General features: G+C 43.4%; 1 protein-coding gene across 5 annotated transcripts; it reads left to right on the forward strand.

Annotated features, from left to right (window-relative positions):
- Positions 1-54,520: 54,520 nt before the first annotated feature.
- On the forward strand, positions 54,521-88,723 carry LOC133271162 (core histone macro-H2A.1). Of its 5 annotated transcripts, none has more exons than XM_061457044.1 (8): positions 54,521-54,741; positions 65,910-66,016; positions 67,500-67,697; positions 70,217-70,327; positions 75,451-75,550; positions 80,965-81,054; positions 83,486-83,660; positions 87,975-88,723. In XM_061457044.1, the coding sequence occupies exons 1-8, from the start codon at positions 54,570-54,572 to the stop codon at positions 88,138-88,140; spliced, it is 1,119 nt and encodes a 372-aa protein (XP_061313028.1). In that variant the 5' UTR covers positions 54,521-54,569; the 3' UTR covers positions 88,141-88,723. The 5 variants fall into 5 exon arrangements, with proteins under 5 accessions (XP_061313028.1, XP_061313029.1, XP_061313031.1 ...); XM_061457045.1 differs by having other exon boundaries at positions 70,220-70,327; XM_061457047.1 differs by lacking the exon at positions 75,451-75,550 and adding an exon at positions 77,019-77,109 and having other exon boundaries at positions 70,220-70,327.
- The last annotated feature ends 55,456 nt before the right edge of the window (positions 88,724-144,179 follow it).

Consider the following 144,179-nt stretch of genomic DNA (forward strand, 5'->3'; position numbering starts at 1 on the left):
ATAAGGGTTTACAAACTTGAAATAATAATCCTAAAGATATTTAATATCTAAAATATCCTTAAATAAAGATTTGATCAATGTGAGCCAGAAGATCATGACAAGTAAACTGAAGAAAGTTAAGCAAAACCTTTAGCAACACTTTAGAGGCCTAGCTTGTCAATCTCTGCTCAAGGTAAGTAGCCTGTTACACGTGGCATAACGGGAATTAATAGATCCCTATATTTGAGGTTATTTATGCCTTAATTTTCAGTGGGGCTGCACCTCAAGGGCTGGCTCTGCAGAAGCTCTTTCAAAATCAGTTTGTTCAGAGGTAGTTTAGCTTGGATATTCCCAAAATGGTTCATCCCAAGCTGGGATGCACCCCCTTCCCCTCCGCCTCTGCACCCCGCAGCCAGCCCAAAGCATCGGTAGCAGCATCAGCAGGAGGAAGGTCGGCAAAGCGGGTATTGAGCACCACCGTCTGGTACAAAGCTAAACTGGAAGGGAAAAAGGCTTTTCCTCTATGAAGAGGAACAAAGGTCTTTGCTGAGTGTCCCGAGTAGGGCTGCAGCCCTGAGAGGGGGAAAGATGCTCTTGTGCAATCGGAGTGACTACATGATATTAAGTGGTACCTTCAAGAGCATCTGCAAGGCTCAGATTTTGCAGGCAAGATGCATGCCCAGAGCAAAGGAGAGACCTGAACCTTCTAAATCTGTGCTCCTGGGGCTTGGCTGCCCTTTGTGTCATGACAGAGCTGGAGCATCCCAGGCAAACATCGGCCTGGCATGGCCAAATGGAGCTTAGTGCATGGGAATCTTAAATTTAGCAGCATAAACCCAAAGGCAAGTAGTGGACAGGGAGGCTGCTTTATAGACAGTGAGCGTAAGGCAAGGGAAAATCTCCTGTGTCCTCAATGGCTTTCTGTCCAGGCTCAGGACATCTTCTCCATGTCCCTCTGCTCTCCCCATGTCCCAGCTCTGCCACCCTAAAAGGGGCAGTTCCCTGGAGAAAAGGGAGAAAAAGCTTCGTTGCTGCTCTCCAAGCCCTTCAGTAACCCTGACAGCAACATCTCAGGGCCAGACTCTCCATCCCCTGTGCTCTGCACACTCAGGACAGCCTGTCCTCGGTGAGAGCATCTTGTCACTGGGTAAGGAAATGCCACCAGAAAGCTGGGCTGGTGATTTGTGCACTTGGATTGCTCCATCCTTCACATCCTGAGGCTGAGCGTCCTGATAGCATTAGGAAAGCTGAGATTTCTGAATTGAGAAGATGGGTTAGAGCCCTGTCACAGTGTCACTGGAACTGGGTCCCAGCAGTAAACCAATCTCTGAAATAATTTCTCAGCTATTTCTCTTCTTTTTCTAACCAAAAGGCCACTGAGTGACCCAAACACTTTTATGTGTTGGATCAACCTGTTCTCCTGTACCGAATAGGGGATGACTTAAACTTGAGACAGAAAATGCTGTTTCCCTATTGGCCATGTTGCCTGACCCATCCCCAGAACACATGGCCACCCTGAAACGCTTATCCTCCTGCTCCTTGCCTGCAACTTGGCTTTCATTTAACCACTGCACTTAATTTAGCATCTTTTTATATTTTTTTCCCTTGCAGAGGTGCTTTACAGAGTTTCATACATCACAGAAGGGATGGATTTATTTGTGCCAGGCATATCACAGGTCCCACAACACGGGGGGTTGTTATAAACCCATTATAAAAGCTCCGACTTTGATAAATCTGTGTTTTGTCTCACTTCCAGAAGATGGAGCCAGAAAGCCGACAGTAGATGCAACGTGGGAAAGCCACTCTTCCTCATGAACAAATCCTGTTCCTTCCCAAGAGCCATCCTATGCTGAGGAAGGCGGCACATCATGGGGAGAAGGGATGCTACAGGGTACCAGTGGGTCGCTGGAAGGAGACTGTTTTTCCTCTTATCTCTTGCACCATGCCAGAGGATAGCAGGATGAGATGGGATGTATTCCCAGTCCTGCTGATGACATTCTCCAGGTGTCCCTGGTGTCCCTGTGATTGCTGGAGGGGACAGATACAGGAGCGTGGGATGCTACAACCTGCCTGCGGTGGGAAGCAGAGGTGCTGTCGCTCACAAGCTCTAATCCAGTGCCAGGTTTTATCCTCTTTCCACAGCTTGGAGCACAGTGTGGTTTCTGGGAATGCATTCATCACACACAGAAACCCGATGGATATTTTCAAAGCACTTTGGTTTTTTGATTAATAGCAGGACTTCAAATTTTGGGGTGGGAAGTGAATGATTTGGGCCATATTTTCATAACAATTATCACCTATTTTTCACTGTCTGCAAGAACTATCCAGGGGGGTTTGGGTTTGTCATTTTTAGATGTTTCACTTACAAAAACAACATTAACAAAAGGTGACTTTTTAATCAAAGACTTTACTCATTTAACTTGTTTTGGGTTAATCGGTTGTATTCTGTCAAGAGGACAGGTTAGACCGGGCCCTGTGCTAGGAGGATGCTTGCAGGAGAGCTTCAGTTCTGTGACCTTAGAGGGTCTATTGGTCTGAAGAAGGCTTTTGCAGGCTGCTCTGTCGCCTTCCCTTGGTGCCAGGGTTCAGAGAGTGATGGCTGCAGGCAGACACACTGTGGTGAGTGTCGTTCATATCAGCTTTATCCCATGGGATGCTGCCAGTACACTGGCACGTCTGGAAGCCCATTCAAGGCTGGGCAATGCCAGTTTGGACACCACCCAGGGTAGAAAAGCACTAAAATGCACCAGCTTTCCTTCCTCATGCCAAAAGATGCCTGCAATGAGCTGCACCCCCCTTTTTAGCTACTGTCTCCTCAAGCATGCCTTCTACAGCAAAATATAACCTGAATGACAATTCCAAGATGTTTATGTGGCTGCAACACTTTCCTTTTCCAAGTAGCAAGAAACTCAATGCATTTTGTGTTGTGTATTCACGTAACAGCGTTGCTTGAGTGCTGCTAATGATTTATGCTCCTTTCAGCAGCAGGACTCTGGAAAACTACTTGGAAGATATGAACACCAAGCTTTTTCTTCATTTTCTCATCAGATTTCAATTGTTATGATATATGCCCTCAAGAGACTACAGGAGAGGGGGGCAGGGGAAAGCCTTTTATGGTATATTGGGATCCATATGGAAAAAATATCTATTTCCCACACATCTGATTCAATACAGCGTGCACATTTGTAAGGCACATGTGAATGAATGCCAAGAGAGGGGAATTTTTATGAAAGCAGACTGATTACATGGCAAAAATACAGCAGTTGAAGCTAGATTTATTTACAGCATAGTAAATAGGCTGCTCAGAAGGGCTGGCACTGTGCTGGGGATCAAGATGTCTGGGGAGATGGTGAGTTATGGTTGACAAAAGCCTTCCAGGACCACATTCCCTGAGCCAAGGTATCCGTGTGTCATGTCTTCTTGTGTCATAACAAACCCAAATGCTGGATAACATTTTTATCAGCCTCCTGGAGAAGGGAAGGAAGAATGTTGTGAGCTAAAAATGTCCAGTAATGCATTAGATGGGGCTCCAGAGAGCTGGGTTTCATTCCCATTTCTGCTCCTGCTCATCAGGGTGACCTGGCCAAGCTATTTCACTGTTTTCACACCAGCTGGAAGCAAAGTGCCTCCTCCATTGGGATTGTGAGACCTGGGAAGGAAGGGAAGGAAGAGGACGGTGGGATCCTCCATCCTGGGTTTGTGTGTGACCACCTCAGCACTGCCCTCCTGGTCCAGAGATCCTGTCCACTGCATAGCAGGACCCTGGAGGATCCAGATGTAGGGTGACGGAGGATATCCCCAGGGAAATGGGCTTCCAGAAAAATGATGGAGACAGTCTGTCACCCCTCAGTGGGCACACAACATTCCCAGCCAGTCTTCCTCTATTATGGAGAGAATTTAGGAATACAACTAAGAAGTAATAGGACTAAGAAGGAACTTAGAACTGAAGGAATAAGACTTTTCCCCTTTCCCTCCATCAACTCTAGACTAAGGGGTTTCAGCTTCAGAATGAGCTTTCTGTAATTCAGAGTTGCTCTTTGGTTAGTTTTGTCCCATATTTCTCATCCTTGTTGTTACCTTCATCTCTGCCCCAGTTCCATGGCACAAAAAGGGACTCATCTTTATTTCCCCAAGATTAGGAATGATTTTAATACCTGCCCCCATAGTTAGGGGTTCATTTTCTAACTGAAGATGAACTGGAGCCAAAATGATCATGTAAAACATGAGGAAATTGTGCTGTGCTGGAGATGATCAGTAAATGGTAAATCTCTTCCTCTCTCACAACAGTAGATTGCCCCATTAGCTTTTCCTGTGTTTAAATGATGGGGCAGGTGGTATCTGTCATCCTCCCTGGAATTAGGCTAATTTGGGACAAAACTAATGAGCTTTGAAACATTTATTTGCATAGCAAAACAGGGAAGAAAGTCTGAAAGAAGACACCAGAATCCTGTTTAAAAAGCACACCAACATGTATGAACACACACACGCACACACAGGCTTTTTCTTAAGCAAAAGCAAACCAGATTGCATTACCCCATAAGATTAGTACTTTATTGAACCTCATTATGGGTTCACGTCCTCCCATAGTCATATCCCACTGTGTTATTTTTGGCACATGGAGCCATCATGATTTAGTATCCTGTGTGAGAAAAATGAAGTCTCTTTCTGAAATATGTTGACTATTATTCCAGATGTGGTAGTTGCCTGAGATTCTTTTCAAGCAGGTTTTTATGGCTGAGGTTGTTTGACTCAGGCGTTATTTATTTATATGCTCGAGTTAAAGAAGGGGTGGGAGCAGTTTTTAATGAAAGCTCAAGGAAAAGGGATAATAAAGTGTGCTCACTGGAGAAAGCAATATTTACACATCACTTTTGTATGTTCCCCAAGAAAAATAAAGCGAGGGCATATTGAAAAGCACAGTTATTATTTGGCGTTCTCCTGCAACAGCAAAATCCCTGGAAAGGGCTGAATTTTAAGTAATTAGACTTTCCAGTTAATTAACTGGTTATAACTCTGTTATTGGCAGTAGGTCCAGGAGAGGCAATGAGTCATTGCAGATTCTTTCAAGGCAACATCACAGATTTGCAGATATAAATGAGGCAGAGGCTGAGGGAGGGAGGAAGGACCCGCATCTCCTGCTGCCACACAAAGCTGCCCATGTTCCCAGCTGGAGCTTGGATTTACTGCGTACCCTATACTGTGGATGCTATAAACTGAAAAGGCTTTTGCACAATCAGATTGGGGGCATAAAAGGAACATACTGGTGGGCAGAAGAGAAGGCAGTTGGGAGGAATGAACAGGACTAATAAATGGATAGATTGGATAAGGAATAATAAGAAAAGAAAGTGGGATGAGACAGGGTATGAGCATTTTTCCACTGATGTCAGCAGGGCCAGGATGTGACTCTGGTGTGCAAGAAAGGATGGTGCCCATCATTGTGCTTCTGGGCATTAATTGACCTCTCATTTTTACAGATAGGGGAGAACTTTCTCCATGAGCAAACTCTCTCTAAATGCTCATTGAGGAGCATTCTGTGGGTGGCCCCAAGCATAAGACGTGATGCAGAGCAGCAGCGCCCCTGGACCGTGAAGTGTGAGCATCTCCATTGAGCAGCAGACTGGGATTTGGATTTCAGGTTACAAAGAATCCTCCTCAGAAAGGCCAAAAAGAGGGAAAAATGTTTTAAAAAGGCTGCAAGAAACCTGAACCAGAAGACAAGCTCACTTGGGAGTAGGAAATAAGGATTTAGGTCCAAGTTTCCACTGAAACATCCAACTTACCCAGCCCTGTGTCTGCTCCCATAGTGATTTTGTCATGTACCTTCCCTCCCACGTGTCTTGAACAGAACTGGGAATGGAAGCACAAAAACACCAGGTGAAAAGCTTTTCCATGGAGTTTCCTCAACTGCTGGGAAGAACAAAGCCCCAGGAACCATGGTGTTCCCAGCCTGTATTGGCAGACTGAGCAGGGTGAGATGGCATGATCAGAGCTGAGCACAAAGGTGGGTTTGAATCATCCTCCAAAAGTGTTTCCTAAACGTTTTGGATTCAACATCAGGAATAGTTTGTGTATTTGGTGAGTTTAATGTGAGCACCAAATGACTACAGACAAATTCTGCCTGCAGGGACCTGGCACATGAGATTGACACCGCCTCCAGTTAAAGAGCATAAGCAAATGAACAAATCCATCACCTCTTGGGCAGCAGCAGCACCGAGGGGAGCCTTGTGCAGCTGTACGAGGCCCCTTCCACCAGCTGGGTGGGATGAGGGCTGCTGCAGCCCCTCGCTGAACCGCAGCAGTGCAGGATAGGTCCCCAGTGGGAGCCGCTCATCACCACAAGGACGATGCTGGGGATGCAGCCCAGCAACCAGCTCTGCCTCATTCTCCTCCATGTTACCATGACAGTCTGTGAGCTGGGACAGCTCCAAAACACAAATGAAACACAAAGGAGTGAGGCTGTCGTGGGTTCTCCCCCTTCCTTGAAATAACAAGAGCTTCAAACCACATTTGAAAAAGAAAATAAGGGTGAAACGCTTCCACATCTGTGCTCACATCCAGGCTCCCTTCCCAGTTATTCTGGATCTATGTTTTAGGGTGCTGTCTGCTTCACAGCTCTCCAGACAAGGTATGTAAATCCATGTGCCAGACTTTGCATGCATACAAGCAAACTGGCCTCATTGGCATCCCTCATCCCCTTCCCAGGCAATGCTGAGCAGAGAGAGCAGCACAGGAGATGGGAGGACATACTGGGAACAAAGGACAGTTAAACTCCATGTCTGAAGCTCCATCTTCATCTTCCCACCTTCACCTATCCCACCCTCAAACAGACCCATGCTCAGCAATGGGGTCACTGTCTCACCCCATCTCAGCATCTCACTGAAGGAGTGAGCACAGGGCATATATGGCTTGACAAGGTCAAAAGCCAATGGTAACTGCTGGGTGTGAAGATCTCTGTCCTTTCTTTTTCTACTTCAGCTAAACACCTTAGGCTGGTGATGCAACTGCACTGGGAAATTGTACAGACACTGGACCCTGAACATCCACATTTCACCCAGCTCCTGACACTTCAGGTTGCTGCTCCATCACAAAGCGTTCAGGCTGGGAGTTTTAAACTGAGCTGGGAAGTAGACAGCAAAACCATACAAAATCAATACAAATCCATTCATCTGCTGTGTAGGGATGTAATAAAATCCTCCTGTACTTTTAACTAACAGCACCATGTCCTAAATTACACATGAATTCAGTGGCAAGACCTGGTTTATTATTAAATCTCCATGGGGCTGATAACATACCTGGATGCAGAATCTGCTTCTGCAAGTTAATTCCCCACCAAGTCCTTAGCTTGCTTTAGTAACAGTTCATGTGAGTTTAGCTCTCTCCACACTGAAACAGATGAAGAGCACTCCTACAGTCATCACAACACCTCAGGAGAGTGGGAGCAGGGGCTTTTCAAGCTTTTGTTGCTGCTTCATGAGCCGTACTCACCTCTTGCATCCCAGGAGCAGGTCCTGTTGATTCTGCATTTAGCCCATAGCAATAAAGAGAAGTGCTCAAAGTCAGCAAAGGAGACAGAAGCCAGAGCAAAATAACCTTTAGCAAAACGAAGCACCAGCTTTCTGGGTCTGCCTTCAAACAAAACAAAATCCATCCCAGCACAATGAAATTCTTATTTATCAGTGGCTCTGCATGATTGCAGCCAGGAAAAATGGGATAGAAGATGTGCAGGGATCAGCTGGCTCTTAGTCCCACAGTGGGTACCATAGGCAGCAAGAGACCTGCAGGAGCTTTGTGGGGCTGCATCTGCTGCACCCCATCCTAACACTTGTGCTCCTGCCTTGGAGCTTCACACACGGGTAATCAGCCCATCTCCCTGAGATATAAGCACATAAAAGGGATGGAAACATCTTTAGAACCATAGTACCGAGAAGAAAAATGAGGAGATGTGGCCATAAGAGAGCTGGGTTGGATGAGGGTATATTTTTATCCTCCTTAAGCAGCATCTGATGGCATAAGCAGCATCCCCAGGCTGAATGTAAAACCACCCTGATGCTGTGGAGCCTCCCAAGCGGCTTTTGGTGACCTGGGAAGCCTGTGCTTGATTTTCCCTTTACTCACACCAGACTGACACCAGCAGCAATCTCCAAGTGGCCTGCACAAGGGAAAGAGGAATCAGGCAGGGTTTTGGCAAGCTTTTCAAACGAGTGCTCGGAGGGTTCTCACTATTGGCCCAAAAATAAAAGGGGATAAATCTAGAGAATTAAATCTATAGCTGCTGCTCTGAGTCTATGTGCTGATAGCCAGATGTTAGCTTTAATCTGGGTATTCCAGTGAGGAGGCACAGAAGGGGCAGCTGCAGATTAGCTGCAGGAAGGTTAGCTTTTATCCTATGGCCTTCATCAAGTGTTCAGGAAACTGAGGGGAAAATAGATACTATCCATTTGATGCTGTGATAAGGCAGAGGAGATTGAGCTGAGGTAAGGGCGTGAGATGAAGGACAGTGTATACACATACCCATGTGCATATGGAAAGGACCCTGACGCTGATGCACCCTTCATTTCTGGCAGTTTTTCAATGCCTTTTCACAGCACCCAATGTGCGTTTTTTCATGCTTAAGACTATTCTGGGGGTAAAGAAGGGAGAATTTCACACTTTCCAGAGGCACACTGAGGCACTACTATGAGGTTTAGCATTTTTCCAACATTACTCAGCACTCAGGGTAGGGAAAAAGAGTCAGATGACAGATTTACATCCCTGAATTTCAGTGGATGTGAAGGGTCTAAAATCTCCCTCATGTTCCTTTTTATTGATTGCTCCCAAGATGAAACAATTGGGAGTCTGAGCGAATTTATAACTAGCTTGTGAAATAAACCTCACATCTAGCAAAGATATTGCGCTGAACAGGAAACAAGCCCACAGAAATTCATTATGTTCCCAGAATTAAATGAAAACAATATAGTTTATGGACCATGGAAGGTAGTTACAGTAAAAATGAAATGAAAAGCCCTGGGCTGTGCAGAAAACCCATGCAGAGGTCCTGGATCTTCTGGAGTGAGGTTGTTTTGGCTGCCAGTTTTGTGTCATCACTTCAGCACTCCTATCTAGGAGCTGTGCAGTGCAGCCAGGATACACACATATATCCTTGTGTCTCCATTTGCCCAGGTAATCCAGGAGCAACACTGGGAGTGAGTCATCCCACTATGTCTGAGAGAGGGATGGATGGCACCACGCCGGCACTGGAAGCAGCAACCTGACCACTGTGGTGTGAGCAGCATCCCTCAGCTGCCAGAGGCTAAAGGGGAAGGGATGATGTGAGGTGGAGCCTCTGAAGCTGGCAGTGAAAGGCAGGAAAGGTCTGGCTAGCTGGGCTTCCCACATGTATTTATAGCAAAAAGCATTCCTCTCCCACCTCCTCTGTGACCGGCGCTGGATTGGTGCAGTGGGAATTCATGGGATGAGTTTCCAGCAATGGAAATCTGCTGGCTCCTGGGTAAACACAAAGGAAAAAATATATATATAGTGTGTGTATCTATAAACACACATATATATTCATATATATATAGTGCATATATATACATATATATACCTGTATATGTATACATGTGTATATATGTATATATACATATATATGTATGTATGTATGTGTATATATATTGCTTTTAGGAGAAACAAATAGTGCCAGCAGCACCTATTCAGACCTGTCTGCCCCATGGGTACCATGAAGCAACAGTCACAGCCATGTCATGGCTTGGGGAATTGTACTTTGTGACCCTACATTTTGTCACTGGGAATAATGAACTTGTCATTACTGGGGTCAGCCTGAGGAGGTGAGACAGAACCTACGACAGCAAAGCTGTATGTCCACAGCTAGGGAAATGAGTGTGGGTATCACTGAGCGGATGCTGCATGGTGTCCCCAAGGAAGATGCTCATGTCAGCAGATATCTGGTTATGAAAACACCCTGGAACATGGAACAAGAACTAGAGCAAAATGCAATCATCTCACCCATTCATAGTGCAGTAGAAGGAACATTTTTGAAGGCTGAGTCACAGGAGGAATGCAAATTAAATAAACCCCCAGCGCTGGAATGCTCCAGACCCACAGGGCAGGGGCTGCCCTATGGAGCCTGTCACTGCCTTGGGGGTAGCCAGAGCTGGGCAACCTGTTCTGAAGTGCTGGGGATTTATGGCAGCACCAGAGCATTGTGGAAGTGATAAATGATGTTTCCTTATCGCAGACAGATGCTGGGACATAAAAGAGTAACTGTAGGTTTGACTGCGCCTTGAAATGAAGGCTTTAAGACCCTGCCCAGTGACTGCTTAAACTCATGTTAGGAATGTGCAGCTGTTTGGCTGTATCAGTCCTTCCCTGGGTCCATGAGCCAGCACAGCCCTGGCTCAGGCTGTACATCTATAGGCCCGCAGGTGAAAAGAGAAAGAATTTTGAGTGTGTTTAATGCTGTTGTGTTTGCCCAATCTCCCACCCTTGTCCCTGTACACCCATCCCTGCACTAGCCCTGTGTACCGTTGCTGCAGTCATGGATGGGGTGTCTGCTGCTGCTGCAAGCAGAGCCCTATTTCTGGCTGATAAACCCAGGTCCTGTTAAACCTTGCTAATGAAGAGTTGACTCAACATAGGAAAGCCCTGCTCGGTGGCCCATAAAGAGTAACTGACAGACAGCATTTAAAAATGGCCAAGGATTTCAGTGTGCAGCAAGCTTCATAGTCCCTGCAGTGAAGGAAGGAGGAGAGGAACTCCAAAAGCAAGCAAGGGAGCTTAAAAAGGAGTTACTTCTTCAGGAATTACTGCATGGAAGAAATAGAGTCAGAAGTGACTTGTGATCCCTCTGCTCCGGAGGCTAAGGAGCAGAGCTGGGTGGGGAAGGGCTTCCCTCCAACATCTCATTTCCAATAGTATCCTTTTACCTCCAGAAAGAGGTTTCACATCAACTGAAATAAGAGAAGATGTAAGAAATAGTGTAATGGAAACCTGGCGAGGCTGGTTCCCCCTGCGGAGCCCCAGAATTCCAGACCCTGGTTTTCCTGGTCTGCAGAGTAAGGTTCCAAAAGGAGACATGGTGTGGGGAGAGCTCTGGGGCAGGCAGGCACTCACTGAGTACAGCAACCCTTGCCTAAGGGTTGCATCTAAAGGTGCATCTGAAAGCAACATCTTCCCAGCTTGGCAATAGGAAAGGTTCTGGCATTGCAGCCTTAGTGATCTGGTTTCTTCTTATCCAGATTCCCACTGCTATAAACCTTGCCAGCTCCCCAGATAAGCTAGAAATGAGAATATTAACTTACTTCATGAGTTTTAATAACAGTGATTTAGGCTGTGAACAGCAAAATTCATAAAGAATGGACCTCTCCACGTCTTTTTCTTGTGATTGACTTTAAAGATGAAGCAGGAGTAGTCTTTTCTGGGGTTGATCACACATAAGGATTCCAGAGCATCTTCTGCATTAGCTGGTGCTGTAACATTCTTCACTCATTATAAACATACACCACTTCCTGCTCTTCTAATTTCCTAAGAATTTAATTATCTCAGAGCTTTCCTATTGCTTTTCCAATTGGATAAAACTGATCAATAGATTCAAACATTACAGGAGGGCAGAGGAGATGGGAGAGGGCAGGTATGGCGAGGGGTACAAGCACTAGGAAGTTCACTTCCATGAGAAATCAGGGTTGGGGCTGCTCTGCCTTCATTTGCAAATGGCAGAAAAGTTTCCACATCATTATCCTTTATAAGGAATATGATCTCATCTGTGAGCACTGCTCCTGGCCACATTCATCTCTGAAGTCATCAGGACTTCCAATGAGTTTGAACCAGGCACATCCTTAAATACAACCCACCCTCAGCAGGCAGAAAACAGCCTCCTCCACACACTGTGTTCTGATTGTCCCAGGGGACTGCTGGGTATTCAAACCCAAACTCTGGTCACACTGAAGGCACCAACAAAGCTCCATCTTCACTAATCTATACCAAGCCTGCCTTCCTTCTCACTCGCACCCTGATGATGTTCACCAGGACACTCGCTCCATGGCAGAGCTTTCCCTCATTCAAATGCAAAGACTGTACTCAGACTGCAGTCATTCTCTGGTGACTTGTGTGGTTGAGCTGCTGAGGCCAGTGCTGGCAGGAAACACATGTTAGAAATTAGTGTGTGTCTGGTACTGTCTCCTTTCTCTGTTTCTCCAGGTGGCTGCGCAAAAGCAAGAGCAAGAGCATTTTCCGATGCTGACCCTGGTTAATGTGAGCATAAATACAAGGTTAATACCCAAAGGATGGTTGATGAAGGAAAAAGTGAAGGAAAGTAATCAGGATGGGGAAAGTAATTCAAACAATTCCTTGAAAAATGTGCACCTTTGGCTTGTATTCTGACAACAAAGGGTGAGGATTAAGGTGAAATAGGAGAGTAGCATGTGTTATGTTACTTACTCCTCAGGAAGTAAACCAGCAATGTAAAGAAGATGTTAAATCTCTTTGCAAATGAACTCAGTCACTATTTTTAATCAGACAGCATGCCTCAGCACCAAGTAGAGTGTGCAGATCCCTCTGTGTGACTTCAGGTGGCTTTCATAGAATCATAGAACCATAGAATAATTAGGGTTGGAAAGGACCTTAAGATCATCCAGTTCCACCCTCCCTGCCATGGGCAGGGACACCTTACGCTAAATCATATCACCCAAGGCCTCGTCCAACCTGGTCTTGAGCACTGCCAGGGATAGAGCATTCACAACCTCCCTGGGCAACCCATTCCAGTGCCTCACCACCCTCACAGGAAAGAATTTCCTCCTTAGATCCAATCTAAACTTCCCCTGTTTAAGTTTTAACCCGTTACCCCTTGTCCTGTCACTGCAGTCCCTAATGAAGAGTCCCTCCCCAGCATCCCTATAGGCCCCCTTCAGATACTGGAAGGCTGCTCTGAGGTCTCCACACAGCCTTCTCTTCTCCAGGCTGAACAGCCCCAACTTTCTCAGCCTATCTTCATACAGGAGGTGCTCCAGTCCCTGATCCTCCTCGTGGCCTCCTCTGGACTTGTTCCAACAGTTCCATGTCCTTTTTATGTTGAGGACACCAGAACTGCACACAATGCTCCAGGTGAGGTCTCACAAGAGCAGAGTAGATGGGCAGGATGACCTCCTTCGACACGCTGGTCATGCTGCTTTGGATGCAGCCCAGGATACGGTTGCTTTTTGGGCTGCAAGCGCACACTGAAGCCGGCTCATGTCCATTTTCTCATCAACCAACACCCCCAAGTCCTTCTCTGCAGGGCTGCTCTGAATCCCTTCTCTGCCCAACCTGTAGCTGTGCCTGGGATTGCTCCAACCCAGGTGTAGGACCTTGCACTTGGCATGGTTAAACTTCATGAGGTTGGCATCAGCCCACCTTGCAAGTGTGTCAAGGTCCCTCTGGATGGCATTCCTTCCCTCCAGTGGATCAACCGAACCACACAGCTTGGTGTCATCGACAAACTTGCTGAGGGCGCACTCAATCCCAGTGTCCATGGCAGCGACGAAGATGTTGAACAAGACCGGTCCCAACACCGATCCCTGAGGGACCCCACTCGTTACTGGTCTCCAGCCGGACATTGAGCCATTGACCACAACTCTTTGTGTGTGACCATCCAGCCAGTTCTTTATCCACTGAGTGGTCCATCCATCAAATTGATGTCACTCCAATTTAGAGACAAGGTTGTCATGTGGGACAGTGTCGAACGCTTTACACAAGTCCAGGTAGATGACATCAACTGCTCTACCCCTGTCCATCAGTTCTGTAGCCCCATCATAGAAGGCCACCAAATTGGTCAGGCAGGATTTCCCCTTAGTGAAGCCATGCTGGCTGTCACCAAGCACCTTGTTGTTTTTCATGTCCCTTAGCATGCCTTCCAGGAGAATCTGCTCCAAGATTTTGCCAGGCACAGAGGTGAGACTGACTGCTCTGTAATTCCCCTGGTCATCCCTTTTCCCCTTCTTGAAAATGGTGGTTATATTTCCCTTTTTTCCAGTCGTCAGGAACTTCACATAAGGTGCACAGGTAATGTTTTCTTGCAGTTTTATAGCTCAACTTATCCTCAGGGCTGTCATAACCCAGTGTGCAAAGCCCACAGCATTCTGCTTCCTGAAGGACCTGCGGAGCCAAGTGCATCCTGTTGCAGCACCTATGGGTGCTGCAGGCTGACACCCACCAATCCCCCCATACAAGATCCTCCAGAAATTACACAGGGAACACACTTTAACAGACTAGATACGGCTTTACACCTCCAAAGGGTGACAGACTGGATGACTGTGTTCCTATTTCCATGTTGGATAATGTAGACCCTCGGCGATCCCCATGGAGCCACACCACTATTGCATCCCTCATTGCACACGTGGAGAGGACAGGCACGATGCCCACAGGGCTGCCCTGCTCAGCCTCCTCCTTATGATTCAGCTTCTCAGGACAGGTTTGGAGGAAGCCAGCATCATCCCCAGGGTACTCCCACTGGGAACAGGGAATGCCAGCAGAGACACTGCAGTTTTAGTGCAAACAAGGATCAGGCAAAAGGCCAGGCGCTGCGGTGTCAGCAGAATTATTCGTCATCTCCATCATTTTCTTGTCTTTGTATATATTTTCAGTACTATGCTTAAGTTCTTTTCTATCTATTTGGAAAAGCAGCATTCTCCCACTTATCCCTTGTGAGATAACCAATATGAGCCATTAGGGCCAGAGGACCATGAGTTTTTATTATCCTCCTGGCCAGAGAAGACGGAGAATGTGCTTGAGCTCTTGTTGGATTTGGGAGAACTGTGCTTGCAGTTGAGAAAGGATCACATCCTGGATCTACCAAACTATGTCCAAATAAGCACAATGTGCATTTTTGCCATCTACCTAGTGGCTTTCCTGGGGATATGTGACACCACACGTGGGGAGGTGGAGGATCTGCACCTTTGGGTCCTGAGCGGGATGCTCCTTGGGATGCTGGGATATGTGGAAGCAGTGGCTGGGGAACAGAGGTTGAACATGGCCTTTTCCAGCCGGCTCAAATTGACCTTCCTGGAGCCATTTGATGATGTCATTTTAGGCAAATGTACTAAAAGTCCTGCTTTTTTTAATGCCAGAGACTACAGCACTTTCCTGTGGGAATGAAGAGGGAAATTCCTGCTCCCTCCCCCTCCACATACTCAAGCAAAGCACAATCTGTCTCAAAGCTTTAATAAATTTTTATACATACTTCAGGCCAGTTTCTGCTCTCAGATCCATGCAGGTAAATCTGGAAGGAGCAGACTTCAGTGGAGCTGCTCAGGTTTCCCTGAGAGCAGAACTGCCCTCTCCCTGCCCAGTGCATTCAAATGAAATTGATGGGAACCACAGCTCTGATGCTCCCCTCGCAGACTGGATCATCTACTCTTCCCATTAAACCTGAGGTCTGCTTCATTATCTGTGATCTTTGATTATCTTGGCAGATACATTTCACATCCCAGAGATGGGAGGTACTGTCGGAAAGGGAGAAAAGGCAGCACAAGCACAAGGTCAGGCTGCAGAGGAGACTGTAGGCTGTGCTGAGAGCTTCTCCTCTGCTCCTGCACCATGCCAGGAGGGCTGCAAGGTCCCCAGGTCCCCAGATGCATCCCAGTTCTCAGCTAGGTACAGGATGTCTGCATGGAGTCCCATAACGTGACTGCAGCCTGTTTCTTGTAGGGATGTATCTGCATGGTTGGGGTGTGGTTTGGGATTGCTGCTTCTGCCCACTCTGGGAACATCCCACAGCATCTGTTCAGCTCTGCGGATCTTTCCACCTAGGGACCAAACCGGGTCTCTTTCCAGATCATCAAGGCATTAAGATGAGAGAAGTAGCTCTTATTCATAGGAAGAAACATTCCCAGTGCAGGAAAGGCTTTGCTCGCGCTCACCCCAGCTCTTGATTTACAGTGTTGTGGATGAGCATTAGGAAGTGCAATTCTTTTTCCAGGACAGAGGCTTTCAGCAGGAACAATAGTCAAGGGCATGAATACTTCGAACACTGCCTATAAATTCTTGCTGAATATGTAGCAGGGAGAGTTAAGAATGAGCTTGGTTGGTTACAGAAACATATTTCAAGTCATTTCAGATAAAATGAATGAAAATTACTCTGATGTATGTTTTCAACCTTCTGTAAGGCAATAGTCTCATCAAACAGAGAGGTACAGCTCAGATCCTGCTCCTCTGTCACCACTGGAGGCAACAGACTAGGTATAGAAAAAGGGGTTTAACCTTCTGACGTCATCATTTCTTTGGGACTTAGGTTCCCTCTGTCCGTTATGGCCCTTCCAATTCACCCCCTTCTTGGTTTTAAACTGCTTTTGCTCTACTTCCTTCTAACCACATGTCAGCAGGGAAGGGATGGAATTTAAAGTCGGAAAGAATCATGCTTAAGGTAAAAGTCCAACCTAAAGCAAGTGCCCTGGTGCCCAGCCAAGCCTTGTGCTGTTGTTCTGCCTTTTCTCCTCCTTGTTCCTGTCACATCTGTGCTTCAGGAGCAGCACTAGATCCTTGCATCATCTGTGAAATAAGCCTTGTCAGGTCTTACTGTGTCATCCACCCACCCAATAATGCATTCAAATACATCACATCACTTATAATCTGTAGCTGTAGACAAAGAGCCTGCCTAAAATCACTTTTCCGTCAAAGTAAACCAGACGTGGTTGCAAGACCTTCAATTACCCTGTAAGCCACCTTCTCCTCCCTGCTCCACTCATCCCTGTAGTCCCTGGGAAACAGATGGTCCTAGCAGCTTGCTGTGAGTTTAATAAATCTGGTGGACCAAATGAAGCCACCATGGATTTCATCTGGAGCCCCTCTGACACCCGCTGCAGGTCCATGCTGGGAGCAGGAGCTCCCTCTCCCCTCCATTTACTACCCGGATCACAAAGCAGTTAAGGTTTTGCAAGCTCCACTCCAGACCTGGAATTTCACCCATCTGATCCCAGAGCTCTGCTCTAACCGGTTGCAGGCTGTGAAATTTGGCTTAAGAAGGGGGAAGCTGCACACTGTGAGGAGCCCCCTCACCCCTCTGAGCTCCTCAGCACCCAGGAACAGCAGCGTGGACCCTTTGGAGACAAAGGACCACACTGACATCTCTGGAAGCTGTGTCCAAGATGTACTTGCTGCAACCTACATAATTCACACCCCCATGAGAAGGAGCAAGGCTGAATTTATCTCCTGCAGATGCCTCAGGGAAACTCATTCACTGGCTTTCCTTTACTCATTAGACGTATACATGGTCCTGCCACATTTCTGTGTGGAATAGCTGGATTTCACTCTTAAGTTTTGGCTCCAGGAACCCATTTGACCATTAGGCAAATCTCCTCTAAAGCAACTATCTGCCTGTTATTCATAACCAGTAACAGGGATAAGCCACTGCATGCACAAGCATGGGACTACTGATGGAAGCAAGTTTCCTCCTCCCAGTGGGGCAGCTCAGGAGCAAGCACTGAAGACACTAGCATCTATCTTTCATCTACAAAGACTTGGGTCCAACCTGAATCAAACATATGCCAAAAATATGGGCATATTCAGCTTAGAGAAATGTCAAAACATGTAATCAGCTCGTAAAGAGGACTTTCATCAGCTGCTCATGTGGGTTTCCTGGATGGGGAGACTGATGTGATGTGTTCAGGAGGAGTAGCTTGGGAGCAGGATGCTGCAGCAGTGGTGAGAAAGTAAGGAATAGAAGGATGGATTTTGCTAGTTTAAATTTAAATCTCAATTTGTTAGAGAATATTAAATAGCTTTTATAGATATACCTTCCTAAGGTAGCTCCCAGAAAGAAAGCCCATTTCCAGTTAAACCCAATGTGCACTGGGGTTCCTGTGTTGGGTAATGTATTCTTGATTGCTTTGGTACAGGACAGGATGCCTTTGCAAGTGCTTCAGCTCTGAGGTCACCACATTCTGCACAAGGACATAAAACATCAGCCGAGAGCTATTTCCTTCCTGATTCTGATGAAACAGAAAGGAAAACCAGCCGTGCTCTCCAAACCCTCTCTGAACAGAGGGCTCAGATACTGTGCTCTAATGAGCTGCTATCACCCTGACTGGAGAGCTGAAGGATTTCAAGGCATTTCTCAGCAGCTGCACTGCAAAGTTAATGATCTGTTCATTGCAAGAGCACATACAGGTTCAGGCTGAAGGATATGGAGCCAGCCTACTTGCCTTGAACCTTTGGATGTTAACCTTCTCCTGGCATTTGACCTCAGAAATGTGACCAAGGAAAGGCACCAGCATAAAGAGAAGAGACTGTGATTGCAATTAGGTGGTGGACTGCACCTTTCTAGAGATTCTGGAATCCAAGTATGATGGATGTAGTTATGGATTCTTTCACAAAAGAGCCTTCTTGCTTCAAACCTGGAACTGATTTGCCTCAAACCTGGATTGATAGATAAATGGAGCTAAACCAGAGGTGACTGAATAGAAGCAAGACCTGAATTAGCTTTGTTTCAGTGAGTGGACAACTGTACAGACCAAAGCAAACATAAATAACTCTCCAGGTTAATTCTGAGATAAGAGCTTATGGGAAAAGAATTGATGTTTTAACACTTAAGTGTTAACAGAGAAAACGGGAGTGTGCTCATAGCTCCAATTTTGTCCAAAAGTAAAGCTTGAATCTGCAGTCAGGAAATGATTGAGGGCAAAAAGCTTGTTATATAAAAGAACACCATTTGAGTCAAAGGCACTTGGATGCACAGAACATAAGATCATTATCATCAAAACCCGTTTGGCTGATGCGCAAGTATTTCAGTTTCCTGAAGCAATTCTGAAGTGTTTACAGCAAAAGGAGAATTGTGGAAAACCACTTTGAAATCACCTCTAAACACTGGGGACAGAGCACTTGAGCATCTGTGTTTGCCAGCAAAGAAACTCGAGGGAACAGAACCTCAGAGTAACCAAGGACATTTCTGTATAGAGAGGAAATGAAGTAGCTGGATGAGAAACAGGGGGAAGGCTCTTAGGCTCATCTATAAAAGCAGCCTCTTCATATACCTGTGGCCTTGAGGACAAATAACTTTCGAGCGCTCTTGCAAGCATCTGAGCAGGGGAATGCAGGAAAATGAGAATTTGCTATTGAAATGTGATGACAAACTGAAGAGCTCCTTGGCACAAACTCAGCTCTGCTCAGCGAGGTCTGAAGCACTCCTTTGTTGGGTGGATGAGCTTCTGCAGAAGGTGAAGCTCCAAGCCTACACAGAAAGGCGAGTTGTTATTGGCATTGCAGTAGGTGATCTTTCAGAGCCTCATCCAAGACCTGTTAAAGCCACCAAAAAACTTCAGGAGACACCAAATCTGGTATTTGATGCTTAAGTGACTCGTATTCGCATTGAAATTCTGTGGGAAGCTTACGAACAATGAAGTTGTTTGAAGGAGACTTTCGTTCCATTGCATGAGGCAAAATGAATGCACAGTGCATTAGTTTAAAATCGAGGTTTTTAAAATGTCACATTTTAGTACTTGAGGAAGGTTTGCTTCCCCACAATCTCACACATTGAGTGTAATTCATTCTGGAACACGACTCATTTTCAGGCAGAAAACCCTTGCACAGCCAGCTTCATGTGGGAAGAGAAATTTGTTTCCCTGGATGCAGATAGAAGTAGTGACAACCAGAAATCAGAGCACCAAGAGAGCTCTCTCTCTTGAGTGGTTTGGTGAGCATTCAACTTTCCAAACGGTTCACAATGGGTGAAATCCATCATTCAAAATACATCTAAAACATTTTTCCTGGGGTTTGTACTTGCTGATCAGCCTGGCATGATGGTAAGGACACAGCTTCGTGTCTACATGCAGAATTAAATGTACATTGCCTTCCCTGCAGTAACCAGACGTCTCTGGTTCCCAGATCCTGCGCTGTGTGCATCTGATGTGGCTCCAGTGATGTGCAATCTGGGGTGAGCCACAGCCATCATCTTGACCTGCACCAAACATTGCTGTCAATACCGGGGATGCTCTGAGAGCACCTCTTAGGTGGAGAGATAAATAAAACAACAACAAACCCAAACCAAAACCAAAAGGACATTAAAAAAAGCATTTATTTCTTCAAGATGCATCCCCTCCCAGGTGCAGGCAGCACCCCACATCTGCACACTGCATTTCTGAATGAGACCTGCCAAAGGATAAGCAGGGGCTCAGTGCACCTGATACTGCAAAGTGACCAGAGCTCAGGTCCCTGTTCTGCAAGACAGTGAAATGCAGACTGAACTTTAAGCATGTGAAAGTCTCTCCCACTTAGTAGAGGATTTTTTCCAGAACACTTTTAAAACAAGATTGGTCAGGAAACCAGAAATCCAAAAGAAAAAAAAGACCAATTTCCCCAGTAAGTAGGAAATAGAGGAGGAGGAGGAGGACTAACAGGCATTTCTCATTTCTAAAAGCAGCGTTTGCAGTGGGGTCTGCCTTGGAGAAAGAGCTCGTTTGGGTCTGAGCTGAGAATCATAGAATGGTTTGGGTTGGAAAGGACATTAAGCTCATCCAGTTCCAACCCCTGCCATGGACAGAGGCGCCTCACACTAGACCATGTCACCCAAGACTCCATCCAACCTGACCTTGAACACTGGGGCAGGGAGGAGGAGAAGAGTGGAGGAAGATATGTGTGTGTGTGTGGATAGCTCAGCAAGAAGAACTATTTCCCAAGTGTCACAAGGCTTTTTTCAATGCACTCCACTTGGTTACTACAACTCCATTTGCCATTGTCCTTGTTGCGCCAGTAGAACCATTTCCCAGTTGGTCTTGCCCTCAGAAGCACATTGGAAGCCTTCATGCACCAGCAGAGCCAGGGCTTCATCCAAAAGGAGCTGCAGAATTTAATTAACTCTACCCCATGTTTCCAGCGCTGTGATTTCTCTTACCTTTAACGTGAACTCACATGTGGATTAAAGTGAAATAAAACCTACAATTTGAGTTCAATTCAAAGCTGATTGGAAACATGTATTACCTTTCCTTGACCCGGCAGTGGGAAGGGAAGTTATTACAGTTCTTTAGTGAGTTTGTAAACTCTTTACTGCTGCGGCAGTTTTAATCCTGCTGAGAGAAAATTTGATCTGGAAAATAAATTGCTCCCATTTTGTTCTTCTGTTTTACAATCACAGCTTTAGATAACAAACAAGCATCAAGCTCTTTTGGAATCAACAAGTGAGAGTATTATCAGACTCCAGATGGCATTTTTAGGTTAAATAATAAATACTCATAAACAATAATAAAGAAATGAACCAGATCTCACAGATTTTAATATGCTGACATGATACAGGAAAGATCTGGAAATGTTAATGATTTGGTAACACCAGGACCCAGAAACAAGTTGCATGTCTGAACAAAATTAACTGAGCACACATTCCCAGACACAACAGCAGATTGTCACCAATCTTGGGAAGTTTGCAAACATTTTAGGGTCACACCGAGAAAGTCACAAACTTGAGATGCTAAAATCCTGGCAACACTTCCATGAAAATGAGAGTCTATTGCGAATGTGTTCAGAGCAAAACCCTGCCAGATATAATGTGCTAACAAGCCCTCATGGCTGTTTGCATGTCAGCTAAACTGAACCAGAAACAAAGCACTGAGTGATGAAGGTGATTAACACATTTTGAAGGGCAGAATTGGATTTTCTATCTCTTGAGGTCTTCAAACAAAGGCAGGATGTCTGGAAGATGTGCTTTAGCAAAAGAGGAGTTATGATGTTCCAAACAGAAATGAGCTGGGCAACATTTATTGGCTGGTGATAGATGAGTTGTACGTAGTCTAATGCGCTTCCAGCTTCCCATGCCATGAATCTCTGAACAAAAATCCATGAGGAGTTTCACCCAGGAAGTCTAAATCAAATATCTGAGGCCTTTGCTTCAATTAAGCAAATCAAATACTTTGCAGAGGACTGATGTCTCCTGTGTGTTTGCTTTTACTCATTTCATAGAATCATAGAATCATAGAATAGTTAGGGTTGGAAAGGACCTTAAGAACATTCAGTTCCAACCCCCCTGCCATGGGCAGGGACACCTCACACTAAACCATCTCACCCAAGGCTTTGTCCAACCTGGCCTTGAACACCACCAGGGATGGAGCATTCACAGCTTCCTGGGCAACCCATTCCAGTGCCTCATCACCCTAACAGGAAAGAATTTCCTCCTTATATCCAGTCTAAACTTCCCCTGTTTCAGTTTTAACCCGTTACCCCTTGTCCTGTCACTCCAGTCCCTAATGAAGAGTCCTTCCCCAGCATCCCTATAGGCCCCCTTCAGATACTGGAAGGCTGCTATGAGGTCTCCACGCAGCCTTCTCTTCTCCAGGCTGAACAGCCCAAGCATTTGCACAGTGGTAAGGCACTATTTCCCCAGACAGTGTAAGGCTCCCAACCTTTCCTTTTAATTTCATGGGATGATCTGGTTCTGCATGTTCTCACAGGGGACAGACCTCAGCAAGCTCAATATGTCATTGTCTACAGGAAACGAGCCAACACTGTTGGGGTAGAAGAACAACTTAATATATTTCAACAATAGAGTGAAATGCCACCTCCTAAGGATCTTTCTATAATTCCTTAAAAAGGGAATAAAGAAGGCACAGGAAGGGGGAAAAGACATTTTTCCTCCTCTCAACTCTCTTGCCAAGCTGAGGGCTGGGTATGCCATCCGACCACTTGAGCACTTGGAAAGGCACATTCCACTAGTAGGATTTCCTTAGCACCTGGGCACTGAATATCCACAGTTTCTGAGATCCATTTGCCACAGTATTAAAACTGAAATGTTAAACACACCAGAATATTCAGCTGGAAAGTGGGGATCATTATTCTAAATGAGCTTCAGACTCACCAGGCAGAAACAGTCAATAATAGATCTTTTTGACCCAAATAAATGATGGGTACTACACAGCAGAGTCAACAGAACATTATTTACAGGAACATAATCACGACATCCCTTTGGCACCTCCATTTTTTGCATGGCAGAAGGGTAGAAAGGAAAAATATTGGTACAGAAATCAAATGAGACAAAAGATGATCCAGTGTAAATAGAGCATAAGGGAAGAACTTTCTGGGCTTGTTTTCACTGCTGGCTTCCTCCTGGCACATAAAGCTACAGAGAATGATAGCCTATTTTCATGGGCAAACAAAGAACTGAGTAAAATAGATGTAAAATGAGACATACATAAGGATGGGTGCAATGGGTTGCAACAAAGATGCACCAGCTGACAGTGGCTGTGCTCAGGCTTGCAAATACAATGAAGTAGAGGATGAACACAGGGTGATGCTTCCCCAAGCATCTTCTCCTGGTTCTGGCAAGCTGGCACGTACAGGCTCCCTAACCTGAAGCTCCAGCCCAGGGCAAGCTGAGCTGCAGGACTACTTCCAAGATTTATTTGCATTTTGTTTTATTCAGAAGCTATTGCCCTGTGCTTTCACTGAGTGCTCCCTCTTTTTGTCTTAGGACAATAAGGACTAATCATTCCCTACTCACTTTGTTCACACAGAGTTTACTGATCCCTGCCATTCTGTACAGCCTCTCTTTTTATGGCAGTGATTACATATTCCCAACTCCCCAGAATAGTCTTTCCTTCAAGAAGGGTTACCAATCTCCACACCTGCGTGTAGCTAAAACTGGAGGGTGCAACAGCCCTTTCTCACCCGTCCCCCCCAGGCTCCCATCGGAGAGGTGAGGATCTTTGTAACTACTTCTTTACAATCTCCAGAGGATTTTCAGACTCAAAGAGACATTATTTTCCCTATTGATAGATGCTGTGAGGGTGAAGAGGGAGAATGTCACCGCTGGGGACCCTGCCCCATTTCCAACCCTGCTCCAGCCCTGTTCCTCCACTGCAGAGAAGGGCTGAGCACAAGGTTTCAGTGCACTTTCTCCAGCATTGCTGTAAGCAGATGACTACACTCCCCCCGGCCCCAATTCAACTTTATATCATCAAACAACAAGGTCCAGAATGCCTAAAGCCTTTGCGTGGTCAGCGTAAACTACACCCGTGCAAAGCTCCTGATCCCCAGCCAAAGCTAACTCATTAGGTACCAGAGAAACAGCACTGGAAATGCTGTTTTCCTTGAAATGCTAACTGCAGTGGGGATATTATATGAGGAATGTTCAAATGGAATATAATTTTTACTTTTACTTGGTTGGTACTAACCCTATGAGGTTTATAATTGCTCAGGTCTTACAGGTCACGAGTTATTAAAATGCAGTTACTAAGTTTGCATCCTTATCAATGGAGGAAATGCTCAGCGACCTGCTACACCACTTCTACACACACAGGTCTACGGGGCTGGATGAGAGAGCAGGATGATGAAAAGCATCATGGATTATAAGCCTTTCCCTCTCCTCACCATTAATCACAGCAGGGTTAATACACTCCTGTGAGTATTCAGCAATTACAGCTTGATGCCTGGTTCCAAGGATGCTGGGCAGTGGGACAGTAGGGTGAGGTAGGGATGGAGATGGGGATGGAAGCAGATTCTTCCCTGCACTGCTCCCTCCCTGCTCCTGGCCTCCCTGCTTGTAGCTAAACATATCAGCCAGGCTTTCAGGGTTGCTTTTGTTCTCTTTTTGCCTCTAAAAACCTGCCAGGGAAATACTGTGCTCACACGTTAGCCAGCTCTGTGCTCGGCACATGAAGGGAGCAGGGGGGGGAACATACAGGCACCGAAACCCAGGGGTCACAGCTCCAATGAGAAGCACAGAACAGGCTTTGTGCAGATTTGCCCTGCCAGCTCCCTTCATTCTTGACTTGAAACACTTGCTGATAATCCACTCCTTGACCTCTCCTACACAGGATGCAGTGTCACTATATGGAAGCCATATGGAACAAAGGGATCGCTCTCAATACACGCTGAGCATAAAGCATAAAGTTTACAATGGCACCGTAACCACGGCAGCTGGGTCGGCTCTTTGCCAGCGTGCCCTCATGTTGGCAGCTGGAAGCTCATGTGCCTGGTATGATAAAGCATATCAGGCTTTAATAAGAGGCATTTCAGGCAGTGGATGTGCTTGTACCTCTCTGTAACCCAGTGAGCTCCTGAATTTATTGTCCAGCTTTTCCCCCCCACACCTTTGAATAATCATTAAAACTGTGAAATGCTTTCTAGAACATGAGAAACAGATATGATTCTTGATGTTCCCATTCCTTTGAAGGAGGATACCTGGTTCCCATTAATAACCTATGTGTTACGAGATGGAGCTATGGACAATTTGCTTTCTAGTGATTGCAGATTGGAGTACAAAGCTCAGGAAAACTCAAGAGTTTCTGCTCCAAATGTTTTGAATGTCCATGTGTATCTTGTGTCTAAAACTTAGAAATACCCCATCTGAACAGCTCCCACCAGGATAAAGTGACTCCTTGTGTTCTGGGGGGAAGAAAGAGGAAATCAACTGAAAAGCTGCATCACTTTGCAAAGAAACAGCAAGACTCACATTTTGCCCCTTCAGTACAGAAACAAGTACAAGACTTCAAATAAGCCTTGGAGGGATGGAGCTCTGTGTAAGGTTTTGACCTTTGTGTTCCATATTTCTTCACTAATCTGTCTCTAATAGCAGAAAAGATGTTCTGGCAGATGCAAAAGCCACCTGATGGCCAAATTCGAGCCCCTGTTTCCACCTCACTTTTATGGGCAAGGTGCTCAGCATCCTCCTGCCCTGCGTTTCCAGTGCTTCTGAAGCAGATGGCTGGAAGCAGATTACAACCAGCGTCTTGTCTCTCCGCTCTTTAGCCTTTCAGGAAGGTTTTATTGGAAATCTCATTGGTTTGGTCCAATGCCAGCTCTGAATGAGAAATGGCCCATTTCCCACTTCATTTCCCCTTCCAAATTCACAGGGAGGGTTTGGCAGTTTTCAAACCAAGCCCTGACCAAAAGGCCCAGCACAAGCACAAGCTGAATCTGCAACCAGAAGCAAAACCCAGTTATTCAGCCCAGTGATGCTGCACTGGCAGCACTGCAGGGAGAACAAATGCAGCTGATTTCCAGTATCTCTGGCAGAAACTCTCCAGTCCACACCATAAAGCAGCATACATATTTCCAGATCATCTAAATGTCTGATAGCGAGGAGCTCCTCACCACACGTCAGGGCACAAGCAGTGGTTTCTTCAGCAAGACAAGCCAAACCCTTCTCCAATTTTCAGTCAGGAAGAAAAGGGGGTTTAATTTGGGGTCAATTCTTTAATTATTAGGCTTAAGATTTTAGTATCTCTTAGGAAAACAAGAGAGAGAAATGCAATGGGGTTTAAAGCAGAGATTGAGTGACCTTCCTCGTAGATCCCAGGTTGCTAATCCACACTTTCAGGGGGCAAAAAAAAAAAGAAGAGGAGGGCAAAATGTGTCTTTTCTTGTAAGCTAGCAGCTGACCTCAGTGCAGCCTGAGGGCATTTTAAACCTATCTCTGCCTTTATTATGTGTGTCATATGTCCCTATTCATCCTTTGTAGTTTAAAGCAAAAATGACCTTTTATAGCTATCTTAAGCATAATTTTGTTCATGTTCTCCACTCTCACCATTTGTTTCGAGTTAAATATCAAACAGATGTGCACCCATTTTTTAAAGAAATGTTTAATATTAGAGAGCGTGGCCTCATATAAGACTGGGAAAGCCTTTCAGGGAAATAAGCCTTTCAAATAAAAAGGCATATTAGTAAATTTTAAGGTGATTTTAACTGTATATTTTCAAGCATTAAAGGAAACAGATCCAGCAAGCCATAAAATGACAAGTGGGAGGTGGGGAAAGATATACGGTACTCGTTTGAAAGAGAAATTAGACTTGGAACAGGGTGGAAAAATCCACCTACCCTGGAGCTATTTGGATTCATAGGTCTGGGGGTAGGGATGTTGGAGCAAGAAAGGGAGCGCTGATGGGCATCAGCTCCATCCTTCATCCCCTGGCAGGCACAGGTTGCTGACCATCAAAATCACACCATGGAGAAGGTGGCAATGTTCAGGCTGTTTTTCTATCTCCTAAGAGGTAAATAGCAGAGTGTAGGCTTTTCAAAGTCAGCTCTCAGTTTAAATATCATGCCATAGCTCCAATGAAGGTATCAGTCAGCTCAGTAACAGCCTTGCTCCGGTCCCCCTTCTGACTCCGCAGCACTGATCGTGCAGGGCTGCATTAAACATTCCACATCCCCTGATATTTCTTGGCATTGCATGTATTTAAAGTTCAGAACTAAATTACCTGGCTCCCATGATCTGTAACAGCCATATCCTCTGATGGTTAATGCTGAAATTAAAGTATTTCCATGTGGCTGCTTGAATTTCTTCTCCGGTAGGAAAGGACTTTCTCTGCTGACACATGCCTGCAAATTACATTTCCATTTGGCACCAAAGGCATTTTGCAAAGCATTACTAATAGCATTGCTATTTTGGTTGCAGTTTGTGGCACTGGGAAGAAGAGCTGATACTTTTGGTGCTTTATAGAACTCAGGTTGTCTTTGCTGGTACAGGCCGGGAAGATGTAACTGGTTATCACTCCATTAGGCTGCTGTAGCACTGCCCCAAACCCTGAAGGAACTGAAGCCGTTTTCCTTAATGACTGCTTAAGGAAAATGATCCTGTTTCCATCCACTTAGCTTTGACAATGCAGTCAAGCCCAGAGGTATACAGGAGTTAGAGCTGGAAAAGCTTGGGGAAATAATTCTTTTGCTTGCTTACTCCCTCTGTTCCTTTTACAAGCCAGGTTGCCAGCTTGCACATCCACAGCAGTCTCAGATTTAGCTGTTTAGCTTCACTGCAGTACATGGAATACGATTTCCTCAGCTTTGGGCAAAGGAAAGGACATTTCTGTTCCTTTTAATCCCATCATTTCTCATGGGCAGCTGAAGTAGGAATAGAGCATAACTTACACTTCAAGAAGTGTATCGAGGTTCTGGGAGGTTTATTCCTGACTCTGCTACTATTGCTGAGGGATCTCCTGACCAAGGTCTCATAGCTCAGAGAGCTCTGGAGATCAGGGCAGAAGGCAAAGGCTGTGTTTGGGTAACCTTTGTGTTCCCCAGGAATGGGCCACACACAGCACAGGCACCCAGAGGTCACAGCAGCCGCATCCATCGTCGTAACAGACCAGATCCATCACATCACCATAGTACTGGAGAAGCTGAGCCTTACAGGGAAGGCAAGTTAGTGTGTATTTTCCATGCTGATCAAGACGCCCTGCCATTGCATGTCCATTGTACCAAGAATTTTAAGGTCAGAAGGCACTACTTTCATCCAGGTGTATTTGTTTCTCTGTTCACCTACTTAGTTAAATTATGAAGTCTATCACCACCACCTTTATCCAGCACAGGGTCACCAGTCACTGAATTAACACTGATTTTGACTGTATTCATTCACAAAAGAGCAGCTCGGGTATTTGGAAGCCTTTCAGCCTGATCCATCTCCCAGCAAGTGAGTGGAACTGAGGTTGGGCCCTTTATGCTTTCATCTGGGAAGCAAAGCAGCACAAATCAGGCTGGAGAACAGGACCAGTAGAGTACACAGCTGCATTATTCAGGCAGCTCAAATCACGACCCACCAGAATTCAGTAGTGGTTTTTAAACTCGGTGCATTAAATCAGGACAACCCAATAAAAGCAGTTCCTCACCCTAACTATGGAAAAAGAACAATGAAATTACTGCTGCTTGCTGGACCTGCTGCTCAGCTCAGTAGGATTTTCCCATCCTTCACTGAGAACAAATAGAGCGGCTGCCAGAATGTCAATGTGTGGTACTCAGCAATGAGAATCATTTAGATTCCAAACCATCCCATCCTAATCCTCTCCTCCCCACCAGCCGAGTTATTCATCGGATAACCAGAAACACCTGGCTACAAGGAATTTCCTGCTGCAATTCAGCCTTAATTTCCTCAGATAGTAAAAAGCTAAGGCTTGCAAAGGTGAAAGAAACCAGCAGTCAATCAAGTAAATCACCACCACCACCACCATAGCAGTGATAGTGCATTGGAAATGAAATTTTAATTCCCACCTGATGGTTCACTGGGAGTTACTTTTATCCGGACCATTTATCTGACCCACCTTTGTATTTCAGCCCATTTGGTGGGCTCCCATTAGTTATTAACACCCATCTCAGTTCCAGAATGGCTTTTTTCTTCTTTTCTACGATTGTGATCAGAATCAAAATGAGAAGAAAGAAGGCAACATGTGTGGGTATGAGCTGGATAAATACATTGAGGGTACACAGGTAATCTCACCTTGGAAGGCAATGAACAACAAAAATGCCAAGAAACCCCCCAAGTTCAAACACAGAGTATAAACAGGGCAGGTCTGGGATCTTTTATCTATTTGGGTTATAAAGTGGTTGCAGTGCTTACTGGGATCATGCCTAGAGATGAGCTTTGTCACCTCTCCCTGTGGTCAACAGCCTCAGCAGCAAGAATACCTGAGGGTTTGGCACACCCTGTGTGACGTTACTCCTCAAAGGAGCTCAGGCATGGATTAGAAAAGGAGATCAGGGCTGAGGCACATGGGCAGAGCTGTGTGGAGGAAGGCGACAGAGGCATTTCCAACCAGCACTTTCAGCCTCTCATCACCTGGATTAATTAATGAAATAAGTAAAAGGAAACCAAGTCTTTAAAGCCAGGTTTTTAAGAGGGTTGTTCATGGAGTTTCCATTTTCATGTGCGCAGCACGGCATCTGCAGTCATTTCTGTGTGCAGTTCTGCCAGATCTGTCAAAGCAACACACACAATTAAAGGATGTTTTGGCAAAATTCACCACAAAAAGCTGAAAAGGGAGGCAATCAAGTGAATTCAATAGAAGATTCACCCCAAATTGCTGACATTCCTTTTTATTTCTCAGTAAATCTAAATATGAATATTCACAAATCCCTATGAAAACTAGGTCCTTTATCCTAAGAAGACACTTTGCTAGGCAGCTTCTTCACACACTTGAAGACTATTAAGAACAAGAACTTTCAATACCAAAGGAGTGAGACCTCCCCAGGGAAGGCAGCATTAGCTTTTACTGGCAGGACTCATGAGACAGGCACTTCAACAACATGCCTTGCAGCAACCCAACTACCGAGTCCATTTCTTTAACGGAAGGCTCTTTGCCTTCAGGGGGAGGAGAGAAATACCACTTTCTCAATCAGCTTTATAATTATTTTGGGCTGAAAAACACTCTGGTTATTAATGTAAATGCAGAAGCATCTTTTAGGAAGCAATTTGCTCCCACATGTTGCAGTGGGGGGGGCCTTTTAAAGAAAACACTATTTTAAGACAGTCATATTGTTTGTGTTTGAAGAGCTGGAACATCTATTTTGAGTGGTTCAGTGACAAACTTTAAGCCCCAGTTGCCTTTCACATCAAGATCAGTGCAAGGCAACAGAGATCTTTCCAGACCCTGAGACAAAGCAACAAAGCAGGTGTCAGTGCCTGCAGTGAGAGGCAGTGTCAGACCAAAAGGAAAAAGGGAAACAAAGGAAGCCTACAACAAAGGTATAGGAAATTCTGCCATCACAAACTAGGAGACAGCATAGGATATTACAGCACAACTGAGTGATATTCTGCATCATGAAATTCATGTTGGAATACTGGAATCCTGCACTCACAAGGAGAAAACAGAGCAGACACTATGTTTGGCTTTCTGATTTCTGTCATGCTACAGAGCTGCAGATGTCTCTGCAGGGCCCAACTCCTTGGGTCAACTAACTCCTTGGGGCTTTGCTCAAGTGAAGCCATAGAAAGACCTGTCAAACTCGAAGGGCAGCATTTCAAATCCACTTGGTCCCCATTACTCAAACCAAACCTTCACAATATGACAGGTCAAGATATGCTCTAGTGTTGAAGGGGAGAAGAGCTGCAGTAAAGAACATATTCTACAGACCACTTTCCATCCTATGACATGCCAATTTCCCAGGCAGAGCATGCTTTTCACTGATACATGTACACGTGGATGACCACATCCTGCAAACAGACTCTCTGAAATGAGTCATAGGTTGAACAAGGACTGCACCAGGAATAGCAAACACAGTCATATGAAATAATTAGCACTCTTTCTCAGGGGAGAAGATCTCTCTTCCCGTCTTCAAGCTTTTCTATATATTCCTCCCTTTTAATTAGCTTGGGCAGGTTTTTAATTCCTAAGCTAGATTCTGTAGGTGGGATTTTCCAGCCTCCTGCCTGTTTATAGCAGCGGGATTGCCTCTGTAGTGATAGCATGGCTATTTAGAAATGTTTGCCACTCACTACTTTAACCAAATTTCAAAGCAGATCTGTGTTGCCCAGCAACAGAAAAAAGCTGCTGCTGTTTCCTGGACTGAAAATTAGGAGTGTAATCACCTCATGTCATCCTGTTCACTGATAATTAAGCAAATTATGTTCAAGGAAAAGCCTTATATTAAGGTTACAGCAGTGATTTTTTGCTTCCGCCGGCAGGATCAGACCTTGGCTCCTCCTCTGTGGTTTTGCTGAGGTTTTCATGCTTGATGAAACGTGTTTCTCCTAAGCCCTAGTCACCCAGGAGAGCCTCAGAGCTGTAACTCCAACTGGATCATGAGAGAGAGGGAGGAATCACACCCAGATCTCTTGAAATTCATCACAGGGTCCTGCATACACCCACAGCTCCATGACACACCAGCAACGCCCCTTGAGGTCTGCCCTTCCCAATGGTCCTCTTGGCATTAATTCAAGTGGCTTCACTCTTACGTGGCACTGGATGCAGTGTACTCCAATGACAGTCTTGTTGATCCCAATGGAGCCTGGTCCTGTTGTGCAAAAGCTCTCCAGTGCTCTTCTCAGTGCCCAGGAGAGGAAGCCACGGGAATCCTGAACAGTTTAGAGTCTTCATAAAATGAGAGCAATTAATTTTAATCCCCACTAGATGGTGCAGGAAGTCAATAAACGTCAATCGTCCTCTGACACTGGACTTGTCTTTCAAGCCCTTCCATATTCCACTGCAAATACCTTGTCAGATGGTTTCTTTCACGAAGCCCTAAGCAGGGCTTGAATTGGAATCTGAACAGCACCTGAACTCCCTGCTGTGCACTAGAAAGAGTTTTGAAACAGCTTTCAGGCATATTGATGTGTGTTTGTACAGTACATTATTATTTTGAAGAAGAATAAAACCAATACTAACAATAATCCCCATAGAAGAATTACTTGTAAGACTTAACAGAAATCTAGTTCTGCTGACATTCAGAACTCCTCTATGAGATTTAATAAGCAGCTGCATCCTTCTTCTATAATAGGATGGTTTAATGTACCAAAAGACAAGATCTGTTGTCTTACAATTAGATTGCAAGCGATTTGAGAGTACAGACTGTACAGCTTCTAGTACAAATGGTCTAATTCATGGTTAAAGAAAGATCTCCAAGATGCTGGAACAATATATAAGGATTTACATAAAGATAATGAAATCCTCATGGATTTTATAATTATTGCTCTTGCAAGATTATAATAGCTTCATACCCCCACTCCAGTATTCTGAATCTCAGGCCATAAACCAGAGGGGTCTAGCAGGATCAATATGCAAGTTATTTAGACGAGTGTTTGATGCACATATGAGTCTCTGTAACACTGACACATGGCAGCATGTAGATCTAAAACCAACAACAAAACATGCACACGCTTGGGTAAGGATGAAAGAGAGAATGAGCATGGCAGATGTTAGCTGGATCGCATAATGCTTAGCTGGAAGGCACTCAGATACTCTCCGGTGATGAAGGTGGAATAACATCCTGTATAAATGAGTGCAATTTACCCAAGGAACTTGCAAGCAAATAATAAAAATACAGTCCCATAGCCATGAAATGAGCCCTCTGTCTTCAGTCCTAAATTTTGCCATGAGGCAGCGATCTCAGACATCCAAATCTATATGGGTCAGATGAGTTTCTGGCTCTGAACACAAATCAAATCCAAAGAGATAATGAGCCAAACAGAGACGTTAATTATTTTTTATGTTGTCATTTCTTTTGAGACATTTAATTAATGTCATAAAAGTCTATAATATACATTTTCAATAAGGAATTCCAAGTACCACAATCAAAGATCACATGACCTTCATTTCATTATGGAAAGTACCTGGATTCAATAAAAGGAGGACATGGCTTTATCCTAGACATAAATTTGGTTCAGGCAGCAATATTGAGAAAGGTTAAATGGTAAAGAAAACTAATCTCTTAAGGCAATATGAATCATAGGAAAAGAGGTTGTGGTAAAGTGATAATAAAAGTCACAGCTGTAATTTTCTTCTCACAGAACTGATGCCTACCAGGCAATGCACAGCACTGCTGGTGCCTCCATACCGTGATGGACTCATAAATGTGACCAACAGCAACCAAATCTGCAGCGTTTGTAGGTCACGCATAGGTAGGAATAGATGCAGTCTGCACCATATAAAGCATAGAATATCTCTTTAACATGGCTGGCTTACAAGCTTCAAAGTGACACCAGGTTAAAATACTATAGGCATGTTGTCTTAGAATCATAGAATGGTTTGGGTTAGAAGGGACATTCAAAGCTCACCCAGTCCAACCCCCTGCAGTGAGCAGGGTCACCTTCAAGCTAGACCAGGTTGTTCAGAATCACACCCAGCCTGGCCTTGAATGTCTCCGTGGGTGGTGCATCCACTACCTCTCTGGGCAGCCTGTGCCAGGATTTTACTATCCTCATTGTAAAAACTTTCTTCCTCACATCCACCCTGAATCTCCCCTCTTTAGTTTAAAACCATCACCCCTCGTCCTATTACAACAGGCCCTGCTAAAAAGTCTTTCCCCATCTTTCCCACAGACCCCTTTTAAGTACTGAAAGGCTACAATAAGGTCGCCCTGGAATCTTCTCTTCTCCATGCTTCTGGTGTCATCATTTTGGTGGAGCTGCGCCAGTATATGCCAAATAGACAACTCGGTGCCATAAATTCCAAGTAGTGTAATTGCTTGCTTATATTGTTGAAGCCAGTTTAGATTAATCAAAGACAGTTTAAAACTTGTCCTTTACTCTTCACTGTATATTTTCCCCACCATCAGCTTGAAAATAAGACCACACCAAAGTAAGTAGGTTTTATTGCCATTTGTACAACAGCTTTAGGCTTTGACATGTTCCAAATCTGGAATCCAACTGCAGAGATCCACCTCTTTGACAGCACGTCTGGCCAGTCGTTGGGATTCAGGACATTTACAGACATGTAGAGGAAACCTTCGCGTTGTTCTGCTTTGCATTTCAGTTGTTGCCATTGTTTATCATAAATCTTGGCATGTTTCACGTTTAACTTTTTTAATAGTCTCTGCGGGGGGTCAAATTTGATCTGAAGAAATACAACACGAAGTAATTCTTCTGCGAAAGCTCGGATGCTCTTCAGAGGCATCTAACTGCTGCGTATGAGTGCTTGGCACAGCAGCCCAGGCTTGCCACAAAAAGGTCTTTAATTGTTTGAAGTTGAAGGCACACTACTCTCTGCTGCAACTCGCTATTGCTACAGAACGTGATAAATGCCTCTAGGAAGGAATGAGCCGAAAAGGAAAAAGGAAAAACAATGTCTTTGTTCTCCAGATTTATTTTGCTTTACTTTAGTCTTCCGGAGTCCAAATTGGAAAAAGACAATAATGTGTAGCAAGGCTGTCAACCTGCAGTGAAAAAAGGGCCGTGCCTTGAAGCCATTGCTTCCTAAAGGGTGGAACTGCAATGTGTCTTCACAGATTCACAAAGGAGATGACTCTCTTATTAGGAAATGCAGCTTGGTTTCCCTTCTGGCATCAAAGAAAGACTTGCTTTAGACTATCATTCTGAATGACAGCACTGCTGAGAGGTTTACGACAAGAAGACTTGGATTAAATCTCCTTTAACAAATCAGTTTGTCCCTGTATTTTCCTGATATCTATATGAAAATCTTATTAAATCTCCTTTAAATTTGTTAAATTTGTTAAATCTCCTTTAACAGATCAGTTTGTCCCTGTATTTTCCTGATACCTATGTGAAAATCTTTGCTGCACATGCATTATCCTGCTATCAGCTGCCTAAAACCATGATGAGTGTCTCTGGGATGTCAAAGGCACTCACTTCGGCTCGTCTCTGAACCTCTTTGATGAAAACATTAGGTGCAGAGGCTGGAATTGAGTTGGCTCATAAGGAAAGGCTGGTACTTCCCAGAAACAAAAATCCCATCTCTGTTACTCACCAGCTGGATGTGGACAGCATCAGCTCATATTGCTAATAATTTTCATACATGGGCATCAACCAGACTATGAAATGGATGGAACTCAAAACCTCCACCAGTGAGGCCTCTTTGGATTTGGTGCTCATGCAGAAAAAGAGAATGAGCTGAGCAGTACTTAAACTGTTTTAAGCTCTTGAGCAAATCAGGGACCCCTGTCATGCTGGCTGCGCATGGGACATGACTTCCGTCACGCCACTCTCCCCCTCTCATACCCTTAAACTTGCAGAAAATACTGGACTTATTAGTAATTTCACCAACCCTCTTACTATATTTATTGCCAGAACTGCAGAAACTGTTCCAGCATCCCTTCATTCCCATTTTCCTGGCAGCTCTGCAGCTACATTCAGGATTTATTTCTTCTTGAAAGTACAGATCAAGTCCTAGACACACTCATAGTACATCACCTTCTTGGGCAGAGGCTGTCTTCCCATTCTGCTCCATCCCCTGTGAGTTTCTATATAATTTTTGAGACTGAATTTTTGTTTAATTGCATTAACTCTGCTTTTATCACAGTTAGCTTGTCTGACAACCAAAATACAGTCATTGGGGTTCTACATTTCACTGTTTTAATATAGTACCATGTCTCCTATATGCCTTCTGAAGGAATAGATAGAGCCTAGTTAATGCTGTGTGGATAAGGGGAGTTCAGGAGACAGGGAGAACGTGGTACTCTAGAATGTTTTACACAACCCAGAGCACTGACAAATAACAATATAAAGCAAAATAACGAGTACCTCATGCAATACACTGCAAGTGCTGCCTAACGAGATAATACACATCTTCAGGATGTATATCTGACAAGGGTCTTTATTTGATAAAATCATCAAACTCTCTTTTGATGAATCCTTTTGCAGCCTCAACAGCTTAAACCTGCTCATGCCAGCCGCGATGTTGTATCTGCTTCTCACGCTACCATCCTAAACAGTCAATGGCAATTCTTACACAGCGTGAACTGATCACAATCTCATCATTTCAACTTCAGCAGTTAGTCAGATAGAAAACCTGGGGGGTTCCCCTTACCTTTTCAACAACTGCTTTTCGTGGCTGTTGGGTGATTTCCTGGCTTTAAAGAAAGGAGCATTGCAAAGCAGAGCTGCGTTTGTATCACAGCAACCTCTAGCGCAGCCATCTGCAAAGGAGCTGCACTCACTCATGCTACGGTGACAGTGATAAACACTGCTCTCTGCAGTAGGAGGTGAACATTTCACAAACACACACTGAGCACAATAACCTAAAACAAGCAACAGCCTGTGGTACCGAGCTACCATAGCTCTCCTCCACACTTAAACCTATGTGATACATGAGCTCTTGCACAGAAAAAGGGGCCCTTTAACAAAAAAACATGACTTTCCTGGAAACCAAAGGTGATGATCTTCCATAACCCTCTCCCACAGCCAATTCCCCATCTTACATTCCTCTCCCTCCTCATTCCCTCTGACTGGCAGAAGCTGGCAAAGACGTGATAATAATAAAACACCCACTGTCTGCTTTGTCTTTGGGTTGAGGATCTCTGCAGAAAACAAAACCTGCTGCTGCTGAAGTAATTTTAAAAGCATCTGTTGTAATTCAGTGACTAATGAAGTGAAGGCCTGGTCTCTCCAGCCATTTGCCATCTTTTCAGCACACACAGAAAATGCCACTAGCCTCTTCTCTGGTGTTACCTCACCATCCCTTCTTTCATCTTCTGCAGCAAATCACCGTCCTTGACTTTGAATTCCTTCCCTCTTCTCTTTCTTTTAATGCCTGTTCATTTCTTTTGATGTCTGAAATAAAAATCAGTGTGCTGGAAATATTGCAGTTAATATGTGGGAATCCAAGCAGCACATTACGAGTGGGATCCCATCTGATTTCAGGGGCATCCCATTGACCTCATGCTCCACACTCTGGCAGCAAGATTTTGTTCAGAAGCAGAAGAAAAAGAATAGGAGAAAAGTTTATTTAATTAAAAAAAAAAAAATAAATAGCCTGATCTTGGCAGAATTTCCCACTTATAGTTTAGATGAGTTTTACAGTTTGCCAGTAGTTGCAGCCTTCATCCTTTGCACATTTTTCTTCCTTTATGTCTTCAACTCCTTTACATACTGGCAGGTTTAATAATGGTGGGACCGTAAGCACCAAAGTACGCAAGTATGCTGACATCAGGCATGAAGCATTGCACCAGGAGACTGGAAAGGCAGTTTATAGCACATCGTTTCAAGAGTGGAACACCATATATTTTCTTTGCTTTTTGTAGCTTTCCATAAGAATTCTTCGTGGAGTGAGCTGCTGATTCAGCATTGCACCACTGCGAACTATGAGAAAGTGATGATGTGAAAGTGAAACACTAGACCCAGGACTGGAACAGATCCTTAGATCTGTTGTGCTAGGGCAAAAGGCACATCATCCAGGCCTTTACATCACTGAGGTTTGCTGAGGTGGCAAGCAAAACGCTGCTAATGTTAGCAGCCAGCGAGATTGCAGGAACAATCCAGGGCTGGCTGGCTGAGACCACCCAGGCAGGGATGCCCTGCCTCCTGAAACGCTTCCCGGTGTTATTCATGCCAGCCTCCGTGGCCACAGCGGCTCTCCTTCTCCAGCATCAGCTGCCAACTTCCCTCTTTTTGGCGCTTAATACAGAGGAAATTCTCCTTTTTGCCAGATGAAATTCACAGAACCGAGGGTATTTGCTAGTAAAATCTTGCTAGAGCTTTGGTCAGTGTTACTCGGGTCTGGTGCAGTTTGTCCATCTGGTCCCTAAGCTGCTGCATCCCTTATGGGTGCTGAGATGCTCATGTTATAGCTCCTGTTATTTCATTCTCTCTTCAAAGACATTCTGCTGAGCAGGTGCCTTCTGATCTGAGTTTACAAGTGTGTTTTCATCTGCAAGGACCTGAAAAGCATTTCAATGCCTCCAGACACGGGGGCATTTTTCAGCAGTATTTCTGCAGCCTGTATCATCTGCTTCGAGCATGCTTTTTGTGGTGCTTTGCATCAATCCTTTGAGTGCTTTGTCACAGGTTTAGTATCACCAGTTCCGGAACAGACCTGGTTTTGACTAAAGCAGCAGTTTTCTATAGCCTCTACAACTGAAATTTCAGCCTGTGTATTTTTCTTCAGTGTTTTGCCTGTAATTCACATTGTCTCTGCAGCAGCTGGGTTGTGTCATCATGTGCTTTTAATGGCTGCCAATTCCCTTTCTTCTCCTGCATAGCTTAGAGGAAGGCAGGGTAACCTGGCAGGCTCTGATCTGCCCGTCTGGTTCCCTTTCCTCTTTGCACACTCCTGCCTGTTTTTGTGTGCAGTATGACTTTAGATTTTATAGACTGCATCTCTGTGAGGTTCTGCAAGCCATTCCTATCAGAAAGGTGCAAAATTTCACCCTTCAAACCACCACAGAAGAGGGTAATGTTTTCTTCCCCCCCCCCCCCCCCCCCCCCCCCAACTGTTACATACAGACTTCCCTGGATGTCAGCTGCTTACATCTCTATTAGCCAAAGCAAATCCCATCACTGTTTTATTTCACACCCTTATACACTTCTTACACTGATTTCTGGAGAACAGCAGGAACTACCTCCAGAACAGAATAACTTATCATAGCAGCATCTATAAATTAGGTCTTGCCTTTAAGCCAGAGCTCATAGTGTAAGATAAAGTGGTGCCAGACCGCACAGTTCATCTCTAAGAAGGAGGTATAAGCCTCGGAGCCTGGCTTCATTCCTGGACAGATGCCAGCCATAGCCATCTCCTGATCAGAACGGCCGGCCAGCTCTAGCTGCTCTTGTTTTGGCTGTTGTTCAGCACTAGATTCACAATAAAGCTTAGTGACAGATGCAATAAACCCTTCTCTCATCTACCTCCCACCGTTACCAATGCAGCATTATGATTTTTGTCAGATATTTCTTGACCCTCTCATCTCTTTCAGTGCTTAATGGAGCTTCTAGTGATGCACTGTCATAAAATCCTGCCCTAATCCAATCCTAATCCTATTTTTTGACATCAAGGCACAAAATACAAAAGCCTAAATTGGGAATTGAGTTCATCTGAGTGCTCTTCTCCTGTCATGTGTGTTCAGGTACATATAAAATTGAAAGCTGACTTTTTAAAGCTTAATTTACACACAGTGACAACTATTTAGCACGCCACATCACTCCAAAGGCAAAACGAGTGAGTTCATAAACTGTACATGCCACTTCGCTGTAGTGATGTGGCCTATATGTAAATGGTCTGCCAGCTGATGGAAGCTTTAATCACCCAATGCTCTTCCAGAGCTGTCAGTAAGAGGCATTTCCAGCAGCACAGTTCCAGCTAAACCTTAATCAAAAGCCCTGTTGTCTAAATGCAATTTAAACTCCACCTGCTGGCTGAGCTCCTTAATGGCATCACGGCTTCACACGCTGATGCGAAAGGTGCTTCAGATGCTCCCCTTTCAGTGGAAAGGGGCTTAAGAAAGAGCTCATTATTAGGCAAGACTTTCTAAAGCGATTAATGAACCATAGCTCTGTTTAACGGAAACACGTCTAAAATATCTGATTTGCAAAATCACCTTTAAAAATTATGGCCACAGCAGCCCAGAATATTCTGGAACACAAATGGGTCTAAGGAGAAGCAATAAATGTCCTCTCAGTTAAAAAAATAAGGGCTGTAATTCAGGAATAAGGCTTGAAATAGTGGTTTGAGTGACCAGATGTTGCTTTGTTTGCCAAATCCAGTTTCCAGAGAGATATTTCAAGTAATTGTATAATAATGGACTTCACTCATCGTACATACACATGCAGAACACGACACACGCACACAATAATGAGGGTGACGGGATTGGTGCAGAAAGTGGACATTTACTTTTGTAGGAATTCCTATTCCTATGTTTTTACAAAACCAGACATGGTAAGAGAATTAAGATTTTGCTTTCTCTTCTTTATTTTAGTACCTAAAAAGCATCGTCAGTGGGAAAACAATCTCTAGAGCAGTTTAAAAGTAGGAGGATTGCATTCAGGAGCAATGATGTGCACTAGTAAATGTTTCCATGTGTGATAAAGGTAATTTAGCATAAAACTACACATCTCTTATTTTCTCAAAGCTGGCCAGACCATAGAGAAATGGTATGATATTAATGAGAGAGAAACCTCTGAGAATTCAGTGCACAGCACAGAGGGAAATCAAAAATCAATTTAAGAGGCATATTCCCAAGCTATGGGGGTTTATTCACAATAATCAGTACATTCAGGAAGTCACCAAACAATGTTTTCCTCTCAAAATAGTACATGGGAAGATTCAGATTTTCATTTTGTTTCATATTCATATTTCCTATTCGTTTATTATGCAATAAGTAGTTTATGTGACCATATTTCTATCATATGAATTGTTTGGAAAGCGTTTACTACAACTAGCACCCAGAGAATACTATATGTTCCCTAATGCAATCTGTAGGACAGGTCAACTGATTCTTGGGACTAATTCTGCTTGCCTGGTTGATCCACAAGCTTCAGAATGACCCTCTAAGCACTTCCAAACAAATATCCTGGAATATTTCTCACTGATATTCAGCCCAGTGCTTTCCATAAGCCATTTTTAATGAGCAAAAATGTCATCAGATGAATTAGCAAGAAGCAAGTAGAAGGAAGTAAGATACCCCAAAAATAATTGTAGGGCTTTATGTAAATAAAGCAACAAGGACTATTTGCCCACAGAAAAAATATATATACATACACAGGCACCTGCCTATTGTTATCTCCAGACTTTTCCTTGGGTTCAGCACAGTGAATTTTCCTCCCTCTGTAATGGGTAAAATAATGTGGTTCCTTCTTCCAGGGGCTACGCAGAAGGGCTGGGTTGTCAAAGCACAGCAGGATGGACGTGTTTGTCCATACAGTTAGCAGCACACTCTCCAAAGCAGCACATGTAAGCACAGACATATTGCAAAACCCTTTAGGAAAGGTAAAACCCAGCAACAATCATTAGGTTTCTCCTTAACGCGTGTAAACTCTTTAAAGGCACAAGTTCTGAGTAGTCGTCAAGAAACAAAGACTTTAGTTAGAAATAGATGAGTTCACATCCTCAGCATCGGCTCACTGTCAGCTCACAGAGCCGACCTCCAGCTCTGGAATTCGCAGGAGCCGTTGCCGGGGCTTGGCGCAGCGGACAGGTAGTCAGCACGGCAGGAGAGTGCCAGGAGCCTGGGGTGCAATTCAGGTGACTCCCGTAGAGGGAGATGTTGCTTTGCTTCTGCCTCGCTTTCCAGTTTTCCTCTGTCCGTGCCATGGGAAACACTTTGTGTGCTGCCGTCATCTCGTCGCACTGACGCTGCCCAACATGCAGGGGTTTAAGATGAGTAAAGCTTGCACTAGAACTTGTGATTCGTGTCTATTTGTCCTGACACAGAGCTTATCTTTAGAGTTCTACTCCACAAAGAGCTAAAGATGCACAGTAGTGACTTGTCAAGTGTAACTTGACAGCGTTACTAAATTTGCAATTCGTGACTGTTTCCTTAACCCATCCTTATTACATTTCCCAAAGAGGGACAGAGATAGAAACTGTTCTTACGAAGCAATTCCCAGCACCCCGCTGGTCCTTCAGCAAAGCCCAGGGTGACCATGTCACCTGGCAGTCCTTTTGACACACACACACGGGTGCAATTCATACTTCTGTGTCCAACACAAACATCCATCAACATCATTTCTTCCTGCTGTACCTCTCCCTCCACACAGAGAAAGTGCCTCAAAATAAAAGAAATAATGGTCTCTCTGACGGAATTTATGAAGTTCAGTTTAAACCGAGGACATCAGCCTCAGGTAAGCTTTTGTTTGCTATGACAGTTCATGATTTTTGTATCTGCTAAAGAAGTTTTGTTTAACTTAAAGAGTTGGGCTTGTCTCATGAGATGGATATGAAAGCCCCCAATTTCATTGCTGCCTGGTATTATGGTAGACTCTAATTCTCTTGACTCCTTCAAGAACTATATTCTATATAATGTCTGTTGTCCAGCATAGGAGGTTTTTTAATTAATATTCCTCAGAGAGGTGATCTGATTTTGCTTTTGAAGGCAAAGAAATGGGCCTGCTTTAAAAATAACCTCCTATTTGAAATGATGTATCATAGCACTCTCACGCTGAACAGCAGTTAGTAAAGTATGCCATAGCAACAGCCACATCTTAATAGCAGATCATCTCCTGGACATCTCCCTCTGTATTTCTGCAATTACCAAGTATGTCTGCTACCATCTGCAATTACATAAAATCCCTCTGGCAACTATAGCTATTGCTTACATGGAAAATTAATGTTGGGGAAGCAGTGGGATTTAATAACTAAATATAAGAAATGTGAGTTATTACTACATGACTATCCACCAAGCTTTTCACCAGCTACAAGGAGCCATTGAGCAGATCATCATGGGATGTAATTTTGAATCCTCTGACTTAGTAATATAAATCATAGCTCTTAGATTTAATACTTGCTTTGCACAATAACGCAGAACTTTCCCCAGCCACTCGACATTAAAAATGCAGACATGCAAGAGGCTGCTATGAATACCAGAAGAGAATGAGCTGCTTTGCTTAATGCGCAGCCCAGCATCAGGTTGTGCTCAGGGCAGAAGGTTGACTACAGGAGAAGAAAACATGTACGCCTGTTCCCTGTGTGCTCCAGGGTACGTCAGTCTGATTTTAGAGCACACTTCTTCCCCATTGATGGAAAACAAGCATTTACGTTTCCTGTCATCCTGTCATTGTGTCGCACTGCTGTCGGGCTGCTGATTTTGTAACTCCAAACAGCATTTAGTTGTTATTTGAAAGAAGCAGGTGTTAGAGGTTAATATTATTCCTAGTCTATGATTAATTATGATTTTACAGACTTCAGTGTTATTTTCAGTCCCAGCATCCGTTAGCCGTGCTTCAAAGCTGGGTTAAAAAGTACAGTTATCACAGTGGCTCTCCTTTTCTAGATTAAAAATGGGAAAAGTTTGCCTTCTTTTTTTAAAAGTGGCATTTTGTTTATTACATTTTCAAAGCAATTGATCATGTTTTTTGATAGGGATGTCAAATAGATTAAAATGTCCATAGTTGATACTTGTCTAGAAGAAAGCAACTACTAAAATGGCATAAATGTATTTGAAAAAGTTGGTTGGCACAAATTTACTTTTTGGAAAAAAAGAGGTAGCTGCCTACAAAAATTTGGAACAAAAGAAATAAATTGCTAACTTATCTCTGCCTCCCAGAGCAGGAAATGAATCTCAGACCTCCACTCTTCTGCCCTGGAAGTATTAATCTCACCACAACACGTTAGTACCAATTGGCCTTTCTCCTACAGAACAACAAGCCTGCAATTAGTATGGAGTCAACAGTGGCTTGAGAACACTGAGGCAGGTACAAATTATTGTTTTCCATGTTCAGAAGAGGAGGAATATCCTCCTAATTGTCATGACTTGGATGTCAAAGGAGAGAGTGACTATTTGAAAATGGAACTAATTCTGTTCAACCTGCAGTAGATAAAGGGTGAGTGTGAAGCAGCTGCTCACTTTGTCAAAGTCAGCTGTCAGCTTTGGAAGCGTGCTGGAAGCCAAACTGCAGATCTCCATTTGTCTAGATGATGAAGGTAAAAAGGGATCATTAAGATCAGTGTCTCTGACCCTGAACAAAGCAGGTATCAAAACACACCATGGTTCCACCATCAGTTTATGGTCAATCTCACCTCCAGAAGCTCCTGATCTTGATGGGCTAATTTGGAATAACAGGGAACCTGCATATCTTTATGGTGGCTAGAAACCAGAGAGAAGGGAAAGAAAAGACCTGTCCCATGCACATTTAAGTACTACAGTGCACAGTGTCTCAATACAGTTAACAACCATGGTGGATTACAGCAGTCTGCTGGAAGGCCAGTGTCAGCCCTCTGGAAATCACAGTTAATACTCCTCTGGGACAGTCTGTGGGTTGCATTAAGAGCATGATGAGCACTGGCTGGATTTGGGACAAGGTCACTGTGCCCATCTGACAGAGAATGCAAGAATGTCAATAGCATTATGCGCATTACAGGTACATATGTGTGAAGAACCTAGTTAACTGAAGCATGGATTAGTCAGACAGTCTGCAAAAAGAGAGGACACTAAGCAGCTGCAGGAGGCTCAGAGAGCCCCTTCAGAGAAGTAGGTCGTGCCTGAGGAATCTGTACTTTCTTTTGATCATGCGAAAGTGGAGGGAAAACAGCAGGGACCTGCTGGCTGAGCACACTACATCCTCCAGAGATACTTCAGCAAGCTGAAGTAACCTAGGAGAGGCATTCTTAATATCCAATAAACCCACAGTGACAAATAAACACCAGTGAGAAATGAGGAGATGCATTCAGAATTAAGACAGCTATCCTGAAGTGAAAACACTTATCTAAGTTTAAGAGGATTACCATCAGCCACAACTCTTCCCACACTGCTCTGCCCCCTCCCAAGTACTAATTCCTTCTCCACCACCTATGCTGCATAAACAAGTTAGGTGTTAATATTCTCAATCACTCAGAACTATCATCTGCAAATAGTCCTTTGAGACTGCTAAAATTGATTAGAGAGCCAGGATGTCAAAGTGAAGTAAGAATACCAGGATGTAAGAATAGGAACCATTCATATTAATCATAAAGACAAAGGAGTTCTGGAAAGGTACTTTTTATCATTCTATATATAAATAAATACATCACTAAACTGGCAAAGGGAATAAAATGTAAGCCAAGGTTTGATTTAGTGAGGTAGTTTATGGACTGCAGTTTCACAGACTTTTGTAGCATTGCTCCCTTCTAGACATTCGTGACACACTGTGTGCTTTCAAACTAGGTGCTCCTTGCAGACCCAGTAGATGTTCAGTATGATAAATGTGTGCTCTGGTAGGAGGTGAGCCAGTCACTGTTGACATCAAAATGACCAACAGTGATCTGCATGCTGGCATCCTATCCCATGGACAAATTGTCCAGGCCCTCTGCAAACTGAGGCAGCTCTCACTCCAGGAAGTCTCACCAAGTGTGTTTTGAAAGCTTTCTTCTAAATCACAAAATCCAGAGACTCCCCTTAAGAAGCGGACACAATGATGATAGCAGAAGAGCACAGAAACCGACCTTATCCTGGTTTCCCAGGTGACTCCTACCTGCCCTTGAAGGTCAGCTCCCTTTACCATGTAGCCTTGTATCATTACACAACATTGGGGGTTCTTTAAATTCCACATGGCCCTGTGCAGCTCATCATGTCAGCAGGGGTACCTGGGGTTTGTTGGGGCTTTTTGTTTTAAATAAAACTTGTGTGGGTGACAGCAAAACGGAGTGGGAAGAGCCAAGCACTGACGAACCAGCTCTGTTTGGCGCTCTGCACAGCGTGTAGGAAGGGCCACTGTGTGGGCAGCAGTACCAGCAAGGAAAAAGGAGCTTTGCTTCGCTGTGCTATGAACACGGAGGAGGAGGTGGGAGGGAGATGGTGTGTGTGGATGGGAACACCGGGAAAGCAGTGTGTCCTCAGCTGTGTAAGACAAGCCATGGCAGATGGTACTGTATCCGTAACCTTGGCTTAAGGGCAATCAGGGACTATAGGGTACTTTCCTTAGCAGGGAGGCTTTGTTAGGCAAAACTGCGTGCGTGAATAGTATTCAGGTTACAATTAGCATTGGGGAGCACAGTCAGGCCAAGGCTGCGCGGCACAGAACGGTAATCAGAGATGGCTCTGGCAACGGAGTTTAACTGTGTTATAAAAACAGGCCAAGCCCGGCCATTTCTATGGACGAGAACACTGTAATTATAACGCTTGAGCTTGGCTTGTGGAGTTGCACATTGCTTTTACAGGCTCCACACACGCAGCCTTGTGTATACCGCGTCTTCTCACCCTTTACTTCACATACCCTTTCTGAAGAGATGCTTCTCGGACCAGCCCCAGGGCAGTGAGGGTCACCCGGCTGGAGGAGCAGCAGCACCCCAGCACTCCCAGCTCCAGGACATCCGCATCACCCGTCTGGAAACTCCTCAGAAAGCTTCATCTGGGGCCTTTGTGAAATGGCAGCACTTTTGTACAGGGGAGAGCAGCCCGAGCGCGTTCGCCTCGCCCCAGCAGCAAACCATACAGTCACTCTGCTCTCCCCCCCGACCAAGAAGCTCCATTTCGGAAGGGATGCAGCATTAACCCCCGCTTTGTCCTCCCCGAGGAAGGTTTAGGAGCGAACACACACAATGGCCAGGCGCCGCTGTGGAGCCCTTCACGGAGGGACGAGGCTTACTCCACAGACAAGCAAGACTCCCACACGGCAGCCAGCCGCCGCGGGGGCTGGGGAGCCTTATCCGCCGGGCTGCGGGGAGCCGAGGAGGCGTTGTGGCAAAGCGGGGGACCCCGCACCGCTGCCGGTACCGAGCCGAGGACCCCCCCTCACAAAGCGGGTCCGTGAGGGGAGGAGCCCCGCGAGGAGGAGGGCGCGCGTGGAGCGGCCGTTGGACGCGAGGGGGGGAGTGGGATGTGACGCGCGGGCGCGCAAGGCATTGTGGGAGCTTGGCCGCCAGCCCGTTGAGCCGTTCCCGTTGGCCCCGCAGGCGGAGCGGAGGTAGCGGTGGAGGCAGCGGGAGCGGGGCCGCCGCCGGCCCACGGGAGACATCTTTGCCGCCGGAGGCCGTGCTGTAAGTCACTGCCGCGGGAGGAGCGCCCGCGTTAGCCTTGGCTGTGTGGGGAAGGAGGAGGAGGTGGGGGTGCCGGGATGGGTTGTGAAGGAGGTGGGGTCCTGCTCCCCTTCCCCCCGCCTCAGTCCTTCCCTGAGGCAAACCGGGGCCCGCACCGTGCGCTCTGTCGGTTCCGCCGCTTCTCGTTGCGCCTCGGGTGAAGCCGGGAGATCCGCCCCGCTCCCCGCGAAATGGTGGCAGCGGGGTTCTGCCGGTGTGGAGTCCGCCGCGGGGCCGTGGTGGCGGGTGTGGAAGGAGCGCAGCGGGCTCCGGGCAGGGTTGGGGGTGCTGAGCCGCGGCCCCTCGCCTCTCGCCGCCTTTGCACGGGCGCGTCTTGAGTCTTTCCCACCGCGGGCCGTCGGGCAGGAGACCGTGATGGGGAGAGACCGCGAGTGAGAAGCAGCAGGACGTGTTTTCAGTGTGCTTCACTTTGGGATGAAGACGCTGTGGCGTGAAAGTTACCTGCCAGATGTGAATGACTTCGTGACAAAACAGCCAAATCCCGCTTATTAAAACCACAAGCAAAGGCTTCAGAGATTGGTGGAAGTAAATATTCAGCTAGAAACAGGGTCTCTTATTCTTTTAAGACTGTCACTTCTTGTATAGCCCGCAATATGTCTGCCTGCAGGATCTGAGCAACCTATACGGACTGTCTGGGTGTGGGTGTTCCTCATAGGGGACTGCAAGTACTGCAGGGCGCAGGTGGATGCAGGTTCCTAAGGCTCTGCACAAGGCATAATGCAGGAGCGCCTGGATTTAGACCAGACACTGGTGTGTTTCTGCGTGTAAAAGACACGGAGGGGAACAAATTGTTCCTGTAACTTGTATCTTTCTATAATCCTTTTGTTTCCTCTGTAATCTTTAAAAGTAAGTTGCAGAAGGGGCATGAAGGCTGCTGAAGCCAGCTCGTATGTGAGTAGGGGTGATGTAAAGCTGAGGTTGCTTCGTTGTTGTTGATGGAAGGAGACCGGCTGTTGAAATATAGTTGGATGATGCTGGTTATTTATCTCTTGACCATACAAACGAACAACCATTTTTTTCCCCCAGGATTGTGTGTGGCTGTCACTTAGCAACAGGTCTGTAGGGAACTTTGCAGATCCTCTGCCTCCCCCTTTCTGAAGAGCAGAAGAAATAAATAAGCTCAGGAGCAAGAGAGCAATTAGTAAAACCAGAACCTGGGTTCTTAGGTATAGCCCAGAGTTACAAGATTTAATTGGGAACAAGAAAGTTACAGTTGCTTTGAAAAGTGTTTCTTACTGCAGTTGGTATGGGATACTTTGTATCTACTGGTCCATCGAAAACTACCCGATGTGTTTGGGGTTTTGGCCAGTTTTTAAGTGTTCTGAAAGAACGGAATTACAAGTTGTTTACTTAGTAAGGGTGCATTATTTTGCTATGTATCATAACCTTTCACACTGAAATCATCTATATCTTCTGTCTTCCTAAAGAGTAACTTTGTTTTGCTGTGTGTAAAGCATACCCTTCTGATTACCAGTAAAGCCAAATGTTGACAGTGTAGATTAAGCCATAAGTGGTCTAAAAACTAGCAATAAGACTGGAATTTCGCTAATGACATTAACATAGAGTTCAAGCTTAAACACTGCTTATTTTATAGATCAACATTAGCAAAAAAAGAAGTCTACCACTGCAAACTTAGCCTTAAAAGAAATCAGCATGTTGAAATTTGTCCTTGGGAGCTGTTTTGTTCTGCAGGTAAAATCCCAGTGCACAGCAATGGTATTCCCTTGATAAGATAGGTGATTTAGTCAGAGTCCGGAAGAATGGTCCAAATCTTGTGCTTTCAAAGAAGTTCACAAGTATTTTTGTGCAAAATCCTTTTCATACATCCTTGATCCTGTCAACCAGGATCAAAGCCTGCTGTCTCTTCTGCATAAAAGGTAGTCCTGCCCCAGTGAGATTATGAAGTAGGGATAAAGGAACAGGAATGGGGAACTTATGCCCCAAGAGATAAAAAGAGGCTTCAGAGAGAGCCTCTCTTGGGAGGGGGAATATCGACCCAGTGGGCAGCACAGTGAGCATTAGGTTTTGTCAGTTCAGTGCTTCCTAGTGGTAAAATCAGAAGAGAAACATGTAGCGTTTGTGGAAAACTTGCTTGCTTCTTGGGGAAAGATGCTATAAACACATCAAGAAGCTCCAGTTTCTTACCCAGGCCCTTTCCGAAGAGAGGATGATATGATTCAGATCATGGTCCTTGCTCCAAAAGGAATGATGTTAGAATCATGCCATTAATGGTCTCCTCAGCAGATTGAATTTTTGCATTCCCTGCCTCAGCAGTATAGCATCTAAGTTTCACTCTGCATCTGGATTTTTCCTTGGGAAGCATGCACATGAATTCTTTATTGCATTTTGTTTTCTTCCAAAAATGTCAAGGGGCAAAGAAGTTTTCAAAACATTCTTTAAAACACTTTTTCTGAACATCAAATTCATGAATGGTCCAATCATTTAAGGTCCTGCATCAAATTTTATGCTTCCTACCTAGCAAACAAAATGCTGTAGTGTACAAGTGGGCTGGATTTCATGCAGTGCTCCCAGCAGTGGTCAGTGAAGACAATTGTATTTACATTTTCCTGACTATTGGTGGCAAGATGCCCAGCTAAAATGCTTGTCATACTCCCAGTACTGTTGTCAGTGGAGGTTTGCACCTTGAGGGGATATTTGTTTGGGGCTTCAGACCCATTGTGGAAGATGGGGACTTTTGCCAATTTAATACAATTGTGCAGCAGTATTTTGTTTTGCACACAGATTTGGGGAAAACGTTGTTCTTTTCCCCATCATTTACATTATGCTATGGGAATTCTAGTTTGTAACAGAAAGTACAAGTATGCCTATTGGGCATTCCTATATGAGGAATGTTCTCTCAGTTTTCCAAGTGAAAATAAATCTACATAAGGTGCTACCTTTTCAGGTGAGAAATTAACGTAATGCTGGAAGGGCTGTTTCACAACCAGTTTTGCTCCTCTGTCTGTTTCAAACCACAAAGAGTTACTGCTTTGATAAAACACTTAAGCTAGAATTTGAGATCCCATCAGATCAAATGATAAGGGAGTGATTAGCTCTTCATTTATTACCATCCTACCTATAAACCACATTCACAGGCTGAGATGCTGTTGTGCTAGGCAGATGTTATTAGAGACCATTTAATACCAATTCCATAAGCAGTGCACTTTGTAAATATGCCAGACTAGCTTCTGATTAGCCAAGGACAGAGCAAGTTAGTTGTCAAAGCAAATTCAAATGCACCTTTTCCAAAAGTGTTCAGTGAGCAGCTCTTATTATTGAACATAAATAAAAGGAAGAGAGAATGGCAGCATTTACTTGTTAATCTTTTGAAACAGTGTAAAGAAAATAGCATTGCAGTTAATCTCTTGTGATATAAAAATGAACTTTCCATCACAGTTTTTGTCCTGGAAAGAAGAGAAGAATAATCACTATATCTTAGTAATTTTTGTACTATAGTAATGTTCTCCTGGATTTCACTACACTTACTGATGTGATGATGTAGATATAAATTAGATCATCTGTTTGCTGAGTGTGGATAATACACCAGTGTAAGCCCATGAGGCCAGGAGCAGCATTCATAGTAATTCGTTAAGTCATTAAGAACCACTACCTGAAAGCCATTAATAGCAGGAGGTTTATTACTGCTTCTTTGATGAAGGTGTCAGATTGACTGAGCTAATGAAGTACTGGTATTTGGAAATCAGGTACCACTTTACCAGGATGTACAGACTGTACTTTGATAGGGTTTTAAACCTTTCAGAAAAACAGATGCCTGTGCGCATTTTAGGAAGATGGTATTTGAAAGTGTGATTTAGCAGAGTATCTATCTTCACACAGGAACAGCCAGCCAATCAGAGTTACTACAGAAAGAAAATGTTAATCCTGCAGCTTTCATCACTACACCTTAATATTACTTTGTTTCTTAGAAAATGCATTTCTGGCTTGCAGAGATGTGGCTGCAGAGCAGCTTTGTAGCTTGAAACTTTGCTGTGAGCCAAACTAATATATCTTCAAATTCTCATTCTGTGAAGCTCGCTGCAATCTTGACAGGGTTTTCCAGAGGCTATGACTCAGGTGCTCAATTCTGCAACTAGGGCAAGCTGTGTCCAAGCGTGACAGAGCCATTGAAGAGCACAGGGTTAAATTTGATTGAAAGTCGCAAGCTGACTCCTCAGTGATAACCCCTCCTTATCACAGTGATAATTTAGTGAACTGTCCCATTAAAACAAAATCATTTTAGTGTCAAATCTTTGAAGACTTTGCAATGTATTTGATAAAGTTTCTCAGAAATTCCATGGCAAGGGCAGGAAGGAAAGGACTGGTGCATTGACAGTCCCTGACAGTGATTTGTTTAATTTTTTTGTCCTAATTACCCTGCTCAAATCTTGTCTGAACCATGGCACGTGTGATAAGGTTCCCTTTGGTTGCCTCCTTCATCTGCTGGCTAGCAGTGACTCAGCACACAGCTCTGGTTCACTAACGTTGGCAGCATTCCAGAGTTTCTGGCGTTACAAAGATAAACCTTTTGAGAACATGTAAGGCACATGATTTTCTTTGGTTTTTGAACTCTTGCCATGCTCCTCACATTGAACTTTAATACATTTTTTTGGTAACAGTTGCAAGTGAAATCTTTTCCCTTTCCCTTCTCTTCTGCTATGGAGAGCCAGGAGTAGAGAAGAGACTGGAAGATTGTTAGGCCATCCCTCAGCTCGAAGGTAGAACAGAAAGGTTCTCCAAAGTAATGATCTTGAATCCATAATTAAGCCCCAAAAGGGTCTTCCATGAAAGGCCCTCTGTTTCTCCCCCTTCTGAAGTACATGGTTGGCAAAATTAAAAGTGGTACTTAAAACTTAATCGGAATTTCCCTCCCTCCATCCCCAACATCTAGCAACACAATGATTGACTACATGTAGGAGTGGGGTCCATGAGACAGGAAGCTCTGAAGCTCATCTTTATCACATTTTACAAATAAACTTTCAGCTAGAAAGCTCTTTAATGTACAGTGTAAGAGGATCAGGTTAATTGTCAAGATAGGTCCAGGGTTATCCTGAATATTAATGAGAGGAATGTGACCAGGAGTATAAAATAGAGAGGGAAATAAACCTCTAGAATTTGCAGAAGTGATAAATAAGCTTATTATGAAAGAAGAAAATATGCCATTTTATATATGGGGAGGTGTTAGATAGCTGCAGATGACAGAAGACTTGAAGGTACTGAGTAGAAATAGTATGTTAAAGGGAAGAACCTCTGGACATCAGGTGAAAGAGGTTGGAAATCAACAGCAAAGTGTTTTGCTCAAGGGTGATATAAGGGAGGTCAGTTTAGTGTGACTGATGATGACAGTATGTTAACAACAAACTTAGCATTGCTCTGGATAGGTGATATGTATCCGGAGACAGTGATATACAGTACCCATTTATCTCAGTGTGTGAAGGAACCACTTCCTTCTCTATGAATAGTCGTTTTCTTGGAACTAAAAATGAAGGGGCAGTGCTCTTTCATCTCTTCCTGTCTCCAGCTACAGCACAGCTGTGTGTGTCCCAATTGGATTTTTAGATTGGGTGAGTTGTACTTCCTCCAGCTCCCTCAAAGCCTCTTTGGCAGTAATTTGGTGTTGCTACATCATCCTTTGATCCAAATATTACAGCAGCTGGTGGCTAGATCACACTCTCCTAAAGGGGAAAAAAACCCCACAACATTAGGAAGTAGTAATTTACATGTACTCTTCCAGTTATTCTGACTATCCCATAAACTCATAAGCCACATGGTTCATAGAAGCTTCCTGCTTGCAGGTTTTATCTAGAAAAATCAGGGGTTTCATCGTTTGTGTATCAGTTCCAAAGCAAAGGAATTATGGGGGAAGCTAGAAGCACAGTATTTCTAATGCCTGCTTTCCCTCACTCAACATTTGTGAGGTTAGACATGCCTGATATTGATGGAAATGGAATATGAACTGTGAAAATAATTTCTGGCAGAAAGTCCATAGCCAACTCAAAACCACACCCAGCTTCGTGCTAACAAAGAACTAACTAGAGGAGAACACACTATTAAATGGAAGGGGTTTTGAAGCCAGTTGTGCTTTCCAGTTAGTTTCTCAAGGCAAGAAAATGGGCTTTTGTCCTCTTCATCATAGAATAATAGTTATTACAAAGCTGAGCTCACAGCAGAGCGAAGGAGAAGGAGCCCTTTTGATGGCTTCCCCCTTCTGCAGTTTCCTGTCTGTTTTCTGACATATTTCATAAATGTAGCGTGACTTTCATCTGAGCTACTAAGATGGGATTGTTTTCTTTACCTCTATCAAGCAGTAAACCCATTGCATTTATTTTAATTAATGCGCTATGCAAGTACAGACTCTTTCATAAGTGGAGCATGGAAGCAGAAAGCAAAGTGATGTTTGATACATTTCTTTAGTTATCCTGAGTGGTCCTCGTTGACAGTTATGTAGTCTGAATGCTAGTGACTCACTGAGATGTAAAAGACTGGAGGACATGTCAGCACAGAACAGAAGTTGCAAAACTGAGAAGTGGGGTTGGTGAACGTGTTCTGCTTGCCTCATTGTGGATTCAGATGTATGGCAAATACAGTTAGGTTCATAAGGAGAGAATGCAGAATAAAACAGGAAACCAGAAAGGCAAAGCAGGCTTACAGGGGCTCCATTGTGGAGTCTGCAAACACACCTGCAGATTTGCATTTGTATTAGGTAGGATTTGTGCAGCAAGGAATGAACAAAGATGCACAGAGGTACGTGCATCACTGATACATGCCTCTGGTTTCCTTAGAGTTCAGCCTCAAGGGAGGGAAAGGTGGGGACTGTCTCCTTTCCTCTGAGTTAATTTCAAAACCTAGCACAATGCCTAAACCTTTAAAGATACTTTGAGAGTTTGTAAACCCTCCACCTCTTTGGATTTGTCAGCTTCTATTTACAGTCTGAGCAGAAATGAAGGAGAGAAAAAGAATATGCTTGACAGCTGTATCAGCAGTAGGACATCTCCACTGAGATGAACTGAGATACAGTTGTCAGATGTGCTGGGTGCTTAAACCACCGTTATGTTAAGGAAAGGTGGCAGATGGAAGTTCATCAGCTTCCTAGAGGGCATGTTGAAGCAGTATGGTCATTGATGTGGAGGTAGTTGGCTCAAATCTAAAGGGATTCATTTCAGATCTATCTAAAAATAGAACATTTAGTGTATAGGAAATGTGTTTTGCTATGCATAGGCTTTGTTCTATGAATTCATACGTGCTTGAAAAAGATCTAGTTTTTTGAAGAAGGTGAATCCATTTTATGCAAGCCTTAGTGGGTACAATTTTTCCTAGTTAGGAACATAGTTATTCATGAGCATAACAGTCCTACCACAGCTGTTCAAATGCCCAGTCAGGAGTTTTTCCCAGAGAGCAAAGGGTTGTGTCCTTGCAGAAAGCATTCTCCACTTTAATGCGGAAGCTCTATTCTGCATTAGGTAGTTATCACACTGTGCTGCATTAATGGTACTGGCTTCTATCTGTTAGGAATTTCAGAAAAGTAATTCCAAAGCAAATTTATATGAAATAATTTCTCTGGCCTATATATTTACTGTATAAATTTATGCTGGGATTGCAATGGCAAATAACTTTCCACAGGATGTTTATTTTAGGTTCTTATATATACTCTAAAAAGGCAACTTGTCTGTATGTTTTAAGCACCCCAATGCATTGCCTACCCCAAAATACTGCTCTATCTAGAAATTCAATATGTGATATTATAGCATCAGTCCTTATTGATAACCTTTCATTTCTATTTTGTTTCCTTCCTAATATGTAGAGTGCTGTTCCAGAGCCAACACAGACAAAATGTCCAGCAGGGGTGGAAAGAAGAAGTCAACCAAGACTTCCCGTTCCGCAAAGGCTGGGGTCATATTCCCTGTTGGAAGAATGCTACGTTACATTAAGAAAGGCCATCCCAAGTACAGAATTGGTGTTGGTGCTCCAGTGTATATGGCTGCTGTACTGGAATATCTGACTGGTAGGTTTTGCTGAACAATGTGAAAGTAATAATACAAACTTAATTCTGCACAAGGAAAATGAGAAAGAGCCTCTGATTTATCGGTGACTAAGAAGTTGTAGCTGAAGTGCATGCTTGGTGATCACACATCTAAGCCAAAATCAGGGTATCCCCTACCCTTGCCTCAGCTTGGAGGGCTTTTGTGCATTCCAGCACTGCATCTGCTTTGACATGTAAACACTCTTCTTCCACATAGGCAGGCAGAGGGATTTGTTAATATCAGTGAATAAGGGCTGGGCTTACAGCATTGCAGTGCTTCCTGCTTCAACTTTGTGCCTGGTGGCTTTGCTTGGGTTACAATTGTCTGTTAAGCATATACATTCCTTTTACATAGAGAGTTTCTCAGTGTTTATTTACCCAGGGCTGAGGTTGCTTACAGTGTTGTTTAATGTTGAATTTACAGATTATTTTTGAGACTGCATATGCTGCTTCCAGTTTGTTTGCTTGAGTCCGTGTATAAATGCGCACTGTTGTTCTGTCCTGCATCAACACAGCTTATTTGCTTGCATGTGTAGTCCTTTTATGTTCCTCTCATCACATGAGAATGAGAACACCTTAAGTCATTATCTTCTCCTCACAGTACCTTCTTGGAGGAGAATGGAACTGCTATTTTTCCTCCGTTTAGAAAGGAGTTTCAGAGGAAGAAAATGCTTTGCCAAAGGTGTACACAACTAGACATGAAAGTAAAGATCTTTACATAACAGTTCTCTAAAAACAAAACTTAAAATATTGGATTTACCCCACAAACAACGATACAAAAGTATTCTTTTAATGGAAAACTAACCCCAACTGCAGTAGCAGCAACATATGGGCGTTTTGCAATATTGGCTTGTTTAAAAAAAAATAAATTCCAAAAAATGGATAAGAATAAATCACCAGTTCAGTCACATTCACATGGCCAGATTGACTTCTAAGTGTATACCTGTAGGCTAGACATCTAGCAAAAAGCACAAGTGGTAGGTGGATTACTGTTTGGATAGAGATGCTGTTAGCATGATGAAGGAAAAGCTTGAATTGGATCTAATTTCTCATAGCAGTGTTTCTTTTTCCAGTGCATCTGCTTACATCAGTGTTTTGATTGTAGCAGGTTCAAGTGTTTCAAGGGAGAGTAGTCTATGAGCTGTTACAGAGTCTCTGAGAAAGCAATGCAGTTTATTCTTTCTTTGACTTAAGCACATTGTAGCAAGATGTGGTTTAACTTTGCTGGAAGGAGCATTTTAAACTGACGTGACCCTACTCTTAAGACAATTTTAGTTACATCTTATCATGGATATTGACATTGAAGAACAAAGTAGTCTATTTTATTATTTCTTTTTTTTTGCTGTGAAGTTTCTTCTTCCCTTAAAGATGAAGATTGGTAATATTAGAGAATAATAGAGAAGCTGTTTTCTGTAAGGTGTTCATATCACATTATTGAATTTTCTTAGCCATCAGATACCTTTCTTATTTCCTTCACTTGTCCATGCTCACAGTTTTCTTTATTTGGGCCTTTTATTTCAAAGAATTCTTTTAAACTTCCTAGATGGCCTTAAAAAAATTAACATTTCCTTCAGCTTGGTTCCTGCTTACAGCAATAACAACTCAAATAAAATGCTTCTTAGGGTGAAGGGTGCTTTGAATGCTGCCCTTTTAAAGAAGTAGAACAATACAGGTGAGCTTCAGCCACTGCTAATGAGCAGCACATGGTATTGCTTAACTCTTTGATTTAAAGCGTTTACTAAGTTACTGGTGGCTTGGCCAGCTGAGAATAGGCTGGGAAATGAAGGTGTTTCTGTAACTGCTGGGCATCTTGGGAAACTGTCTGAGGAGGTTAACAAGAAGCTGAAACCACTTGCTTCCTTAAGATAAAGGGGGAAGGAAAGCTAAGGGTAAAGGTACCTTTTTTTGTCTGTTTTTGTTTTCTTCCTTTAAATATGTTTAAGCTGGTTTTGTTGGTTGGGTTTTTTGCCTCCTCTGAAGGCAAGGTAGGTAGGCTTAGTATTTTGTGTCTCAGGGTTTTCTTTCATTCTTGTACATAAATGCATCTCAAAAGCACAGATGCTCTTTTCTTTCCTGAGTTAGCAATAGCTCTATGGTTTATGACTGTTTCAGTCTGGTGGTTTTAGTTTTTTTTTTCCCCCTTTCTCTTTCTGTAAGTTTTTCACACACTATGTAGTGTAATTGTTTTTGCCTTTAATGCTCAGTATGTTTTCTGAACTTCGGGTCATTTATTTTTTCCAGTATAATTCAGAAACACTCCCTTGAAATGGGATGCTTGGAGCTTTTTTGTTTGTGTTCTTTCTTACCTCTTGTTAGTTATTACTTCACAAACTCAGAGAAATCCTGACTTCTCTCCAGGAGAGCTTTTAAAGGTGATCATGCCAGCACATGATCTGAGACTAAATCAAAGCATTTCAACCATTTCAAAGTAAAAGCAGGAACGTGACATAATAGGAAGGAGACCATGTGAAGTGGCATGCTAATAAATTGGCTACATCAAAAACCTGATCCTGTGCATTCAGGAAGGAGAGAAGAAACATAAAATATCAAAAACAGTTGTAGGAAAGAAGAACTTCAGAAAAGACCATGAGGGGAAATGGCAGGGATGTGACCTAATAGAAAGGAACCTACCAAGGTTTGAAAACAGTCTTGTGTGTGTGCAGAATACAGTACTGATTTTAATCCTTTAGAAGATGAAGTGCTAAATTTTGCTGCCTTTGCTAAAGCAAATTTAACTCTGTAAATCTGAAATTAGCCCATAATGTGCTCAGATCTGAAGTTTTGGTTTGGTTCAGTTTGGGATTTGAACTTCTATAATGCTTCCAGCTCCTCAGACTTGGAGTTCTGTTTGGGATCCATCTGTAGTTGTGACTTTATCCACTTGGTACTTCGACATGGTACACTGTTACCATGTGTATACAGCCACTCATTAGAAGTGAAAATATATGGTCTCTAATTCCCTGTAGTGCATGGGCCCATTTGTAATGTAAGCTCTTCTTCAGTCTATGGCAATGAAATGCTTTTTCAAACTACATTTATGCTGTTCTTACTTTTGTGTTTGCCTGTTCGTACACAGTACAGCTCCACTAGCAGGAGCACACACTGTTTTAGCACGTAGGAATTAGTCTGGTTGCTTTAGTTGCTGTGAACTAAAAAATATGTGTCTTTGCTGTGCTGAATTTCAGTTGCTTAGCTTCTGACAGCTTCATCTACAGGGGCTGGCTGCAGTGCATCTTCCCTGTGTTGTCTGTTATAGTAACTTCAAAAGTAATCATAATAAAACTACTGTGTTATTAGATGTACAATTTGTCTTCTGGCCTTCAGCTAATAAAGTCGTTTTCTTTATCTTCCATTTAAGTATACTTGACATAAAGAGGCTGCACAGCAAGTATTCTCCTCCTATTACTTATTCACTAAAGGTTCTTCTTCCTTACAAGTAATATTACGGTGTAATTTTCTCATCAACATACTCAGTGTATGCAGTTTGGTTTCTTCAGCATACCACCTGCTTATTCTTTCCTGCTTTTCATCTAAGGAAATAAAGTGTAATGTCCACTGTAAACAGGATGCAAATGTCTATTCATGGGTGAATGTGCAGAAGGTACCTTTGAATTTTACCAGTATTGAAGCAAGTGTATGTACTTCCTTTCTTTAGTCTGGAGGAACAGTGTGGATGCTGATGAGCTAGAATGCAAAGTTCTTATTTCTTTGCAGTAGCACTTCATGCAGTGCTGCCTGTCTTGCAGGGATTAATCAGCATATTTGATTACTTTCTGCTTCTACTGCAGAACTAATCTTAAGCATTATCACCTGCTTTAAGATTGTTTGGTGTTAGTAATTGCTTTTGTCTTCTTTTGTTATTGTGGCACTTGTTTACAATGGTTCATCTCTTATTTATCTTCCATAATGTGTACTGCAGAAAACTGCAATCCACTCCTTATTTGCTCTGCAAAGTAGTTCATCAGTACCAGTTTATGGGAAGAGAAAAATACTAGGTCAGTCCAGAGGATGGCCACAGACTTCACACAGATGGAGTTGTGTGGCTTGTATTTGTCAGAACTGGTGAGCCATATGTGTAATCAGGTATGTTTCTTTCAGATGTATAGTTTGCACAAGTTACAACCTAGTCCAAACTTTCTTACTAACTGAAAAAGATAGTCCTTTGCCCTTAAAAAAGAGAAATCTCTAGAGCATATTTAAAGGCAGCAAGAACCAGGCCTGCAAGTGATTTCTGCTCTCCCTGGCCCCCATCGTCTTCTCTCCACTGTAAATAATCTTCAATTGCCAAAGTGTCATAGCAGATGAGGAGAGGGAGAAGTTTATAAAACAGCAGGAGAACAGGAATACAGAAGAAATGAGACTTTGATTTATATTTGTCCTGTACACAGTGAAGGAAGGTAGGAGAAAATGTTAAATGTCTGTTTTCTCCATTAGATTTTTCTTTCTCAACTGAATTTTTATTGCCCGTTGTGTACTATTGATCCTGTGTTTTGTTCAAGTGTAAAACAAGCACCTTTTGAATGCCACAGGTAGAATTGTGTCTGAGGCATTCTGGTACTTTCCCGAGTGTTTCCAGGCTTTGTGATGACACCAGAAACCCTTAATGGAGGTTCATGTGCTGAAGTTCAGTTCGTTGCATTTTCATCTTGATTAATTTTCGATGTGGAAAACTTTAAGCCAGCTGCTGATAGTCTGCAAAATGAAAGTCCTTCCTCAATGCAGGAAGTTTCAGATGCTCACTTTCCGATGTGCAAACTGATCAACTTGAACTGCTTTTCACCTTTCGTGTTCTGCTTGCTGCTGAAAACTTTTCCAGGGTCACAGAGGAAAACAATGCTTTGCCCTGTTTGTCAAAGCAAATGTACTGCTGAACTTCTGCTTGGAAGCAGAGGGGAGCTTAGAGGTCCACAGCAAAAAAGCATTAGGTTAAAAGCAGGTTCAAGTTCCAGGCACTCTGAGGCTGCCATAAATAATGGTCCTTAGGGAGTAATGAAATTTAAGGAGATAATTAATTGACAGTATCTTGGTGATACTGTTGAAACACGCATTCACCACCAAGATACATTTCTTCTGTTTAAATGGAAGCACTAGTCCCTGTTATGGTGTTGTGCTACAAACTGTGTCCCAAAAGAGGTTTAAAATAAATTGGGGACTTGTAGGACTTGTGCCTTACTTGAGCAAGCATGAAACTACCTCCTCAGATCCTGTGTGGCTTTAATATGGATCACTACTGCACCTAAAATACAGCAGGGCTGTTGATGGCAAAAACCTCACAAGCAGAGACCTTTTGAGAATGTCAGCATAGCAAAGCTCCTTTGTAACATTCCTCTTCTAGATAAGACTTGTGTCATGAGAAGTGAGATTGTCATGATTGCTGTGCTTGTAAAAAGTGCCTCTTTAGATACAAAGCTTTGCACTGTTAGCAGTTGAATGACCAACATTCTGAACTTACAAATGCATGAATTGATCAGCTTCAAATGAATATAAATGAAGTTTTCTCTGGCTAATATGCCCTGCCTTGGCTCCAGCCCTGTAAACACGTATGCGCCTGTTTTATCTTGCAGTTCCATAAACTTCAGCTAATATCCGACTTAAAAAAGCTAAGCCAATAGAGAATTGCTTACTTGATTAGTTGTCCTAGTGCATTCACCAAGCTACACAGATCAGGATAGATGAAAACCAATAAAAGACAAAGCATTTTCTCATAATAAAAGCCCCATCATTGTATACTGATATGTCAGTATAGATACTTAGTTCAGAGGGATAAATATGTATCAGAATTTGCATTAATAGTAAACCAGGAAATTAAAAGACTTAGGAAGTTAAATAATATTGGATCTCTTACCAAAAAAAATAAAACATGGATGGTATTAAAGTGTAGAAAAGAGCTGAAGTGTGAGGCGCATCAGAAGGCTCTAAGTGGAAGTGGCTTTTGTGGCCTGAACTTGAGTTTTATGTAAACAGCAGTCTGTCATCTGCCTCACAGAAATGCAAAGCTTACAATAACTTGGCACAGTTACAGGTTCTCTTCTACAGGGCCTAGTTTTGATAGAGCTCAGACACTAAAGACTTGGTTTGGGGTTTTTACTGTATCCAATGAGAATGATTGTCCTGTTGAGAGTTAAGGTTTCATCGAGGCTTGTTCAAAGCAGTAAAAGAATTGATTTTTCACTGCATCAGATTTCCATGACTTTGAACCAAGGCTGAGAACTGTTTTATTGGAATGTGTAAGAGGGAAAGTGTTGTTAAATGATTCTACTTTCACTCTTGCAACTGCAGATTCCAGGGGGAGTGGGTGGAATACACAGAGAGAAGAATGCAGGAAACTCTGAACAGTTGTGGTTGATTGGGGTTGATTGGGTTAAAACCTTCCGGAATCATGGAAAATAATTCTGAAGTCAATAAAATCCTGATGGAAGGATGATTAATTTAAAGTACAATAACCAGACTCCTTGTCATGTAGTTGGCTTTGTAGCGAATATGTATTTTCTCAGTGGAATTGTATCAACATCCATTTTTTTTTCATTTCTGGACATTGTTTTCAATTTGGTCCTGAGGAGAGGGAGGCTTCACATGCTTTTTAGAAACCCCTGACTTGTTCCTGTTGGAACTTGTGTGTTCAGGAATTGGCTTGGTGTCAGCACATCACCTGTTAGTTGTTAAGAGTTTACTTTCAAAGCTATGATTTCATCTCCCTGAAGAGAAGATGGACAGAAGGATTCAATGCAACAGCAGGGTTTTAGCCGGAGATGTAAACCAAAAACAGAACAAAAGCATTTTGGGGATGAACTCAGACCAGGTTCAGCTGAGTATTTACATTTATAAAGTGTTACAGCCTGGAATGCATGATAAGCTAAAGGCCTTGTCATTGAGGCTTTAAGGGAGTTATCTTCAGTAATGACCAGTAATATATTGTTTGAAAATGAGGATAAATGAACTAGAGTGGGAGAAGAATGCATTTGCCTTTGTTTCCATCCAGGTCTGTGGTTGCTACTGTGCCTGCTTTGTTTTGGTCTAATAGTAATCTGTTTCATTTTAACCTTGTATGGAGTTCTTGTTCCAAACTGCACCAAGTGTTATGAAATACCAAAGCAATGGTATTCAAGGCAGAGTCATACCACTGCAAAACAGGGAAGTGCAAATAGTGAGGTTGGGAGCTTGGGAGGATGTCCAAGACATGACCAGAGTCTCTGCAAGTAAAGAATGAGGAACTTGCCCTCAAAACTTGCTTCAGGATGAGGTTTCTGTGGAGGCTTTTGGTTGTGTTTGAGTAGGAAATGCCTTGAATAGCTTTTCCTGTGGTCTTATCTCAGGCTGAAGTACAAAGATTCACAACCTGGTTTAAAAACTTTAACTGAACTTTAAGAAACTCAGCACAAGAAAAGCAGTTCTAATTCAAGTGCAGAGACCAGGCTTAGAACAGCTTTCACTACCCATAGCCATCTGCCTAGTTCTGTATGTTACAGAGGGTTTTTTCAAGTGATACAAGAAGTGCCTTTAAGTTAAATTTTAAGAGAAAATTTCGTAACTTTTAAGCCTTTCTCTTCCCACTTTAGTCTTCCACTTAATGATGACTGAAAAGGAAAAGATTAATCATAGCTATGTCTTTTAAATCACGTTGATGTGTTCATCTTAGAGTCAGATTTCGAAAGCTACGCAAGAGCTGTCTATACATGAATATATCCCATGCTGGCATGGCATTCCTAATCAATTTTTTCCTTTCCTAATCATGTACTTCTCCCAGCTTTTTCACTGGATGGTTTCATACCTGCAGTTAAAGCTATACATGTTCTGCTTTTTTTTTGTTCAAATCATTGAAAAGCACGGGAAAAGTCACTTGTGGAAATATAAAGAGTATCTCTTCATATTGACCTAAGATTTTGGTATGTATTAAACTTAAAATATTGAGTAACTTTTATATTTTCCTCATTTAAAACAAAAATAGGGATTTTGGTGTTCAATCCTTCTGTAAAGCGTGTCTCAGAGTTGCCTTTCGCCTGAGTGGTGGTGCTGTAATTATTCTCTAGGGGGGAAATGCCTTGAGTCAATATATGAAAGGAATGGAATAGACATTATGCAACTTCCATCCTTTTTGTGAGGCCTCATTTTTGTAAACTGTTCTTGTTTTGGTCTTCTGGCTGAATAAATACAGGCTGAGTCTGGCCGGGTAGATACAAGCTGAGTGAATCCTGATGTCATGGAAGCTCTTAAAACTTGCTTTTGCCTCAGCTCTCACAAGCAAAGCTTTTTCTCTTGATCCTGTTCAGTTGCAGGAGTTGATACTTTCGTGTTTGTTATTTTGCCACTGTTGGAAAGATTACCCTTAAGGAAATAGAACTCCTCAATGACTCAACCTTTGCACCTGGTAGAATGGCACTTCCAAAGATAGGTCTGACCTAAGAATCGAGATCCAATCTCAATTTTTAAATACCTTTTCCCACCTACTACTCTTTCCAGCTCCACACCTAAATCGAGAATGATTATTCTGGCAATTTGAATCGGCTCCCTTGCAGAGAGAGATTTGACTCTAATTTAAAAGTGGTTCAAAACATGGATGAGAAACCATTTAAATCTTCAGAATTCAAGGAGCGTAAGAATAAAGCTGGCTGCAAGCAAAATACAGGCAAGTAGTCCAGCCCCCATCCAGACCCAGAAAGTGTCCATTTCTAGCATCTGTAAGTGCTCGGATCTGTTGGGTTTGGATGAGGCTTGTCTCTGTCAATGCCAAATCAAAAATTGTTACCTATGTTGGCTTCAGCTCAAACACTTCCCCATCCTTTGCTTTTAAAGAGGGGAGAGCCCCCCTTGGACCAGCCTTGTGTGCACAGCTGAGTTCTGCTGGATCCCTCTGTGTACACAAGCAGTACTTTATTATTGGAGAGCCGAGGAGAAGGCCAGCAGAAAAATTCCACCCTCCATGCCCTCCTCCTGTCTCCCTCTCCCCAAGCTCCACTTTTGCAGTCCTCAACACCAGTGCAAAGGGTTCTGTTCCTGAAAGGGAAGTGGGGTACCTCAACTTCCCTAAAGGACCATTAGAAAACTGTAATTTCAAAATGAGTTTCCTGTCCAAGGAAGAGGGCTTAGCACTTACAAGAACAGTTCTCCACTGTACAAGGCAGACATTTCAGTTTTATGAGGAACAAATAAAACATTCCTCTGTGCTTTACAGGCATAACACTTTCTTAGGCTCTTTAGTTACAAAATGACCTGTCTGCATAGTTATGCTGATCACTCGCAGGGAATAACACGGCCCAACTGTTTTAGCAATGCCTGATGAAGAGAAGGAGTGGAGGTGGGGGAAGCAGAGGCAAACCCAAACCAAAAAGTAGTCTGCTGCTTGCAACAAATCCATCCCATGCTTTTTAGCCATTAATAATGTCTGAGGTACAAACAGAACAACTCCTGATGTAGAGAGGTGAAGATACAGAATCCTTCTGAGGTCAGTAGGGATGCACAGGATGTACTCAGCTTGTCCATTGGAAGGTGAATCAGGTCTTGTGTCACAAGTGGCTGTACGCAGTGCTGAATGCAAACTAAACCACGCATATGCAAGCTGTGGCTTCTGAGAGTATGTGAAAAGGATTATGCCAGCTTAATGCAGTTCTTTGGAGGTGTGGAAAGCATGGTCAGGTTGACCTTACCCTGCTAATCCTGCTTTAAAAAGAAATTAGAGCAATAGTCAGCATGAAATGTTGAGTTTGGGAGGGCTTGGACTTAATATTCTGTCTCATCCTGTAATAAAGTTAATTGTGCTCTTTGAAGAACATAAAACTAGTGAAAGCCTACCAAAATCCTTGATCAAGTTTAAGTGTAGAACCTCCAGAAGCAGCTGTCATAACTAGCTTATTATGGGACTTAGGATGAAAAGTAATTGGAGAATTATGTTAAACTTGGGCTAATGAGAAGCCATCGTCTGTGCTATATAGTATTACTTAAGATTTACTATGTGTTATGGTAAAGGTATGTGGTCATGTGGGCTTTGATTTTAGTCTTTTTCATTTCCAGTTAATGTCTTAATTCAGTTCTATTTGCCTCTACAGCAAGCTTATGGGAGAGTTTTCATGGTATAGTCAGTTGCTAAATGTAAAATCAATATCATAGCCTATTTTAATGTGAAATTTTATTATATTAGCATGTAATAGATGTAAAAAAGAAGGTTTGGGGTTTTTTTTGCTTCCTTTTTCTTCAAACGCCACCGGTTTGCAAGAGGAAATGCACCAAAAGCAATAGTGAAGCACAGTCTGTACAGGAGATGAAAGGTTGGGTATAATGGAGACAGCAGTAGCACATAATTGCAGTTAGATAAACATGTTATGTCACTTCTTGAACTGTTCCCCTGACTTTCTTGTAATTAATAGCATTCTTTGCCTAAGGCTTGTTGAGTAGAAGACAGATAGGAGGTAATGCTGCAGCCTTTTGCTTCATAGATCCTTGCAGGGGAACAAGTTAATCGTTCCTAATTCTAATAAAAGCCATCATCTGCCCAGCTGTTAAATGTGTTTTGTCAGGACTGGAGATTTCTTCTAAGGGATAATTTACTAGCAGCAAACAAACATGATTCATCAATTACTTCTTCTGGACAGAAAGTTCTTCTCAGAGGAAAAAACAAAATCATTGTAGTGCAGCAGCAGAGTTTATATTTTTAGTGTCCTAACTTGGATGTGTGCTTGTATACTTCCATAGTGTTAAATGAGAAACTCGGAATAGCATCTTTCCCAGTGATAAAAGTAGAAGCAGTGCAAGCCAGAACTCATGTTTATGACAGGTTTGAGGTGAAAAAACCTATGGCATTTGTCCATCTAAAACTTTGTCACCTGGCAGGAGAGGGATCCTGGGGATGAGCACACAGTAGCCTTGAGAAGAACATTGTAAAGTCAAGAATTTAGGGGAGCTGCTTTAAAAGGACAAAAAAGTGAATACAGTTTAGACCACAGGACCTGAAGTGTGTATTGCATTCACCCTTCAGGGAGTAAACCTACAAAAAGAAAACTACACTTTTAGAAGTAGGTACCTACTGATGGTATTCTACAGCACGCAGGAATAACATGATGTAAATAAGATATCTATTTGCATGGTTGCTAATAAATAACACATTGATTTCTCTTGATGATCACAGTGTGATTAAAAAGGGGCTTGTTTTTTTTTCCCAGCGGAAATTCTGGAATTGGCTGGAAATGCAGCAAGGGACAACAAGAAGGGTCGAGTCACTCCTAGACACATCCTGTTGGCTGTAGCAAATGATGAAGAATTAAATCAGGTGAGAAAGAACTCCACCGTGTGAAGGCCAGGATCTCCTTTAGGGCTTTTTAAATTGTCTTTCCATATAGCTGACTTGTAACTCAAGATCTCTGGTTATTGAGTCACCCACCAGGAATCGGCTCCTTCCCTCACTAGCACACTGCCTGTGTAACTAACAGCAGCACTCAGCTTAATTACGCATTTCAGGACTCTTAAAATGTGCAGAATGCAATGGGGATGTAATATGACATTTGCTTGCACTATTACAACCACTTATGTTAGAGTTGGACATTGTCATAAACTCTACAAAGACACAGAGAAGATCTTGTAGATGAGGTTTCCTGGGTTTTTTTGTTTTCCCCATTACGCAGCTTAGGGCTCGTTAAGACCTATCATGTTCCCATTGAAGTCCCTCACTGTGACCACAGAATTAAGAGCTCTGGAACTCTTGCAAGTCTGTGACCTTTGTAGATTTCAAGATGCTTTTAACTTGGCCACACAGAAAACTTGGACTTTGTTTTTATTACAGTGCTATGGTGTCAGCCAGAGGCACTGGCAAAGATTAAAGCACCTTTGTGTGAGGTGCTGTAAAAAGGTACTTTTTCCAAACCTTTATATCATGATGGGGAGAATAATATCCCCAAACCACCCTCCTTCTGGCTTTGTTGATAACACTTTCCACTCATCATCCCTTTGTAAGCCTGGAGCCTCACTGAGTTGTGGTTGGAGAGCAGTAAGCACAAATCAGAAGGTGGGAGTACCTGAGGGACTCTGTCACTATTTGTATTTTCCTGGATTGTGAATTAGTCCCCGTTAGATGTATAAGAAATAGGTTAAAATGCTTTTAAATACAGAACATGATCTATTTCACCTCTGCTTTCAAAGGCTTGAATGAGCTGTACACTTTTGATACTATTTTCTTCAACTACATAAAGATTTTTTTGAAGAAAGATTTCCAGGTATAGAGATTCGTACAAATGTGACCCTATAGCTGAGGCTTCTTTTTCTAAGGAAAAAAATAAAAATAGTCTGTTTTAAAAATGCACTTTTAAGAAAATTCATCAGTTGGAACACACATTGGGTTCTCCACAGTGTGGTACCCATTGAAGTCCTGTATGATGGACTTTGGGATCCCATCTCTTTCTCAGAAGCTGCCCTCACGTCTGTGCCTGGGGCTGTCCTATTTTCTCATAGCTGGATAACAGTTTTCATTTCATGGCTTCACAGAAACAGACCTTGTGTGAGCCCAAGAGGCACTGATAGTTACAGGCATGTGTGCAAGAAGAATACATAATCCTTTTGTAGTTAAAATCTGATATGGGATCAGGTTCATTTTGTACATTTCATGTTCCTCCTTTAAGGACAATGTGTTGAGAAACATGCAAGAACCAGTTAAATCTCAAGGGAACATACAGTGTTTGCAGTAAATGCCATTTGCTATTTATTGGTGAGTAAATGCTGGAATTTGTCCCCTACAACTTGTTCTTACATTTTCTCATTAGCTATTGAAAGGGGTCACCATAGCCAGTGGTGGAGTGTTACCCAATATTCACCCAGAGCTGCTGGCAAAGAAGCGGGGGTCAAAAGGAAAACTGGAAGCCATCATCACACCACCTCCAGCAAAGAAGGCAAAGTCTCCATCACAGAAAAAAACTGTATCAAAGAAAACGGGCGGCAAGAAAGGGGCAAGGAAATCCAAGGTAGAGTAATCTGTTCATTTTAAACCCAAACTAGCTTACTAGTAGTAGCTGCAGGGAGTAGCATGGTCTGTTCCATGTGTTGATAGTAGTGATGACAGTACAGTGTAAGCAAATCCTGAAGGGAGTTCTGCCCTCTCCGTAGCAGAGCTGGAACCCTGACAGCCATCAGAAGTGGCATAGGGCTGCAGGACAGAGTGCAGACAAGCTGTAAATACACTGTATGAAACAGTCTTTAGGTGGGCACAGGCTGAAGGCACCAGGAAACAGAAGAAGGGTTTGGGGAGGGTAAGTCATGCCTTACTCATGACCAAAAAGATCATATGAAGTGACTACAGGGGCAGGTCTGCTGTGACTGTGCAAGTGCCTGCATTGGGCTGGGCAGAGTGCACTGGCTTGGACTTTGTTCAGGTATTGCTATGGGCCTGCAAAAAACAAAGAATCTGGGGTTGGGGTGGTTTTTGAACAGGTAAAGTCAAACTAAAGCAGCGTTTTGCAATTTTAAATGATGAATGAAAACAACAGCCTAAGTCACTTGCAACAATGCCCTCAGCCGTTAGCATGTCAGAGTCCTGTTTTCAAGTTTTGTGGTTTTCTGTTGCTTATTGGGTTTTTTAATGCATTTTGGTTTGGTCTAGTTTAGTGTAAGGTTCCTCATAGCTGATTTGATGAAATCCAAGGAGCGAGAAATACTCCTGAAGTAGGATGCAGTACTGCTACCATCAGATAGCTGCATCAAAGAAACTGTATTGTTTGCTATACAGGATGTCTTTGGCTGAGCTGAAGTCCCACAAATGTCCTCCTCTGCTGTTAGAATGTTAGAGCTGAGACTAATCCATGTTTATTCTGGGGGGAGGTTATTTCCTAGTAAACAATGTAAGTCATTCAAAATGAAATATGGAGGTGAGGGCAAGAAGAAGAGGAGCAAAATACGATTTTTCTTATGACAAAAGACACCTAAGAATAACATCTTATTTTTAAGCTGAGGAGAACATTCCTTCATTCCTTTTTCTTTGTTTGTAGGAATAGGGAATCCTTCTAATGTCTGTGTGTGACAAAGGATCTTTAGTTTGTTTTGCAAAGCAACTACTGCCAAGGCATAGGTTATGAAAATGGGAGGAAAAGTACACGATTTTCATATGAAATGAACAGTGCATGTGAAAAGTTGCTTCCAGGTCAAACAGAACCATGTGTCTCTGTTACTAATTACTTGGTCACTCAAATGATTGTTTCACTCTTGTTTTGAACTGTTGAATTTAGTTTTCTCTCTTAGAACACGGACTAGCTGACATTTCAAGTGCAGTGCTTCTAATAACCATGCACTAATAAGTTCCCTAAATCTGGAATTTTTTTCCCCTTACTTGATTACAAAAGCAGGAAGTCTGCTATAGGGTTCTGTTTTTCTTCCACACAATAAACTGTATTGTCTGCTTACTATATTGGTATTTGGCTAACAGTAAACTCCTGGGGAACTGAAATAGGGCCCATGAAAATCTAATTTCCAAAACATTTGTGTAAAGCAAAGCATGGTTACAGCTTCTAAAGCACCAATACCTTTGCATCAAAGTCATTTTAGTTGCTCAGCCACTGATTTAGTTTATATACTTTGGAAAGGGCCAATAGGAGAACAAAAAGGAGCTTAATATTCCAGGTGTGCTTTTTAGCTTCAGCACAGGTACTGCTGAGGCACCAAGTATTTATATGAAATCATAAGTAGTAATTTTAATTGAAAATATGAAATTATTTTTGGCACAAACTGACTTTATAACCACAGCAGTCAACTCACTATCTCCATGAAACATCCCTTTCAAAATGTTCCTAATTCTCGTTTCTATTCAGTAAATCATTTCATTCCTGAAACCTGTTATTTTACCTCAGGAATACAGTTGAAAAAAGGAATGGTGGCGGAGGAGAACACCTTCTCCACCTACAGCTTTACTGGACAGAATGGAAGGTGACAGTATTAAACAAGACAGAGAAAATGATTCAGTTCATTTCCTACTGCTAGGCAGGTAGAAAGTAGATGTGTTCTTTTAACCCCGCCTCTAAGGGCGGCCAGATTACAAAGCAGTATTTCTGAAACAGAACTTTGTGACACCTGGGAGCTCCTCTCTTTACAGAGAGAGAGAGAATTTGCACTCTGGCAAGTCAGGTTTTACCTTAAAATGAATGTCTATTCATACATATGAACAAATACATTATCTTTTTCCATATAAACCATTAAGAATCTGTTAAAAGTTTCATGTTGTTTGTTTTCTTATTTAAGACAACTGTCTTCTGAAGTGTGCACTGTGGTAGGCAAGAAAAGACTAATGTGGATATATGGACACTGAGGTCGCTTTTGCTATTGATTCCTTCAGCTGTAATCAGTCACTTCAGTTAGACTAAAGGATAAAATCCAAATGCTGGTGTTTGTACTGGTACTTTATTGCCCATGAGCATTTATGGCATGTCATATATCGTAGTGTTATCAAACTGTTTTTCTCAGCCTTGAGTTAACTAATTAACTATATTTTTGGAAGAAGAAGCAGGGAGAAGTGAGCAAATCAGCCAGTGCTGACAGCACAACAGAGGGAACTCCTGCAGATGGTTTCACAGTCCTGTCCACCAAAAGTCTGTTTCTTGGCCAGAAGGTATGCTCTGTATTATTCTAAATGAATACCTATTTCTCAGTGCTGCTTAGGGAATACCCCTTTGCACCCCTCCCTGTTCCCCAAACCACCTAGGTACAATGGACATTTCCCCACTGAGCACTTGAGGAGATGTACGTTAATTTTTTGAACAAAGCAATTCTCTGAAACAACTTTTAAAACACTTAAAAAATATACAAGAGAGTCTTCAGATGGCTTCATATATACTCCAAGAGAAGGCAAGCCTGTGTGCTTGTATCTCTTACCTTATTCATAACAGCAGAATTGTTCCAGCTAACCTTCTGCCAAAGCTAATCCTAAAAATGAACTGTCTTTTTTCCAATGGGCAGCCCACTTCATTGCTGATGGAAATGATTTCCAGGTTTTTATCAAAACCTCTTTTAAACATTGGTTCATAATAGTGGTTTTGTGTTTTGTTCTGCTTTGTTATTTACAAAAGTTAATGCTGTGTAATAATGAATGATGCTTTTTATGAAAAGCTAGACATCAACAATCCTTTCTTCCCTGTGAATATGCTTTGGGACATGGGGTGGTCTAATAGAAATACCTGCTTAAAGAGAGGATCCAGTTAAAGAGACAATTCATTAAATTAATTTGGTCTTTTGTCTTGAAATCTGCCTTTAGTTTGTGATAGAAAATTTTGTGAAGTAAAACTGCATCTTTCTTCTATCATTCAGTAATCAGCTCATTGTGTTGCAAGTCATAAACGATGAGCTATTGTCCATTGTGGAATGCATCTCCTCTGACTCATTTTTATTTCATGCTGAGGTTGTTCTCCATTTACCCTTCCACAGTTTGTTTGCTCAGTTTAACATGCATGAGAGTACTGTTATTTTTTGCAAGAGTTTTGATTTTTCCACAATGAATTTTACAGCTAGAGCCGAATTGCTGCTTTGGTAGGGGGTGGTTTTTTGACTACCGCTAAGGGGCTGGTTTTGAACATACTCTGACTAAATCAGAACCCCAAACTTGTAAAACCCATTAGTGTTTCAAGAAAGCAAGTAGCGTCAGAGTCTTGGATCTGGTTTTGAACAGCTTTTAGTTACCATAGGAATCCTGTAGTAATGCCTAGTGTAGTTGTTAGTGAACTGACACATGGCAGTCCCAAGTAAGTGCCCTTTGTTTGGCAAATCTACAAATTAAATGTAACAATTCTCTATAAAAACTCAAGTGGCTTCTAATCAGGTAAATGCTTCTGCTTAGTCATTTCTACATGCAATTGCTGTTTAAAAAGGTACTATTTGGTTCTTAAACTAGTTGTCTAAATTTAAGTCTGCTTAACAGCAGAAAATCACATTTGTTAGGGTTGTTTTAAATGAATGCCACAAGGTATTCATCAACATAATGAACTAAGAATTTTGTCAGTAGTGACCGCAGACAGAGTTGCAGTTTGATTCCTTAGATGTGTGTGTGTTGCTTGTTTGGAAAGCATGAGGGCAGAAGAGGAGGACCTTCCTTCTGTTCAGCAGGGCCTGCACTCCTTCAAACAGCATTTTGAGGGAAGGAGAAATACACTGGTTTCTTGGGTAGGGAGGATAGTGGGTTCATGTTCAGCTGGAGGCCTGGAAACCATGACTCTGTCTTCTGGTTTTGGCCAAGTCAGAGGTACTGTAAATCATCTCCTCTCCCTCTGTTGCCTTCCACATTTGTGTAATGGAGACACACTTGGAGATACTCTTCACAGTGATGGTAGGAAAGCTTAGTCTGATAAAACACTTTGAGCTTTTCCATTTGAAAAGCAAACCCACTCATATTAGTCATAGTTATTTGATTTTTCTCGAGTTTGTACATACAGTTTTTCGTGTTCTGTGTGTTCTTAACAAAGTGCAGTGCAAACACAGAAACCTGAGACTGAAAAACCCAGCCAGACAAATAATCTGTACCTTTTGGACCTCGTGTGACGTCTTTGGACACCTTTACGGCATGTCTCTTTGGTCTGCAAAACCACTACCTGCTAGATCAGGAAATGATGGACTTAATGCAGAGAAGGGAGAAAGTAATCCTTAGGATCGCGTCATTCAGAAGTGTTTAATGGGAAAAATCTTGGCTCCAAGCTTGCAGAAGGGAAGGGTTTTATTTGCAAGAGTAGTTCTTCATGCTTCTAATATCTGCAGATTTAATTACTGAAAACACAAATGAGAATGCTGCAAACCTGGGTATTACGCAGTTTTTAGAATGTAGTTACTGCATTAAATCTTGACATGAAATCATTAAATCTTGCTGACATTCAGCTAGAAACTCTTAGAGGTCGGGAAAGGGCAACAAACCCTTCAGCTACACCTTTAGAAGTATATTAGTGCCACACTAAGCGTTAAAATCTAGCTAATAGGTAAATGATTGCACATCTACAAGTGATGTCCCAATGGAAACATGATGTTCTGCGCATCAACTAGTTTGTTTTTCCTGAGACAATTACAGAGTAGAGGCAGAGTTGTAAGGTCTCAAGCCTGAGCATTAGGGTTTGGAATTTCCAAGCTCCTCAGCTTGTTGACTTCAACAGGCGTCTTCAGTTTTCTGTATGAAACTCATACCAGAAACACTCCCCAGACTTTGAAGGTAATTTTGTCTGAAATAAGAAATGGAAGGCTTGCCCCAGAGAATACACATGGATGTGCCAAGTACCACCTGCATTTTATCTAACATTAGATTTAAATGCTACCTAAAGTTACATCCACTCTTTGCTGCACATGTATGTGCAAGTCATGCCTATTTATATGGTTTTAAGTGGCTCTTTAGGGATCACTTCGGTCTTAATGCATGCTTCATACTATTGGGTAGTAAAATTGAGCAACAACCCACTGGAGGATTTAATTCTATAGGAAAACTTCTGGGGTGTTTTGTTTTGGGCAATTGCTAACACTGCATTGAGCAGTGAATGCAAAGTTTAGCTGCCCACAGAGGCTGTCAGGGATGGGCATCTTTTAAAGCATTTTGATGTTACTGTTAAACTGAAACTTTAGTTGCCATCTAGTTACTATGTAAATCCCATATATGAGACGCAGAGGTAGGGTAGAGATCTGAAACCAAAATACTCTGCAGCCAGTATTCTGGAGCATAAACTTGTAGAACACAGGAATCAGAGCATCACCTAAATGAACAAAATATGCTTAGGAACATATTAAAATCCCCACAAACCAGTCTTTTGGTGTGTGCATGTGTTTTGTCATTGGTTTTTTTTTTCTTTTTGTGATTTCAAAATTCACCTTTTTTTTTTTTAACATTTTGTTTTGATTTGATTTGACTTTATTTTTTAAACAGCAGTTGCTTGTAGTCAAACTCAAGACTCAAACTCCAGTATGAATAAGTCACCATGTGTGAAATATTAAAGGATTCTGAGCTATTTGGAAAGCAAGTCTGCTTAGATTTTATTACAAATTCCTCAGCAGACCCATACTTAAAGCAGAGCTGAATTACATTCATTTTTAGCCAAAATAACCCTATTTTGAGGGACCGTAGTTTAGTCAAGCACCATCTGCAAATTACATGAAATTGCAGGCTTTTAAGAAGAGAAAGAAGGTCAATTCATATAATCACATGAATGAAATGGAAACAATTTATTCATAAAACTTAAATACATGGATGTTGGCCTCCTTAAATGACCCATTCACTTGTACTGGTTTCATGAATTAGTTCATATTCCCTATTAATAAGCTAAGGGACACAAGGAGGAGATTTGAAGAGTTCATTTTTATAGATCATGGAATACACACCAAGAGACAAAATTATTATTGATGAGATAAATTGCTGTGCCTGAATGTTATGCTTCAGAGGTTGAACCTGGTGGGTTTGGAATTGGATGGAGAACCTGGCTTTAGCTACAGTTGGCTTCAAGGCTTGCATAAATGAATGAGAACTTTCTCTACTATCAGTAGGAAGCAAGCTGTGCTGTCACTTTAGACCTCTACCTACTTCCAAATAAGCATTCTTACTAGAAGGACATGGCAGGATCAGTTTGTTACCATTGCTGGTCTGACTTTTTCACTGACTTCTTATTTTATACAATATTTTGTTAAGTCTTGCTCAGAATGTGTTGTTAGAAGTTGAAATCTGCACTTCCTCATATTTCATTAATTCTTTTTATTCTTTTAAGAACAGGTAGTACAGATGTGAGGTATCATAGAATGGTTTGGGTGGAAGGGACCTCAAAACTCATCCAGTTCCAACCCCCTGCCACAGGCAGGGACAGCTTCCACTAGAGCAGCTTGCTCCAAGCCCCTGTGTCCAACCTGGCCTTGAACACTGCCAGGGATGGGGCAGCCACAGCTGCTCTGGGCAAACTGTGCCAGTGCCTCAGTGCCCTCACAGGGAAGAATATTTTCCTAATACATTATCTGTGCTGACTTTCTCAATTTACTGTGTGCCCATGAGAAATCCTTCCAATTTTGTAGCAGTTCAGACAGAAATTGAAAGGCATGCTTGAAATACATGGTGTTAGTGGGAGAAGCTCATGAGCATTAATGGATGGGGGCAAAATCTCTATTTTCGTAACTGACAAAAAGAAATAAACCAAATAAAACCTAGCAGCAGTAAGCACATAATAGTGCCTCCTTATGGGACATCCCCAGCCCTTCCCAAAGGCTGCAGAGCAGTGCAAATGAAAACTGAAATGCAATACAGAATGTGTTGACCACTCATAAGGGAACACGTCCCCTTGTTAGGCTGGAGGGATTGCTGGAGACACATGTGCTTTCTCAAGTTTACTGGCTTAAAGGAGGAGGAGCAGCATCTTTTATCCAAGTTTCAGTGCCCGAGGGTCATGGCACATTCCTGTAATTGGTACTTAAAGAAATGGTCAGGGTGTCCTTCATCTATACTTAGAGGAGAAACAGATACCCTCTTATAACAATCCCAGATAGTGGTCAGCATAAAGCCAAACCAGACCTTGTTAGTAGGTACCTTTATGTCCCCCCCTAGTGTGAACAATGTTTGAGTCTTGTGTTTGAATTTTATTTGGGTAATAACCCTCCTTTATGACCTGCCTTTTATTTTGCATATTTGTTTGCAGTGATGCTATCTCCATCTGTGTTGCAAAGCTCACTTTTCTGCAGCTTCTCTGTGATTTCCCAGCTGTCCTGTTATTTCCCACCTCATGCTTTTCTTTTCAGCTGAACCTTATTCACAGTGAAATCAGTAATTTAGCCGGCTTCGAGGTGGAGGCCATTATCAATCCTACCAATGCTGACATTGACCTTAAAGATGACCTAGGTAAATGGGGCATGGGTTGACACAACTAATGGTCACATGAAAATTATGGAACTCAGAATTTATTCTCTAGGGCTTCCTATATTTAAAAAGAGCAGAAATTCAAATCCTGCAGGTTCTGTTTTGTTGAAGAACTACATTCAAATTCCTTTTTCACCAAATCTGATTACTCACAGCAATTGCTAGTCTTGATTTCTGTTAAAGCAAAACTCATAAATTCTTTTCCATAATGATCATATGTGACTGTTAGCTATCTTGGGGGGTTTCTTATTTGGATACTTTGAGGACTAAAATACTTCTTTGTCAGGTTGTTTTCAAAATAAGCAGTTTCTCCATTCTCACTGCAATCTGGGTTTTTTTCTGATACTCAGAGTAGGCATAAATATTTCTAAAGAGGATTGATTAAATAATTAACTATTCCCAAATCTTTCCTACCTCAATTTCATGTTTAATTCAGTCAAATAGTTTTATTTCCATTACACTTCAATTACTCCTTGGCACTTTCATTCAGCTGAAAACAAATACTGATATTATACCAACACTGAACTTGTAGATACTATTGTAGATGATGTATCGCTTCTAAAGCTTCTGTCTTATTCTATATTGAAAAATAAGTAAATCCTTCTTCAACAGAAGTCTGTTCTTCAGCAAAAGTTAAAGAAAGATTAACTGCCATGCATGAAGTACTGTGTTCCTCTCTTATTTGAGTACACCTGCTGCTGTCTTGGTTTTAAACTTCCTTAATGGAATATACCCCATAATTCTTCTACTACTGTATTTCCTATGGGAATGTGCGCAGTAATTTAACAAGGAAAAGATTTAAATCAGCCTTTCCCAGAAATATGTACATTTTTACAAGTGTCTCAGCCATTCAACACATAACTAGAAAATGTGTCTTAACCTTTAAAATATAAGAACAATCGTTTCTATTTTTTAAAGCCCATTCAGTCCAACCCTGTCTGCAGGTACAGTTTCCTCCATCTGAAGGAGGCTGTCCTTTATAGAAACAAAGCAATGCATCCTATCCATATGAAGCTTAGCGCCTGTCAGCTTATTGATGCTGACAAAATGGAGAAACTAGTTATTTTGTTTGGCTTGATGATCCTGAATTTCTTTTTTTAAACAGATTCCATATTTTAGTGTCATGCTCTGTGGGGAACTGGTTGTTCTAGGTTACTGCCAAGTGAAATGGGGTATTAGCTGATTTTAAAGCTTTGGAAATGATCTCATGTGATTGCTCTGACTTGTCATTTTAACATTTATTTGATCATGTCATACTCAATATTCCTCCTCCTGTTCCCTACACCCCTTTCTCTACACACACCTGCACACACAACTCAGCATACTCCTTTGGCGCAAGGTTTGGAGATGTAAAGGTAGGAAAATATGGACGTTGGTACATGTGTAAATGTAGAGCCTGTGCTGGGTCTCTGTCCAACGTGGTTGATATACATCTGTTTACCTGTTGTAGTTGCAAGTTGTACAGGCTGACATTGCCACGATCGACAGTGATGCTGTCGTTCACCCGACAAACTCTGACTTCTACACCGGTGGTGAAGTAGGTAATGGCAAGTTCAGTGCTGCGGAGTTTGTATGTGTGTGCATGGTCAATCAGCAGCCACAAGCTTGTTGTAGCTATGCAGATTTGCATTCATTTCTCACTTCCAGCAGTCCTGACTGATATGAAAAGAAATGAAGAATTACAAAGTCAGTAGGCATTTTTGGGTTTTATCACCAAATCAGGCTTTTCAGAAGTAACAATAGATTGTACCGCCAAAATTTGAAGTGCAGGAACAGTCTGTTCAGTGCAGGCATGTGACCAAGGAAAATGAATTACCGCATTGTTTGTTTGACATGTTAAGTGCCTGTTTTGAATGTGGTTTGAGTCTTGATCTGTAGACTTCTAACCAGTTCCAGTACACCCTCTCCATGCCAAGTTTCAGATGTTCACATCTGACATGCTGGATCTAACCCATCCATATATTCTGAACTCTTAAGGTTAGTTTTCTTGTGTTTTATGGACTGATTATATCCATAGCCCAGTCAACAGTCCTCACACACACAAGCACGCAGGTAGTGATGCTACATATGTTTTTCAGGCAGTCAGTCCCATAAGCTACACCGATGAGAGAAGGCATGATAGAAAACATGACATCTCAATTCAGTATCTCCAGTGTCCCCGAGTAACTCCTCCCTTAGTAACACCCCGCTCTATGTACGGTATTTGGAAGGACTTTCTAAAAGGGTAGCAGTAATTTAACTGAACTGCCTTGGTAATTTGAGAAGGCAAATCAGCATTTGGGCTGAATGTGGAATTACTGGTAAAGGTGATGACCCACCATGCTTAAGCTGCCAGGCTCTGCTCTACATCTCACCTTAACCTTATCATCGCTATGCGAATGGTCTGCTTCCACGCCTGCAGCCCTGTTCCGGTGCCTGGTTAGAGGGACACATGTCCTGCTGCAGAGCTGGCATGGCCCACAACTCCTGCTTTTTCCAAAGGGGCTACTTTCCAAGTAACATGTAGACTAATGTAGCTCTGTATGGCCTGTTGGGCAGGAACAGCTGTGACTTGGCTGGCTAAACATCATGCAAAGACATTGAAATAAGTGTCATAACACTTTGTATCTGAAGCATTCACTGCTAAAGTCTAGAACTGTCTAAAGTTCTAACTTTCTAAAGTCAGACCCATTTAGCTCATGTGCCTCCTACTCTTTGACAAAGAAATGCTTTGCTACCCTACAGAGAAAATTGTCTCTCGAAGCTGTACTGCTCATTCCTTAGCGTAGGTTCCTGTTACCTCTGACTGCTGTAAGAAAGAATAGAAGTGCACAAATGCTTAGCTTCCAATGATTAACTTTTCCCCATCTAAATTTTTTTTTTAATTATTTTTAAGTTCTGTTGGTTTTTTTTCCCTAACAATTTAAATGTACCGGGGTTTTATCCTGAGAATTTTAGAGCCTAAATTTCTGCTAACGCTGTTTTCAACACTGATACCAATGCCTGCTTGGAAAGCATGAGATAATGATCTTATTCTCATGGGAGTGACACATATTTATGCCTGTGAGCAAATAAGCTACTAACCTTGAAGCTGTGAAGCAAGACTTCCATCAAGAAACTTGCTAATGTAGTGGAAAATGCTTAACTACAGTCTGTCCTTTCCCAGATGAAGCTAATTTACAACCTAGTTCTGAAATATAATTTCAGTATAAACCCTTGCTATTAATCAGAAAGAGAACATAATTGAGGAGTAAATGCAGAAAACCTTACTGAGTCATACCAAACGCTGCTTTTGCTCTTCTGTAGACCAGCTCTGCAAGCAGAGAGCTCAGTGAAATAGACTGACAGTGTTGCTCATTGCTTTTAATTATGAATTAATTCCCAGTAGAAGGGAAAAAGCTGATCCTTCTGGATTGAATTAAACCAAACTAGGCTAAATTCCATTAAATGTACAACAGCTTTGCAATGGCAAAGAAATGACCTACTTAATAGATCTTTTCTGTTCCTGGGTTCTGTGCAAGGCTTAATTATGTTTCCCCTTGAAACAAGAGAAATTAAGGATTATGCATGTCATGGGGTTTTGGACTGATCTGAGTTCATGGACTTAAGGGGAATATAACTGGAATATAAGCAAATATAAATAGGAATGGTATGGAAATACATACAACAGGGATATAACTAGAATGGAAGACTGCTGCTTTCCCTCCCCATCCCCTCTCTGTCAGAGTGATTGTGTAAGATTGCTGCATCAGGCTGGTTCAGCAAAGGTCTTCGTGCTGCCTGGCACGTCCCTGCCTTGGAAGGGCAGCACATATCCAGGCACCTCCGTGCTGATGTGGATCTGTTTCCTTAGCACTCTCCTAAGACACTTTGCTGCTACAGAAAGAGCAGTTACTGCCTTTCCCAAGAGATTTGTGAGATCCGAGCTGCACAGGGATGGGTAACTTGGAGTTTCAGAAACTTCTTAGGATTATGAATAAGGTTAGACTGAAGTATTTCTATAAGAAAGCTTAAATGAGCACAAAAAGAAAATCACACTCTGACCTCCACAGTCTGACCTCACAATCCAGCTTTTGGCAAGCACCCAGTATGAAATGGCTATGAAAAAAGGCAAAAGGAAAGAAGGACAGACACTTTATAATCGTCCTCAGCTTTTGTACCTCAAAAAGCAAGAACTTCCCAATAGCAAAATAGAGGCAGGGCCGCAGGGTCAGTTTTTGAATGCATTGTTTCCAATATTTAATCTCCAGTTTGGAAGAAATTTAGCAATGGTGTCAAAACAAAAGCATCTTTCAGTCCTCTTAGTACTTAGAGCTATAACCCTATTTAGGAAACGGACTCTTGGAGGAAGGGCTCTGCTTCCTTGAGCATATAGTATGTGCACTTCCATCAGAAAATGCATTTGTTTTCTTTCTTTATCAATGAAAGTAAGGGGTTTCACAAAATGAATGTCTAGCTCTTTATAGATCCTAGTTCTGAATTGATGGAAATTAGTTTTCAAAGTAATAAATCAGAGACTTCATGAAACATCACTGCTTTTTGTGTTATCTACCTCTATAATTAATATGCACAGTACAAAATTATGTGGGATGCTTATGTAGTTAGGAAAATGCTTTCTTTTTTATACATTAATATTTACAACTAGAGCTGCAAAATAAGATCTAAACCATTTAGTGATGGACTGCCTTTGTAAACAGCATACATTTTGGTTGCCCCGAAACACTGCACAGCTCTTCTCCTCCCAGAATGGCGTTGTCCAGCTCCTTAGCTGTAGTTAGAGAAGTTCATGGGAGGAATATGTTCCTTAGAGATTCTCCTTATTTCTGAGGCTCTTCCTCTTGGTTAAAGGTGGCTCAACAAGCTGGGCAGTTACCAAGTAAAGCAGCCCGCTGCACTCACGAGACTGTTTCATTCCTGGTGCCACCTGTTGGGGTCAGGGACCAAGAACAGGTGAGTTTCAAATTCTTATTGTGGCAAATGGCTCTTTAAAGCAATTTGTAAGAGAGAGGGGAAAATGAATCTTAGGGGAAGGAATTATGAACCTTCGACCACTCTTGAGCTAGCACATCCTGCTCGAACATTGCACCCTAACAGATGCTCGTGGTAAGGAAGGAGGTAGGGATGTCATGTCAGCTGTTTTGACATTGAAATCGGAGAATGTTAGCAAGGGATAAACCAATGTGAGGTTTTTTGGGTTGTTAGGGTTGTCTCTTTTGGTTTTACTTTCTGTTCTTGTTGTTGTTGTTTTTAATGAGTAGCTAATTCTCAAGTCCCAAAAGGTTTAGATCTTACTTTGCAGTCCCCAAAAAAAAATGTTTGGGTAGAAAACTCTAGAGGAATGTCATAAAATAATGATGAGTCACATGTTTGCTGTGGAAACTGGGATCAGATGAGTAAAATAACCATTCTCTGTTCAGGGAGCACTTTGGAAAAGAAAGGCGGCAAGGAGTTTGTGGAAGCTGTCATTGAGCTTCGCAAAAAGAACGGGCCATTGGACATAGCTGGAGGTGAGGATCTGCACTCGGGAGCATGCAGCCAAAACACACAGGCACTGGCTTCACTGTCTGCAGCATTCAGACAGCAGAGCTCCTACTAGTGCCCTAATACAATGCTTGGGATCCTACTGTCTGCATGCAGCTTTTATGGCTTACATGATACTTCTGTTCTCCAAAGTTAATGTACACATGTTGCATCTTAAGTCACCATTACCAGGAAAGTGGTGTGATACTCCTAGTAAGAGCAGTCTCTTAACAGGTATACACATACACAGTGAGCACTGATTATTAAGAAAAGCAGTTCATGAGACTCTTATTTTTCAGAAGAGTTGAGTCCAACTCTGTTAAACATCTGCTTTGCTGAAATGCTGCCCACTTTCACTGAACTTCAGCACATGCTTAAAGTTCAGCATCTGCTTGGGCACTTGGTTTAGTCAGTGCCAAAATCATCACTATAAAAGCTTATGACTTTTTGATGCCTAGTTATCAAAATTTATGTAATATCTGAGAAAAATCTACTATATGCGTAATAAAGTGTGGTAATGGCGAGATATAATTTTACACCATCTGTGAAATTGCTGATACATGTTGTTCATATAGGAGGCTGATTCTGCCATCTGTGTTTATGCTATAAAAATAAATACAGTGTGCGCAGTTTTGTAAACGAATTCTAACTAAAGCTGAAGGGGAGATGTAAGGCTTCAGCTCTGACAGGAAAAATTACAACTGTTTACTTCTGGTGCTTAATACATCGAGTTGGGGTTATTTTTCCCCTGGCTTATTAAAATTTTTAATACATTTTGCTTGGAATTCTTGTCCTGCAGAAGTTTGTAGAATCAGTTATTTATGTTTTTCTTCTGTACAGCATTCCTTATCAGCCCAGATCCAGCTGCTTACAAATAGGTTGCAAGTTGGAGAGGAAAGTTCCCCCAGATGTGAGAGCTGCTTGGCAATCTTACCCCATGGGGAGCTCTACACTGCACTGTGAGAAACTGGGTGGCAGGGACTTGTGTATCAGCTCTTCTCTAGTCCTCCTACGTCAGTTTCTCGGTCATATGGATACCCAGTTTTCAGACTTCTCAATTATATAGATATCCCTTTAATCTACCAATAATCAGGATCCTTAGCTGGAATGTAACTGTACCCAGCACAGAATGCTTGCATGCTTGTCTCTTTCTACAGCAGAAGCATAACTTCCCCTTTCAGAGCATTTGAATTTGCATTTGTATTAAGGGACAACTGCTCTTGGTAATGAACGGTTCAACAGCATCCTAATGAGTTAATTAATGACAACCCCAGAAAACAGTCCCTGAGAAATAGTGAAGTTGGTGATGTGTGTGAGTACAGTGTTTTATTATCGCAGGATGAAGTTATTATCCACATTTCACATCTGACTAGAGATACATCAGCTGCTTTTAATAGATTTTTTTTTTCCTGGGATTTATGATGTATTCTGAATCTGCCAACATTTTAGTTGCACATTATGACAAATTAACATTGCCTAACAGTGAGGCTGTTCAACATGTTGGGGATCTGCAAACCCATCAGAACAGAAATGCTCATGCTTCCATTGTCCTTAAGAACACAGTCTTCTGATTCACCTCCAGTCAGAATGCCATATGACAAAGTCTATTTTCTCTTTCCTGCAGCAGCTATAGGATAGTATCCATATGTGATGACTGTGCTCCAAGAGGTTTTTTTCTACTACACTTAAATAACAAAATGCCTCATAAACATTCCAGAATGGAGTGGAGGATTTCTGCTCTCTAAGCACCTTTACAAACCTCTTTATTTTTTATTATTTTTTTAAATTACTGGCATTTTTACTCTTGTTTTTGAAGGCATAAACTGCCATTTTATCCCTACGCTTTTGTGGCTTGTATAATTATATCCCAAAGTGTGTTAGGAGCCTGACTCTTTGTGAAGGTTCAGTTTATGCTCTTGTGAGTAGTGTGGTTTCTTTTTACATACAACCTAAACAAATTGTATTTAGCTGAAGGTCTCACAATCTCTTATGTGACTGTCCAGCACCCTGATTGATACTTACTGTAGCTCTGCAATAAACTGAACCAAAGCAAGATCATCCCTTGAACAGGTTTAGCTTCTAAAACATTCCTGCCTTTCTCCTTCCAAGTTGCACAGGTTTGCACAAACCCCAATTTAAATGTTTCCTTTGATGTCAGCCATGAATTCTTGCTCTCTTGAAAATAAGCTCGATTATAGCTATGATTTATAAATTACCACAGCAAAGTGCAGCTGGAAATGGAAAATACAAAGTCTCTGTAATCATGTTGTTATATTTTAAGGCTGTGTGATTTGTAATCTAAAACATTCACTGGGGCTAAAGGAATGTCTGTCAGTTGTTTGCGATTTTAATCACATTTGCACTCTTTTAATCCTAAGGAGAGGAAAGTAATTATGTTTCACTTTCGGTTTTTACTAGCTGTTGTCAGTGCTGGCCATGGATTGCCTGCAAAATTTGTGATCCACTGTAATAGCCCAGGCTGGGGCTCAGACAAATGCGAGGAGCTGCTGGAAAAGACGGTGAAGAACTGCTTGGCTCTGGCTGATGAAAAGAAGCTGAAATCAATTGCGTTTCCTTCAATTGGCAGTGGCAGGTAAGGCTGTTACACAAACCCAGTGCCAAATAGGTCACGTTTTCTAAGTGCCATCTCATATGTTGCAGTCCCTTCTCGTGTACGAACCCATTGGTACAATGCTGACTTTATTCTTTGTTTAAATCCATTCCCTAAATGAAATGCTTCTTCTGGGTTGGTTCAAGCTGTGTGTGGAGCCTGCAGTATGAACGCTAGTTCAGGCAGGTCTCATAGTAATCCCTGCAGAATCTTAAAGCATGCAAATAGGTTAAATAGCATAAAATAAACTTCTAAAGAAGATACTAAAAGAGAGATATTTTTTTTTCAGACAAATAGTTCATATAAACTGGGATGTAGAGGAGGACATGAAGGGGTCCGTTTTGCCTAGTTTTAGTGCATTATTAAACTTACTGCAATGTATGTCCTAGGATAGCCAGAAGATGTGACTTAGTGTTCATTTATGCAGCAAACCTGAAATGCCTTGATTCTCAAGACGTGGTCTTTGAAAGCCAAAGTTTAAAGTTAAGGTCCTCTAGCTTTGTACAAGATGCTCATGCCTGTGGAGTATGGGCTATGATGTTAATCTGAGGCTCTTGGGTTTGGGGTGGGGAGGGAACACTTGGACCTTAATGATGGTTCTGTGTGAGGCCAACTCTAGGCTGAACAGCATGGTTGTGTATTTAACCCTGCACAACTGCCCCCTTTGAATTTGCCATGAAAGAAGTTGGCTGAGGTACAGGAAGAATATTCTTCCCATTGCTCTGTGTTGCAGCCCTGGATTAATTCCTGCCTGTTCTGTGGGTTAGAACAGAAAGCGATATTTGAGCTTTTGGGTGAATGGCAATAAAGAGGTAGAAGTTTCATATAATAAATAAGGATAATGAATTTAAACAACTTGTGTGAGTCAAAGCTCCAAATAAGGTTAATTTGCATGAGAGTCTTTTTAAGAGGATAACAGGAGCAAACCTTGTGCAACAGTAGAGGAGTATAGCAAAGGGTTTGTACTAACCTGTTGAATTAGCTGTGAGGCTCATGGGCTAGTCACTACAAAGAGAAGCTTTGAATTGCTTTTGGGAGAAACTCTATTCCTCCACAGCCTGTAGAGCAACTATGGAATTGGTTATCTAAAAGCAAGACTATGTGTATCTTCCCTGTCTTTCCTGGAGAGCTCCCAGGGAAGAATCATTCCCAACCCTCACTGTGAAGTAGTTGATTGGTATTGGAAGATGATAAAACCCCAAACAATCATTAGATTCACATTCTGTTATGAAACCTGATTACTGACAGGCAAGATCTGAGGCGAAGTCCTCCACTTGGCATGTGCACATCATTCTCACTCAAGCCAGTTGAAGTGGTGCTTTTAAACGATGGAGAGGAATCAAAAGGCCTTGAGAAATAGATGAGGTTGTGTATTTTCTTTTTCCTCTTAATTAGAGATACTTAAGCATAAATTAAATTTGGAGAGAACATAATATGTTCTGACAATGCTCTTGACTTGTCTTTATGAAGTCAGACGCATTAAAAGAAAAATAAAAGTCAAGCTTTTAAAGACAGCAAATGCCAGAGACACCACATGTATGCAGCTGCTCCAGTACAGACATCTGTCAAGCAGACATCACCCAATAAACCCACATAAACAGTTTCATTCTCTTTTATAGTTGAGGAATGGGATTACATGAGGGCAGTTCAAATAAATCACGGGGGGAAATAAAATCACATACTTGTAGCATTCAGCGGGCCAGATGCTCAGCTACGGCCAACTTGTGGAAAGCACAAGTTGGATGCGGTGCAGAGGTAGCCTGGAGTTCAGTCTGGTAGGGCCAGCAGGAGAAAAGGGAGAGTTAGGGATTGAATGTAAAACCATCGTTGGAGTAGGGATTTCATCCTGAGGCTCTGACTTTGATCTGAATTGACACTGGCTTGGTAAAGCCTCACACTGCCTTTTCGCAGTAGTATAACTCAGACCACTAGATCAGTGCAAGAGGCTTCTGTTCCTTGCAGCCCACGGCCACATGGTTAGCACCTTCCTTCTCCTTTTTCTACTCTCTCCTTTCTTTTGGGAGTGTGGTCCTAAACGATTTACATTGTTGGCTTCCCCATGTGCATGCCTCCTTCTGACCAGGCTGCTGCTCTTTCACTTGCCCTGTGGTGACCATGCTGCTGAAGTGGCAGTTGGATGACTTGTGTCCTCTGTGAGCGATTCAATAGCAGTGCATACCCTGGTTTTGATACTGGCCTGCATGACAATTCCGGCTCAGGAGCAAAATTCCTTGAAGATCTGTTCAGTATTTGCCGGGATGCAGCATTCATAAGTAACTAGCAAGTGATCAGCTGTGGAGGCATGCTGAGTCTGTGTCTTGTTCTCTAGGTAAGCTGACAGTGGGAAGCAGCTCCTGTGTCAAAACTATGCTCTCAGTTGATTAACTTGTCACCCAGCTGATTCTCCCTGACCAGCTCATTTGGCTTTGGAAGAATACAAAGGTTTTTCACAACACCTTTTGCCTTTCCCCCCACCTTCTTCAATAAAAGACAAATTGTCATTTTCAGAAAAGAAATAGCATGAGCTATTTCATGACACCATTTTTGAAATATAACAAGCATTATCTTCGGGCAGCAGGTATAATATCACATTACAGGCAGCACTACTACAGCATTGCTCTCGGAGTATATCTTATGGTAAGGTAATGTGCAGTAAGCAGGCCATGACACAGCCGGTTGCCTTTCTCATTTTGTGTCTTGCAGCATGTAATGAGAAGGAGAGTACAACAGCATGTATGATCAGTGTGGTGCTTCAGTGAGCAAATGCTAAGCGATGTGGTGCCTGTTAGTGCCAGAGGTGGATTTAGCCCAGCTTCTTGGAATTGCTGAGGAAACTCTGACAAACTCAGTCACTTGTGTAATCTGTGACTCAGTATTAATACTACACGCTTTATAATGGGGAGTATTGACCACTGTGGGTCTCTAAGTGCATGGGGAGCCAGGTGATGTTCAGTGGGCTCATTCCCATTGTTTGGGTCCCACTTGTAACAGTGCTTGTGTCCCATCTCCTTTGGGCTGGTTACTGCAGCATGCTTCACTGTGGTTTGGGGAGCGCTTAAGACTTGGGCTGCAGTGAAACCCCACTCGGGGGGCAGCAGTACTTCATGGGTAATGCAGCAGCAGAGCTTTTGACCTCATTCAGTGTAGTTACCAGGAGTTTGCCATGACCTATAAAACTTGAGAGTTCAAGTCATGGCTTTGTTCAGACCGTTCTACTTGTGCTTGACCTGTTCTAAGATTAGATACAACTTTTGGACAAGGGCTGCTGGATAAAAATGTGAGAAAGCTTGTGAGAAGTGGTCCCAGAGTGGGCAGTGAGCTTTGAAATACAGTCATGCAGAGTTTTGTCCTCTAGGAAAGCAGTGAGGGTTATTCTGTGTGGCTGTGGCTTCTCCAGGAGGAGGCAGGAGCTGGAGGAGTAGAAAGGCCTCTGGTTTTCAGATCTCTGCAGCTAATATGAAGCAGATGGCTTTTCAAGATCTTTTCTTTAGGACTGCACTTACATTGAATCAGCCTGTAATTAAAAAGGATGTAAGGAGTGTTGGAAGTGATGCTGAGGCTGGCTTATAGAAAAGCCACCAGGTCCCTTAGGTCAGACCTGACACAGGTACTTCTGCTTCCCAGCCCCAGTAAAGTTAGACTGATCCATCCAGACAAGGCTTGATGTGACCCAGGAGGCTCTCCGCATCACTCGGGCTGCTTTACTTGTGTTACCACATGTGAAGTGATTCAGGGTGCTGCCAGAGTTGTTTCTTGCTACCAAACTACTAGAACTCACTCTCTTTTCCTTTCCAGCCTGCAGCAAGGCTGTACAAGTAACTTTTAAAATGTTGTGCTCTATTATTAACCATTAGTAGTGGTAAAACCATTTTGTACTCTATATTTTCATGCTCCATTTTCTTTATCAACTTCTCTGTCCCTTATTATTCTTCTTTAATGGTCGGTTTGCTTTCAGGGCAGGCTTGACTCTGCAGCCCTGATATATATAGCTGCTTCCTGACCCCTTCAGGCTGTTGGTTTACCTGTCTGTTAAATGAGAGTAATTGACCCATCAGATATTGTAAGGTTCAACCCATTAAAGTGTGTAGATTCTGTATCCATATTTTGGGAATTTTGAATATTATAAGTGTAAGAAAACAAGTTTGCAGCTTCTAAATCAGGCTGTAACCACTGAGCCTTGCAGTGGTATTTACCATGCAGCGGTAGAGAGAAGTTGGCACATTCCCTGCAAGGCTGCACCATCCAAAGCTGGGTCAGCAAGTCCTGATTTTCCTTTCTTCCTTTTGTCTCTCCTAGAAATGGTTTCCCAAAGCAAACGGCTGCTCAGCTCATCCTGAAAGCCATCTCCAGCTACTTTGTGTCAACAATGTCCTCTTCAATCAAGACTGTGTACTTCGTGCTCTTTGACAGCGAGAGTATAGGGATCTACGTGCAGGAAATGGCCAAACTAGATGCCAACTAAGCCTGGAAAGCTGCAGTACCAGCCCTCCCACCCCTTCTTCTACCCCTCATCCTCCCCAGATCCTTAACTCATTGTGGAGCAGAGCACCCCTTATTTTGAATTTTGCTCATCTAGGGGAATAAAGGTGGATTTTTGTTGGTTTTTATTTTGTTTGGGGTTTTCTTTTGTTTGTTTTTACTTTCTAAACTGTTTTCTGTTGGCACTGATAGTTGGCATTACTGCTGTTAATGCACTGTATACCAGGCATCGTCTGACCTTAGTGTAATCTAGGAGATTTTATAGTTTTATTTTAATGAAGTCTGGATTGAGGCAGGAAGCTGGTAGGAGTACGTAGTCTTTTACTTGTGACAGAAACAGGCCAACCCTATTTTGTAACTGTGTTGTGGTGCTTTATCGATACATTGAGTGGCGTTCCTTTCATTTTTTTTAAAGAACAGATGCTATAAACCTAATTTGTGTTTGTTTATTGTCTTAATGAGAAATCTGGAAGAGAAAAAACCCAGATACAGAAACCCTGTTGTCCTTAATTATATTTACAATTTTGAGATTGTGTGAATTGATTTAGTAAAATGTTTGAACTGGTGCTGGTGGTGTACTTGGATTAATTTTGACCTTAAGCCTTTGTTTTCTAAGTGGACAGTTAGTTGTGAGAGGGACAGATCAGAACTGGTGGCCTGGAACTGTGTGTGGTGATGCTGAGCCTTTTACTTGGGCTGGCTGAACCCATGGATGCTCAGGGATGCTCTGGTCAGGGCTTTCTCCACTTAGTGCTTTGGATCCTTCTGCTCAGCATCTGACTTCAGGGTGGTTTAGTTTAGGATGTTGAAGCCTTTTAGCCCAAGCAAGGCCTAGGAATTTTTAACTAGTTCCAGCCATTTAATATTGGCCTGTTTGAAGCCATTCTGCATTTTTTTTTCCAAGCATTTATGAGGCCAGTTTGTATTGGTTGCTGTATCATTCACACAGCTGAAATCCATACCAACATAAACCCTTACAGAAGCCACTTAGTTTTGGGAGAAAGAAGAGGTTACATGTCCAAAAGCCATTGCCTGGGAATGCTCACTTAGAGGAGGAAGCTCTTCCTTTGAAGTGTTTAGGCTGCTTTCGAGGTAGGAGGCACACGTTTTCCATCTCTGTGGAAAACTTCATTTCTGAAAGAGATTTCACAGCCACTCGGGAATGAGTGGACCAAAGCCAACTGACTGTTCACTCAGCTCAGGAATACCAAATACTAAAGATGCGTAGTTTAAGGACTTCAGTTTGATTTTGAAGTGTGTTATTGCTGTGGCATGGGTTCTTGTGAGGAAAACTAAAACGTGCACTTCCCACAGGTCGCACTAGGTGTCACTAAAAGGATTGGAAAATAAAGCACAACTGAGCAGGTACCTCAGGGAACACCTGGTGTGAGAAGGACCCTGATGTTTTCAGCACAGAAGGGGATTTTTAACACAGAAAGAACATGCACATCAAAATGTGTGTACAGGTTGCAGCTCTCAGTCTCTTTTCACTGTAGAGTTTATAGCTAGTATATAACCCTGTGCAACAAAAAATCACCTAGCAAGGACACTTTACAACATCTTCAACAAGGAAGATGTTTCATTGCCATCCCATGGTGGGCCAGGCCACAGCCCAGCCATTTCCAGGAAGCCTCTCTTCCCATCTTAACTGGTAACTGTGCCCTATGTTTTGCTCCTGTGTACAGTCTCTGTACACAGAGGGTGAGCCAGTCTGGCCCTGCCTCTGCATCAGTATTCACCTGCCTTCCCCACAGCCTGAAGAAGCCTCTTCTGTTCCAGGATCCAGCAGCCAGAGATCCTAGAACACACTCGAACTCAGCCACACAGGACAGCCCAAGTAGGTTATGGTGTGTATTCAAGAGCCTGAAAAGTGTTGTTACATGCATAACAAGGGAAACAAGAGAAGGAATTCCTCCTAACATGCACTGCAGCCAGAACAACATTGCTTTGAGAATCTCTCTTGCATTTTGCTTGTCACAGATAAATGTGCAAGCTCCAGTTGCAAAGGAAATACACTAATTGCACTTTGGGATTGCCACATCCACCAAAACCCCAGTTAAAATGCCTTTACAGCTTGTTTTCTTACTGGTGGTAAGTTCTTTATGGATCTTACCTGAAAACAGTAGTTAAAATATACATTCTTTAAGTGTTTCAATACTTTAAAAGATGAAAAGCATTTTATGGCCAACAGCATTTTCAACTTGCAGTTTCAAATCCTGCTCTCACCACTTCCCTGCTTCCAGTCAACTGTACAAAAATTCATTGTAATGCTGTCCTTAGGGTGCACCAAATTGGGTAACTTTAGAAGCTCCCTCTGATTTTACAGCCATCATCCTCCTGAAGCTCCCCTCACCCTGAGCTGTCATCTGTCTGAGATGTGTAATTACCCTGCCCTGTTCATGGCCTGGTTGCCAGGCTGGGTGTAGCTGCAATTAGCTCCCAGCAGAAGCCTGGCTGCGCCCTAGAGAGGAAGCAAGCAAAAACCCAAGTTTGGGGGTCATTTCCCCCCCTAAAGAAGAGAGCTAATAACCATGCTGTAGCTCTCCTTGCTCCCCTGAAGTCCTTCCTTTAATCCTGAAAATGGGAGCAATGAACAACATTTGTATAACCTTTCCTTGCCTGAAACGATTTGGGAAGGGTGGATTATTTGCTAGCAGTAATGCAGATGAGGCTGCTGGCTGGTTAGTGTGCTGATGGACAGGTGAGACTTTCAGCCTCGTGTTACATCCCACTGAAATCAGCCCTCCAGACTTCACAATTCATTTAAGATCCAGTAACAAACCCCACTGCTTTTCCTTCAGCTCCTTTGCTGGGTGTCACCCCTTTGGATGTTCAGTTTTGTTCTTAATCATCCTAGAAGTTTAAAGCTGATGACAATATGTACCATTGAAGACCTAAGACTCCAATGTGAAGAGTGCAGGCCAGTGCTGCTGGTTGCTGCCTGCTCACCTGAAAGCATGGGGAAATGGGAACCTCATGCCACAAACAGGGGTGGAACTGGGAAAAGTCTTAACCATACTTCCATAGTTTGGGGTTGGTCTTTGTTTTACCACCTACTTGTGCTGATGTGCCAAGCTTTGCCGTGGGCTGATGTAACCCTGAATTTACCAAAATGCTGAGTCTGAACATCTGGTGGCAGTGATGGGGTTCACAAAGCTCCATTTTGTTGGTGATTTCCAGGTGAGCTCAATTCCCATGCACACTTTCAACAAAATACCTGCAGCTCTAAACAGCATTTATAACCTCAAATGTAGCTACAAGGCACACAGGACATTTCTTTCCAAAGGAATTGCAGTTGCTCCTGCACCAAATTTCCCCAGGTATTGATCACTCTTCCTACAGATTAATTAGTGCTCTGATCATCTACTGCATGATCTCCCTGCTGCAGACTGCGAGGCCATCACACAGGCTGCCTCAACTACCACACTGCAGAAATACATCACACAGCACAGCAGTGATGGGACAGCATCACAACATCTGTTCTCCAGAGATTCATCATGAACAAATGCTTCCATGTACAAGATTTCATGATAATTAAAGTGTCATTCAAGGGCTTATTAGGAGCAGCATCAACTTAATAAGCATAATATGAATACGGGTATTAAGAGCTAGAGGTAAGAGGGCCTGTAACACTTCAGCCTCCAAATGTACTAAGGAAGAGTCAGTAAAACAGCTGTGTTTTTGTACAAGTGTGAGAAAGAGAATCAGACTCATTAGGTGTAAGCAAAACACTCTTAGAAATGCCTTTTCCAGTAAAAAGGGGAATTGGGAACCTTTCTATTTGTAAATGCTCCAAATAATGCACTGAATAACCCAACAAATTAAGAAATCAAAGTATCCCAAAAGGCAGAAGCATCAGTACCATACCAGCCTGAAACAGCATTAAACCAAACAGAAGTCTGCAGAACAACAAGGCTCTGATTTCCCAGCACTCATTAACACCATGTTCTTGCGAGCTCCTTTCCCCTTGATCCTAGCTAAAATCAGGTTTTCTAGCCTGAAAAAAATTCCCACTGACAGGAGCTGCAGGTGCCCAAGTACTTGAGGATCGGATCAGGTCTGTAACCGGTGGCAACCAGTCACATACACTGCTCTGCGATGGTTTTACAGAGGACAGTAATGCCTCAAGTTGTAACAGCAGCTCGGAAGGAGCAGCATAATTGATAGGCCTGAAGAGTACAGGTAAGTAGAGGATTGTTTCCCTATCCCTGACATGAAACCCAAGGGGAGCCAGGCTATTGCACACTGGCTAAAGCGCTTGAAAATTGCCACCGACTCCTTCTCGTGTCAAGTTCTTCAGAGATTTAGTTCATTCCTCCATAGAATCCTACTTAATGCCTCCACAACTCATGTTTAACCATTATCACTAGCAACCTGCTCATAAATGCTTCTTCCCCATCAGACTCCACGAACGGGAATCAAGGGGACAGGATGCCGCTGGTTCCGAACACGGAGGAAGGAGCAGCAACGGTTCCCAGCGTAGCCTATGAAATCCCAACTCTTCCACCAGCCTGGGTAACAGCAGAAACGTGATATTCTTGTACCTTGAAACAACGAGAGCCTTCTTGGGCTTAGGAGAATAAATTAAAGTTGAGCCAAAGTATGCCTCAGCTGCAGCGATGGGCAGATTGATTTGCTTTCCATCTGGGAGATTAAATTCCACTGCCAAAAAAAAAATGGCACCAGCATAATTAACTGTCAGTCAAGTTGCAAGGAGACAGACTATGTGGGATAATTGAAAGCCCTGCAGCTTCTCATTACATACTACAGTAGCCCTATTTGCAAGTTTCCACCTTGAGGAGGTTCTCCGAACGCGGCCAGGAGCGTACGAATTCCTCCTGGCGCATTCCTCTGAAGTGAAACAGGAGTCTTGTGCAGGGATGGATTAATTCTAAGTAACTTTCACTTAACCGAAGTTGCTTATAATATATTTGTCAACAGCCCCTGACAGCTCTGCTAGGCTTTAATTGCCAGCAAATCCAAACAGCTGGAAGGAAACAGTAGGTCTTCAACTCCAGTTATACCCGGGAGACACCTTTACAGACATAAAATCACCTCCCTCTTCTTCTTCCTTCTCTCTCCAGGCACTGTCCCTCCCTTGTGAGCTCTCTTATTCAGCAAATTGCAATTCATAATGAAGCTATCAGTGTGCAGTATTAAACATGTATGTTTCATGAAATAAGCTGCTCTGTTTCCTTCCCCATTTCACAGGCCTGAGCCAGCTTCAGTGATTGCCAAGCATATAGGAGAGTTTAGGAGAAACAAGTGGCTCTGACGATGGGCCTAAGCCTGGCAATGGGGCAAAAGGCAAAATACGTTACAGCTTTCACCCTGAAACCATAGAGAACATCATAGACTGGTTTGGGTTGAAGGGTCCTTAAAGCTCATCCAGTTCCAACCCCTGCCACAGGCAGGGACGACTTCCACTAGAGCAGGCTGATCTAAGCCCCGTCCAACCTGGCCTTGGGGCAGCCACAGCATCTCTGAGCACCCTGTGCCAGCGCCTCAGCACCCTCACAGGGAGGATGCTCTTCCTCATAAACCAGTAAAACCAGACTTTTCTCCCAAGTCACTTTCTCACCAACAAACCAGGCAGAATCAGGTCCATCCACTCACCAGTTCCTTAGTTTTTGAACAGAAATCAATTACTGACAGCCTCAGCCATCCTCTGCTCCCCCGGGGAGGATGCAACTGGACCACTCGCCCTCCAGCTGTGCTATGTGAGCACATCTGCACTGATGCGCTTTGTACTGGTGACCCGAAGTGGGAAGGGATGGGGGAGACTGCGCTTGGCCTGTGCTGACAGCTTCCTCCTCCAAGGCAGGGAAGTTACCGCTTCCCACAGAAGAGGGAGCCAGTGTCACACCTCCCACATGGCTCCGAGCCCTCCGAGCCAATAAAGCCCAGCCTGATACACTAATAACGCTTCTTAAACCGGAGCTTTCGTTATCAAGAGTAATTTATGTTCACCTTTAAGAGCACCACAACCCTGAGCCCTCTTCCAGGCACAGATTTGCCTCTTGCCTCCCTGCAGCACTTCCTGAAAGCTGGGAGTGTTTCCGGACCCGACAGGACTCACTGGTGTGAACTGGGAAGCCAAACTGGGAACAGAACAAGTGGTTCATAAGATGACTAAAGCCGGAGTAACCAGCTCGCTGCTGTGATGTGGTAGGAGATGGGCTTGGCACGAAAGAGGCAGCAGCAGTGTGAAACTCTTGCTGGTTATTCAGGCCCCATCAGAAACACAAACAGGCCAACCTACTCTATCTAAAGCCAGGATTTAGTGCACAGCCAGGTCTCACACTGGCTTATCCTCATGTATGTCAGGAATGGGAAAATTGCCCCTCTTGTCCATGCACAATGCCCCTTTCTGATTTATTAGACAGTCCCCCTTTTTTGCCTCAATCACTCACTTCAAAAGGGGGGTGGAAATGGGACATTCCTCACCCTAATACTAAATGCATGTAGTCAATAAAAGAGAAAAAACACTGAAAAACGTTTAAAGGGAGGATGCTTAAGTTATTGCAGCCCTTGGGAGCATTAATGTATGTGCCAACAAGTTCCTGTACGTGGCTTTAACATGCTTATTTATTCTGCCCTGCCATAAAACCCTGTCTTAAATAGTGCCAAGACCTGTTTGCCATGGCAACCCCTCATCCCACATGTGTTCCAGTAGTACTTACAAGCACCTTCTTAAAGAGAAATACACAGCAGGATGGATGGCTTGTGACCTGCAGGGCATTTCACAGACTTTTAAGCACCCAAGCAAATATTACCTTGGACTGAAACATTTCTTCCAGGTATTTTTCCCCTTCTGGAGCAGCTGTTTAAGCAATGAAGCAAAGCTTGTTCCTTGCTTTCTGCTCCCCAAGTGGGGCTATAATGACTTGGACACAGAGCCTGGTTTTTACCTGGCAGGTCTCAGGTGGTGCCTGTTGGCTGGGAAGCACGGCAGGAATCAGCTGGGCTCCCATGGTTTCAAGTGCACTGCAGCTGTTCCTGGTATCATTCATCATCCTTTGTACTGACACAGGAAAAGAGATGCTTCCCCTTCTCCCCTTCCCACCATCCAACCACTGGCCTTTAAATCCAAGTGGATACATGTCCATAATAAAGCCACATAATGCTAATGTTGTACTTAACATTATACTTTCATAACTTAATGTTATACTTAACATGTTCTTCAAGAGCCCAGCTCAAGAAAGGGTTTCATTCTGCCTTCTTTTTCTACTGCTCAATTCACTCTTGTGCCTTAAACCTGGGGAGATACATCCATGGATCCCCGCAGCAAGCTGTACTAAGATACATCCATGGATCCCTGCAGCAAGCTGTATTAAGATATATCCATGGATCCCAGAAGTAAGCTGTATTAAGTGGAATAGATGTGGGTTAGCCTGCTGACATCCTTCAATGTCAGGGCTCTGCATTGTGGGAATCCCTGGAGGGAGCCATGTTCCTTGGACTGGTCCCCTCTTGTCTGTCTGACCACATCTCGGCTGGACACAGCAATAAATGCAGGACCAGTTCCTCTCCAGGTACAAACTCCCAGTGGCTCAACAAGCAAAGCCTGATTGATGGTGGCCATTTCTTTGCATTACCCTTGCTTGTGCCAATGCATCTGGTGTGCACAAGTGGCACCAGTGGAAGGAGCAGCCAGGCAGGTTCTGGGGGGACTGGGGTTGCCTCCAGGAAGCTTTAACCACCAGGAATCACCCATCCGTCCTTCCCTCCTGCCTGCGTTCTCCCTTCTTTCCCTTTGTACTGTTCACACTCCTTCCCTTCCCTTTTCATTGCAAGGAACACCCCATTTCCCAAACCTATCACAGCTCTGCACACAATGATGCTGCACCTTTACTCACTGGGTTTGGAGAGGGCAGGGCTGGGTCAGCACAGCCCGAAAAGCCCTTTTAGTCCCCAAGGAGCATTCCCAGAGAACCCCACCACCACTGGAGGCACTGCCTAGGTGCGAGTCCATGCTTGGAACATCCCTGAGGACATGGCCATGGACTCTACTAAGATTGCCGAGGGGAAATTGGAGGTATTTTAGTCCTCTGGCATCATGTAGAATCATAGAGTCATGTAGGTTGGAAAAGACCTTTAAGATCAAGTCCAGCCATTAACCTGCCAAATCCACCACTAACCATCATCCATTTCTCCACAAGGAAGCTCAGTTTGATCCTTACCAAAACCAATCTCTGAACATCATCAATCTCTCCTGGCCCATGCACTTTGCCTAGAGCCAACATACCCCCCCTCACTACATCACCCACCTAAATCCCTGTCCCAGGCCCTGCCGTGGGCTGCACTGGGAAGCGGGATGCTGCTGACAAGGCACAGGGAACATGACCAGAGGTGATTGTAGAACCATTCCTTCTTGTAGCCAGGTCCAGGGAGAAGACCTCTGCAGCACCTTAGAAAGCAACCCTAGAAAGCACCAAAACTGTTGTTTTAAAAGTAAATAGATGTATATGAAGAAAGAAAATCAATGGATTCTTAATGCTCCATTATTAACGGTGCTCAGAAAGGGATTTTCTGCTTTGCTGGAGCATGGAACAGGCTTAAATAAAAATCCCTATCAGAATACAGCTTCATAATTATGCAGATAACATTTTGTTCTTGTAATGACATCAGAAGTGCCCACAAACTGCATTGCTTACTCATGTCTATGAGTTATGTCTCAGCCTGCACTTCAATAAAGACCACAAGCATGTCACCTTGACAAGCTACCAACCATTTAAGACTCCAGGCATTTAGCAGTGTCATCCTGTTGTTTTTAGGGAGGCTTTCAGCTACTGGCTCCTGGCAGCATTCCTGCAGCAGTTGTGCCAGGGATGGAGGCCTATTTCCTAACAGCCCTGTGCTATCAGTTAACCACTTCAGCACCAGCTCAGGTGCTTCCTATTGATGCTCAGTGAAGCCTGTAGAAAGCACTGTGCTGGGGGCTGTGTTCAAACACTTCAGTTTTGCTCTTGATCCCCCCCCCCAAATCAATACCACCCCTAGAAAGACACGGAGAGAAATGAGCCTGCTTGTTCTCCTTCATTTCCCAGTGCTGATCATGTTTGGGATCTCAGCAACCAGCACAGAACACAAACGCAGCACTCGCACGCCTGCAGTAAGTGACGACAACAAGTGTGCAGAACTAAGGCACACTAAGGCAGCTCTGTGCAGTAAGCGATTCCTTCTGGGAAGCTGTGACCTGCTTCTGTGCTATTGCAGCAAATGTGTGTTTTACTGCTCTGGCAGTGGGATCGATCCCTTCCCCGGGAAGCGCTGTAAACAGATCCATTCCTCACTGCAGAGCTGACTGCCGATAACTCCGTGGGAGTTCAAGTTGGTGCTGAAACCTCCTATTAGGAACGCTTCTGTCGCGTCTTGCAGCTTCCCAAATCCCAACTGGAAAGCATCTTTATTTTCTACCGGTGTCATCAGTTTAGGAGAACTTATAAAGTGGAGTTTGTGCTGTGCATTTGCAAAATGCAGAAAATATGTTAATGTCTTACTCCTCCTAAAAGCAGGCATCGAAAACACACTGATCCACTTGTGCACGTGTTTACAATTAGGTCTGTGCATTACTGTGTCCAAAGAGCTGTTGGAAACACTTCCAAGCTCGTGTGTGCATGGTTAGTTTTACTCAAGTTCCCATAAATGCATAAGAAATCTCTGCTGCCCAGAGACTTCTGCAAACAGAGTTTTAACTGGACTCAAGTATCACAAGTGATAGCTATTACTGCATCCTCCTCACCTATTCCATCATAACTTGGAGGCATCACTGTATTCGGTGTCATTACATAGCGCTGGAGGCATGAAGACTCACCAGGCTGATTAGCATCCTAGAGTTTCTCACACTGCAGCACCTAATCCATTGGGAAGGGCTGTTAGGCCTCGGCTGATCATGCATTTGTCTCATTGAAACCCTATGACTCCATTTTAAGAGCTTTTTTATAGACTCGTATAAAGGAGAAAGTGAACTTTTTAACATGTTTGCACTCCACTAAGTCAATACACATAAAAAGAGCTACAACTGGGGTTCCTGCATGGATATATGACCCAGAAGTGCTAAGCCGGTAAAGAGATACAGCTACTAGTTAGGGAAGAGATTAACTTCTTGATTTCCTTTTATTCCCTTTGCTAACTTCTTCCTGGAGAAGTGAGAGGCATGCAGGAATGTGGCAATAGGATGAGCCACATCCAGAAAGTCATTTTACCCACTCAATTTGTATGTGAATGTGTTTTCCCCTATATAATTCTCTTTGAATACTCCACGTTTCTCTGGTTATTTTGCTGTTGCTTATCTGTCCAAACCCAACAGCATCTATGAGGATTCCCACCACAGTCATTACTGTCTCTGTAGGACCTTATATGCAACTTAAGCCAGAAGCCTCCAGCCCAACACATTTATATATTGGAGCACTTTGCCCTGTTACTGGCAGGTTGGTCACAGAACAGATAAGGATGAAGGGCACATTGCTCCTACACAAAGGCCTGGTGGACTTGGCCATCCTGCTGCCTGTGTACCCCACAATAGTTTGTGAAGCACAGTGGAGTGTTTGACCATCCCATTTACTGTGTGCATTACAGAGCATCCTCTTCTCCCCAGCACCCTGGTACCTGTCCAGATCCTTCCCACATCAATACAAAGAGTCATGGAAGAGACTAAAATGAAGTCCTCTCTACTGGTGATGTTGGAGGCATTTCCCCCCCTTCTCCCTAATGCCTACCAGATGGTAAAAGATACTTAGATGAAGCAAGACCAAGAACTTCAGCAGCTGCAAGTGCAGCGAACAGAAGGGATGTGGTTTTACCTAGAAGCCACCAGTCCAGCTACCAACTGTGCTTTGCCCCAAAAGCAAGTTCTTATTAAGATCCAAAATAGCTTCTAAATCTGAAACTTTAGAAGCATTTTTCTGCTTAAAATGAAAGTTTTAGATGGCCGAGCTTTATTGAAAGCCCATGTTAAAGCAAGAGCTTTGCCAAGAGAATCACTGAGATGAAGACCGTTATTAATTACCATTTAAACATCTACATCTTCATTCTAAAGCTGCCTGAAGTTGTACAAGCCAGGATCTCCCAGCCAGATGGCCAAAGAACTAGCTATCAGTCAGCCTTTCCCACAGATGATTATTACCTCCTTCAGAGCCTGTAACTTCCAAAGTGTCCACATCCCTGAGAACGTTAAAGAGAAAAGTCTGGATGCAATGTTAATGCCATTGGTACATTAATACACTGTCCCATTGATTGCTCACTTTGCAGGAGCCCAAGTGGCATTTGGGAAGTAATGGAATATGGAAAAACTCACAGGACAGACAGAGGCCACGTAAATCAATGCAGTTCACTGCCTTTAGGTCTGAAGAGCATTTTGCTCCCTGAAATCCAGAGCTGATCTGCACAGCTGGGAAGTGGGAGCTGCGGGGAGGCGACAGCACACTCAAGCAGTGGATTTGTCAAGTAGCGTAATTTGGGCAGAAAAGGGGAAATCTGAGGACTTGAAGTCATCCTCCACAACGGTTAATCCCACATCGCTACAGGCTCTTCCTGGTGGTTGCCATCCACTGGCACTGCAGGGCCAGGCTTTGCAGGGTGTCCAGCAGGAGGGAGAGAAGGGATCAAAGAGGATCTGGCACAAGGAAGAAACCTCCTTGCTTCCAGCTTCCTCAGAGCACTGACCTCATCCACAGGCCAGTGGGAATCAGCCAAAAACCTTTGGCTGCTCCATGGTAAGGAGCTCTCTGGTTCTGCTTTCCTAGGCCCAGTCACTTTCCCATCCCCACCTATGTTTTAATAAAGCTCTATAATAAAACCCAGGCCTTGAGTTTGTGCATACAGCTTCCCACAGACCCACAGCACCCGGACCCATCTTCTGCCTCCAGAAGATCTGAGACACTGAGCTGTGTTCTCTGCTCTCATTCACGCCTCATCATCCTCCCTCAGCTGTTGATAGCCCTGTGGAAACAAGCTTGAAGTGAAGCAGGGACATCCCATGGCACACTCCTCCGAGCTTCCCTGCACTCATCTCCAGCATTTCTATAGTGTTGTCCCTTTCGATGTAGGCACATTTGGGATGAGATGCGATCTCCACGTTAGACCAAGAGCATAATTTGGCCTTGACAAGGAACAGTTCTAGACAAGGTAATTTTGAACTGCAGGAGAACTGGGAAGAGAAACAGCAAAGTAGAAACAGCGAGAGGAGCACAGAGACATGAAAGAATGGATGAGCAACAAGGAAGCAAGACGGAGGAAAGTACAAAAGAATAAGGTAAAACCTTGGGTAAGTGTACACAGACTGAGAGGGCCCAGTTATATTCAGAATAAGGAGAAACCCTCCCATCAGCTCCCCCAGTCGAAGGGGAGGTTGTGAACAGTCTTAAATGATGTTTCAGCTAAAACTTTCCCAAGTTGTTCTCCCCGTTTCCTTGAAGAGCACACACATAAGCCCAAGCCTTCTAAAGGGTGGTGAAAGCCACAGAAACCCCAGGCATCACCCAGCATCATCTGTTCCTAGAAGCGCTGTTCTAGGCTGTTATTTATCTGACCAAGAAGTTGAGAGCATTGAAACCAGAGGGAACCACAGGCAAGAGAAAACCCTTATTAAAAAACAGCCTCAAATTATAGGGATAATTTGATCCTGTGTTTTTAAAGCTATACAGCAATAATTCAACTCTCTCAATAGAGCCAGGTTATGCTGTTTGGCAAAACAGCCCAGACAAAGGCAGTGTTTCCATAGGGGAGGTTTTCCGATCTTGTTCTTCCCAGGCTCTAACAGCACACCATATGCTTCCTTTGGATCACCCTCCACCTTACAGCAGAAGACACAGCAAGAATTGTCACATCCAATGCACACACCTGCAAGAACACAAGGAAATCTATTGCAAGGAGGGGTTGGTTTTACTCTCCAAGCAATAGCTTACGTCTACCCATTGACTGCCTGGAGAAGGCTGCTGCCATGGGCTTACCTGAAAGGCTTTGCATTCAAAACAAGGGTGCACAACACACCACTCATGATGATCTTCCTGGAAATGAGGGCAGAAATCTATGCTTCCCTCTTCTTTCTGATGCTGCTATGAGAAATAATCTGGAAATACCTGGTTTGTTACCAGTGAGAGTCCAAGGGAGGAGGTGTATCAGGACAAACAGACCTTCAGCTTCTGGATGAACATATACACAGCAAGAGGAAACACACATTCATTGGAAAGCCTAAAATCTGAGGGAAGCCAACTGCACTGTCCTGCTCTAGATGTTTTATGCATTTAATATATTAATAACAAGATTAAGAACATAACTACCAATTAAGAGAACCCAGAGAACAAGGTACTTGCACAGTTTGATAAACTGGGCCCTTAACCTCACGATGGCAACATTCCCATGTCATAAAATAGGGATACAAACACAACTCACAGGGAAAACAAACCAAACCAACCACATGGCTCATTCCCCTCTGCATGGAGGGGAGACCTGGGAGCCACCAAACCTACTTCTGAGCTAGGTCAGCCAACAGAAGCTCTTCCCTGTGAGGGTGCTGAGGCGCTGGCACAGGGTGCCCAGAGAAGCTGTGGCTGCCCCATCCCTGGCAGTGTTCAAGGCCAGGTTGGACACAGGGGCTTGGAGCAAGGTGCTCGAGTGGAAGGGGTCCCTGCCCGTGGCAGGGGTTGGAGCTGGAGGAGCTTTAAGGTCCCTTCCAACACAAACCAGTCTACGATACACCATAGCCAAACTACAACCTGTAACACAACCCATGGTCTAGGCAGCACTGCAATGTTTGCCCATGTTATGAGTCTGAATGTGTGGAGTAGAATTCGAAATGCTCTAGAGTTTAACATCACCACCCCACTCAGTGCCTTGTTAACGAGGCCTAATTTTAATCCACCAACTGCCCTAATGTAGCAGACTTGTTTTGCAGGGGGTGGTGGGAACTGCACATCACTGCCACATTACATCCATTCGAGCAGCAGCATTCCTGGAGCGCTTGTCATTCTAAACGGGCTTGTTTCAGAGACAACGGGTAGGATAATTTTATGCAGTGCTGATGACAGTCTTGAGAACAACTTCACCACACTTCTTGCAACAAGAGGATCCTCAGAGATCCAAGGTTAAAACTTAAACAAGGGAAGTTTAGATTGGATCTAAGGAGGAAGTTCTTCACTGTAAGGGTGGTGAGGCACTGGAATGGGTTGCCCAGGGAGGTTGTAAATGCTCCATCCCTGGTGGTGTTCAAGGCCAGGTTGGACAGAGCCTTGGGTGATATTGTTTAGTGTGAGGTGTCCCTGCCCATGGCAGGGGGGTTGGAGCTGGATGATCTTGAGGTCCTTCCAACCGTAACTATTCTGTGATTCTATAAGGAATATCACCATGACCCTGCTCCCATCTTGCAGAAAGGTCAAGAGAAAACCATCCTGAAGACAGCTCTCTGGCCAAAACACTTGGACCTTTCCACACTAGGACAGTTCATCAAAGCATCTAACTTCCAAATGACAAAGTTCTCTCAAAGCTCTTCTCAAGCTGCTCTTCCATCCCCCCCCCCAAGATTCCCTTTATTAAGGCAACCTGTTTCTTTTTAATTAAGAAAAAGCCAGTGCCCTCCTGAGAGATGTACAAAAGAGAGGGGGAACCACAGCCAAGTGAACAGGATCCACTCCCCGATATGCAGTTTGTGCATGGTTAATGGATGTTGGGCATTAATATTTCTTACCCTTTTGTCTGTGTTCACTGTAATAGAAACCCCTGTCTAGACTGAGTGGCTACTACAAGTAATCCCGGTAATATCCAATAAAATCACTCTGAAATGCGATAGCTATAGTTATCAAGGAGCACCAGGATTAACTTGATTGATTGAACAATGGACTTCTGGTTTTTAACATGCTCTGTATGTGTCCCAAAAAATCAGAAATATACATATGGTTGTAAACCCTTCAATGCAGGGCAACTTATCATAGACTGTAAATGTACTGACACACCCTAAAAGGAGAAAGATTAGTGCTTCTCCAAAATGAAAGGATAAGTGGCAATGGCCATAAAGAAATACTTTCACTTAACCAGCTCCTACAAGGACAGAACACATCAACCTCTCTACTGGCAGCCACGGAACAAACAATGTGTGCTTAGATCCATCTTTCCTTGAATGTCCTCTCCTGACAAGACATCCCAAATGAGGATTTCTGCAGTAAATCCAACCAAGAAAGCATCTTCTCTTCCTGAAGTATCTTGGTAAATAACTGTCTCATTGAACAAGAAGAGCCAGGCTCTATCAAGGGACATGAGATTACAGTAAATGGAGTTGCTGAATTAAAGGAGCAGTAAAACTACCAGGCCCAGGTGTAGAGCATCATCCACTGCTGCTACAAGCACACAATGGCTTCCTTGCTGACCCACGTCTGCAAGTGTGTATTGATAGCTCCGCTTTGAGCTGAGATACTCTGTGGTGGGTAAGGCTGATCTTTCTGAAGACCAGTGCACATCAGTGAGTAATTAATTAGCAAGAGGTCCAAGACCTGGAACCAACCCCCCTGCATTTATTTCCAGTGCCACTCATAGTCCTCCTCATGAGCTTTCTCAATCCTCTTTGCTCTCTGTATGGGCTGGTATGAGTCTAGAAATGAGAAAGGTGCTTTTAACAGGCACAATAGAGCTACCATTCAGTAGCTACCTGCTCACTTAGGTAAAAGATGATTCACTTCCCAGACAAGGGAAGTATAAACCTTTAATAAAGCCACTTGATAAATCAGTTCAATCTAAGGAATCACCACCTAAAGAGCTGAACTTTAAGGTTCATAGTCTATTCCCACTAAACTGAAAGGGAACTATCTTGACCTTGCAGCAGCACCCACCTACAAGAAAGGTGGCAAAAAACAGGTGTAGGATTACCAAGAACTTCAGTATAGCAGCATTCTCTATAGGAAAGGCTTTCAAAATCACCTGGCAAGGAGATGGGCTTTTCCATTCACCTATGGCATACTGATAAACAGCATGATAGAGAAGGAACACAGAGCTACTAACCTTCACAAATCCTTCTGATGTCCATACTGGCTCTGCCCCAGTTGAATAGCAGCACAAAGGAAGCACCACTGACTTCCTAAGCTCTGCCTCATGCTGCAGCAGAAAAGCAAGGTCCTCTCCCAAGCAGCTCTGCTTCCCTTTTATACCACATGTGTGACTCCCTTCCTTTCCTCCCTGCTTTAAGAGGGCGGAACAGGTGGCTCGGGTTTGCTTGGTAAAAGCAATTAAAAGAGCTCTCCCTATAGGGCCAGTTGTTAAGGAGCTCCCAGTAACTCACCTGGGCTTAGTCTGTGCAACAAGGCTGCTTGTTCTCTTTGTTTCTGTAAGCAATCCAAATTGAGCAGGGCAGAGAAGGAAAGGGAACACCACAGGAAGTCCCTCATTCACTGCTGGGGTTTGTTTCTGGAAGCTGGGGCTGTGCCCACTGCCCTCAAACACTGACCAAATCCAGGTTTAAATCACTTCCACCCCACCAGCTGCTATGGAGCTGCGACAGTTCCTTAGGTGAAGACATGGTCCATGTCTAACAAAACGTGGTTGAAGAACTCGCTGTGCTGACCTGACACTGAACCTTCCACTGAGCCATTCTCAGTGCAGCAAAATATTTGTTTTATTACAGCCCTGCAGAGCTCATCCCGGTCCAGGCACTCAGATTAAGACCAAATGTGTTGAGGTGAAGTTATGAGATCCGTGTTTGGGAATTGGTCTAACTTCTTTTGTGGATGCTAGCGATGCTGGAAGGGCACAAAGCGAGTTGCAACAATAACAGTGCTTATGGCATCTTGCAGGTTCTGTTGGGGACTTCGCAAAGGGGATAGCCTTATCCTGTGTCAGATGTTGTTTTCAAAGGATTATGTAATACAAGTCTCCCTGAATCCTAAGAAATTCCTTTTACAAGGAAATTCACGAGGCCTTTCTGGCTGGCTGAGCCATGTCAAGCCTTCAAGTCCTGGCTTAGCCTGGTTCCCTGCACTTCACAGGGCCTGCAGGCATCTCGAGGCTTGCTCAGTAACAGCACTAACCATTCCAAGAGCCAGAGGGAAGTGGAGATGGAGGGAACCTCTCCGCAGTCAAAGCTGGGAAGATGTCAAGCTGTGAAGAGTTCTTAGCGGACGTGTGTCTCTAGGCATAACCCACATCTGATCTGGGGAATCCTGAAATGTGATAGAAGGGACCATCTGACATGGACTGAGCCTGAGATGTACAGTAAGACACCAACGAAGCACACTCATACGTTTCTGATTCACTGCATTAATAGGTCTTTCAATAGCAGGGAAAGAACTGAAATCTCCTGGGGTTGGACATTGATGAAACCATTAAAGAGTTTTCTCACCAAAATTTCCAAGTAATCCATGTTCTCATGGTAACAGCAAAATCCCTGTTAAAATATAGTTGCAAATATCCTGTTTCTTTTTATTGCTGAGCTGATATATCAGACCTGGGATATGAGATATGTGATATTTCCATTACAACCATAATGTCTCCTTGGGACCTATATGGTGTCACTGTGTATTACCAGACTTCAAGTGTGATCCTGAATACGAGGATTTTATTTACTATAATATCACGTATACCCGTTCCTGATCCATCCATTGTAATGCAAAGAAAACTGATGAAAAATAAAAGCTAATTCCCATATTTTAAAGCCCAGATGTAAATTTCAAACTTCGGAATTGCAGTAGGGAAAAACAGAAGGGAAAAAAAGTGTGAAATCCAAAGTTCTCTTATCTGAACACGATCACGAGAGAAATGCCAGATGAATCGCATGGGGTTTTATTAGTGTCTCTGGGCTTGTTTCCGTGGCTGTGTGAAAGAAGCCCTTATAAAGGAGGCATTATTTGAAGACATGTCCCTGTTCTCACACAACTTTCCAAAGCGGAACGACATCTCGCTCCTACAGAAACTGAGATCTGCCCCAGTATTATCTATCCAATCTCCTTGGAAGTAGCTTGAGACACAAGGCAAGGGTGGTGAGATGCAGATGTTATCAATTAGCCAAAGAAGTTAACAAAACAACTTCAAACCGCAGCAGTTGTTCCAGCTGAGAAGTCTGAAGTTTGAAGTGGGTATTTAGCTGTTGTGCTGCGCTCACTTCTTTTGTATGTGCTGATAGGAAGCCAGTCAGACCACAGCTGTGAAATCCCAGCTTTGGGAACCAGATCCTCCCCATCGAATCCAAAGGACAGGAGGCAAGACTTGCGTTACAAGGATGCCGAGCCCCGAGGCAAAAATCACAGCTAAAACGCAGCGTGTCTTGTGAAGCAGTTATTGATAAGCAAAGTGAGCGATAAAGAAACGTAAACCCGCTTCTGTCAGTGGCAAACCAGCAGTGATGCGAAGGTTATGTGAATTGCTCTTAAGGAGAATTCCTCCAAATCATGACAAATGAGGCAAATGTGTGGGAAAGGATGAGCAGGTCTAGAAACAGAGAGGAAATGTGCTTGTTCTCTGGCCTGAAACGCCACTGCTAGAGTGAGGTGCAGAGTACAAGCAAACACTCCTTCATCTTTAGACATCGGTTGGTCACCAGCTGGAAGAGCCAAACTATGGCAGAAGGAAAATCAGGGATTGTATTTGCTATTGATAAAAGCATAGATGATGTCCAAAGTACAAGAGGGACTTGAAGACCTTCCTTCCCTAACACAGCTGCAGGACACACAGCCCCTGTCTCTCTCTGGCTTATTTAGTGCAGCCTTTCACCATCTTAGCATCCTACTCAAAGCAGTCTAGTAAACAAGTAAGCTCAAGATAAATACAGCTTGACTTCAAAGGCATGATGCCTTGATTGTGACAAGGCTCCTCATGAGGTCCGTGACCCAAAATCATGGGTGGGAGGCAGAAACATACTGCAGTGCTCAGCCAAGAAGGCTCTTTGGTGACAAGCCCACAACGCAAGGCTTGGGTTACATGGTTTGGGAGCATTAAGAGATCAGAACAACCGAGGATAGCTGAGTAATTGTACTTATCGCAACTGATTAAAAACTCAGTGTGATTCAGAGCCAGAGGCTCATAAGGCAGAACATGCTGTGAAGGGTGTGTGCTGGCATGGTATAAAAGAAATAACAGCAAGAAACATTCTCTGATGCTGAAGTGACAAGGGAGAAGCATTAAAATGTTGCCACACCAGCAGTTTGTCAATGACCTCTGCAAGATGCCGAGAGCAAATGGGAGTGAAAGAGTTTATGTCATTGCTTTGGAGCAAAGAGCCACCCCTTTTCCACCATGTGTCCTGCGTGATATGGCCATAGCCCAGCGCTGCTGTGATCCCTGTGTGTCATTTGGATCACATCTGCTGTGGGGAAAACACTGGCTCCACTGAGTGAACACAAGGAACGTGAGCAAGGTCTGAGCCCTGCCACACCTGGTGCACCAGTCCTTGCATTAAATAGGGCTGAGAGGGGCCTCGTGGGTCACCCAGCCTTGTCTCCTGCTATCACAGGCACCATGTCCTGTAATCCCCTTCATAAACACAGCAGCAGCTGGGGGAGAAAAGCCTGCAATGGCTGAGGATGCTGTATGTGAGGTGTTAGAGGGTCCTGAGTCCAGGGGTTTGGAGTATGCAAAGAATGCGGCTTGGTGCGGTTTAGAAGAGCAACATAACATTTTATTAATGATCTGGAAAGCCATATATCCAGGGAAACACCCGAGGCCTTCATTATGCCAGAGAGGCATCAGGGTAATGCAGTGCTTGCTTTCTACTTCTGGCCTTGAGAACAGAGAATTACTTTCTCCTGTTTCAACATTTGGTGGAGCACAACATGCCAGCAGGAGAGGGGGAAAAAGAGCCCTGGTTTCCATTCCTGCAAGTGCTGTGTCTGTTTTAAATCATGAGAGAAGGAGGCTTCTAATGAGGCTGATTCATATAATGATGTATTTTACAAGCTATTCTTAGCGGATTCACTGCAATATGTCATTCTTTATGTACCGTGAGAGATATATGAGCACACGAGCTTATGAAGGGTGGGGAAGTCTCTGAATGACCAGTTTTGCACCTTGTGTGCTGGAGAAGGAGAGAAAGAATTGGAAGTTCACATAGACCATCGCTTCCAAACCCTCCGGAGCTCAGGTCAGCTGTGAGCTCCACTCCAATAAATGTGAACAAGACTCGGGTCTTAAAACTGGTTTCCAAGGAAGTGTCTCATTTTATTGCAACACGAATAAGACTCTAAGGTAATATTGACTTTGGTTTACATTTCATAAAAGAGAAAAAGAAGACTGTAATTTCATGGAGGCTCGAACAGAAATTCCTCTTTCCATCCAAGCGGAAGGAATCATGTCCAGGACCTTTCCCTGAGGGCTCGGGGAAAGCACATTAACATGGCAACTCCCACTTTGCTTTATTTGTGAGTTACTCTTGCAGGAGGATGAGGCTGGAATTGAGTGAAGCTATAACCGGACTAACTGGCCAAAGCCTGTGACATTAAGGGGTAAGCAAGGATGCTGAGAGGATAATCCCAAAGATGCAGCTCTCCAGCTGATGAAAATCAGAAGAGCCAGATAATCACTGGGAGAGATTCCCACCTAGACAGGAGGTAATTGCAGGGGCTTTAAGTGGAAGGGTGCAGTAGTTGCTCCGGTTCTGCCTGTCACTCCTGTCACTGCTGACTTTCCCAGCACTGTCTCTAAAGATGCTGGAGGAGGGGCTGAGGCCCTTTTAATGAAGTGAAAGGATGAGCGGGAGGCCTGTCCAGAGCAGCAGTGGAAAGAGAAAAGCCATATGCAGAGAGCCCTGAGCATGGGGAAACCAGAGCCGCAGCCCGTTCCAGGCGCAGGAGCTGCTGAAGCACAGATGTCTTCAGGAAATCTCTGCTCTGGCCAGGTGGGACAGTGACTCACATCCCAGGCTGTGCCAGCACCCGGCTCTGCAGCATGCCAGCAGCAAGGACAACCGGGATCGCTCGCTGGACCAGCAGGCGTCTGACTGGTGAGTCCCACCTGGCCTGGGCTTTTCCAGCCTCGTATCCCAATGGCACGGGCACAGGTCCTTTCCGTGCGGCTCCCCATGCCTCCTGCATCAAAGGGGCCCTGCTTTTGCCTTTTCCCCAGCAACCTGATTTCTGGCAAGGGGAGCTGGCTGCTGTTCCCTCGCTGGGCTGCCAATATACCTCCTCTTTCTGGCCCGAGGGGCCACCAGAGAGTGATGCGGGCTGTTGCCAACTCCGTCTGCTTGGGAACAAGGGACGCAGCTTGGAGCCCAAGCCCAGCTCTTAGTGGTTCTCTGTTCTATCCCACAGACCAGCCCTCCTGGGTTTCTAAGGGCAGGCTGCCTTCACTTACTGATGTTCTTCACTTTCCTATGGCCTCGTCGATGACTTAATCATAACACCAGGGTCAGCCACCAGCTGCTGCCTATTCCCACGGTGTAACCTGCCCGCTTCCCTGTCTTCCCTTAAATGTAATACGTGGTGCATTTGTGTCTGGTACTTTCTCTTGTTTCTGCAATTGAAATCTTATCCGTTCATGGAGTGCCCGAAATTCTGCAGAGACACTTGGCCTGAGCACTCGTTTCATTGCTGAAAGCCAATACTGCTTTAACAGATGCAGTAAAATGGTGAGAATCTAAAGTTCACTTTCCTGCTTGAACTACCCCAGATGAAAGAAGCCTACTCCACGCAGCTGAATGCCTCCCTTGCTTGCTGGCACATTAGCTTTAAAGGTGTTCTGGTAGTTTTCAGTCCTCCGTGCTGCCTAAGTGCTTTTGTCCAGATGCTCAGCTGGAGTAGATGGATGCAGCTATGCTGCAGTCAGCAGGCATACCTTCTTTTATATGCAGATGTCCTTAGAAAGTAATCACCAGGCTCCCTCAAGCTGATTCCACATGACTTGCAACTGCAGTTTCTGCAGCGTGTTCCCACACTGCACAGGCACCTGTCCAGGGTACGAAGGAACCCAAACCAACACCAGTGGCAAAGCCTCCACTTGAAGGATCCTTCATCCTCAGACATTCTTGACTGTATAATTATTGCATTGCCTTGCACAGCCTCAACCAACGGTCCAAAATGACACCGAAACCCCCAGACCAAGCCGTCAAATTATTTCCATTGCAATAATTTGTGTCATTTCTTCACCTCTGGAAACCAAACCAGAACGAATCAAAGCATTAGCAGTGCACACTCTGCCTAAACCCCACGTCTTTAGATTCTCTTCCAATATCATTTCTGCCGTGTGAGTTACACCAGTGCAGACCAGTCCCCTTCTGCGCTCGCAGCAGCTGAGCACCCTGCGGAGACGTTAGGCTCTGGTTAGTGTACAGTGCTCACAGCCCTGAGTTCCATGGCTATCTCCATTCAGCAGCACAACCCCTCTGCTCTCTGCCCACATTCCAGGTTTGTCTCCATTTGAAAACAACTAGTTCCCTCTGACTTGGCATTTTTGGCTTCCACCCAACTCCTTGCGGGCACTTTGGGATTTATAGTGAGAGCCCCTCAAAGCAATGGTTATCTTGAATGTTGAAACTATATCCAAAAGGCTAAAATGTATCTTGCAGCTGAGTATGCTTTTTCCCTGCTGGAATCGCTTCATATGGATCGAGCCAATTCATTTTCCTGCAGTGAGGTAGTTCCAGGAATACTTAAGGATGGGGCAGAGGGAAGATGCTCATTGTCTCGTACCACCGGGGACTTAGCTGTACAATTTACTGCCTTCTGAGATGCTTTGTGTAGTGGACAAATGTGAATCAGATCTTCCAGCCAGGATAACTTCTTATAAAGAAATACTGTACAGCAAAGTAATTTGGCTGTAAGCAAAGCCCATAAAGGTTTTTGATGTTCACAAGAGAGGGAGAGAGGAAGATCCAAAGGTTATGGCCAGACCCAGCTCTCACTGAAGTGTTTACTTCCCAAAGAGGGAGTCCTAAAGGTGCTGCCCCTGGCAGCCTGTCATCCACCATGCACCATGAGGCTACATCACCAATGGAGAACACTGGGAATGGCAGTTTAACACAAAATTCCATGAGTTGTGCCTGCCCATGTACCTGTAAGTCATGATCTTGACATCCTTGCATTCTGTGTAGTGATGAAAAAGATTGTGTGTAAAAAGGGCATCTGGATCCCAACCTTCCTGGCTAGTGTTTAGCTCCAGGGAAGCCTCAGCCAGCCCCTAACTTTGAACACAGGCAACTGTGTGTGTAGCAGAAGTGAGATTCCAGACTTGGAATTGGCACCGCTTCCCTAGCTGAAACTTGCCAGGCCTTGGTTTCAAAGGTGACTGTCTGATAGGGAAAGCCAGAAACCAAACCAGTGATGTCAAAGGATTTCTCTTACAGTTCGCTCTTACTCCTTGTAGTCAAGACATCTTCGAATGGACCCTCACAAACACACCAGAAACAAGAAAATAAGGCAATCCATGTGTTTGGTGTGAAGAACTTCTTTGCTGGAGCAATAACTCGAGCACCTCACGCTGTCCTCTCTTTCTATAAGTGTGAAAGATATTAAACTAGACTTGGAATGTGTGCTTTGATCACCAGCTATGTCATACAAAAGGACATGCCAAGAGGAACTTTCTACAGTCTCCTTAGCAGACGCCCTTCCACAGGTCACACAGGCTCATGTATATACGTAGAATTGAGCAGGTACACACTTATTTCTAACATAAGTAAAACAAATCAGTATCCACTCTGGGTCTACAAAGGGGTTTCAAGGCTCTGTCATTGGATGAGTCTATTCATTTGCAATTAAATGAGCCTTTTCTCTTTCTGTTCACAGTACTATAACATTCTTTTAGCTATTACAGCAAAAGTAATATATCAAGCTCATCTTTACATAGGTATTTAACAGTCTATATGACATTTTAACAGGCGGACATGAGGAAGAAAGCCAGCAATACTGGAAAATAAGCTTCCTGCTGCTTGCCAGCTGTCCATTGATCTGGGAAAACACTCATTTAGGAAAACTGACCAGAGGACATTGCCATGATATAAGCTGAGACCTCTGCCTTCTGCAGAGCACTCACACACGGGCAAACACATCAAATGGAACTGAGCCTATCTTACCAAAGAGCATCCTACACCAACACCAGCTTTGGCCATGCTGGGGAATAATTCCTGGCATTCCCTTTGCCTGTTTCTCAACACGTTAATGCCTGAATGACCTCGCTGGAAAGCCCTTCTCACAGGATGTGCCATCCTGCCAGGACTCTGCTTTGACTTCTACCAGTGCTACCGGCATGCATCGATCCATTGGGAGCGTCTGCAATTCCTTAGGATTCCTTTCCCGTCTGAGAGACCGCCGTTAAAAACTGTTAGCAGATTCTGTTTATAAGCGGTTAAATCTGTTTCCTTAAAGAGAAGGGAAAGCACAAGCAGGATAAGGGGGTCAAGGGAAAATTCCTAACACCTGGGATGCAACGCCCATTAGTATAAAACACGATGTGAGTGACGGCAGCACTTGGGAGGAATGTGATTTTAACCATTCATCAACGCTGTGCCGTGCCCCACAGCTTTATCAGGCAGGTTTCACCCATCTGAGAAGCTCACCTGAAAATGCAAAGTGAGGTCTTACCTGCCTTCACCTGCCAGGCAGTCCCTTGCCTTGCCCTGGACTCCTGATGCTCTCACTCCCTGTGGACAAGAGCTCTCCTCAGCACAAGTTACAGGAGATATTCAGCTTGCTTTCGACACCCAGACTGCTTAATTCTTCAGGCTGTCTGGAATATATTGGCATCAGGGGTGAATAATCCCTCCCAAGTCTTCACATCAGGCCTGGTTTAGTAAATCTTTCCACTTATTAAGGACAAATTTAAACCCCCCAAAGATGCTTATTTTTTGTAAAGAGTCTGTGAAAACCAGTTTGTAAACTTATGAGCCAGAACACACTGCAAAAGTACAATGAAAAGGGAAAGAAGCCAGTGACACATTTTAGCCCAGTTTAAACCATCAGCCGAATCCTTCCATCTCGTACAAAGCAAACAACAGAGTTTTTTGCCTAAGAGCAGTCAGCAGAGTCCTGCTGGGGTTAAGATGCTCTTTCTGAAGCACAAGGCAACACTCATCTGCTTCATTAGCCCATGGCTGAGTTGGTATATACATTCCGGAGCAAGCAGACAGGACTTAGAGAGGTTCGTGTGAGACCCAGTGGCTCCAAGCCTCTTGCATGAGATCCCTGTGCCCTTGCTACTCACACCCATGCCAAGGCAAAGCCAACCTGACTCAGAGCAGCAGAAAGTGGAGTCCCTGAAACCCTTGGTAGAAAGAAGTCAAGGGATCAGTTGCTTGGAGCAACCTGCGGGCTGTGTATGGCAGCTCCACTGAGTACTGCTCATGGATGCGCTTTGTACACCCGGGTACAATGGGGCCAGAACATTGCAATATTATCTAGGAGATATGAGCAACACTCATGAGAGTTACTATAAAATCTTAATGACTTGTAGCTTTGCATAGCTGAATGCCAGAGCTCCTTCAGAAATGCTTATCGGTTCCCTCAGGTCAAGGTACTGGTGCAGTCATACCAGCCACTATGCCCTCTCTTCATCCCACTTTTGCAAGGGGGTAGTGCCCTTTGATGTCTGCTTAGATCTACCCTCACTTGTGGGGGTGCAAGAGGAGGTGCAGGTCCAAACTTGGGCATTATCAGACTCAGCCCTAGAGCACGCTGTGTAAATCACAGCGGTTTGGTCAGTGTGTTCTTAAATCGATGATCCTATTAAAGAACCAGCCTGCCGGTGGATGAGGGGTTCATTGGTATTGCAGGAGTGTCTTTTCAAGACGTTCCCCCAGGGCTGGCTTGAAGCTTCTGCTTGACAGGTGTATGTAACACACAGAGATCCAGGGAGAAATCCTGCCTTGTCAATTCAACTGAAATGAGTCAATGAACAGGAATGACGGAGCCGGCGGTTCCACATGTGGGTTAATTTGCAGCATCTCGCAGAGTTTGCTGTTCCAGCACTTGGAAATCCTGTCACATTCTTGGAGAATGTATGAATTATAAATTCCTACTCCAGGCCTCAGATGTTTCGAGAGTTAGTAGTTGCTTATTTATCCTTTTCTGTGTAACAAAAGGAATTCAGCACATCCCAGAGTAACCAATTGCCCAATAGCGACGCTACTTCCCTAGGCTAATAAGTTGTATCTACCCCTCAGGAAGGTGTTCTTCTACACTTACAATATAAGTTGCTACAATGCATTTTGTCCAGTTTCTTTTTCAGGCAGATTTATGCCTTGAATAAAGCCCACATCTCAATGTCCAGCCAGTATTAGGCAAGTCGGAACAAATCTGATTTTAATGAAAACATTGTTTGGGGTCTGAAAAGATTTTGCCTTTTTTTCCACCAAAATATAGAAGCACCAACTGTACACCACACAATATTCCCATGGAAAGCAAGCCTGACTGCACTGCATGAGGTGCAAGCAAAGCAGAAACGTGTTTGTACAGCACAGAGAAATGCACTGGGATACCCAGAGAGGACTGCGGGGTCTTTCTGCCACACCGGCCTCTAGGTTTAAAGATGACCATCCTGTTGCAGAGCACTGTAGCTGTGTCTCTGGTTTTGATAGGAAGAAAACCAGAAGAGGTATCTTCCCCAAGCTAGACTGCTCTGCAGGTTTCTCCCACATTTCAAACTCGATGATCTTAAGGTCCTTTCCAACCGTAACTATTCTATGAATGTATAGATGGACATGAGAAGAAGGTGGTTAATATTATAAGCAATTACTGACACTGAAAATACCCTCCACTACTGTATACTACCTAGAATCACAGAACAGTTTGGGTTGGAAGGCATCTTAAAGCTCATCCAGTTCCACAGGGAGGGACACCTTCCACTAGACCAGGTTGCTCCAAGCTCACATCAGCAATTATTCCCCAAGTTTCTATATTCACACAATCCTGGATGCTCTGTAGTAATCAGGTACTAACTGCTATTTGAAAAGCTGGCTGCACACAAGCTTATACGATCCTATGGCTGGTCTGGGACCATTTCTTCTAGAAGGTTTGTGGGGTTGTGCGTAGCTGCAGTCACCTCCTGGTAGACACATCAGTGTGCTTTTACCCTGCATGCCCTGTGCTCAGGAATACAGAAGAATATGCAAAGGGATATTGTGTTCTGTGTCAATGCCTGTTACAAGCCCCAGCAACGTGCATCAAGCTCAACATGTTTCTCACTGCTGCGTGTGCTCTTGTGGTGTTGCAATACGGGGGAGAGACCTGACACAATGAAGACAACTCCTATTTCATCTCTGGAGGTTCATTCCTCAGCCTGATTTCCTCCTGCCTTGTCCCATCCTCCACGAGGCTGGGATAAGGGAGCACAGCTCATGGAAAACCTTCCCCACACTGAGCTGTCTGCCTTCACTATAGCTCTTCGGCAACAGCTCCTCTTGCTGTGACTACATCAGTAAGCAGTGATAACAGCTCTGCTCTCCAGGGCCACATTAAGCTGCTTCAGGGCAGACATTTTTATGTCCTCTTTCTCATGCCATTATACACAGGCTTCATGTCCAAAAAAAATCATCTGTCACTTCCAGTTCCTGCAGCATTATTCTGACAAAAATCAGTCACTAACAAAGTCCTTGATGTCAGAGGCTGCATGAAAGCAAAGTAATAAATACTGCAGCAGTCAGCTTGTCTTCAGAGTCCTGGTGGTTTTGCCAGAGATGTCACTTACTCCTTCAGCACTGTGTTGTCAAAGGAATTTCATTTCTCTTTCCTTCCACTGCCTTTTTTCTTTCCTTTCCCTCCTCCCCTTTTCCTTCTCTTCCCAAGGAAATGAGGGGCAAGCACAAGTGAGACACTGCGATACTGTACCATCTTTATCACGCCACCATCTGCAAATGGTTTCGTTCTTCTGACAATCTCACATGCAACCTTATAAAAAGACCTGGCTCGCTTATGCTGCTGACTTCAAAGCTGTAGAAAGCTGTGTTGGACCACTCTATGCTGGTGAGGCAGATAATAGGAGGCTGGGTTTGATTTCTGTGTGAACCTATCTCTGTCAAATGGCTAATGGGTGAGAAAACATTTCTTCCAGTTGTAGACCTCAATCCTCCTTCAAAATGAAGGCAGGGAACAAATTAGCCGCCAGGTGAGGCTAAGAAACCCTACAAGTGAGGAATGAATCTCTGAGTTTTCCTCTCCATTCTGCAGAGAAGGCCATGGAAGCTCTTGGCACCCCTGCAACCACTTCAGTAGGATTTAATATTGTTCTTTCCCCATTTCAATAATTCCCCTATGCTGGAAATTTCATTAACTGCCTTGTGCCCACCTTTGCCCAAACCATCTTTCCCATTGGACGGTGCAGTGGACAGACCAGAAACGAATGGGCTGTGTCTGATCCTGCTGGTCTTTCCACAGCTCCCATTAAAAATCAGTGGGTTTTGGGGATGCTCTGGACCTTGCAGTCCTGGGTTTGGTCTGACCTGCTTCCCTGGAGCCCATGGTCCCCCACACAGCTGGTTTTCCCCACAGAAGGACAAAACAAAATTACTCCTTCCTGCTTTATTTCCAAAGGCACCTTTCTGAATGTTCCAGTGGCTGTTTTCTTCACATGAGCATTTTCCTGTTCTCTATCAGTTAGAGGAGGTCATGACTTTGTATTTTGCCCTGTGGATGTATTAAACAGAAATAAAGCTGGTTTTATTTTCCTTTCCAGTTCCTCTCCATGCCAAGGCAACGTGTATTAGCCCCTTTTCTTTCAATATATCTCTTTAATGGAAACATGTTCTTCCCAGCTCTGAGGACACGGCTTTCTGATCTCTTGAACACTTTGGGTTTGTTTTAAGTACTTCTGATAGGAATTACTTTGGTTCTCTTCGACTAGAGACTTGCAGCAAAGCAGAACATTGGAATGATGAAAACCTATCTGTGATTTTAATCTCTTTATAAAAAGCCTCACTTTTGTCTCTGTCTCGTTGCTCCTATTTTAAAGAACAGCCAGCAAATAGGAGAAAACCTTCAGCGTTGCCCTTCAGCTCTGTGCTCAAACTGAAGGGGTTTTAAACTCCCCTTGGCTGTTCACAAGCCCAGAGGATTTCTTTTTATTGTTTAAGCCTCTCTAGAAAGTGCAGCTTTTTCTCTGGGGACAAGTTCTAAGAGAAACAAATCAGAGATGAGGAATTTCAGTAGGCAGCTCACTCTCGGGCTCATTCCTTTGTCTCTCTCCTGTCAAGACACTTTGATTCTGCATCCCCCACATATCTCAGCCTTCCGAGGCATTTATAAATTATAGAAGTATTTATTATTGTGGGGAAAATGTGATCATTCACTGAACTCACCATGAACTTTGCACGCATGCTCACTCCCTCTGTCCTGAGATGGGTTTTTCATAACCAGCAACCCCCTTGCTGAAGCTCTGCAGACTGACTTCTAAGGCTGAGAGCTTGGCAGGTGATTTCAGGCTCATACCGGATAACCCGGAGCAAGAGGAAAATGTCCACTGTATCCCCCTCTTTTCGAAACTAAATCTGCAACACCCCTTCATGCTTGTCCAGTTTATCATATCAATACAGCAAACACCGTGTCAGTGTGGGAAGAAAACACCCATCATCCCACATGGCTTTATGGGAAAATTTCTGTGAGATTTGCAGTTCCTTCTGTTGCTAAAACACATGTTTATGAGGATGGGATGTGAAAGACTTCTGAATGCAATTAAACTGTAAGTTTCTCTTTCTCTGGTAAATAATAGAAGGATCAGCTGGTAGATGTTTAACTGGGATCTGGTTATTCCTCAGTTTTAAATAGGACAGGTCAATTTAGAAGAGGATTTTGGATATGTAGGTGCGAGAGATCGATAATTCCCATGTGTGGGATCTGTTCCACTGCTGTCTGTGGAAGGAGATGATAATGTCGTGTTTCCCTTCATACTCTTACTTGATGCTGAAAAGAACACAGCTCTCAGAGTGCTGCTCTGCTGCAGCAAAGACACTTCTTGGACACAGACACTCTGGATTTGAACTCAAGCCTCCAGAGAGGACCACTTAATCCTCAAAAAACACCTACAGTAGCCCTTATATGCTCCTCACTTACTATGTCTTGGGTGATATCTTCCATTAACGCTACCAGGGACCCATACTCTGCCTGATCACTAAAAGATCCGTTCTCCACAAGGCCAGAAAATGAATGCATTTAATAAGGATTAACCCCTGCTGGCACGAGGGAGCAATAAATACCATAGCGCCAGCATTCGTAACGCTGTAGTTATCATTGTGTCAGCATTTCTGTTATAAACCAGGGTTTGGGGGGGATTAGAACTCAGCCATAAAATTTTCTCCAGGCTGAAACTTGGCATAAAAAAAGAAATATCAGTCTATGATTGCTTTTTTCTTTCTTTTTTTAACCTTAGCAAAAGAATCTCTTCAGTCTATTTTAAGTTGTAAAAGGAAAGAATATGAGACTCTTCCCAAATTCTTTCAATCACCATCCAGGCCTCTGGGAATGAAGAAAGACTCTGGCTGTGGTTGCATTTATGGGTGAGTTTTCATTGGGGTATCAGAAGTTCAGGGATTAAAGACACTTCTTGGTATTTCTTGAAAGCCAGAAGCTTTGTCATATTATATCAAAGGGCTCAATTCTTTAGCAATGGGGCTTTAAAACTATTTCTTCCTCCCCTTCTTGTTCAGAAAAGTGGATCATTTTAAATCACCATCACCTCCAGACCACACTCAGTACCTTGACCAAGCCCCAGGTAAGTAGTCCCGCTACACTCCCCAGTTTATGCCAGGCTGTGGGGACACAGGGATCAGACTGGGATAACTGAAATCGGGTTTGTTTGATATTTTATTCTGAGCTCAGGTTTAAGGGTTTTAGCAGAATTTTAGTTCCCTCTCAGAAACGAGATGAGGGAAACAGGGGACTGATGTGAAAGAAAGTCATGGAATGTATGGAAGAATAGGCACAGAGAAAGAGTAGGCACAGACCTTTGCTGTAGGATGTCACACATGAGCCTGAGCCAGCTCGCAGCTGCAGACATCCATACCCCTGCTCCCAAGTCCCTGCTGTCCAACAACACCGCATGGGATTCACTGCTCCTTGGAGCAAAGCGTGATTTACCCTTCAGTGCACAAGCCCACACCATCAAAAGGGTCACCACTGTTTGGTGTAGACCTCAAGATGAGAACACGAATTAATTTGTTCCCCAAAATAGGGTTTTCTTTTAGAAACAGGAATGCTGTTTTCTGCCTCGTGCAGTCTGAGGTATCGCATTGAGTTCCAGCTTCCCTTCGGAGCTGAACTTCATCCTCCTACTAGGATGGTTTTATTTTAGTCACCAAATATTTGAGGTTAAAGTGAATAGTTCATCTTTAATGGGATTATCTCTTCCAATGTTTGCTTTCATTACAGTTCGAATTGCTCTGAGCATGAGAATCTAACCTCACCAAAAGCGTATTTTTGTAATCCGATACAAACTAAATTTAACCTTTGACTCCCATCTATAAAGACATTACTTCTTTTTCCACCGAGCAGCAGAACGTTAGATTAAAGATCTGCCAGTTTCAATTTCCAGGTTGCTAACCTTCCTGTGCTTGGGTCCTGAAATGTGGAAAGCTGTGTATTTAGTGAAGATATTTAATATTAATAGTAGCAGTCAAGTTGGTTTTATACCTGCTACTTGCAAGAGATGGAGGCTCTCCACCGACTTTTTAAACAGAGAATAATTTCCTTCACCTACACTGTACAATACAGTAGAACCCTTTGGACAGAGATATTTGAAATGAAATCTTCCCTTCGAGATACTTTACTGGCTTATCACAATGCTTTTATTAAAAAAATCATTTTTATCCAAATGCTTCGGAATATTAAGCCTGTGCTTAGGAAAAAATGTATTCATGTTCTCTCTCCTGAGGGCTGGCTCTAAATATGATACAGAGAGGGAAACAGATTCTCTGTATTAGTCTATTTTTCCCCCAGTAAATCATCAGGAACACTGGAGAGGAGGGGTTGCTTTTTAAGCTGCTCTCCACTGGAAGAATCCACCTAAATATGTGTTTTTCACTGCTGCTTTGATAAGATGAAGTGTTGAAACTTTCCCTGAAAAAAGCTTTTGGGATATTTGTCAGGGATTTAAGGTTTTCTTAAAGAAGCTATTAAGTGTGAATGAAAAATGATCATGTCTCCAGTCCTGCAAGGGACAGATCAGAAGTGGATCGGCAGTCAAAGCTGTGGTGAAGTCAATGATACTCTTCAATGCGTTTCTGCAGTGATGAAGTAAAGGGGAAAACAGCTCCTTGCATAAGTCAGGATGCGAAGGGGAATGTGGGCACATATATTTATGTATTTAGCCCAGGAAAAGTTGCTAGGAATTCCATTGGATATATTTCCTTTTCATGCAATTCATAGGAAAGCCTTTGTGTTCATATCCTTACTCAGGCTCCATATCGAAAACTGATTTAGATATAAACCTTATATGCTGTTAAATCTGTCCATTCTGTAGAAGAAAGCAGGCAAGAAAAAAGAGAAACCCACCTTATATTTCAGTTGTCAGAGAGGAATACTGCAGCTAAAATTCAGATTTCAGTTTGCACACATACTGTGCTAATAAATGGTCAGCTTAGAAGCATTTCCTGTTTATACACTGTGTTAATAAGCATCCATCACCCCTGTCACATATACGGGATACCAAATTCAAATGTCAAACAAAATGTAAGAGGTCACACATTTTCCTTTGCTAACTAAAAGTGTAATTCATAAATATTATTGCTACCAAACTCTCCATCTACAGCACTTGTTTAGAAATATGCACATGTAATATAAATTGTGATTAAGTTAAATGGGTATATTATTTCCTGTTTTAAGGGCGAACAGCAGCATGAATTATGTTTTACTCAATAGGCATTTCAATAAAACCCTATAGCCTAACAAGCTGCTATCATATAGTTCAGCTGCGCAGACTAACAAGAGAAGGGTATGATCCACCACTGATACGTAAGCTGTTTCTCTGTTGTTTCTGCTGATGCATAGAGAAAACATTTCCTTAGCTCAAAACCCTTTCCATTTTTATGTCATAAAAATAAAGCTGATTTGATTGCAGGGGGGTTCTACATGCAGAATAAAGCAAATAAATATAATCAGATAACCTCAATCTCTTTAGTGATTTCAGAAATATAGGGCTTGAGGAAATCTCTCTGTGAAAATAGTCAACAACTTCCATAGTTTGAAATGACCCATTTTAGTCTGTAGGAATCAAACAAAATGTAGTCTTTTCTGGTTAATATTCTGCTGCATCTCTTTTTGCTTGGTACTGTATTTTCCAGTTAGTTTAAAGCATTTTAGGGCCTGATTCAGAGTTCTCCAAGGTCATCTTAAAGATTTGCAAAGCTCTCAGTAGATTAGATTTAAATGAACATGAAGTAAGAAACTGAAACTCTGATATTATGAGTAATAATAATGTGCTGACAACATGTTCTCCCTTCAGGCCCAATTAAAGATCTTTCTCACAAGCACACACAACGAAAACATTACAATTGAATTTAAAAGATAACTGTAATGTTAAAACTGACAGAGTTATTCTGCAGTCCGAGTGCAATTAAACAATAGAGGCAAAAGCACATTTTGCTAAAGAAAAACCTCAGATTGTATATAAAAAGGGCTATTCCCACTGAGGATCTGTACAGCCCAAGATAAGCAAGCCCAGTGACTGCTTGTCTTGAGCAACCGCGTGCAAAACGTGGTTGCGAATGCTGTGAAATCAAAGGCTTTCAAAGCAAATACGAATGCCGCACATTCCCAAGTTATCTACTCCTTCTCCTTTTCTTTAAGCTTTGGTTAAAAACCAAGAGATTTTACCAAGTCACTGGAGCCTGGTGTTCTGTTAAAAGCTTGTAAAATGGGAGTCTGAATATTTTGTTTTATTAGGGGGAACATAGTGCACAGCAAACACAAAGAAGATGGCTGAAAAGGAAGGGGTGCTGCATCCTTTACTCCAGCATGTAAATCACTTCCTTATTCTGAAAACCATAGGAAAAGAGGCAAAAAGAAGCGCTGTACATTAATAATATCCATATTAATAATAATATTAATTAATAACATAATTCAGACTATTCTACAGTACTGTCAAATCTTTGGTGTGTTGCTGTTTATGAAGGGATGAAACACCAAGGCCGATACCATCAAAAAGGGAAAACACCATTCCATTTAAGTATTCCATTAACCGAAAGAGTGTCCTAGTCATTAAAATTCCAACACTAATAAATAACTAATTGTGTTCATCTTGGTGTCCATGGTTTGGCCACTGAATTTCAGTAGTTAAAAACATCCTAAATTGAGTGAAGGTATTGTCATTGATGCATAGTACCAACTGATTCCCTTGAAAGCAGCCAACAAATACAAAAGAATTCCCGAATCCATGTTTATAAATCCCTGTGTAGTTTGCTTTGCTGTGGGGTTATATTGCTTATTTTTTACAACTGTTTAGCTTATTGATATTCCTCTAAAATCCTGTGAAGGCATTCCCAAGAGGGAGTCTGCTTTTCTACCTTACCACATAGGGCCTGTGTTGAATTCCCATCTCCAGGGTGGAAAGAGAAATCTGGAGTGGTCCAGGGAGCTGCCTCAACAGCTTTAATCCAGTAATGTGGCTGCTCCTTCCATGTCAGAGACAAGTGATGGGAGGAAGGCTGCGGGACACACATTCAACAGTAAAAGCCAAATGCTCTTCCTTCCCATTTATAACTGCAGAACTCCAGCTCAGCAGTGCACCAACTCCTCCCAGGCACCAAGCATGCATACAGCAGAGAGCTAAATCTGCATTAAGCCCTTAGATGGTGAATGTAACACAACTGACAGGTAACAAGAGAAATTTTATCCATCCCTGGTCAATTAAGCTAATGTAATTCCCCAGCAACCCCTTGTATAATGTTTAGCCCTTTCTGTCACTTGTTTTGTTCCACTGACATTCAATCACTCATTTACCTCTGTTGCCAAAGGGCCACACCTGAGTTCTGATTTATGGAGTGCCGTTGCAAGGGAAGAGCAGCCTGTTTGACTCTTGGTTATTACATTTGTGCTTAGGGAGTAATTGGTTCAACCTACACCAGTAATATGGAGGGAAATTGGAACTGAAACTTCAATCCTTTCACCTGTCTGGTTCCATTCCCTGCTTTTGATTCAAGGAATGAGTTTTTCTTGTTGCCTTTTCATGCACTGCTGGGTTATCTTGCAGTATGGCTTTCCAGAAACCACTTGAGTATTTCCACTTTTAGGCATATTTAATGATCCTGCCATTGCTGGGAAGACTCAGTCCCTCTTTACATGTATCGGTACAAGCCCACTACGTCTTGAACACATCACATTTATCACTACCACAGATTGCATCTGCAGCTCACAAGCAGTAGGTCTTGACTATTCCCAAAGTACTTCTCTCAATGCACATTTGTGATTGCTTTGATCTAATCATGGGCAACAGATAGAGCTGAAACTTCAGGGTGGCCAGCAGCTAAACTGGGTTGCCAAACATCTGGATATCCATCCCTAAAAGCTAATAAATAAATAAATAACTCAATCTCCAAATTACACTGCCAAAGTTTTCAGGAGAAGTGGGAAAATGTGTCCAGGGAAACCCAGATGTAGGAGCAGCTCTAGATCGGATGGGATTTAGACTGATAGGGTGGGGGCTGCAATTAGTGTTTTAATAGGAAAACAAGGCTGTAAACCAGCATAAACTTCAAGAATAAATGTAGGTGTCTGGTTTCTTGCCCTCTTTAAGGAGGTTCTGAGCACTTATAATTCATATTGAAGGCAAACAGGGCTTCACATGTTCAGCTACGTTAGTCATTCAAGTCTATTGTGTCCCTTGAACCCTGGGACATAGCAACCTTTTAACTGCAACTTCCCGTGGCTCATTTCCAGGACAGAAACATAAACATGTGAGGTCTGCTGACTCTCTATCTCCATTTAGACTCTGGGAACTTGATAAATGCAAAACATTTGCTTACCTTATGAGAAGAGGAAGTCGTGCTCCCCATTGCACAATTCTGATGGTGGGATGAAGGACTCGCTGCTGTAAACCAAGACAAATGTTGCTCAAAACCTGCATTTTCAGACAGATTGTGTGCATTATTTTTTATGATTTCTGACTGGTTTGGCTTGGCAAAGCAGGAGTCTCACAAAACAAGTGATGAAGGCTCCTGGCATGAGACTTCTCAAATGTTTAGCAAGTATCTGTAAGCCTTATGAAGTCAAGATGACTCATCCATCTTGACTTGCTTACATGTATGTTTCATGTACTACTCTACGTAGACCAATAGAAAGTGTTACTCATTTGTTTTATTAACGCAGGGTTATATTTCAGCAGAACTATCTAGTTTTGATGCTGTTTATTTTCAGAACAGCTCGGGGGGAATTTCATAGGTCTGCAAAGCCACTGGCCTTTCTAACTCCTTTTCTTGGCAGAGGAGACCCAGAAACGTGAAGTGGAATCTCAGTTTTCAGTTTAAAATGAAAAGAATAAGTTGCTTTCCCTGTTGTTCAGGGACTGTGTTCTTGGAAACACAAGTCTGGTAAAGGCAATTACTTTTGTGCATTGCTCTGTGCACAAGGCCACATCTTTTGCAGCCAGGAAAAAAGGGAACCCATTCCCTTTTCATTTTGGGAAAGCCTCCATGTGGGGCAATGATTAGAGAAGGGAATAACAATGGTACAGATATTGACCATGGGGGATTGGGCATTTTAATCCTTTTTTTACTTCCATTTGTCCCACTTAAAATGCATTGTCTTCAGAGCAATAGCAGCCACTGCCTAGCCAAAGGACCCCACAGCCCCTGGGTTTGCAGAGGTCACCTTGCAGTGTGTACTTGGTGAAAGCAAGACCCGGACAGAAATATGGCATTTCTCAGCCTAAAATCATATCATAACTCTGCCTTGTTATTGTGCAACCACTGCAGTAGGGGTTATGTCCAGCCCTGCTATGTCTTCACAAACTTATTACTTCCGTAACTAACTGATGAGGTGAGTCCTCTACTTATCGCAAGCGGCATGAGGAGTTCTTTGACCAGAAAAGGGGTTTAACCCACTCTGAAGATGGCAGCATGATCTAATGTGCTATCTGTCCAACAAAGGGATCAGATTGTGTTGATGAGACATTATGAAGTCATACAGGCAACAAGGCAATAATTTGGGACATCAGTGCTCAACATATGACCTAAATCTAACTGAGGTTTGCTCGTCTTGCCAGATATTAGTTTAAGCCAGTTCTGGAATTAGAGTCTGAAGCCAGAAAACCACACAGCTAGGCCTTATTTAAAAAAAAAATTAGAACTAAAAAAAATCTCTTTTTTTTTTTCTGTGGAAAACTATTGTTCCAATTGCAATAAATTCATGTGCAGTGCTTCCCTTCTGCTAAAAGCTTTGTCTTTGCACTGGGAAAAGGAAAACCCGGGTGCTGAAACGCATCTGCTGAAAAGTGCAAATTTTATGCATGAGTTCCTGCCAACAAGTTGCTCTTAATGGAAACTTTGTTTTCATCACATTTTCTGCAGCAAAATCTTGCCCAATCTTTTATCAGCTCCACACATCAATAACATCTATCCACAAAGTGGATGCTACATTTCTTCATTCATGTCTCATTCGTATAAACAGTCGTTTTGATCACATTTCCTTACTCTTGCAGCACATCTTCAGGGAAGAGAGCAAGGGAAGATTAACTGTTTTCAGTAGACATGCCTTTTAAATCAGTAAAAGGGAACAGATGGAATGACATGTGAGGGGTTCTGGGACTGAAAAATACTTCAGTGGTAAATACATACGTATACATGTATGTAACCTCATCTAGATGAACACACAGGCACATGTGTATGCACTGATGTGTACACACAAACAGCGTGTACATGCTGCAAGGTAAATAAATGTAGATGGAAACAGGTTTATGTTTCGTAGCCAAACGCGCTTAACAGTATCCAAATGAACCCTGCGAACAACATTATAGAGTATGTTGTATCTGCAATAGCAATCCACCTAATCTATTCTGGACTTTATTCTGGCTGACATCTGAGGGTGCTCTAATGCTGCCAACTGTGCAATAAATCTGCTGGGTCATATTACTAGACATATCATACCATTGACGACACAAATGAGCCATCAGTGAATAGCAAGCACCAATACAGATGCTTTGGTAAAACAAGACAATAATAAGCAGGACTGCACTATCTTCTTACAGCCCTGTGAGTGAAAAATGAGTTCTAATGCAGAACACCTGCACCACATAATGAAAGTCCTGGAAAGCAGCTATGGCTCAGAAAAGTTGGCTTGTGAACATTAACGTCTCCCTGCATCCACCATAAAGCACAATCAAACCCAAAACAGCTTAGACCGGACACCACTTTTGCCCAGGTGTTCTTCTGATGGAAAACAAGTAATAACCCAGTTCTGAAGTTGTTTTGGGGGGAAACCTTACTATAGAGACCTTCCCAGGTCAGTCTGGCACAGAGTGGAGGCCCTAAGGAACAGAGGAATAATGGGGGCTGCCCTTCTCTTCATTGAAGTCAATCCTTCCTGCACCACACTCAACAGCAACATGTCTGAGCCACTGGAAGTGTTTTTCACAAGACATAGTTTGAAGAGGCACAGTCTGTGAGGAGATGTTTCTCCATTAGCCAAATATTCCTGGAAAACAATGGAGAAGCTTTGGGGCACAAAAGCCCAACACAGGCTGAGAGAACCTCTGTTTGGTGTGGTTGTGTTAATCATTTTGTTAGTCTGAGCAAAAAGGGTGATCAGCAGCTGAAGAAGGTGGTCAGGTTTAACCCTGTGGGACACAGAGCTGGAGTTTTAGAGGGGTAGCTGGAGAAGGAGATTGCGTGAGGAAAATCATAATGGGCAATAAGACCAGAGATCAAGTGATGGGGACTCTATTATGTCCCTTGCAAAGCTGTTCCATTGATAACTGACATTGTGTTTAAAGTTTACTTTCTTAGTTCCAGTTTTGCTTTTCCTATGCTTGGCTTCGTTGTTTTGTCTGCCAGCCTTGAACAGGTTTCTAGTTGTGACATTTAAGGATTGGTAGCACAACCTAGAATTTCATTTCCACTTACGGACCTTTCCTTCCACTTAAGGGTCTTTTTTATCCAGTGTCTTATTTTATGCCAGAAGGAGTCCCTAATTTCACTCTTCAGGGGTCAAACATAGCACAGTGCAGCTTGCATAGAAAGGTACTTAGAAAATGTGTATGGAATATCTAGAGAGGTCCTGAGAAAGCCATAAAGCTCTGCAGTGAACACAAACCAGAAACGGTTCCTGGAGACTTCCAAAATAAAACTGCTCCCTTACTAAAAATCAACATTTTGAACCTAAATCTCAGTTCAAGGGGCAAATGCAGAGTAAACCCTGCAAAACTGAGATGTAAATAGGGCTCGTCCTGCATGGGCAACCCACTGTGGGTTTATGCTGTTGTAAATAACAGCAGAATTGTCCCCCTTATCAGGAGATTTAAGTACATTGTGCCTTGCACTCTTGTTATTCTTTGCAAGGCCTTTATGTAACGTTACTGGTTGTCCTGAAAAAATTGGGATTAACTTGGAAGACGTATATTGCAGATTGGATTAGACTTCAAAGAGCTATTGCCAAAGAGAACTTTTAAAAGGCTTTAAAAAATGAACTGTACCGATACAGGCTCTTTCCCTTTGAACATGAAGAAAAAAAAAGGCAGAGTTTAATATTACTTAAATATGTCCAACAATTAAGTTGCTTGGTACTCAAGCAAACCACACGGGGAGGCTTTCAAAGGAAAGTGGATATTCTAGTGACTTATCAATGGCTCCATTTCTCCTCAGCTTTCCTGCAGTAAAGGCAGCCATTGCCCTTTAACAGCCCAGGACATGCATGCCAAGGAAAAGTATGCTGTGGAAACAAGAAACAGTGGCAACCTCTGCTGAAACATCTCCTGTATGGAAGCCCCAGCCAGCCTATAGCCTCTCCCAACTCAGATTGGAGTGCTGAGATTGCAGAGCCGGAGACTTGGCCCACAGACTCTCCTTCTAGTTATGCTTTCCTCTTCTCAGGCTCTGCAAAATGAGCTGGGGACTCGTAAATGCATCTGACCATACGAGCATTCATGGTTCTGAAACACCATGTAGGGTTTAAACTGGGGACACTGAGAAAGCAATGGGCTCATTTCTGGCATGCTTCATGGCCAGTGTCTGCCCCAAATCCTCCATGTGTGCCTTGGCTTGAAGGAGTTGAGGTGAGCAAAGAGGGGTGATCACTTCACACTGCCCCGGGTCCCCATCCCTGGTGCTGCTTTCCCCTGACCCTCCCCACATCATTGCTGTATGGACAACTCAGCATGTTTCATCCATGCAGCATTGCACAAGGGATGGACTGGCGTTTCCAAATGAACATTTATGAGCTGTTGTTGAGCTTTCAGAGTTGTTGGCCAGGCCCTCCCTTCCTTTAACTCTCATCTTGGAAGCAGCAGGCACAAGGAAGACATGCTTGGGCTTCACTGGTCACTGGTACCAAGCGGTCCTGCCTCACCTGCCTTCAATGCGCTTGTGGGATTGCTCGAGATTTGGCTCCAGCAGCTCCCAGATTTCACATGCAGGAATTTGAATGGTTTTCTGTTCATCTCTGTCTATTTTTAACCCATCCTTCTTCAGGCTGAGAGGGATTATTTGTCAGGAAGACTTTAAAGTAACTCATTTTACTGCAGGGAAGGTGAAGCACTGACTGATGAATGAAGCAAAGTGCTTCTCCAAGCATATTTGGTTGTCCAACAGCATGTGAAATGCACAGTAGAAGTGCCAAGTGTTGCTGTGATAGGGATCTTGTCCTACTGCAGATTTTCTATTGGAAGAGTAAACAGAGAGGGTAAAATGTCACTGTTTTTGTAGAACATAATAGCTCTCTTTCTTTTCCTCCTGAGAAGCCTGGGAACTCCAAACACATTTGGGGGCACTTTTATGAAATGAAAATACCCCTGCATGATGAGCTCATTTCTATCTTTCCAGCCCAGCCCCGCAAAAGGTCACTTTAACAAACCACTCTCTCAGGAGCTGGGGAGGAGTTAGGAGCTCACACTAATCCTCCTCATTGCACTCTACCTCAGGTTTTCATTTTGTTAATCAGCGGCCAACAAATCCCAGCTTTCAAAACTCATTATCAACCTGCTCCATACTATTACCCCTGCCCTCTCCTTTTGGTTACACATCCCTCTGGTGTAGGTATCCTCTAAGTTGCCTTCTGCCTCTTTTTGGTGCACAATCCTAACCAGCTTTGAGTGTAACTCAACTATAAATAACTGGGGTGCTGCTGCATGTATGGATTAGTGCCGATGAAGAAGCAGAACAGAATGAGCACCAGTGGCCAGCTTTGCTTCTACAGGGAGCTTTAAAACCCAATCTGGGTTCCAGAAGATCTCTGCCAGTAGAAACTGCCCAGGCCCAACACTTCATCACTGTATCTCCTGCCTGGATCAGCCCCACCCCAGTTTATTATTAGGCAAAACGGTACAATTGGAAGCCCAGGTTGATTTTTCACAATCTGCAAATTAAAAGAAAAGGGGTTTGAATTTTCTCCAAGCTGTACATGAGCCTTCACCCCTCCCTTCGGAGCAGAGCTGGCAATCTGCAGGCCTAATGAATTTTCCAAGTCCCAGTAAAAGGGGAAGCTGCCTGCAACCCTGTCTGCAAGCTTCCAAGTCTGCCGGCTCCTCAAAGCTCAGCAGGGCTTTCCACCGTGGTGCCTCTTTGTGGTATGTGCAGGAAAGGTCTAAGTTTCTCCTGGATTTTCTTCTCCTCCTCTTTTTTTGGTTACAGTCTGTCTCAAACACACAAAAAAGGGGGATTAGAAGTGGGGTTTGGCTGAAGAACAGTGACATCTGTCCCAGTGCCATTTTCTGAGGGCTTTGTGACAAGAACATTACTCAGGAGTGTGACTAGATGAGAACCATGTCCCACCTCCATTCTGCTTCCATATGTTTGGGTTTGTCATACAAAGGCCACGATCCATCAACCTTTGCTGTGTCACTTGTCACCTAGTTTCTTCACCAACATCTGTTGCAGCACCAGCTCTCAGCCCCCACCGTATCACATGAACTGCAGACTCTGCACCAGAGGAATTACATGGAACTTGAGGCAGCCATGATTTATGTTGCAATACAAATTGCACTGTAAGTTATGCTGCCCTCAAAGGCGAGGGATGCTGACAAGAGCACCTGTTGTCCAGATTCCTCCTTTCTTCCCAGACCAGTCTCCTGCAAGGTCAAGCCATGGCCAGCATGGTTTAGGATTCAGGTCACTGGGGATGGTTGCTTACCCACATTTTCAAGGGGGTATTTTTAAAGGAGCTTCATATACAAAAATTGAAGAATTTAAGTCAAAACATGTGAAGACAAATAGTAATGGCTGTAGCTCGCTTGTCTCTCCAGTCTGGATGTCCTTGATCAGAACAAAAGTTGTAGTAACAACTATCCAACAAGCAAGAGATGAGACAAATTGTGCATTCTAGTGACTTAGCCTTTTTAATCTGTTCTTTCTTACTAGCACATGCTGTCATTAGCAAGGTTGACAAGAGGGTACTTTCAGAATTTGCATCATTCTCTCTCACACTTAATAACTTTTTCAGCCTCCAAGAATATAAAGCTCTGCTTGTGCCAATACTGGTGATCAGTTCAGATCAGTAGAGACACGCAATAGTCAGCCATGCAGGAGAGATGTTTTAACGAGTCATCTTCTCCCCTTTTCTCCATCACTCTGTGGGAGTATTTTATTCCCACCAGGCTGTCAATGAAGACAGAGTTTCTCTTCCATTTAGTTGGCTTACATCTCACCTACGTCACCTAGAAAGTGAGAAAAGTGGTGCGATGTTCCAGTGCGAGCGTGGCACTGCAAACCAACACCTCTCACTCAGATCAGAATAGCTAAGGATGAAGCATAGCCATCTGCTGGGTTTCTCCACATCATTCCCTCTTTCTCCCCTGAGAACGTTTTGCTTGGCCAGGATCTGAGGATCTTTCTTGTCTCTGGCAAAGTCAATTGAAGCACTCTGCTCCCAGCACTACCCATCATGGTTGGTGCATATGCCCAAAGCAGCTATTTAGAGTTGTTCAGTGCAGGTGGTGCAACCTTTGCTGAATGTATTGAGCTTTGCAGTGGTCACACACACTTTTCTGTCTTGCCTGTGGCACCCAGAGGGACATGAGAGCATGGCAGAGGTGAGACACAGCATTAACAACTACACCAACACAGGCTGAATCTTAGACTTCGGTCCCCACCAGTGTCCTTTGGACTCCCCCCTTCATAACACGGCCGTAACTGCGATGCACAAAGGCTCGTATCTGTCAGAGGAACCATAGGGAAAGGTGTGCCCTATTTGCTCAAAAATTAATTATTGATGTCAGTCAAACTCCTCAGCCTTGAAGGTGTGAAGGGGAAACGTTAAACCTGTGCAAAGGTCACTTTTACCAGGACCTGCCTATGCAACAAAAGGCATGCAGGCAGAATGATGAATTGCCAACGAGTTCCTGTGTGTTCAAGCAAAGGACAAACTATTAACCTGTAAAAGTGAACATTGCAATACAGGAATTTAGCCCTGGGACAGGGTCTTCACTGAAGTGTGTAAGCAGGAGGGTTTGTGAGCTGCAGACCAATAACTGAGCACCAAATATAGGGAAACACGATCATGCAAAAGAAAGTAGAGGGCACTTTTGCCAGATTAACTTTCCTTTTGGTTAAACTGGGTATCCAGATTTCTGTGGACTTCAAGAGAAAATGCTGGTGGTGTGTGGAAAGAAGAAACAAATGGACCTTCCCTTGCTGGATACTGGAGTTTATCAACATGGAACCGTTTGTTGAACTGGGGTAGTAAAGTACTTCTTTATTTATTATCCTCTTGTTTCAGAAACAGGCCACTTGTGAAACAGGAAATCTCTTGAGGTCAAATCTTTCTTCGAGTTATACTTTAGGGTTATGCGCAGCTAAGCCCGGTAAATTACACAGCCACAGATTTTTAATAAAAAATGGAAGTTTTGATAGTTATGTACTTCAAAAACTCCTCCAGTCTCCCCCAGATATTGGGATGAAAATTCTTTCCTGAATCTGGCTTTTTCTGCTATAAAATCAGAGCACTTGTTAAGAGAAGACTTAGAGGCTGAAGTAACACGCAGCCAGCTGCCACGTTTGCATGTGATCTATAGAGTTTTTAATGTAATGATTTTACAGTCCCAGGGCTCCCACACTTATTTGGATACGAACAGACACCCTCTTAGCAAGGAACCTAAACCAGACCAGACATTTCTTGTTTAGGTCCTTAAAAGTTGTTCTCTCTATTTGCTTTCCTTATTAATCCATGAGTGTTGAACATCTGGGACTCATCATCTGTGTTCTGATGACTATGAGGTATCTCATATTTTGAGCAAGCCTGGGAAATCCCAGTGTATTGCTCGGTAGGTTACTAGAGTATGCCAAAAGAACTCAGTGGACAGTCTCCTGAGTCTCTGGTCATCCATCTTCATATGAGCAAGTTCTACCTGCTTTGGATGGGGAGTCACATCTGTTTCAATCTCTCCTACATGGTTTTGGTATGCAATTGCTAATGCTAACTTGATCTAAGACATTAGCTTACATCAAGAGACTCGAAAAAGCCAGGAAGCATTCCATTTCCATGATAAAAAGAAACTTTCGAGATGCTTGTTGGAAATATGCATACATTTTAAAAATAAACCACACCAAAGAAAGCAAACAAGGCAAAAGGCTCTGCTAGTTTATGATACCAATTTCAGTTCAAAGTGAATTCAGACCTATGGCTTGGGCTATGTCTGCACTAAATCTCAAGGTCTGCCAGTGTAAAATTTCTGTCTGTTAGTATAAAATTTCCTGTGCCCAAAGAGAGAACTTGCAAGCACAGATTTGTTCAGGGCTATGGAGTCACTCTGCACCCTTCCCAAGGGTACGCAGAGACTCAGTCCTCTCACACTGTTGTGTGTGCGTGGCCTGGCTGTGTGCACTGGGGGTGGGTGTAAAATCCTATAGCACCACACAGTCCTTGAAGGTGCTCTCTGCATCCATGATTGATACAGGCAACAATCCCTGGAAGGCAGAGATGCTGCAGGATTTGAAGGGGAGTCCTCACCACCTTCTTTAACAGGGTCCAAGACTATAAAAAGCAAGAAAACCAAATAATTCCTATTCTCCTTAGAGTCTACAGACCTGGCCTGCCTGAGAACTGAAATAACTTCCTGCACTGCAGTTATGTTTGGATTGCACAGACAAGGGAATACTTAGACATATGCTTGTATTCCATCTGCTTTGCGGGTTTGGAAGTTTATGACGATCAGCTTTATTTGGCTGTGGCAGTGAACAACAGACGTGCTCAGACAGATGCAAACACACCTGTGTGATGCCACTTCAACTTGGAGCTCAGATTTATTCACACGTGTTTTTAAAGCTTTCAGTTCTCATCTGGAGCAGGCAACGCTCAGGACTGAAGTGCTGACACCCTTGGTGGAAAGACAATTCAGCTGGCTGCAAACCTCAGCGGCTGTATTTGCATCTGTCATCACAAATAGATTTCGGGTTTAGATGGGGGGGGTTGGAGAAAAGAAAACAAACACAACATTTTCCGGTTAAACAGAAACAGAGGACGGAATCACTGGGACTTGCTAAAGGAGAGTTTATTTAATTTACTCTTCTGTACACACAGCTAGTTTGCTAGGATATTATAACTCAACTCATTTCTCTGGTGACCCATGGCAACCTCTGGATCAAAAGGATTACTCGTGACTCATAACTTACCTTGGCTAAATATAAATACAGGGCTTTAGGTTAAGTAATCTAGGCCTTAATCAATAAAACATTTAAAGTGACAGTACAAGGAGGGATTTTAAAAGTTGTGCTATTATAATGTTAACTCCTAATACCTGAGTTCCTGGGGCTCTCCTTGTCTGGTTTGAACACAGATGCCCCACATCAAGGCTTTTCCACGCATTTTGTGCATACAAGTACAGCCGCGTACAGTTCGAATATTCTCCTGTTCCACAGAGGACGCATGCTCATTTCTCCCCACAGGAAATCCAGGCAATTGCCCCTATGGTGGAATACCACAATTAAGTGACCACAATTGCATGCTTAATGAGCATGTATATGTTTTGAGTGCCAGTTTCTCAGATGTGGCCACCTAAATGGGTATCTAAATCTCACTTTTGGGTGGTGAGGTTGAGAAAAAATGCATGAAAGTCTTATTTCATATACTCAAATTGGACCATTTAAATCCCCAATACTTGCTTAAGTGCCTGTATTTCAATATCAGATCTTACGTGCAAATCAGCCAGCCCTGTGGGCTAGTGTTGGCAACCAGAGGTTGGGAAAATACAAGTTGAATAAAATATGACCCCTTTTAAAGAAGCCTGGAAGCTTTCCAAAGAGCTACAAGGATGCAAAGATTACAAAAGTGTTTCTTCTCAGCTTGAGAATGTGCAGGGTCCTTCCTGGTTATAGACATGGTGGCTGGTTGAGGGATCCAGTCCGTGATACCAATCCAAACCCTGCGCATTCAGTGAGCAGAGGGTGAGCATAGAACAGGACTCCTCACTCCCAAGGTAATGCAGCTTCTACAACCCATACCTCCTCCCTTCTCTTGCTGGGTGAATTCGTGGATGCTTCTTATAGCATTTTGGAAGGAAAAGTGGTACCATCCTTTATGGCTACCCCAAAGGCAGTGCACAGTGACAAGCTGGAGTCTTGGACAGCCAATGTTTTCTTGTGTTTGTAGGACATCACAGCTAGCTTGGAGCAAGGAATGAAATGCAGCCTGGTCCAAGCTCACTAACATCAATTTTACTACACAGATAGGAGAAGAGGCAGTTCATCGAACCATGCAATAGCTATTTCCAAGTGTACAAGCACCAACTGATTAGACTTGCTATGAAAAGTGTGACTGAGTAGGAAGTCAAGAACCTGATCAGTTGGTTTTCTCTCTAATTATTTTAGTATTATTGGCTAGCTGGGACTTTACAAACAAAAACAACCTATGCTGCCTGCTCTCCGTAGCTCCACTGATTTCAGTGAAGAGTCCAGGCTATCACACCTTTCTCAGAGCTTGTACAGTCCAATTTAGCAATATAGAGGAGCTACACTTTCAGGTATCAAATAACTGCATTTTATCTTTTCCAGAGGAAAGAGCCAAATTTGTATCTGGCTTTTATTCTTGCCCAGGGTAATGGAAAAGGGAAGATGAATTGCAGCCTTAAAGCCCCTTCCATGAGTTCTTCAGTATGAATTATTTTATATAATTCACAGAGAAGGTGACATGATTTACATCAATATATACAGTTAAATTGTTCTGTATTGTAAACCATTAGCAAAGAGGGATGAAGGGCTTACGAAAAGGAGTGGAGAGACCACAATGTTATGACAGAATGAAAAACTTCTGGACATGCAAGAAGACATCACATTGTTTCCATTGGAAGATGCTTGTGTATGTTTCCTACAGCAACCATAAGATCTTTGGCCTGTGCACTGGAGACTATTCTTTGTTTATTTTCATTATATGCCAGAAACTTTGGTGGGGAAGAGCAGGGGCTGATTGTGCTTCAACTCCTAAAGTGCGAGGAGGGGTCCTTTATGGGGGAATGCACCAGAAGGATGTAACTTGCAGCTGATTGGAATTATTCGGTCTACATTGTTCGGCCAAGCCCTCAACAGTGCAAGAAGGGTAATTCTTACATCTAGTTTTGTGGTCTGCTACAACTGTAGGGAAAGGAGCAGTTGCCAATTCAATACAGGGCTCTGACACTCTCCTCATCTTAGTAGTGGCTTCGGTCTTGCTTATTTGTTGTTGTTTTCTGCCTGGTGCTGAAGATTCCTGATGAGAAACAGTAATTTCACCCCTTCGCCATCCTTGAAACTGTGTTTCAAGAAACATTCTTGTTTTCTAAAAGGTGTTTCATTTTTCCTCCCTGGGGACCCATTTAACTTTCTTTTCTAGTCTCCTAACAATCTGGAATGAGGTCTTTAGTAGTTCTGCTTGTTGTGAAACACCTTTGGGAGATAACTCCTAGTCCGTGTTAACCACACTTCAAATAACCTTTGTGTAACTGTGATGCAAACCCATAATCTCCCAAAGCGAGTTTATAACCATTTTAACAACCGAGACTTATGGAGGTTATTGCAGGATGGGCAGGGAGAGAGGGGTGAAGAACTCACCAAGGAAGCACAGTTCAGTTTGTCTTCCAAACAGCTCCGTATCTCTTACAGCTTTACAAGGATGAAGTGGTGGGTGAACAAACAAGGAGGCCTAATCTCAGATAAAGAAAGGGGGTCCCATTCTGACCAGCAGCCTTCTTCTGGAAGGTCATATAAGCACATTCTTGTTTCTGTGCAGTGAGACAGATGCTTGAGTTTCATAGGACTCAACACCTTCAAACGTAAATGAAACATACCTTTGGGATAATGAATATACCAAGCCCTGATGTCTGAGCACACACACATACCAACTGTGTGCTGTCCTTGGGGACATCAATGGTGAGGGGAAAGAGAGGCAAAAATTTTGTATTTGGACACTGGAGAATATATTATATTCAAATGTTTCCTAGACAAAGCCTACCTGCATTGTGGTAAATGAAACCCTGCACATATCAAGGATAGAAAAGAGGCTGGGATTTAAAAATACGATGGCTTCAACATTCCTTCACATAAGTCTCCCAAGAACACAGTAAATAACATACAGGGGCAGAACTGCTTCTAGAAGAAGGTAAAAGCCTCTAAATATCATTTTTGACTGCTTTTTGCTTACTCAATTGCTTTTAATTAAGCAACTGGGGAGCCAGCCAACGCAGAGAAGAGAAAGGAAAGCAAGAAACCCAACCCCTCAACCCTTTGCTTACTAACTGCATTTTCACAGCTTTAAAGCACGGTCTTCCTCCATGGGGGCACAATGCTTCTGTCTAAACCTACTTATGAGGATTTATTACCCCAGTGTGCAGTCTTTGAAACCATGATTGTAACGGTAATAATTTCTAGGCAGCGAAATTCATGAGAGGCTGTAATGTAATGCCAACTCTATCCTATTATGGTTTTAATTGGAATATACATTTTATGTGTTATTAGAGAAATGTTACTGTCCTTCTTATGCTTAATACTATATGAATAGCTAAAGCCCTCTAATGACCGTGTAATTTATTGTCCCTATAGTTATGGCATTAAGCTACAAGTCACCTAATACTTGCAAACATTGTAAACTCCAATTACAGCTACACCAGTGATCCTTCTGTCAACTGAGCTAAAAATGACCGAATGATAAGGTTAAGCACCGAGCCACGTAACACAGTTATCTGGAGCTCAGCACCTGTACTACAGAGAAATGTCCAATAAACTATGGTTAAATAGTTTTACTTTGTTATCAGATATAAGTATAGCAAATACAACCAGCTTCCAGAATGGTGCTGATCACCCTGATTCCACCAATCCTTTACCTATTTGTCAGTGTTAGCCTAATTTACTGCTACCAGTCAATCACTGATTCTTAAGAATCTGACAGATTTCACAGGCACCAGAATGGATTCTGCTCACCCCTACAGAAATCTTGGAATTTCATCAAAAATTGCCTGCAATTCCTATGCAAGGTGGGGTATTCCTCTCAAATATCCAGCTGTTTGAGGAAGGAGCAAACTAGCTGACAACACTGCTCGGAGAATTTGGGAACAGGTTAAGCAGCTTTTGACCTGTGACAGAAACGAGTTTCCTTTACCTGGAAAGCAAAGTAACCTGCAACAACAATTGTGAATTGCCAGAGTACAAAAGCAGACCTGCAATATGAATACCTTTGTCTGGCAACTTCAACCAAGGAACCAAGAGAAGACACTTCTGATGCCCAATTTGCTGTTTATCACTTACTTTATAGTACTATAGTATATAAAAGTACCATAAAACCCCACGTTAGCCTATCTTATTTCCTATAAAAAGACATATATTATACTTGTGCATATATTCACCCATAAACTGTCATTTGTATTTATTTTGGAGGGTTTTAAGCCACACAAGAGGTGATAGTTAAAGAGAATCCCAGCACCAGTTGCACTGAGACCATTACAAATGCCAGCAGAAATAGTGCCCTGGTTGATCCATGATGTCTGTGTCACTCCCCTGGCTAAGCATTCCTTCCGAAAGAATACATGTAGCAAATCAAGTGCATAAAACGGATAAATCACCTTTCCTCACTCCTGATTTGTGACTGCTGTCTTAAGCCACCTAATGTTTCTGCAGCCCGAAGAGGTGGACTGAGACTTGCTAAAGAGAAACCCAGCAAATTGTGCATTTCAGCTGCACGTTTTTAAAAGGAGCAAGCATTCAAGCTACACTTTGTGACACGGCTGAGATTTGTGTGGCCTCCTCCATTTCCCATGACCATCCAAATATTCATGAAGAATTAATAACATGGTCCCACTTTTAGCAAGTTCCATTCATTCTTATTTGTATCTGGCTATAATCAGCAGCGAGACCCCAAATATTGGATGACTGCATTTGATTCTTGAGTTCTTTTCTTTCTGCTTCTATCATAGCAAATTATCTGGAAGGAGCCTGACGAGGAAATCGAGCGAACTGTGCAAGGTTGAGAGGGCATTTCACTGAAATGTAATTTAATAAAGTACAATTTAAACACTGACAAATCCCATTCACCTCCTTTGTTTTCCTGAAATGTTTAGAATTATTTTGACCATCTTTTTTAATAAATAAAATTGTTCTGTTAGTTTGTCGTACATTTGGATTTCATTAATTTCCGAACATTTTCCAGGCATCTAAAATTAAACAGATGTCATCAGGCTCATTTAGACCTCAAATAACCCTTGCAACAAAACCAATTATTCAAGGGTCAGCTGGAAGTTGGAATTTTATAATAAAGAGAAGTTGAAAAGTTGAAGAAGAAGATGAAGAAGGAAAAGAAGAAGAAACAATGCCAATTCCCTGTCCACATAATTGTTAGCACAACAACTGAAGATCTGTTTTATTATTGAGGGAACAAGGTGGAGCCAAAGAGTGAAAGTTCAGGAAATCTGGTTTATTCCCAGAATGCCCCAATTGTTCCCTTTCCCCTGGCAATTAGTCAAGAAATTGTTCTTCCAACTTTCCATTTCTATCCTGGGGATGGGTAAGAGGACAAAGGTTTGGTTTTGTTCTGGAAGTTGGTCCTGTTGGTCAAGTATCCAAAACATCATGTCCGGGGGAATGCAATCCATAGAAACACATCAGAATGGACTAAAGCAGAACCTGGGACTCCTGGCGACAATCACATACTCTAAACAACGCTTCCATCTACTGTAAGGATGAAGGGGGTTAATTTCGCCTTGTAAGCACAAATTGCAATTAGTCAAGGAGATTTTAGGCTGTGGAAAAGGTTTGCGTCTCTGCTGGCCTCCTTTCATTTCCACGCCCTCAGCTAGGACTTGGTTCCATGAGCAGCTGATCTGGTGTCTGGGGAAGAGGCTGACACTGAGCTATGGCAAGGAGAGGTTGGAAACTGGCTGGAGAATGTGCTGCGGGAGGGTTCCCCAGCAGGTATCTCAGGGGGCAACGCTGAGACAGTACAAGGTGCTTGGGAGGAATAAATGGCTTCTGTTAGCCCAATAGGAAGGGAAGGTTAAGAACGGGGTGGAAAGCCAGTTGCTTTCCCTTTTCCCACACCTTGCCATAGAGGGAACCGCGTTCCCAGCTCTTTAAGCATCTCCAGATTTACAGGGGTAGGTCTGACATCAGACACGGAAAGTCCAACCATTGTGATTTCTCTGCTGAAAATTAGGAGCTGGGTTTTACTCTGCTGAGCAGGAGGGAAAATGAAAATTGCTTTTCCTTTGTAACCTGAGAGGCTTAGCTGAGCTCTCCTGCCAGACTGCAAAGACCTGCAGTGGCCCCTGCCCTAAACTATACCATCCTGCTCAGCTGCCAGGATCGCTAAACGGAGACCTAGACAAATGAATAATGTATTGTATGAAAACTCTGTTAGCAGAACGTTAGAATCCTGCTGCTGGAGGCTGAGGACCTCTCTGAAATACTCTCAAGCACAATGGAAAGGGAGTAGAGGGCTAACATTTGAAAAGAAATCTAATCACTGACCTCTGAAAACCATGGGCTAGGGTTTTCTTTCTCCTTTTATTTTCAGATACAGTGGCTGTAACTCTTCAACATTAACTTTCTACAAATTGCAACAGATGATTTATAAAAAACACCTCTTACTCCCTTGACCTGTTTTATGTCTGCTCTTGCCTAACTGTAGTCTCAGCTGAGTGCATGTGCTGGCTTGTTACTTTGGGACTGAAGCTGATAGCTCAAGCCATGCAGACCATCCCCATAGAGTCACCACAGCCCAGCAGAGCTTCTGTCCACAGAAGGTTTATCTCTAGCATGAAAAGAGAAAAGAATGTGGCACATTCAGTGGAAAATTCACACTGATGAGCAGTGGTAGAAGTCTCGTGAACGACCCGCACTGTTCTGAGCACAGCTGGGGAAGGAGAGAATGCTCCACTTTGAAGATCCTTCCAGACCTGGGTCAGGGCTCTGGGATCCAGCCAGCTGAGCTACCACGGGGATCAGTGTTCTAAGCAGCAAAGAGTAATGTACAGCATGGAGGGATGCAAAGTTAGTAGAGAGCTCTGCAGAAGAGCCCCTTTCCTACAGAAGTTCTTAGGCACAGAGAGGTCCCTGAGCATCCCACTAACTTAAACCTCCTCCACAGCAGAGAGGGATGCAGCTTGCCCTGCCTGAGGGCTTCTGCCTACCCTGGGATTGGTACCTGGGCTGAGGTGCGTTTTTGGTTTGCAAAGCCAAGTGACCCAAACTGATGCCATCAACGTGAGCTCATCTAATGCCGCAGCTAGGGCTTTGCTGCTGGGTGAGCCAGCGGGCTTGCTCCAGGGAGACATGGCAGCAGTCAAGATGCAGATCATGAGCCAACTCCAGTGTCAGAGGAGACTTTGCTTAGCACAGCTCTGGTCAGGTTACCAGCCCATTGCTTGTAAATAACCTCAGATAACCAATGGCAGCAAACCAACGACTGTTGTGAGGTTGTGTAAAGTTGTCCTAGCAATAAGATTATCAGACCTGCCTGGAGTTTGTTTCAGTTAACACAGCGGGTGCTGCTGCAGAGAGAAATTCATTGCACTAACTTCAGCCTTCAGACAGCAAATATACCTCTTCGTAATTCATACTGAAAAACCTCAGGTTTTCAGTAGGGTTTTTTGTTTGTTCTTTTATATTTTCCTCCCCCTTTTATTTAGTGCTTTCCAGGTTTCAAAACCAATGGCTGCTCATGGTGGAGGAGCAATAGAGGCTTTCATATTTAATAACTCTTAAATCTTGTTCAACATGTGGCAATTGTTAGGTAGATTTGAGCTGCAATTAAAGAGGCACCCTTCTTTCTCTTCAGCAACAATATAGGCTCTTAATCCGACTAAACCCATCATATTTTAAGAGCTGAGATCATCCTGAGGCAAATGGTATCAAACTTAACATGGATCTGTTTTTCATAGGGAAGTTTAAAAGTTAAAGTTCACTTTCCTAAAAGTCTTTCCATTAAAGAGACGGCAGCTCTGAGCTCTCTTTTTCAAGTATCCACAGGTACCTATATCATACAAAACAACATCTGGGGGATGGAAGGGAAGGATAATTACTGAAATTCCTTTCTGAAGTCCCTTTTTCCTTAAGACCCTGAGCTGGGATTCTAAATAGACCCGAGATGAGGGGGGTTTTGCTGCCTGATTTGAGATCTGTGTGCAGATAAAAGCACTGTTTGTGTGACTCAGCCCTCGCGGTGCTCACAGGTCTGATGTGGATAACTGATAAAGGCTGTGAAAGACAGGAATAAACAGTGATAAAACAACGGAGCGCAGGTTGGCTTCAAACCAAAACACATGTTTAATAAAACCTGCGTGGTTGATGGGGAGACCTTTTTGTTTCCCTTTGTGGTGCCGTGGTGGCTGTAAATATCCATAAGGAATCCGGGCTTGAACTGGGCTTGTGCCATTGCTGCAGGCTGGTGGCCTGTGCTTGCTCCCTCAGTGGCACTGGGCTGGGGTCAGACACCAGGCTCAGGGATCCAGTTTAATTTTGCAGCTTTTGGGGTTGCAGTTCCGGTTTTCCAATCGGAACATGAGGAGAAATCTGCCAGAAAACCAGGGGTAGGCAGCAGGGCTAAAAGCTGATGGGAAGGGTGATGTACAAAGCAGGGCCAAAGAAATGCGTCAATAGAGGCAGTATGTTTCCTTTACAGTCTTGTCCACATTCCACATCCAAATTCCCCTTTGCACCTACAGCATTAGTTCAGGTGCCTCAAATTCCTATTTTCCCACAAGAGCTCCCACACCCGAATCAGCTGCTATTCCTAATGCCTTACTTTTCCCCTTTTTCTCTTTCCATTTTTCACAGGCTTTACATTCTGGAGCAATTTTAACCAAAGACATGAGCCCTTGCTCTGATTCACAGCCTTCATCTCTGCAAAGATGAAAGCCACAGTGGCAGCAGCAGCATCTTTCAGAGGCTCTGTACCAAGAGGTATCTATTAATATCCAGTAGTCATGCTGCTAAACCCTACATCCTCCTTTGAAAAGGTAATCCTGTACTGTAAAGGCTCAACAAATGAGAACACCAAGGGACTTCCCTCATTTATAATACCTGCAAATGACTTGAATGAAAGTACCTCCACAAACTATCAAAGTTTGCAGAGGGCACAAAATTGGAGAGGGAACAAATAACGAGGAACAAGGGATTTGAATCCACCGGTTGCCTGGGCCAGTGAATGGAAAATGCAGTTTAATGTACAGAAACCCAAAATAATAAGTCTGGAGCAAGCAAACCAGACAGAAGGATATTATACTGAATGGTGATGCATCATATTGACCAGTGAAGGGATTTAGAGGTCACTGCAGGAAAATCCTTGAAGCCTTCAAGCTGGCATACAGCTGAAATGAATATAACTATAGGAGAGCAGCATAGTGCTGGAGGCAAAGGGAAGGGATGCAGCTTTCCTCCACTGTCTCTAATTGGAGTGATACCTTCTCCTCCTGGTCAGTGCAACACGGAGACACCCCCTGTACCCCAGCTCCTGTCTCAGCAAAGCAATCCGTCCCGGGGCTTGCCCTCCAATGGACATGAAGGAAAAGGCAGCACAAGGTGTTTAACTGTTAGTGGTACAGCACAGGGGGATGCTCGGCAAGTCCACTCCAAGGCTTAGTGATGCCGGTCAGCACAAATGCAGGAACCTAAACACCCAGCTCATTTGCTACCTGCTTGTTCTTTGCTTTTGGCACTGACTGGCATGAAAAGCTGGAAAAGGAGACCCCAGGGCCCCTGGGAGCAGCAGGTTTGTACATCTGAGCACAGAGCAGCCACTCCAGTCCTGCAGCCACCCAGGGGACTGAGAACCTGTGTGTCTGCAGCCATACAACCTTAGTGAGATACTTGCAATAACCTGTCAGGTAAAAGGGAGTGGGGAAGGGTGGGAGAAAAGAAGCAAAGGTGATAAAGCAATTAATTTGCTTCCCCATCTCCCTAACAAGCAGTCTCATTTAGTTATTTTCCTCCTCCGTGCTCTGCCAGAGTACTTCTTGCTTTTTCCCTCACAGCTTTCCTGCAAAAACATCAATCAAAAGAAATCCGAAAGTCTGCTCCTCTCCCAGCTGCTTCCCTGTTTGAACTGATACCTTCTCCCATTCCTTCTTCTACAGCTGAAAATACAGCCTTTAAGGTTTGCTGAGCTGGACTGCTGGGTAGCTGCAGGTAAAGGGCTCCATTAGCTCATTAACAGTATCCTAATCCCCATGGGTGGCTGAGGGAAACGTAGTTATCCAGGATGGAAAATGGTGAGGAAATTTAGCCTGGGTCTGAAGCAGCGGTTCACGCGCACACACAGAGCCTTGTGAGATGGGTTTGCCGGAAGGACCAGGTGGGGAAGTGTTTCCTCGGTCCTAGGCTTGCTGGGAAGCGCATTACCTCTGCTGAGTTAATTCTGGGTTTTCCCACCTGGGGGAGCAGCAGAGATGCAGAGCCAGGCTGCCAGCGCAGCTCTTTCCTCTTTGAGAAGCGGATACAGGTAGGACGGGGTGAATACCGTCGGGGTTGCGATGAGCATCCAGGCGATGCAAACACTGGGAGAAGCCCCCCTTCCTCTCCCCTTCTTCTGTCCCCCTGTAATC

Source organism: Pezoporus flaviventris, unplaced genomic scaffold (assembly GCF_033815535.1).
Source record: "Pezoporus flaviventris isolate CSIRO_AGI_PZ_B2104156 unplaced genomic scaffold, CSIRO_AGI_Pfla_v1 ptg000023l, whole genome shotgun sequence".
Lineage (NCBI taxonomy): Eukaryota > Metazoa > Chordata > Aves > Psittaciformes > Psittacidae > Pezoporus > Pezoporus flaviventris.

What these genes read in the sequence shown, in the direction of transcription:
- LOC133271162 (XM_061457044.1), top strand. Translation starts at nt 54,570, where the DNA reads ATGTCCAGCAGGGGTGGAAAGAAGAAGTCAACCAAGACTTCCCGTTCC. An exon ending in TGTACTGGAATATCTGACTG is followed by an intron (nt 54,742 to 65,909) that starts GTAGGTTTTGCT and finishes TTTTTTTCCCAG; the next exon opens with CGGAAATTCTGGAATTGGCT. An exon ending in ATGATGAAGAATTAAATCAG is followed by an intron (nt 66,017 to 67,499) that starts GTGAGAAAGAAC and finishes TTTTCTCATTAG; the next exon opens with CTATTGAAAGGGGTCACCAT.